The sequence below is a fragment of the Heterocephalus glaber genome, unplaced genomic scaffold (genome assembly GCF_053883595.1).
Source record: "Heterocephalus glaber isolate CG9 unplaced genomic scaffold, H.glaber_assembly_v1.0 deba00001454, whole genome shotgun sequence".
NCBI lineage: Eukaryota > Metazoa > Chordata > Mammalia > Rodentia > Bathyergidae > Heterocephalus > Heterocephalus glaber.
The window spans coordinates 13,877,506-14,021,684 of record NW_028258303.1 but is presented as its reverse complement, the minus strand read 5'-3'; the positions used below and the strand labels follow the sequence as shown (position 1 = coordinate 14,021,684).

Here is a 144,179-nt window from a genome sequence, read left to right as displayed (position 1 = left end):
AGCTCAGAGAAGGTAATCTTTGCAGGTGCCAACAGCCCCCCCCCCGCCCAGTTGCAATGAGAAAACACATAAATAAGTCTCAAAACCAGACTTCCAGATCACCTACAGCAACCCCAAAGGGAAATGAGATGGAACACTCTGATACTCAACCACCTGGACTCACTGAACTGGCAACAAAAGGGGATCTGGAAAAAATGAAATCAGAAATAATTTCTCAGATAACAGGAGAAATTGTGCCCCTAGTGCAAGACATGATTAATAAATCTAGAGAGGAGCTCAGGAACATGATGGAATCCCAACATAGGAAACAAATGAAATCCATAAAACAGATGCAAATAGATATCCAGGACATGAAAAACTCCATTGAAAGTCTACACAGCAGAATGAGCCAATGTGAGGACAGAATTTCAGATATAGAAGATAAGATTGCAATTAGTGACCAGGAAAAGAAAAATTGCTTCAAAATTATAAGGGAACATGAGAAATCAATCCAGCAGCTGCTAGATGATGCAAAGAAGAATAACATAAGACTGATTGGGCCCAAGGAAGAAACAGGAGAAAATGGAGATGACATAAAAAAAATCTCTTCACAGAAATAATGGCAGAAAACTTCCAAAGCAGGGGAAAAGAGCTTGACATACAGATAAGTGAGGCATATAGGACTCCAAATAGCCTTGATCAAAAAAAATCTATACATAGGCATATAATTGTTAAGATTCCAGAAACTCAAGAGAAGAACAAAGTTCTCCAAGCAGTCAGAGAAAAGAAACAAATCACATACAAAGGAAAGCCCATTAGAATCACAGCAGACATCTCAACACAAACCATCAAGGCAAGAAGAGCTTGGAGTGACATATTCCAAGCCCTAAAAGAAAACAGCCTCCAACCCAGATTGATGTACCCTGCAAAACTAGCTTTCAAAATTGATGGAGAAATAAGATACTTTCATGACAAAGAGCACCTTAGGAACTTTGTGAATACCAAACCAGCACTCCAAAGAATTTTGCACAGTATCCTAGGAACAGACATTGAGGATCACAACCCCAGGAAACAAAGCAGAATGAACCCATCTGGCATGACAAGAAATTAAATGTAAAGGGGGAGAACCCAACAAAAAGAAAAAGTCATGGCAATGACAAGTCAATACGTTTCAGTTATAACCATCAATGTTAATGGTCTCAATTCACCAATCAAAAGAAATAGCCTGGCAGAATGGGTCAAGAAGCAAAATCCAACAATATGCTACATACAAGAAACACACTTCATTCAAAAGGAAACTCGTAGACTGAAAGTTAAAGGGTAGAAAACAATACGCCATGAGACAGGAACCTGAAAAAAAGCAGGAGTAGCTGTCCTCTTTGCAGATCAAGTGGATTTCAAACCAACACTGATTAAGAGAGACAAAGAAGGACACCACATCCTTGTAAAGGGAACAATCCAAGAGGAAGAGATGACAATCATAAATATCTATGCACAAAACACTAGTGCACCCAATTATTTAAAACAAATACTAACAGACAGGAAAAGTGATATGTCCACTAATACAACTGTAGTGGGGGACCTCAATACCCCACTGTCACAAATACATAGATCAACTAGACAAAAAATAAGTAATGAAATACTAGAACTCAATCGAACTCTTGAACAAATGAACTTAGCAGATGTTTACAGAGTCTTCCACCCCACAAAATCAGAATACACATTCTTTTCAGCTGCACATGGGTCATTCTCCAAAATAGACCACATACTCACACATAGAACATGTTTAAGTAAGTGCAAAGGAATTGAAGTTATCCCCTGTATATTATCAGACCATAGTGCGATGAAATTGGAGATCCATAGCAAAAGAAACTGGAAAAATTTCATAAACATGTGGAAATTGAACAACACACTTCTGAATAACCAATGGGTCACAGAGGAAATTAAAGAAGAAATCAGACAGTTCTATCAATTAAATGACAATGACAATACAACATATCGGAATCTATGGGACACAATGAAAGCAGTCTTACGAGGGAAATTCATAGCAGTGAATATGCATATTAGGAAAACAGATCGAGCCCAATTAAACAAACTGATGCTGAACCTCAAGTTTCTAGAAAAAGAAGAATAGGACAACCCCAGAGCTCATACAAGGGAGGAAATTATAAAGATCAGAGGAAAAATCAATGCAATGGAGATCAGGAGAACGATACAAAAAATCAATGAAGCCAAGAGTTGGTTCTTCGAAAGAATCAACAAAATTGACAAACCCTTAGCCAACCTTGTCAGATAAAGGAAAGAAAAGGCCCAAATCCATGCAATTAGGAATGAAAAGGGTGAAATTACAACAGACCCAGCAGAGATCCAGAGGATCATCCATACCTACTTCCAGAAACTATACGCCAGTAAGATGGACAACACAGAAGAAATGGATAGATTCCTAGATACATATGAATTACCAAAGTTGAACGAAGAAGACCTAAAAATTCTGAACAACCCAATATCAACCAATGAAATTGAAAATGTAATTCAAAACTTATCAACTAAGAAAAGCCCAGCCCCTGATGGCTTCACTGCTGAATTCTACAAGACATTTAGAGAGGAACTGCTGCCACTACTGTTTAAACTCTTCAATGAAATTGAAAGGGAAGCAATACTCCCAAATTCATTCCTGGAAGTAAGCATCACCTTCATCCCCAAAGCAGAGAAAGACCCAACTGAAAAAGGGAACTATAGGCCAATCTCACTAATGAACATAGATGCAAAACTCCTTAATAAGATACTGGCAAACAGAATGCAGAAGATCATCAAGAAGGTCATACACCCTGATCAAGTGGGATTCATCCCAGGGATGCAGAGAAGGTTTAATATACGCAAATCAATCAATGTAATACACTATATCAATAGAGCCAAGGATTAAAACCATATGATTATCTCCATAGACACAGAAAAAGCATTTGACAAAATCCAACATGCATTTATGATAAAAACCCTACAAAAAATTGGAATAGATGGTCTCTACCTCAAACTGATAGAAGACATCTATGAAAAACCAACAGCCAATATCATACTAAATGGTCAAAAACTGAAACCCTTCACACTAAAATCAGGAACAAGACAAGGATGTCCACTATCACCACTCTTGTTCAATACAGTTCTGGAAACATTAGCCATGGGAATTAGACAAGAGAAAGAAATAAAAGGAATAAAGATAGGTAATGAAGAAGTCAAATTGTCATTATTTGTAGATGACATGATACTCTATATAGAAGACCCCAAGAACTCCACCAAAAGTCTTCTAGACTTAATAACCAAATTCAGTCAAGTAGCTGGTTACAAGGTCAACACACAAAAATCAATAGCTTTCCTCTACACCAATGACAGACTCACTGAGAGAGAAATAGGGCAAATAATTCCTTTCACAATAGCATCCAAAAAACTGAAATACCTAGGAATCATCCTAATGAAAGAAATCAAAGACCTCTTCTCTGAAAACTATGGCACTCTGAAAGAGAGATTGAAGATGATATCAGAAAATGGACAGACATCCCCTGCTCCTGGGTAGGAAGGATTAATATAATGAAAATGGCCATACTTCCAAAACTGCTATATAGATTTAATGCAATTCCAATTGAGATCCCAGCAGCATACTTCATAGACCTCGAGAAAACAATCGAAAAATTCATTTGGAATAAGAAGAGACCCAGAATAGCAAAAGCAATTCTAGGTAACAGAGACATGGCAGGAGGTATCACAATCCCCAACCTGCAACTCTACTACAAAGCTACTGTGATAAAAACAGCATGGTACTGGCAAAGAAACAGACTTGAGGACCAGTGGAACAGATTAGAAGATGCAGAAACAACACCAGACACACTCAGCCATCTATCTCATCTTCGACAAAGGAGCCAAACACCCTCACTGGAGGAAAGATAGCCTCTTTAATAAATGGTGCTGGAAAAATTAGGCTTCAACTTGCCAAAGATTAAAACTAGACCTATATCTCTCACCATGCACTAAACTAAAATCAAAATGGATTAAAGATCTAAATATTAAAATAGAAACTCTGAACCAGTTGGAACAGAGGTTAGGTAGAACCCTTGAAGACATCAGTGTAGGAAAAGATTTTATGAACAAAACCTCAGTTGCCCATGAACTAGCACAAACAATCAACAAGTGGGGTCTCTTCTTATTAAAAGGCCTCTGCACATCAAGAGAAACCACCAGCAGTGTGAAGAGACAACTCACAATGTGGGAAAAAATCTTCACCTGCTCTTCCTCAGACAAAGGTCTACTATCTCGAATCTATAAAGAACTTAAAAAGATCAGACCTCCCAAATTTAAAGACTCAGTTGAAAAATGGGCATCTGAAATGTACAGAAATTTCTCAGACAAAGAAGTAGAAATAGAAAATAAATACATAAAAAAATGTTCAACATCACTGGTCATTCGAGAGATGCAAATGAAAACAACGCTGAGATTCCACTTCACTCCAGAAAGAATGGCTGCTATCATGAATTCAACCAATAACAAATGCTGGTGGAGCTGTGGGGAAAGAGGAACCCTGCTCCACTGCTGGTGGGAGTGTAGACTGGTGCAACCACTGTAGAAATCAGTATGGAGATACCTCAAAGAACTAGGACTAGAAGTCCTATTTGACCCCGCTATTCCACTGCTAGGGATCTTCCCCAAAGAATTAAAAGAATCATACATACCACAGTGATATATGGGCGCCCATGTTCATAGTAGCACAGTTTATAATAGCTAAAACTTGGAAACAGCCCAATGCCCATCAACTGGAGACTGGATAAAGAAAATGTGGGTTTTTTTTATAAAATGGAGTACTACTCAGCCATAAAGAATGAGAAATTAGAGACATTTATAGCTAAGTGGATGCACATTGAGGGACTACTCTTAAGTGAAATAAATAGGACACACATGTATAGATACCTAATTGTTTCTCTGGTGTGAGAAACTGAAAGTGTAAATAAGGACTAAATGTATAATAGGTAATATGAAATAGGAAGAAAAGGGGCAAAGGGGAAGGAAGTGGGAGGGCTAGGGGAAAGGATAGAAGGGAATGGGATTAATATGAGAAAATGGAAAAATAGGAACAAAATTTTTGTAAATAGGGAGGAATGGAGGGGTTGAAGGGAGGGCTGGGCAAGGGTGAAAAATAAGAACCAAGAGAGACTATGTGAAGGTGCAAATTTCCAATGATGAATGTCATTATATTGTATTCCTAAAATGTACCAATGATTAGAATGAATAATCAATAATGTAAAATAGGAAGAAAAGGTCCAAAGGGGTAGGGGTAGTGGGAGGGGCAGGGGAAAGGAAAGAAGGGAAAGGAAAAATGCTGAGAAATGGAAAAAATGGAAATAAAGTCTTTGTAAATAGGGAAGGGTGGAGGGCGTGAAGGGAGGGCTAGGAATGGGGAAAAAATAAGAACCAAGATGCATTATGTAAAGGTACAATTCCCAATGAGAAATGTAATTGTGTTGTATACCTACAATGTACCAATAAAAGAATTTAATTTAAAAAAATAAAGTGGAAATATGAAGAGAGTCCTTAGTGATAAGGGGTGTTCCTGCTCCACTTAGGAGCCTTCTAGCATACCCAGGCTGTTCGGAGATGGCCGACTGCCAACCATTCCCTGCATGGCCCATTCAAGGCCCTGCTAACCTTCAGAGGAGAGTAAGAATTTGCAGTATCTTTGTGTAGATAGTTAAGAGAAACTGGACTTTGAAAGACAGCTTGGCAGTGGCACATCTTTATAATACTGGAAAACTAGTAGACTCCTAGAATTAATGAGGCATCATCCTTGCTGTGACTAGATGATAAAATTTAGGTCAACAAACAAATCACTTAAAAACAGTGGTTATTATAAATATTGCTTGGAGTAGGGGAGGCATAGTACTCTGCTGTAACTGTAAGTCATAGCATCCTAGAAGAGGCAAATGAGCATAATAATTCAAATCATGGACCTGTGGGCACACAAACTCACATCTGAATCTGTTACCTTAGAGCCCTGGGACAATAGGTTTCTTCACCCATGAAGCGGAAATGTTAATGCTTCTTACCTCACAAGCTCGATGTAGAAATTAAATAAGATAAGCCTGTAAAGCACTTAGCCCAGAAGCTTGCCTACAGTAAGTACTCAATAAATGATGGCTATTATTATTGTTGTTTATCATCATTTGCTGAGGACCAGAAGGAGCAAGAGAAGTTTTCTAGTCTATCCTTCTGCCTCTAATTTGGATCACATTTACATACTTAGAGAAAACAAAACGAGTCCCTCTCCTATATTTAAGGATACTTAAGGAAAGAAAAGTACATGATTTCCTATGGGAATTCTTTCTCACTCAGAAATGTTTTCTAGTTTGTCCAAAAAGTCTCATATTACAACTTAAGCCTAGTTCTTTTTGGCTGTCTTTAATGAAAATGGAGGACAGCTTAACACCCTCTTTAGTGACCTTCTAGGGATTATTCTTAATAAAAATTACATCTTGGTTCTCCTTTGTCTTTTTCATTCCCATGTGCCCCATCCCAAACTCAGAACTAACTATGCCAACTCTTTCTCTTCTCTGAGAGACAATAATAAACTTACTATACTTGAATTATAATTTACAGTAGAAAAAAATCCAAACACTAGGCAGTGATTCCAAGATCTGTTTTATAATAAGTATATCAAGGAATTGCTCTCTACGAAGAGGAATGTTGGCAAAGCTGAGCAATTGAGTAAAAAAAAAACAGATCAGGGAAGGGAAAAATCAGATGTTCTAAAGGCAGGTGAGATAACAACAGGAGTGACCAAGACCTGGGCCAAGCAGAAACAGGCAGATTCTGATAAAGAACTCAATTTGTTTGAGGTGCCAGTGTCTTAGTTCCTTCAAGGCTGCCAAGCAAACTGTCTCAGACAAGGTAATTTATTTTAAAACAATTTTTTTTCTCAGAGTTCTGGAGGCTGAGAAGTCCAAGATGGAGGTGCCTGCAGATTCAGGATCTGGCAAGAACTTGCCCTCAACTTCTCACAATGGTAGCTTCTTGTTGTATCCCCATATGGAGGAAGAGCAAAAGGGCCAAACAGATCTCTTGCAGCCCTTCAATACAGGCACTAAACTGATTCATAAAGGGGAGCACTCAGGACCTCATGGGATCCTAAAGTCCCCACCTCTTAATGTCATTGCACTGGGATTAAGTTTCAGCATGAATTTTGAAGGAACATAAACATGTAAGTTATAGCAGTCAGTTTGGTGGAACAATCACATAAATTAATCTCTTCCTTCTGAGAAGTTATGAATGAAAGAAACAATATAAATGGAATAATTTTAATATGAAGAAACAGCCAAGAGGAAGGGCTCCATTTGTGAACAATAGGTTTGATCAAATTCCAGGAAGGCAATGCTGATGAAGGAAGAAGTCTCAGTCTAGAGAGAGAAGGAGGAGTGTGTGTGCATATAGGTACCGGGCATAGGGTAGGGGATGCAGCTGAGGCAAAAAGAATCTGAAGAATGCAAGAGACACAACACAGACATAACAAGAGATTCATTAAAGTGTATACTAGAAACGCTCACTTCTCCAGTTTTCTTGAAGAATTCTTAGTGTCAATCTAAAGAAAATATAGAAGGTTCTTTTCTTTAAAAATGGAATAAGATCAACCCAAGAGATTCATCATTGATTAATAGGAGTTTCAGGAGGAAAGAACAAGAGGAAAAACACAAGGATATTTTCAAATACATGCATTTTCTAAAATTGAAGGACATAGGTCTGCATATTAAGAAAGTTTCTAACTGCTGGCACAATGAATGAAAGGTAGGTAATTGTAGGTAATTGTGAACACGAAGAATAAAGAAAAGATCCTAAAATTTCTCCAACAAAATCATTCACCTATTTACCTCAATATCAATGTTACTCAGATAGGGTCTTTTTGAGATAGGGTCTCTCTGTGTAGCTCAGGCTGTCCTTGAGCTCACAATCCTGCTGCCTTAGTTTCCTGAGTGCAGGTGTTGTAGACATGCACCATCACACCCGGCTCACATTCAGCTTTTTCTTTTCTCTCTTTTTTTTTTTTTACATTCAGCTTTTTGATGACAGTATGTATTGCCAGAAAAGGGTGGAATAGTATTTTGAAATTTTAACAGAAAATTATTTTGGATTTGTTTTGTTATTTTTATTTAACAAATGATAATTGTGTAAATTTATGGGATAAAATGTGATGTCTTAATACATGTATGCACTGGGTAATAATCAAATAAGAATAATTAGCATATCCATCACCTCATACATTTATCATTTCTTTGTAATGAAAGCATTCCAAAAACTCTCTTCTAGCTATTTTGAAATATACAGTATCTTACTATTAACTATAGTCACCCTACTGTGCAGTAGAATGCCCAAACATATTCCTCCTGTCTAATGGTAACTTTGTACCTATTACTCGACCCCTGTCCTGACCTTCCCTCCTTTTATTATCTCCATTCTCTGGTAAACATTACTCTGCTCTCTATTTCTACTGATGGAGACCACCCTGAGGGAGCTGCAAATTCATAAATGGGCTTTTCATATTAAAAGTCTGAGTCTGCCTATTAGCCCACAATGGCTTGCCTGAAGAGCCAACAGTTGGTGTGTGGGAATGGAACAACTCCCCATGCCACTGGTCACAGTGGAGGTCTCAATGATCTGCGACACTGTGATGTGTTAGATGGCAACACAATAGTGCAGCTAAAGGCACCGTGACTCATACACAAAATTTCTATGGAAGCAAACATTAATCTGTGGAAAAAAACAAATTTCCCATAATCAATGATCTGTTCCTGCTAGAATGTCTCATCCCCTTGTTGCATCAGTGCTCTCCACCCCATTGTTCCCTGCACCGCCCCTTACCCTTTCAAGAAACTATGCTGGGGATTTAGCTCAGTGGTTCTGCCGCCTGCCTTGCAAGCGCAAGGTCCAGAGTTCAATCCCCAGTACCAAAAAAAAAAAAGAAAGAAACTTTGTGTTCAATAAATAGTGACAAGCTCCAGGAGACAACGTCTTAGCCTAATAAGAGCTTTGACCATCCTGGGTTCCCATTATCAGTAAAGAATTTGTCTTGTCTTTTGTTATCCTCCCACCGCACCCTTGGTCAGGTGATTGGAGATCTGATCAGCCTCCAATATTATATTGAGTTAACTTTTTCAAATTCTGCATATGAATGTCATCATGTATTTGTCTTTCTGTGGGTGGCTTATTTCACTTAATATAATGTGCTCCAGGTTCATCCATGTTGTTATTAATAAGATTTCATCCTTTTTGTGGCTGAACAGTATCCCATTGTACATATTATATTTTCTTTATTCATCCACTAATGGACAATTGGGTTCATGAAAAAGTTTGGCAATTATGAAAAGTACTGCAATAAACACACAAGTGCAGATACTTCTTCAAGAAATTTCATTCTCTTTGGATATATGTCTAGTAGTTTTTTGAGTGTTTGTTTATTTTAGTGCTGGGGATTGAACCCAGGGCCTCATGTATGTTAAGCATGCACTGTAGCACTAGGATACACTCCTAGCCCCAGTACTTCTATTTTTAACTTTTTGAGAAACCTCCATACTGTCTTCCCTTATGGCTATACTAACTTACATTTCCACTATATTGGTCAGCTTTCCCATTGTCTGGAAAAAATACACAACTTAAAGAAGGAGATGGTTTATTTGGCTTATAGTTTTAGAGGTTTTAGTCCATGGTCATCAGGTGGCAAGGCAGAAATTCATTGCAGAATGACATTGTGAAGCAAAGTTGCTGACTTCATGGCAGCCAGAAATATTTGAATAACTTAAATTTTGCCCAGAAAAGGAGCATGTGTAAAGTTGAGGCCAAAGAAGGTGTGGTTGCTCAAGAGACTGGTAACATTAAAAAGAAACCTAGCACTTTGTATAGAAACAAGAAGAAAGATGCCTTGAGGGCATTTTAGAAATCAGCAAGACCCCACCATCACAGGGTCAAGGGTGCAAAAGTGTCAACACTTCATCTGAGAAGAGAGACCCTGAGATCCTTGCTCAAGGAAGGCTATGTCAGAAATGGGTTTGCTAGAATTCATTTCGTTGTGCTAAGCCACTCAGGCACTAAGAGGGCACTATAGAAGTGGCCCATGGGGGGCTAGCTACTGCTTCCAAAGACCTTGGTATTGTCCATATGATGCTGGTTTTGCTGTCATGAAGATTGCAAGAGTTGTGGAGTTACGGAGAGTTCTACTTAGATTTCAAAGAAGGCATGGGAGTCCAGGGAGTGTGCTTCTGCAAGGGGGATACTTGAAGCTATGAGAACAAAGCTCTGAAGGTGGGATGTAGACCCCACAAAGTCGGAGATGCCAGAAACGTAGAACATTAGCTAAGGAAAGCCAGAGTAAGTGAAGCCAGTAAGTGAAGCCAGCCTGAGAGAGAGGCCATGTGGGATACAACCATCAAGGCCAATGGGGCAGAGTCATCTAAGCCCTCTGAAATTCCTCTCTCACCATCATGTGCCCTGGCTGGCAGACACAGAGCTACAGAACTTAATGTTTAACTTGCTGGGATTGGCCTTGCTTTGGTCTGATTCTTTTCTATACCCCAATCCTTCCCTCTTGGAATGTGAATATTTACCCTGTGCTACTGTATCTTGGAGTTGTATAAGTTATGTTTTATTTTTACAGGGGTTCACAGTTAAGAGTTTGCCTTGAGTCTTTGAAAACACTTTCACTTGGACTTTTGAACAATGCTTGAACTGATCAGACTTTGGAGAGAGAGTGTTTCTAGTCATACATAGAATGGCTATCATGATAGGTAGAATTATGACCTTGGTATTGTGTTTATTTGGAGATTTAGTACATTTTAAGGGATGTGATTAGATGTCAAGTTGACAAGGGATGGACTTGTGCCAGTTAATCTTAATTGTCAACTTGACTGGCTTAAGAGATTCATGGAGAGGTAAATGGATCATGGGGTGTTATTCTTATCAGTGGATTGATTCATACATGGCTTTACAGCTAGATGTGGTGTTAGGAGGTAGGGCCTAATTGAAGGAGGTGAGTCACTGGAAGCATTAATTTGGGGTGTATTTTTGGCTGGCATTCCCCCCCGCCCCGCCATACTCTGCTTCCTGGCTGCCATGAAGTGAGCAGCTTTGATACCCCATGCCCTTATATCACGATATTCCGCCTCACTTCGGACCCACAGCAATGGAACCAGCCAACCATGGACCAAAACCTCTGAAACCATGAGCCAAATAAACTTTCTTCCTGTAAGCTGTGTATATCAAGCATTCTGTTCCAACAACAAGAGAAACTGACCAATACACTCACCAACAGATCAGATGTGTAGTTTGCAAATATTTTCTCCTCTTCTGTAGGTAGTCCTTTCACTTGATTATTTCTTTTATTGTGCAAAACGTTTTAGTTTGATGACTCTCATCTATCTTCTTCTGCTTTTGTTTTCTGTGCTTCTGAGCTTTGTTTAAAAATCCTTACCCAATCCAATGTCCTGAAGCATTTCCTCCTTGTTTTCTATTAGTTTCATAGTTTTGAGTCTTCCATTTAAATCTTTGATTAATTTTGACATGATTTTTATATATGGTGAAGTAGAAATCTGATCTCATTCTTTTGTATATGGATATCCAGTTTTCCCAGAATAATTTATTGAAGAGACTGTGCTTTCACCAGACTGTGTTCTTAGGAGTCTCCTTAAGAATTAGTTGGCTATAGATGTATGAATTTATTTATGCCCCTCTATTCTGTTCCACTGGTTTATACATTTGTTTTAAAGCTACTGTAATGTAGCTTTATAGTACATTTTATTTTTTAATATTTTATTTTTTTATTAGTATATGTTTGCAGTACATAATGATTACCTTCATACATACATCTTAATTCTTTTTTGTTTCCTTCCCTTCCTGTCCTTCCAACTCCTCTTCCCCTTCCCATTTACAAAAGATATATTTCCATTTTTTTCTTTCTTTCATTTTCTTTAAATCCCTTCTCCCTTCTAAAATCATCTAGTGTGATGCTTTCAAATTTGTTCTTTTTGCTCAGGACCACTTTGGCTATTTAGTATCTTTTGTGGTTCTATATAACTTGTTCCTTAACATAGTAATGGCCATATTTGGCAAACTCACAGTTACTATGAATTGGGAGAATCTGAACACATTTCCTCTATGATCTGGAACAAGGCAAGGATTCCCACTTTCACCACTTTCATTCTATAGGAAGAGCAATTAGACGAGAAAAAAAATAAAAGTTACCCAAATTAAAAAACAATGAGTTAAATTGTCTCTGTTTGCAGATGACTTGATCATATACATATATAGAAAACCCTGAAGACTACACCAAAAATGCTAGGATTAATAGATAAATTCAGCAAATATGTGGAATACAAAGTCAACATATTAAAAAATTAGTGTTATTTCTATAGCTAATGTTGAACTTTCAAAAAAGAATTCAATTTATAATAGCTAAAAGAATACCTAGGGAAAAAATTAACCAAAGAGTTGAAAGCACTCTGTACCAAATAATATAAAACATTGATGAAAGAAATTGAAGTGGGCACATATACTTGGAAAGATACCTGTGTTTATGGATTAGAGGAGTCAGTATGGTTAAGATATCCTTACTACTCAAGATGATCTACACATTCAATGTAACCTCTATCAAAATACCTATGACATCTTGAAAGAAATACAAAACTGGTTTTGAACCTGGAATTCTATGCTCAACTAAACTATCAATTAAATGTGACCTAGACTAAATCCATTCTCAGACATATAATAACTTAGAAAACTTACCTTCCACATACCATTTCCTAGAAAATTTTTTGTGGATGTGTTTCATAAAATACAAATACACATTAAGAAAGTGAAGGGAAGTCCAGGGATAATAGTTGGGCATCAGGCCTTGAAACCAATTTAAATTGGAGGAGGTGACAGATAGTCTTAGTTGATTGGTAAAGGGCATATTCAATAGCTTATCAGCTATTATGTAGAATTTGGAAATAATCAGGACTATTCTAATTGTAAATAGTGCAAAAAAGGAGACTTTAAGTAACTTCATGGGGCAAAATGTTATACAAGAAAAAATGTAATCACAGTACAATATTTTATTCATAATTTTTTAAAGTCACAATACTAACATATTTACTTGTTTTCAATATTTAAACTAAATCTATGTGGAAGACTATATTATAGATAACATATGGAAGACTATATTTTAGTTACAATAGACCATAAATGTTATCAACTTTGACAATGCAAATGAGAAAATATAGATGTTAGAAATTAGGAAACAGGAAGAACAGAGAAGAACAGAGAAGAACTGAATGGAAAAATAGAAGCACTGATATCCTTATCTAGCAAGATAGGCAATGATGAATAATGCCTGCAGTTAAGGTGGAACAGGTAAGGAAATGGAATATTACTTTTAATCATGTACCGATATTATTTGAATAAAAATTACATATAGTTAGATAAAGTATCAGTCTATGAGATTGAAAGACAAACAGACTGGACTCAATTTTAAGGGCATAGACTGGCAACATAAAGTTGTGTCAAGATAATTGGAAAGAGACAGTCATAGAAACAAGGGTAATATATTGAGGGCAGCTATTGCTACAAGATCTCTAACTCTCCTCAAAGATATTGGATAGTGAAAGATTTTCTAGTTTTAAAGGACAGTCAACTAGATAATGTAATCAAGTATTCTTTACAGAAGAAAATCAAAAGTATGAGAACTTCTTAAAAAATAGACTTTATTTCTTAGAGCAGTTTCAGGCTCATAGCAACATTGATCTGGAAGATACAGAGATTTCTCATGTGTCCCTTGCCTCCACATATGCATAACCTCATTACTGTCAACATACCTCTATAGAGTGATATATGTATAACAATTGATGAGTTGCACTGACACACCATTATCACTCAAGTCCGTAGTTTATGTGAGAATTCATTCTTGATGCTGTACATTCTATAGGTTTGGAAAAATTTACAGTAACATATTCATCATTATAAGATCATACTGAGTAGTTTCACTGCCTAAAAATCCTATGTGCTCCAGCTACTCATCCCTCCCTTCTCACTAAGCCCTGACAACCACTGATCTTTTTATTATCTCCCTAGTTTTGCCCTTTCCAGAGTGTCACATGATTGGAGTTGTATAGTATATGGCCTTTTCAGTATGTAGTCTATTCTTTCACTTAGTAACAGGCATTTTGAATTTCCTTCTTGCCTTTTCATGGCCTGACAGATCACTTCTTTTTAATGCTGAGTAATATTGCATTCTTCATATTACCATATCTTATTTATCCATTCACCTACTAAAGGACATCTTGGTTGCTTCCAAATTTTTCCCACAAATAAAAAACTACTATAAATACCTACATACAGGTTTTCATTTGGACATAGTTTTCAATTCTTCTGGACAAATACCAGAGTGTGATTATTGGACCATATAGTAAGAATATGTTTAGTTTTGTAAGAAACTGCCATACTGTTTTCCAAAGTGGTTGTACCGGTTTTCATTTGGACATAGTTTTCAATTCTTCTGGACAAATACCAGAGTGTGATTATTGGACCATATAGTAAGAATATGTTTAGTTTTGTAAGAAACTGCCATACTGTTTTCCAAAGTGGTTGTACCATCTTGCATCAATGAGCAACAAATGAAAATGCCTTTTGCTCCACATCTTTGCTAGCATTTAGTGTTGTCAGCCTTCTGGATTTTGGTCATTCTTGGTGCTGTAGCGTGGTAGATGTGTAGTAGCATACAACTTTTGGTATATGTAATGAAGTCAGAGCTATATCATCTAGGTGAATATTCAGAATGTCAGAATCAATCTGATTGGGTTTGTGCAAGATAAAAAGAAGTGAGGCCTCCGTTGGTACTTCTCTGACCAAGACACTTTGGAGTGTCCGCAAAGACCTTTAAAGTCTCTTTGGCAAAATAAATAAGTCTGATTTTGGTGTCTCAAATTTGAAACCCAAAATCTATGAGTTTGGGCCTACCAGATTTGAAGGATATCTTTAAAGCAGTATACGAATTTGCACAATAAGGACCTGGGTGTCCAACAGACTGGGGCACAAACACCAGCTCCACTACTAACACTACTTGAGCTTCCTACTTTGGTCTCCTGGTAGAATGTGAATAATCATGTCTATAAAACAAACTATTGTTCAGAAAACTGTTTAATAAATTGCAACTGTTGCTACTTATCATAAAATACACCATAAAATTTTGAAATATCTTTCAAATCAAAATATACTTAAAACCACAATGAGATTCACTTTACACTTACTAGGATGCTATAATAAAAAAAGGATGACAATTTTTGGCAAGGATGTGGAGAAATTAGAATACCCAGACACCACTGGTGATACTGTAAAATGGTCAGTCACTTTGGCAAACAAACTGGCAACTCCTCAAAATGCTAAGCATGTGACCCAGTAATTCTACTTCTAGTATATACCCAAAAGAAATGAAAACATATGCTCACACAAAAATATATACACTACTCATGGCAATATTGTTCGTAAGAACATAGTAGCAAGAGCAACTCAAATGTCCACAACTGATGAATGGACAAATAAAATGTGGTAGAGTCACACAACAGAATATTATTAGGCAGTAAAAAGAAAAAAGTACTAATACATGTTACAGTATGCATGAACCTTAACTCCTTTGTACAAAATGAAAGAAGCCAGACATGAAAGAATGTTAAGGGCAGGAAACTTATAGAAACAGAAAATAGATTAGTGGCTGTTATGGTTGGGGAAAGGGGGGAATAAGGAGTGACTACTAATAAATGTGGGGTTCTTTTAGTCTAATAAAATATTCTGGGATTAGATAGTGGTAATGATTGCACAACTCTGAGAGTACATTAAAAATCACTTTAAAGGCTGAATTGTATGATACATGAAATATATCTCAATGAAGCTGCTATAAAATGCATTGTACTTCACAGCAAAATAAGTTATATAATGTTATATGTGAAGTGTAATGAAGAGCAGGTATGGAATAATGAGGAAACAGGAGGAAGGAGGGCTGCCAAACTATAATTGAGTGTTATAACTCCAGGTTAAAATAACTGTTCTAATTCAGCTTATCAGAGGCTAGGACTATGTCTGAAAAAGTGGCATGGGAAGGTTTCCAACAAAATCAGAACTTTTTTTTTTTAATGAAAGAAAAGGTAGTTTAAGAGAAAAATTCCTTCAGAACTCTGTCTTCTTTTTCTTTGATTTGAGTTTGAAGTTTAGATTGGCTTAGGTTAAAAACATTGGCTTAGGTTATATTTGGGAAAACTATTATTTATCAAATGGAATCTTCTTTCATGTAAATCCTTATGTATGATATGTAAAATGTTAAGAAATAGAGGAAAACAAAAATCATAGAATGAAGCCAGTAAAAACTGGCCTTTCTTTAAAAGAGAGGGGCTAATTTTAAAAGGCTGAGTTTGGGACCTGGAATGCAAAACATCTCAACTTGGCATGCTGACTGTTCTCTCCACAAGCTCATCACATTCCTCCCTCTATCTTCATGCTGAGGCTGGATGGAAGTTCCATCAATTCTTGGACATTTCCTCAATTTGAATTTGTACCTACGAAACCTTATGATCTCAGTGGTACTTAGTTTATCTCCAGTTCTTTTATCACTGCAACATTACAATAATGAAACACGGGTGGTTATAAAGAAGTACCACTTATTCTAGTCATATTAGACAGCTTAGAATTCATTATTTCTGCTTTAGAAGTGCTCTGAAAGCAAAGTTTATATATATCAAATTTTGTTAAATAGAAAATAAACATGGAGAGCAGGAAGGAGAGCATTGGGGCAACAAATATGAAGCACAGACTTGTTATAAATTTAAATAAACATCCATCTACCCACAATAGTTTAAGTATTTAGAGAATACACTTAAAGGCCAGCTTTACACAGTATCTGATTACTTTGTTCTTTGGACATCTTTTTCTGTTGTTTTTTTTATCAGAAAGTAATGCTTAGAAAGACTAGGTAAATAGGACAATTTACAGCACAATGGCTGGACTAAAATTAAATTCTACCTTCTTTACTCCAAGTTCAATATTTATCTTGACATCTCCCAATTGCTTCATATTATTTTAGCTTGCTTCTTGGAACTCCTTGAATTTACCCTTTTTAACATCTCCCATGACAAAAATAAAAAATTAAAATAATTTTAGTATATGTGCTGCTGAAGCGAGCACAAAAAAATAAAAATAAAATAAAATGCTCTCTTAATAGGCAAGAAGAAGGAGGGTATATATTTCTTCATGTAACTGAAAAAGGTTGGCTCGTATAAGGTAAAAAAAAAAAAAAAAAATGCTCCTAGCTACTCAGGAGGTTGAGGCAGGAGAATGGTAAGTTCAAGTCTAGCCTGGGCAACTCAACAAAACCCTATCTCAAAATAAAAAAAGAAAAAGGGCCTTGGAATGTTACTCAGTGGTAGAGCACCTCTGGGTTCAATCCCCAGTACCATAAAAAAGGGAAGACAAATGCCATCATGTTAGCTTCGAAGAGGAATAAATAAGTGATCAGATGGTTTTAATTGGACTGCTGGACAGGAACCAATATGAGCTTTTTTTGGTGAGTGATTTATTTGGACCTTTTATTTAAAGCAGGCCTTATTTTAGATTGTCTGATTAACAGCCAAATAGAAAGCTTAGCAAATTTCTTAGTGGAGAACTATAACTTTCCAAAAATGTCCTTGCATTTCCACTACACTCTTTAACAATGAAATCTACCCCTCTTCAGGACAGGGGTCCCGGGACAGACAGGTCATCCAGAAGCATCCTAAGACTCTAAACATACCAGAACCAACCCAGCCATAGCCAGGAAAACCCAGCCTATGCTTCATACTGGCTGCTCCAAAACATTTTTGCTGATTTCCTCATTTATTTTTAAATTTATCAAAATTAATCAGTTCCTGTGTTTTCTATCAATCAAGATGAGTCAATCAGATGCCTCAGAATGTATCACACAGAATATTTCTCTTCTTAGCCATTATTGATCTTCATAAATTACTGTATATTGTAAGGTTAATGAGAATAATTTTTTTTTTAAAAAAAAGGAAACAATGGATGGTTTTAATAATACTTTAACAACCAGGAACTGTAGCTGACAACCAAGAGTTGAGCTCACAGAGAAATCAATGCTCACCCAGGCCCTGCACAGGGCCAGAAGAAAAGGCAAAGAAATCCCAGCAAAAGGCAATCTTGGTGACTGTGTGGAAATTTGAGTGTGAAGAAACAGAGGAAGTGGTAAAGACCTGGGCAAGACCATCATAGTCTACTGGAGTCCAAAGACAGGGAGGGAACTTGTCCTCTCTTTCTGATGGACCAGTGTGACCTCAAATTCTGCCCCAAATGAGGCACTTGACTTTGCAGTTTGTGGGCCAGTGAATTTCCCTATCTCATCTTTAGTACAAAAACCATTCAGATTGGGTCTTCCATCACCAGCAACAGAAAGAGTCCAAACAGATATAGGTTCAATTGCACCAATGGTTTTGTATAAACTATAAAATATAAATGTATTCATACTGTCAGCAATTTCTACTGGGAGGTAACTTACAGAATCTGTTGAACTAGACATTGTTGTTAGATATATATCTAGGACAAAGGGAAGTCATTATGTGCTTTGTAAAATATGAAATTATGCAACATTACTTTGCTGTTGCACCCGAGCGTTATTGCAACCAGAACTCCTTCCCATCCACATCACTGAACACCAGCAGGACTACAAGGAAATTTGACCAATCTGAGGTCAGCAGAGTCCAAACTGTGACATGCAGAGGGCTGGTTATTTATGTAAGCAATCAGAATTTAGTAATTAAGCTGAGTAGTAGATTATGTTTCACTTTATAAGCAATGTAAATCAATTTAGAAGTGAAATGCCAACAGTTAGGGAGTAATAATAAAATAATAAGGTTATACAAAAAGAGTGTGAATGGAAAATGACCAGAACATTCGATTTAGGTCATGAAAAAAATCAGTCTTCTATTGACTTTATGATAGGCTAAATCCCCAGGACTTAACTGAGCTAAATCCCCAGGCCCCTGTTTTAAATCTTGATCACTCCAAAGACACCATTGATAGCAGGGAAAGGAGAAGAACAATTATTCCTAAAATGTCTGTTATCAGGGTGCTTTGTGTAGCACGAGCACAATTTAAACTGGCTCACCAGTAAGGGAATTATTGACTCACATGACTAGAAAGATCAAAGGGCAAACTTTAGGGTCAGTTTGAGCCAAAGGTTTGTAATATCATCTTCCTTTTTTTCCAGTTCTCTTGCCTGTGCCCTCTTTCTTGCATGGGCTTTTTATTCAGGCTGACTTTTTTTTATAGTAGCAAGGTGGCAAAACTAAATGCTTTCTCATTCACATTGGGAGCAGAAGGGGCTTCCCTTCCTTCGGATGTAAAACAAACATTTTAAGCTTCACACTTATTGGACTTTCTCATCTCTGAAAAGAAAATCATTGTAGAAAAAGAAGTCATATACCAGAGTAATTTTAGGCCAGAGAAGTGAACCCATGCCTGACTCCAATGTTGTCAAGGCTAAACTAATGAGAATCCATCTCTAGAGCTAGGAAAAAAATTGATCCAACTCAGCCACAATTAAGAGTGGAACTCTTAATTCTACTCAAATTAAGAGCATAAAATGGGTGTTGTGGAAGCAACCACAGTCTATTCTGTCATCATGGGCCAACTGAAGTAGAACAGCAAGGTGGGGTATCTGGGCAGTTCACCTTGGTTGCCAAACCATGAGTTTTCACTGGAAATGTGCAGAGAGGAAAAGGTATATTTCCAGTTGTTTGGAGAAAGTTGTACAGGGTGATCCCATGTGAGAGGCATGTTCCTCTACCCTTACATAGTTTTAGACCAATTTCCCCACAAAAATAAGTGGAAATAAGGGAGAGATAAATTCTCACTGCACATGCATCTACTACCATTATTGCCTATTTTTACTTTAATGTTTGCTTTATATTTTCCTAAGATTATTTCTACTATTTCATAGCATGCTTTCTCCAAAATTATTTTCCAGTGTGTTAGGGTATTTGGCCTGGCATTTTGACCACCTTTAAACGAATGTTTAGATGCCGTTATTACTGACTACTAAAAGCATTTTAAATCATAAGAACAATAATTGTTAAATTAAAAGCAAAATAGTTACAAAGTGTTTGGTGTCTTGTATGACATCCACTAAGCCAATTTCTGATCTGCAATAACAATCCCAGTGTAACATAATAAATAAATACGTAAATAAATTTATGATATATTTTTATCTCTGCTGTTGGTTTCTAGCATAGAGCCCTAAAATCTTTATAATTTCCTGAGCATTAAGGCCCTATGTGTATTTTGTTCTACTATGTAGTCTTTGACCCTGGTTTCTGACACAATGTTCTTAATCTCCTGGACTATCCTGGGTGACAAGAGTGTCTTTTGTTCCAGTGAGGTGATTCTCAGTTGGCTCCTGGATAGGAGAGTTACCAAAAGACTACAACTAGAAGTTGTAAAACTACAACTTGGGATTTTCAGCTTCACCCTCATCTTCTGGGAAGGGGAGAGGGGCTGAAGATTCAGTCGATAACTGATCATGCCCTTTTGAGAAGCCTTTGTAGAAATCCTAACCTACAGGTCTGGAAAGCTTCAGGATCACATCGGGGCTTGGAAGCTCTGCATCCTTCCCCATATCATGTCCTATGTGTCTTTCCCACCTGGCTGTTGCTAAATTGTATCCTTCATAGTAAAGCAGTAATCTGTAAGTAAAAGGTTTTTCTGCGTTCTGTCAGCCAGTCTAGCAAATGATAGACCCAAGGAGGAGGTCATGGCACATCTGATTTACAGTCAATTGGTCAGAAGCACAATGACAGCCTATATGGGTGACTGGCATCTGACATAGGTACAGTCTTATAGAAATGAGCCCTTAACCTGAAGGATCTGCCCTAACTCTGATCAGGTTTAGAAGTGAATTGAATGATATGATACCCTACTGGGGTCCACAGAGAACTGGAGAATTTCTCAGAGTGGGAAAATCCCCTCTTCACCTCTGCTGTCAGAGACACAGTGCTGAGACTGAGCAGAGTTGAAAGAAAGGCAATGAGACTCTTCCATCCAGACAGTCTCACTTCCAATAGCACTGCCAGGCTTTCCTTTTTCTGTATGAGAGCCTTTTTAAAAAATCTGAAGCCATAGATACATACTTAGTCCAAAGGCAAACAAAGCCAGGAAATATAGTAGATGTTTTATAAATACTTGTTACATAAGTAAATGTTAGAATACAATTACCATTCGACTGCCTTGTCAGTACATGAACCACAGGTCTCTTCCTACACATGCTTGGAACCTGATTTACTTGAGTCATGACAGTGCTGTCCAGTAGATCTTTCTACCGTGACAGAAAAATTCTATATTAGTGCTCCCAAACACAGTAGATACTTCCACATATAGCAATTGAGCACTTGAAATACATCTGGTGTAAGTAAATAACTATATTTTTAATTTCATTTTATTTTAGCTAATTTGCATTTAAATATAAAGAGCCAGATGTGTCTAACGACTGCAGTACTGGACATCATAGGATTGAAATGCAAATTGCTGCCACAAAAGTCCTCTTACTCCTTCTACATTCCGCTGGAAAGGAATTCATTTAGTAACAGTTTGCAGGTGCACAAAATGATCAGCCTACCTGAGAAACCCATATGGCTTGGAGCCACCATACCAAGCACTGTACTATGCTTTTCTTTTATTTCACACAGAGTCAAGACCTGGCAAAAACAGGGAAGTGGAACCAGAAGTCACTCCTTGCATAGTTACCTTGGTGTGAGTTTTGATTAGCTCTTCACCCAGACTTTACTGCTGGATTCCTAGGGTAAGCTTACATGAGCAGGGAAGGACATGATTAGCAATGCATGTGACAGTTTAAATCCAGCCCTTTCAGGTTCATTTACATTTAAATAAGAAAAAAGTGCTGATTTAAAACAACCATTTATGTCTAGGAAAACATCTTTAAATCCTTTAATTTATTATTGAAAAAGTCCTTTTTACTAGAAAAAGAAATATGGGTTTTGTGGATTTGTCAGTGTTCAGGCCCCAAAGACTGAACCTCTGGTTTCAAAGAAGTTTCTAAATTTGGTAAGCCCTGCTTCCCATCATTAATAATAAAAAAAATGCTTTGTGCACACACACCCCTTGCTCCATGGGGCTTAATAGATAGGCCACAGGCGAGCACCAGGTGCTCAGAGGTTCTATTCTCAGCTCTCTCAGACTCACACTTTGACCTTCAGAAAGTTGGGGTAGGTCTAGACCAAGGTTTCCTTAGCGTGCAGTCAGGGTATGTGCATCCCACAGATTTTGCTTCCCTCCGCAAAACTCTCAAAGCAACACTTCTGACTCTGCTTTTATGAAACACTTCAGGGTACAGCGCACACTTTTGTGACCAGTTCTCAAATCTTCCCAGGGACACTTTCTAACATCATTACCCAAGAGATTCATCTTTCCCACTTTTGCTCTCTCCCACACCCTTTTCTCTCCCCACACTACTTTCCCACAGGGATTGCCTATCACACATAGATTTAACCAACCAATTAATACCAAAGATAACTGTGATATCACTTCAGATCCTGGGCTGACTCAGGGACCACCACTAGGACAGAAGACAAACTCCTGGGCTTTCAACCTGTTACTCATCAAAAGATGATTTGTGTTTTCTTCTAAGTTAAATAGGGACTTAAAAGTGGTTTTGCTAAAAAGTGGTGTTTCGTCACTTGAACTTACAGATGCCTAACAGAAAACTCTAAAAGGAGAACAAAGCTTGACTTTCATTTGGTAAAACTCTGAGTCAAATCCTTCTGGCCTCTGAGTATAGGCATGTTTGTTGTTTAGGGTGCAGTATCTACCTAAAATTCAGCAAAACAAGGTTGATTAGCCCTAAATTTACCCAGCTAACCTCATCAGCCTTCAACACTGAGAGCACCTATGCTCTGAAGTCTCCAGTGCCCTAAACCTGTGGTCACCCTAATTCCAGCACTGCCTCACGTGACTGCGATTGCCCCTCAATGGATTCCTCCATGGATACTGAGTTGCTCCTAAAGTCATGAGGCTTCTACTTAATTACAAAACCAAGATTGAGATAATGATCAGCCAGACACCAGTCCACTATAAGCACCCATTACACTGGTCCCTTTTTAACTAGTGAGCCAATCTGATCCTCTTTATCAGTGTGACCCCTCCAAGACTACTCAAGCTGGAGTCCTTTCCTTATCTTCTCTCACCTTCCAATTAAAGCTTTTGCCTGTAAATTTATATTGTTGCTTTAGTTTTAATTTCCGCTATCACTAAAGAAGGACCCACACTAGCCAGCCAGTGACAAGGATAGAAATAAAGGCAGGCAGGAAATTTCAAACACAGTCTTGTTACTTAAAACTGTTTCAAGCAGCTGAGCACATTGATGATAATTCTCTGTTTGAACCAGAGGATATGATCCCTGCACATGTCCCAAGGCCACACTGACACTTTATGTGCCAGACCCCAATCCTCAATCTCACTGCTTCCCACAGTCCCCAGAGCTAGACTCAGCATCTGTTTATCAAGGGGTCCTCTCTTGGGCCCCTTATTGGATAAAATCTGCCATAAGTGCCAAGGTTCTAGGTTTGTTGGTGGGCCTCTTTGAGGGTTCTGAGGAAACCTTTTAAAAAAGCCAGTATGGAAGATAGTAACAGGGAGATTCTGTGATTCCTGTATAGTTCAAGAACAAAAGCCACGTGGAAGCCAATAACAAAATGATACCTACAGTAGATTTCCAAGGGCACATTTTTAAAATTTAGATTTTACAACTATGGCTTTTACATAAAATAAGTTGCTACTGGAGGGTTTTGAGCAGAGGAATGACAAATTAGATTTAATTTTTCAAGTCCCTCAGCTGCTGGATTTGGATCTCTGAGTATTACTCACTTGTATTTCCCATACCTATGCTCCCGGCAGTGAACTTTATTCTTGCTCTGCCTGCTGGGCTCACTTCCTCTCCTCGCCACCTACAGCAAGCTCTGCTCCTCCGTCTCCACTCCACACCCTGCCTCAGGCAGGTGGGCAGCTCTACCTGCTGGCCCAGGCAGCCTCCTTCCTGCCTTTCTGCCGCAGAGGTTGGGCTCCTTATCAGCATCCACCATGCGTTAGTACCTTAGTGTCTGAAATGTGGATGGAGCTGTGTACTTGTGTGACCTGCTGTGGGACTCTCACCTTTTCCTCAGAGAGTTCCAGGCCACCATGACCCAAATCTTTGAGCGCTGGTCACTAGTCTTTCACTCTGGTACCTTGACCTCCACAGACCTTACCGCCCCTGCTTCTCACCTTTACATCCCTGCCTCATAAAGCTGTTCCCAGAATTTTCTGCATGTGAATCACTGTTTTTTGGTTTTCATTTAGAAAAAAATACCTGAACTGATTTATTATTGAACACTAATTTTATTAATAAAATTATACAAAACCTGGAAAATACAGATAGGTTTAAATGAGAAAAGTATTTGCAAACATTTGTAACCCGCCAACCAAACATAAAAACATTTTCCAAAATTATATACACACATGGATAGTTTGTTTTATAAAATTACAACCATATATTTATTCTGCTTTTTCACTTCATATTATAGAACGAGCATTACCCTATCTTGTCAAATAAATGATTTGTAGTAGCTACACAGGATTACAATCTCCTACCTACGTTTTTTTCCTTTTTCATATTTATTCCTCTCCCTTCTTTCCTTTCCCCTACCTCTCCCACTTCCCCTTCTCCTTTAGACTTTTTTCCCTATTTCACATTATCTGTTATACATTTTGATTCTGATTTACACTTTCAGTTTCTCACACTAGAGAAACTATTTGGTATTTACACTTGTGTCCTATTTATTTCACTTAAGAGTATTGCCCCATTATGCATCCATTTAGCTATAAATGTCTCTAATTTCTCATTCTTTATGGCTGAGTTGTACTCCATTTTATTAAAAAACCACATCTTCTTTATCCAATCTCCAGTGGATGGGCAATTGGACTGTTTCCAAGTTTTAACTATTACAAACTATGCCGCTATAAACATGGGTCCACATATATAGCTGTGGTATGATTCTTTTAATTCTTTTGAGAAGATACCCAGCAGGGAAATAGCTGGGTCAAATAGAATCTCTAATCCTAGTTTTTTGAGGTATTGCCATACTGATTTCCACAGTAGTTGCACCAGTCTACACTCCCACCAACCGTGGAGAAGGTATCCTTTTTTCCCACAACCCCACCAGCATTTATTATTGGTTCATTTCATGATAGCAGCCATTCTCTCTGGAGTGAGGTGGAATCTCAGCATTGTTTTCATTTGCATCTCTCGAATGACCAATGATGTTGAACATTTTTTCATATGTTTATTTGCTGTTTCTACTTCTTTGTCTGAGAAATGTCTGTTCATTACAGATGCCTATGCTTGTACGAGGTCTTTAAATTTGGGAGGTCTGATTTTTTTAAAGTTCTTTATATATTCTAGATGGTAGACCTTTGTCTGAGGAATGGCTGGTAAAAATTTTTCCCACATTGTGAGTTATTTCTTCACTCTGTTGGTGGTTTCTCTTGCTGTGCAGAAGCTATTTATTTATTTATTGGTAACAGGGATTGAACTCAGGACCTTGTGCTTGCAAGGCAAGTGCAGCGCCACTGAGCTAAATCTCCAGCCCTGTGTAGAAGCTTTTTAATAAGATGAGATCCCAGTTGTTGATTCTTTGTGCTAGTCCATGTGCAACTGAAGTTTTGTTCATGAAATCTTTTCCTACACCAATGTTTTCAAGAGTTCTACCTAACCTCTCTTCCAGCCAGTTTAGTATTTCTGTTTTAACATTTATATCTTTGATCCATTTCAATTTTAGTTTAGTGCATGGTGCAAAGAGTTGGTTCTTCGAAAAAATAAACAAAATTGACAAACCCTTAGCCAACCTTATCAGAAAAAGGAAAGAAAAGGCTCAAATCCATGGAATTAGGAATGAAAAGGGTGAAACTACAACGGACCCAGCAGAAATCCAAAGGATCATCAATACCTACTTTGAGAACCTATACGCCAATAAGATGGAAAACACAGAAGAAATTGACAGATTTCTAGATACATATGAATTACCAAAGTTGAATGAAGAAGACCTAAAAATTCTAAATGATCCAATATCAATCAATGAAATTGAAAACGTAATTAAAAACTTACCAACTAAGGAAAGCCCAGATCCCAATGGCTTCACTGCTGAATTCTACAAGACATTTAGAGAGGAACTACTGCTACTACTGTTTAAACTCTTCAATGAAATTGAAAGGGAAGCAATACTCCCAAATCCTACTTAGGTATTTTTGACTGCTTCCAGGTCTTTGATTTTGTAACCATGTTATAACAAATGTTTTATACCCAAATATCCGAATAGATCTCTGACAATTTCAACCTATTAAATTCCCAGAAGTGGACTAGCTGGGTCAAAGGGCAACAATATATTTAATGCAGGCTGAGACTCTCCAAATGGAAACTTCACATCCAAGTAGGAGAGAAAAGAACCATGAGAAGGGTATTGAAGGGCAAGTTTGACCAATGGCAAGAAGTGAAGTTGAGGTAGGTTCTAGAAACCTCTGGGTAAAGCCTTTAATAATTTAAACAGATTTCTAAAGATTAGCACTGCCAGAGCATAGTAATCAGTGTTGACAAAGTAGCTGCAGCTACCAGAGGCTGCAGATGCATAAACACATCTGGCTTCCCACTGCTACTGGCTTCAACTATTCCTTTAAAGGGAGCAATGGGCATCAGGCAAAAATGTAATTATCTTCAACCCTGCCCCTTCTGTCCATGCAGTGAGGCACAAATTGACCTTTGCTTTGATTCCTAATTAAATTTTAAGATACTAAATCTAAAAGGCAGCTATTTGATGGAAATGAGAAATCTGTAAAGCATTAATACCATCTAGATCCAGGAGGAGCTCAGGTATATGAAACATCAGCAAAACATGGAGAGTAGGGTTTTATGTAGACACATCACGGCTAAGAATGAGAGGGTGATGATTTTTCTTGATTTCTGTATGATAATCACCTTGGGTGATTGCTCTCCTCCCATTGTATATGGATCCTCAAAATATACCTGATATCAACCAAAACAGTTGCTCTTTTTCAGACAAGGCAGAGCACACAAACAGATTATTTCATTTATTCCAAAACATCCATTTGGGCTGGACTCATTTCCTCCAACTTTTGTCTGAATGCCTCCCAGAAGGCAGACATTATGTTTAGCTGATTTACAAAGGTGATAAAGACAAGACTTCCGACCTGGAGGAAAGCAGTCCATTCATGGAAGTAAAAATTCTGCTAATGTGTCCAAGCACGCTTAGAGAGTAATGAAAACAGCAATGCATTGAGAAGGACGTAGCTAAACAAAGCTTTGAAGTCAACATGTGTGTAAGCAAAAAATACAAATGGACCAGAAGTCTGATATCTGACAAAAATGATATGAATGTGGGTATAATGCACGATTTTATTTGCTACTGAACTCCAGAGATCAGACGCATTTACACCAAAATCAAAGCTTATGAAGATGAATAACTACTCTTTAGATCCTTTTCCAATGCAATAATTACTCTTCATAAAAGCTCACAGTAAACATCAATTTCTATGTAATTAAAATCAGTGCCTTTGTTTGCATAATAGGAGAATGCCACATCACACACTATAGTGGTTTAAGACAGACTCAAATGAGCAGATCTGTTTACAATTGTAAATGCCTTCAGGAAATAATCAACTCTACGTAATTCCGGGATAGACTACAGAGTCTGTGGATCATTTAGACACTTTCCTTCTCTCTTTTTTCTTCCTTATGCTGCTTGGGGTTTCCCCACTTGCTATTTAATTCATCTGGGCCTGTAAAAAGGCAGAAAAGCCAAAGCAGAAGTCCAACATCAGTTTGCAGCTCTGCAATAGTTCTGATGAAAGGGTTTGTTGGGAGACAATATTGACACACATATAAGAGTATAATGCTAGGGAATTTTCATGGTCATGATATTTCCATTTTTTTACTGAAAGAATGGAAAACTAAGAAATTAGTGATTGCTGCCATTAAATATGCATAAGCTTGAGTTTTCCAAACTTTTTAAGCATCTAATCGCTATGTAAGCTGCTTGTCTTTATGTTTAGAGGGATCTAGACAGTCTGAGGCCCGTGCTTAGCTTTGGGAAATTGCATAAATGTCACTGTAATAGGACACTTTCATGCACTGAAGGTTCCCCACTGCTGGATAACAGCTGAAGCAAATCCACTGATGAGAAATAAATGGGGCAGCAAAGCGGCACGTACTTCCAGTGCTGAAAACACTGACCGTTTTAAGGTGCTCAATCATTCTTGACTTTGTTTCTATTTATCAGGAAGCGAGTGTTGAAGAATGAATCTTGTTAGCTCAATGGATGCTGGCAGAATTGAGAGACTCTTTTGCATCATACTCTTGCTTGATGCCTCCTCTCAGCCAGGCCGACTTACAACACAGAGGCTCAGCCAGAGCAGAACTCCTGCCACTGAGCATTTATCTTACATTGTAGATCAATTTTTATTCATCTTCATTTTGGAGGCTATCTCAGGTTGAAGAAACAGGCTTAGCAATTTGGGATCACCCACCCATCTGAATCAGCTGTCACTGTGCTGGTATCATACGCCAGTGGACAGTTCACTCCTTCACAAGAATGCTTCTTATTGTGCTCCATCACAGAGTGAATTACTGTGCCAGGACTTAATGCACCATGACTCAAGTGTCCATTTTTATCCCATGGAGCCATTCATTTCATGCTGGTTGGAGGTCCATCCAAGAAAATTAAAGTCCTGCCTCAGCATTATCTTGTAAAGTAAAATCTAAAGCATGAGTTTCTGGTTCCTACTTAATTCATTTTACAATCTTAGTAAAAAGGAAGGAAGTACATTTCCCTTTCCCCTACCTTGTTGAACTCTGATTTTATTTAAAGACCTACAATGTTGTCATGTAATTTCAAATGTCTCAAACCCACAAAGGAACAAACACTCTCAAAATCTTGGGATCAGGGAGAAAAAGAGACTTCAAAAGAAGTACTTATTGCAAACCTTTTTGCTTACCTGACTGACCAGCTGTTCCAATTTCCCTTTCCTTGCTGCTTTCTCTATGGCCGGCACCCACCATTTTTGGCCTCCCTTGAAGGCTGTGGGCCACAGTGCAGGCCAATGAGATCTACAGGGAAGCATACTGGGGGCTCTGGGAAGGCTTTTGACTTCCTCATAAAAGAAATAGGCATGGCTGGCATAGTTCCCTTTCCTCCCCTTCCTGCCTTGCACTGAACACAATGCCTGCAGCGACCCTAGCACTCTTGTGGGTGCTGACAGACACTTAAGGGTAAGTGAGTACAACAGTCCCGTATCTCTTAGTGACATCCTTGAGTCTCTGCATCAGTTGTGTACTAGTTTTAGTCTTTGAGAAAAAAATAAACCACCATTTGCTTATGCTACTGTGGGCTTTCTGTTGCCTGCATCTAAAAACAGTCCTAACTCATATAGTGCCCATTTTAATTGAATCAGACAGACAAGTAGTCCATGTTAAATTTTATAAATAATCCTAATAAATTAACAATTCTAGTAGGAGGCTGAAGATGTAGCTCAATGGTTGAGTGCCTAGCATGGACAGGGCCCTGGAGTCAATCCTTAGCACTGCAAAATAATAAAAATAATTCTACTAGGTTTAGCTAGGAGTGGTGTCTTCATACAGCTGAACATTCCAATATGCCAGTTTCATAATTTTTCACCTGTACTGTGTTAATGACACCCACCTTAACTAACTCTATGAGTGCTGGCAACCCTGGTATATGAGCACACTCGATTCCTTGCCCTGCCTGTTGTTCACCACTCCTATCATGAAACAAACTTTCCCCCAGCTTCAGTCCTGCTCTTCCTGAGCTGCAGAGCAGTGCTGAGAAAAATGACCCATGTGTGTAGTGGAGCCACTGCATTTTCAGTGTTCTAGACTTGACGCACTTTCAACACCACTCAGCAGTTCTACTAGACATTTGCAGTCATCTGTCCTTTTCCCACATTAACTCTTCTACATCTTTGCAATTTTCCCCCACATCATCTCTTCCCATTTTACAGAGATGATAAAGGTTTCCAAGTGGAAGACCCACCTTGTCCAGCTCATCATATGCGACCCTCTTAGACAGAGCTGGCATAAATGCCTGTCCTCTGGCTCTCAGCCCTGCTCCAGCACAGCTGCTCTTTATCTCTCATCTCTTCCTCAACTCTTCTCTGCCACCTATAAATATGCTTAATTATGTTTAGTAAGAGAAAGATGAAAGAAAGAAAAACCGTCACTGTGCATCTCACCACATACATCTTGCTCTTGCCGCCCATTTGTCTCAGGAGATTGTCCCCCACACTAGGCATTCTCCCTGAATAGACTTTCCTTGCATTCCTCAGCTCCTGCCTAAGCTTTCAGTTTGGGATCCACCCCACTCCCATTCTTGGCCATATTTATTCCCAAATGTAGGCTCATCCTCTTTGCTAAAATGGTTCACATAACCCCGTTTAGGAACATTTGAAATTTCCCTGGCCATAGGGATTAGGTCAAGAATGGTCCAAGATAACTTTTGATTTTTTTTCTCTTTTAAGAAAGCCTCCAAGAGGCCACCCTACCTGCTGTCCCTTCTTAGATCTTGCAGTATTCTGAGGTAAAGCCTGAAACTGCCTCACATTGGCACCAGGAAGGAAACCAGTAAACTGACACTGGAAAGCAGAACTGCCTCCTAAATAACTGTTGAGTACACACCTGTGCCCTGAATCTTGTAGTTATGTGAGCCAATGAACTGTATTGCTTCAGTTCACTTTTCTTTATTGGATACCAAACCAACAAAGAATTAAGCTAACAAACAAAAACTTCCCTTTAAGATCTTGCCTGTTGTACTCTAAATATATTCTTTATCTGCTTCCTTCTCACCCTCCTCATCATTGCCTGTATCAAGCTAGTCACTCTTCTTAATTTTACCATATATCATATATAGGTAGCAAGGTTCTTTAATTTATTTTCCATTGAATCTATAAGCTATGAAGCCATTACAATGCTTGTTATGGGCTGGGGATGTAGCCCAGTGGTAGAGCACTTGACTAGCATGTGCAAGGCCATCGTTTTAATCCCCAGCACCAGCATGAAAGAAAGAAAAAGAAAGGGAAGGAGGGGAGAAGAGGGAGAGGAGAGGAGTAAGGACAGGAATGCTCATTATACTACTGAAATCTGATTGCCTTGGTTCCTTGCACAGGACACTTCGGCAGCTCAGCTGCACATCTGATAAAATCTACCACTGATTCACAATCGCAACCTGGTTCCTGCTTGCCTGTCCAGCCATTCTCACCATTTCCTCTGTCCTATGCCCCCCAGTACATATATATATGGGTACACGACATCCTTGAAATTTTGGATTACATGTAGTTCTTAAACGCATGTAGCTCTCTTTTGTTTTGAGGACTGCTAATGTGCTATTCCCTTTACCTGGAATCAAGGGCTCTTGCAAAGTAGGTAAAATGATATTCATCCTAGCTCAACTTTCTTCTATAAAGTTTCTCCATATTATCCATCTATGACAATTTCCACCCAACACCAAGTACTTTGAAGCCAGTAATTGAGTTAAATTTGTCTTTAAAATGTGTTGCTTAGCAGTATCTGTCTTGACCAGCACCTGATGTTTGTTGAATGAGTGAATGAATGAGATGCAAAAACTGAAATTTTATTTGGATTATTTTTGTGTCTTATACATAATAAATTGTAACTAAAATAATAATCATTAAGAAGTTGACTAAAGCTCTTAAAATGCCTTCTCCATGAACCTTAGTCTCTGAGAGAAATTTTCATAACAGATTTGGGTTTCATCTTTCTTCACTGCTTTGCCACTAATCTGCCTTCTTCCATGATTATTCCTTCACCAGAGAGGCAGATATGTGATTCTGGGTCTCATGGCTTTGTTTTGTTTCTTTTCTTTTATTTTTCTTCTTTTTTTCCTTTTATTGGCTAGTGTTTGTCTCCCAAGAATTAAAGCCTTGAGCAGGCAAACTGTAAGAAGCATTTTTCTATGGTAATCCTTTTAATAGAACAAAAGGTCAACTAGAATTATATCAAAATGTATGGCTATTAAGGCAGAAATTACTTTGTTATTTCTGTCAAATAAATATATATTTTCCATAACTACCTTTCTCTATATTCTAAGAATATCTTGGTCATGTCAATTCTTTCTAGAATTCAAAATTTGTAGATTAAAATAAATACCTGACTTTCTACAACTAATTTATTATCAATGATAAAGAACTACAAGTTCAAAGCAAATAACAATTTTGTTTTAAGTTTGAATGTGAGGTATCTGATGACCTAGTAAAAAAGATTATCTCAGAAAAAAAGTTTAAAGGATAAACACAATTTTCCAAGGCATACATTAAAATTGAGAAAAAGCACAAATTAGGTGGGTTTTTTTCTTATAAATTGCTTATTCAATTGAAAAATGCACAAGCTATAATTTGCTTTATTTATGGTTCCTTTGGTGTGTTGATTCAAAAAATGAGTTGGGTAATAACACAACTTATAAGAGGCAGCAGATAGCATAATAATTTCCCTTACTTAGCAACTAATAATGTATCCACTTTGGGCATTATTTAGATTTCTATGCTAATGTACAATATTAGAACATTTAACTATAGGAAGCACCAACTCCTACAGTCAAGGGTCTAGGTATAAGAAGCAGGTGTTATATAAACAGCATCAGGGCATCTCTAAACAAACAAATTCAGACTTAAATTTAAATTTTTCATTGGATATAAGATAACGTGATATATCATAATTTTTAAAAACATGAGTCATATCATCACTTTGTATTTGTGCCACCTATTTTACAGAAGATTTAAATAAACTGGATCTTACTTTCCCCCAAAACAGTCTGAAATAATAGGTTTGTGGGGGAGGTGGAGCAATGGGAAAAGCACTGGACATGAAATGTCCTGTCTTAGATTCACTAGCTGGCTTAACTTGAGAAAAGACTTACTTCCCATAGCCTTCATTAATATATAAATAAAAATACCAGCCCCACTCACTGCACTAGGTTGTTGTGAAGACCAAACAGTACATTTCACTAGTTCTGGGAAGGCTGAGATTTTATCTTCTATGGTTCACTGTTTCTTCCCTCATCCTAGAAAAGTGTTTGGTACACAGGGACCCCTCAGTGAATCCTGTGAAATGTTGTGAATGCGCTAAAGATATAATACATTACATGTAAGGTGTCATTATTATTCATTATACCTGGGAAGATAACTGCAGTAGACAGAGTATAAGTGACTTGCTCAAGCTATTTAAATCAGAATGGAGTTTAAACTGGATTGGGGGGAAGGTCTCTTGACATTTTATTTGTTCAATCATTCAACAAATTTTTGATGTTAAATATTGTCTTAGTTAACTTTTTCATTGCTGGGACAAAATACTTGACACCCACAAGTTAAGGGGAAAAAAGGTTTATTTAGCTCACTGTTTGTAAAGGTTTTAGTCCATAGTCAGCTGGCTACAAGGCAGGGTGGCACAGCAGAGGGGCATCACAGAGGAGAAACAGTCCACGGCAGGCAGGCAGACATCTGCAGCAAAAAAAAAACAAAAAACGAAAAACAAGCCTGCCTCTTCCTTTTATTCCATTCAGGCTAAAGCCTTTTGGATGGTGCCACCCAGAACTACACTAATTCCAATCAGTGGGCTAATTTATCACATACCCTTAATCCCAGTATCACATACCCTATATCCAGCTAGCTCCAAAAAGCCCCACATGAGGTTTTGGGCGGACATCTAGACACAAGCCATAACAGATACTGTATGCCATGCATGGCCCAAGGTGCTGGGTACATATAGTGGTTAAAAAAATATACATAGGCATGGTGGTGCATGCTTGCAATCCCAGCACTTGGGAAGCCAAGGCAGGAGTATTGCCACAAATTCCAGGCCAGCCTGGGCTCCATAGTGAGTTCAAGGCTAGCCTGAACTACATCACAAGGCCCCGACTCAAAAAAAAATATGTGTACATAGGAATTGGACATGGGACATAGACATTTAAAAATGAACACATGAATAGATATACACAAATAAATTGTAATCAGAGTTATAATGTTAGGAGAGAATCTCATAAAATCAAAACAGGAGGTGAGTATTCCCCAGTTTATATCTAGAGTAAACATTTAAGCAAAAAAAAAACCAAGTTCACTCTTTTTATAACATGAGAGTATTCATTGTTACAGAGCATTTTTAGAGCACGTTCATACATGTATATGTGTATATATATATATATATATATATATATATCTTATGTATATCACTATTCCAACTATCATCAAACTATGAGAAACTTAACAAAATTACCTAAAATTAACCATTCAAGATGCATGTGTTATAATTAAAATTTAGGAAAAAAAATAACAGCATTAGTCACTTAGCCTTGACTGGGCATGGTGGTGCACACCTATAATCTCAGCACTCAGGAGTCTGAGACAGGAGTATTACTGTGATTTTGAGGGCAGCCTGGGCTATAGTGAGTTCAAGGCCAGCCTGAACCATATAGTGAGACCCTGTCTCAAACAAACAAACAAACAAACAAAAAATCACTTAGCCTTGTCATTATAGTTCTCACAATAACAAGCTTAATGTTTGTTGACCTTCAATATTTAAACTAACCCATAAGCCTCAAAACATGACTTCAAAATTATATACAGTAGTTAAATTTGCCTTATACAGTTCCTTACTCTTAGGAGGCACTCAAACGGTTTTGGTGTGTTGAATTTCATTCTTCAACAGTGTTGAAGGTTAGGCCACTGTGTTCACTCTTGCATGGTGGCCCACCCTCACGCTGCAGGGTGTACTTCTTTTCCTACTTTTAGTTGGCTCAAACTCACTCTGCAGAGCCAGTTTCTTTTTCTACCTTTAATGAAACTTTGCTACCTTTCTTTTTCGTACTGGGACTTGAACTCAGGACTTTGTACTTTTGAGGCAGGTGGCAGCACCACTGAGCTAAATCCCTGGCCCACTACTTAAAAAAAAAAGAAAGAATGTTGAAGCTTAAAACGGTGACATACTCAAGTAGTATTTTCCCATGGCAATATGTATTTATTAAATGATTAACTTTATCATTGAAAAAGATTTTTTCAAAGCTAGAGACATATAATAAGGCTGTGATTATTCTTTTGAATTCTCAATGAATCCATTCAGACTCCTTGACAAGCTCATTTGCTTCTGATGGTTAATTTAGGTTTTTAATCTATGTAAAATTGCCTTTCCACCTTACCGGCAATATTAGGAAAAGAGCAAGATCAGGCCCTTCATAAATCACATAGAACACTCTACTGTTGACTAAAGAACAACTATTACTAATTATGCTCTTTTAGCCTGACATGGTTGACAGCTAGGACAGATATTGCCAATCATCAATAACTTTATAAAACTTTAAAAGTAGTTATATACTGTTGGGAATGTACCTCAGTGGCATCATGCCTGCCTGGCAAGGGCAAGGCCCTGAGTTTGATCCCCAGTACTGGGAAAGGAAAAAAAATAAAAGTAGTTATATAAAGACAGAAGAACTTTGGTGAAGAATTTAAGACAAAAAAATTGTATTCATGTGACAAGACTGATGGAGATAGGAAAATGAACTTACCACACACGTTAGAAAAAATGTGTGGTGGGTTTTTTAAAAAAAAAACTCTTAAGAGTGTATGTCTTCAAAAACTTCCTGTTTAGTACAATGTAAACTTCCTGTTTAGTACAATGTTTAGTCAACTCTCCTGTTGCTGTGATAAAATATTTGATATACACATCATAGAGGAGAGTTACTTCAGTTCATAGTTTCAGATATTTCAGTCCATGGTCAGCTGACTTAAAGCAGAAATATAACAGCTAAAGATAGGGCTAAGAAAATGAAAAGCAAGTGACAACTGGAAGAAAATATTTGTAGCACACATATTTGACCAATGACTTGAAACCAAAGATAAGCCAGTCATACAACTTAAGACAACACAATTTTTTATAAGAGCAAAACATTTGAATAGACACTTTATCAAAGGAGATAAAATGGCTAAGAAACATCCAAAAAGAAGTCGTATACATTAGTCACCAGAAAAATACAAATTAAAATCACAACAAAATACCACTGTACAGCCACTGGAATAGCTAAAACTAAACAGATAAAAAAAAATTCTAACTGTTCCTGAGGATATGCAGCAATTGTGTAGTGTTAAGTGGTTCAACCATTTTGTAGACTTATTTGGTTGCTTCCATGTGATACTAAGAATACACTTATCACATAAACCAGCAGCTTCATTCATAAGTAGTTATCTAAGGAAAATGAAAACAAATGTCCACTTAAAACACTGCTACATGAAATGTTCACAGAAGTTCTATTCATAATAGTTCAAAATTGAAAATAATGCAAATACCCATCAACAGGTAGATAAATACATTCTATAGTCTATATAATGGATATTTCTCCCAACAAAGAACAATAGCCTACTGATGCACATAGTGACATTAGTGAATTTCAAGAAAGTTACTCTAAACACAAGAAGCCAGACATAAGAAAAATGCATCACATTGTATGATCCATTAATATGAAATTCTAGAGCAGGCAATAGCTAAAACTTTTTAAATACCTTGAATTTTGATTTCTCTTCTGTGTGATTTTGTCCACTAAAACCACTAAATAAATACAGAAAACTATATATGAGTGCACTGACTTTTGCATAATATATCCCAGTATCTCTTGTGTGGTTGTTTTCATACATTTTACTTCAAACTGGTTCTTTGTGTGTGTGTGTGTGTGTGTGTGGTATATCAGGAATTAAATCCAAGGGCTTGCACATGTGAGGCAAGTGCTCTACCACTGAACTATACTCCTGGCCCTCTTTATTTTGAGACAGAGTCTCACTAAATTGCACAAGTTGAAACTTGCCATCTTCCTGCCTCAGCCTCCCAAGTATTTGGGATTAGAGGCATGCATCACTGTGGCCAGGTTCAAAATTTTTACTGAGATTTCAAAGTGTTCATCAGAAATTTTTACCTAATTTTATTCTTTTGGTCCTTCACCCTTGCAAACAGCTGCTCCCAAATCTATGTACTGCCAAAAAATGATTAAATGAATGAGATATGATCGTGCTGCAAGGGATATTTTTCTCTGGGAAGATAAGTCTTATAAACATCTAGTAGAGAGTATGATCAAGTTTTTAATTGAATTGAATGTCTGATTGCTCTGCACATTGCAAAAATTAATAAATAAGCAACCATTTATTTTTCTTATTATCAATGTTGTGTATGTAACAATAAGACTATCATAAAGCAAAAATTATTTTTGTACATCTTATACCACAGCTGCTAAAAAACTACTTTAACTTATGAAAATATTTTATGAACTCTCACAAGCCCTTTTAATAATAAAATAAGAAACCTTATATGTCTGCTTAATAACAATGAACACTATCTTTCCAGGCACATACACATTGGTAGGTTAAAACACTACTATGGTGATCCCTGCATTTTACCTGTCAGGTTGCACAGGCACATGTAACATCATATACACCCTGCTTTCGAGGGTTTCTATTCAACTGACTATATGTGATGCATGCAGGAGGCAGAGTTAGCAATGCACTGTGCCCTCCCCTATATGCATTCCACTGTCATCCACACAATCCAAGCTCAAAGCACCAGGCAACTAAGTCATGAAAAATATCACTGACAACCACCTAATAAAGATGGGTGTGGTGGTCTATGCCTCTAATCCCAGGATGCCAGAAGGTTGAAGCAGAAGGACTGCAAGTTTGAGCCCAGCCATTTAGCAAGACCTGGTCTCAAAATACAAAAACATAAAATAGGGCTGGGGATGTAGCTCAATGTCAAGGCCCTGAGTTCAATCTCTAGTACTGAAAAAGAAATCACATAATAAAGTTAAATTTGTATGATCTTGGGGATAGGGTCACATTACTAGCTGCTAGGTGTCCAGGACCACAAGCTGCCCATGGGCCATAGGTTGGACATACCTCCTCTAGAACTCATATTGCCTTTTTTGGTAATCCAAGTCTCCTGGAAATAAATTCTCCATGCTTTTGCATATCCAAAAAGTATTTAATTTGTACTCATTTAAAAAGTATATTTTTAAATATACTTTTTAAGTATACTTCCCATAAAATCCTAAATTAATTTCTTTTTTTAACTTCCTTGTAAGTATGTTAAAATTTGCATTCCACTGCCTTCTGTTTTGGTTTGTATTATTTCTGACATGAAATCAATAGTGATTTTTTTTTTTTTTTTTTTTTTTGGTTCCGGGGATCGAACTTGGGTCCTTGCGCTTGTGCAGCAGGCGGCAAAATCACTGAGCTAAATCCCCGGCCTGATAGTGATTATTTTATTTAACGTTTTTTTCCCCCTCTGGCTCCTTTTAAGAGTTTCACTTTGTCACTGGTCCTGAACAATGTAGTGATTTTCCTTTTAGTTATCCTGATTGGAATTTGCTGGCTTTTTTGATTTAGGAATTGGTTTTTACCTTGTTTGGAAAAAAATTAAGTCATTATTCCTACATTTTTCTGGCTTCTTTCCTATATACCCTTTTCAGGAAATCCAGTTACATGTATGTTGAATCATTTGGAATATTTTCAGGCCATTAAGGGGTCTGTTCTTTTTGTTATTATTATAATTTTCTTTCTGTACCTTGACTTAGATCCTGTCAGTGTCTTCCAAGTTCACTGTTCTTGTCCTCTGCAGTCATCCGCCAACTGATGATTTCGCCAGGTGAATTTTCACTCAGGGATTTTTCAGCTGTAGAAGCCCTTTTGTATCTAATATTTTCTATTTCTCTTCACATTATGATCATGTTTTCTTTTAAATAACTGAACAATTTTATAAGTTGTTTTACTGTCATTTAATTCTAAATCAGCTTTTACTGTTTTTTTCTTTCCATTTCCCTGCTTATTTGCATGTCTTATAATTTTTTTTAGTTAATGGGTTTCATTTTGGCAGATCTGTGTATGCACATAATATTGATCATTTCCCACCCACCCCCCATTGCTCCCCTTCTAGGGGAGTGTTCAATGTGTATATTTTTCTAGGGGGATTACCCACCCTTACCCTTTATCCACCTTTAGATCCCTTCTCCCTCCCTCTTATTCCCTTCTTATTGTCTCCCTTTTACTGTCTTATCTTTTTTAGATTCTACATCTTAGGGAGAAGATGCAATATTTGTCTTTCTGAGTCTGGCCTATTTCATTATCATGATGGTCTTCAGATCCATCTATTTTCTTATAAATGACAGAATTTCAATCTTCTTTATGGCTGAATAATACATATATATATATATATCACATTTTCTTCATCCATTTCTGTATCCATTTGTCTGTTGATGGGCATCTAGGATGGCTACTGTGAACTGTGCCACCATAAACAGATATTCCCATAGTGTGCTGACTTTAATTCCTTTGGGTATATACCAAGGGGTAGTATAGCTGAATCAAATAGTAAATCCTCTTTTTAGTTTTTTGAGGAAATTTCATACTGATTTACACAGTGGCTGTAAAATTTACATCCCTATCAGCAGTTGGAAGTGTTCCTTTTTCTCTGAATGCTTGTTTGCATTTATCACTTTTTGTATTTTTAATAATAGCCATTCTGACTGAGGTGACACAGAACCTCAATGTAGTTTTGATTTGCATTTCCCTAATGGCCAAAGATGTTGAATATTCTTTCATTTATCTATTGGCCATTTGAGTTTCTTCTTTTGAGAAGTGTTTGTTAAATTTGTCTGTCTATTTATTGATTGGGGTTAAGTTTTAGGGATTCTTTATATATTCTTGATATTAATCCTCTGTCAGAAGAGTAGCTCATAAAGATGTTTTATTGTGTAGGCTGTCTCTTCGCTGTTGTTTCCTTTGCTATACAGAAATCTTTTAATTTGATGTAATTTCATGTTAATTCTTGCCATTATTTTCTGTGGTATTGGAGGCCTACTCAGAAAGTCATTGTCTGTACTTATGGCTTCAAGTGTTTCTCATATGTTTTCTTTTAGCAATTTCAAAGTTTCAGATATTACACTTAGCTTTTAAACCCATTTTGAATTGATTTTTTTTTGGTACTGGGAATTGAACTCTGGACCCTGAGCTTGTGAGGCAGGTGCCGGAACCACTGAGCTAAATCCCCAGCCCTTGAATTGATTTTTGAACAGAGTGAGAAAGACAGATCTAGTTTGTCTTCTACATGTTGATATCCAGTTTTCTCAGCACAATTTGTTTAAAAAGCTATCTTTTCACCAACATATATTTTTGGTTCCTGTTTCCAGAATCACATGGCTATAGTTGCTTGGGTTTGTTTGTGTCCTTCATTCTGTTCTATTGGTCTATGTGTCTATTTTTTTGTCAGTACCATGCAGTTTTTGTTACTATGGCTTTGTAGTACAATTTGAAATCATGTGTTGCAATGCTACCAGAGTTGCTCTTTTTGCTTAGAATTGCTTTGGCTATTCTGCATCTTTTGTGTTTTCAAATAAATTTTAGGATAATTTTTTTCTAGTTCTGTGAAGAATGTCACTGGTATTTTGATGGGAATTACACTGAATCTGTGATAGATTTCCCTCCGATTTAGGGTGGCTGATGTATATAATAGCTACCTTCTTCTTCCCAACATGCCCCTATTCCCATCAAAAGAGTAACCTAATACTTGCTCTCCTAACCACTAGTGATGTCACAGGCTCCTCCAGTCCCTAGCCACTACCTCACTTAATCCCATCCCAGTGTCTACAAATCCCACCCCAGCTCCTATAAGAAGTGCTCCCTGCCCTGGTCATACTGCTTTTGTCTCTCCTTTGTTCAGAGACATCCCAGCAGATCTTCTCTGCAATAAAGGCTTGTTGTGGCCTGGTCTGGTCTTGGTTTTCTGCTTTTTTACCTGACAATCTGTAGATTGCTTTTGGTAATATCATGTCTTAATAACCTTTCTTGTTGCTGAGACAAAATACCTGATATCCACAAAGGAGGAAATATTTATTTTGGCTCACAGTTTATTGAGGGTTCCATCCATAGTTGGGTGATTTCAAGGCAGGGTGCCACAGCAGAGGGGCATCACAGAGGAAAAAAGAGTCCATGGTGTGGCAAGCAGAAGGCAGTGAGCAGCAGCAACAAGCTGGTCTTCCCTCTGTCCCTTTATATTCCATCCAGGCTACAAGCCCATTGATTGGTTCCACCCATGCCCAGGATGGGGCTTCCATTATCCACACCCTTAATTCCAGTATCACACCCTTAATCCACATTCACACACCCTAATCCAGCTACCTTTGAAAGTCCCCATCTATGACCACATCAAGCTTTAGAGGGACATCTAGATAGAAGTAATAACATATGGCCATTTGAAAATGTTTTATAATTTTTATTGGGTGCCAGACACTATAAATACTATGTGCTTAAGATTTTGGGAGTTTTTTTCTTCATTTATGGTGTTGAACTTAACAGGTAGTTAAGTTTCTTGCCAATTTTCTTGATTCCTTTGAGACTACTTTTAAACTTTGTGGTGTTCTAGAGTAGCTTTTACTCTCTAGTTCTTTTAGGACTACTAAGGCATGACCTTAGGGTACCTACTTAATGCCAAGAATTTTCAATGATACATTGCTACCCTGATGGTAGAAAAGGGAGAGATTTATTTTGGCTCATGGTTTCAGTTCATGGTTGGCTGGGTGCAAGGCAGAAAGAGGATGGCAGAGGGGCATGGTGGAGAAAATTGCCAACCCATGGCAGCCAGGAAGCAGAAAAAGAAAGGAGGAGCTAGAGATGAAACTATACCCTTCCAAGTCATGACCCACCCCTTCAAACCAGACCCCATATCTGAATGTAAGACTTCAGGGGAAACACTTTATATATAAACCATAACACAAGCTATTATTAATCTACAGCATATCATAATCAATACACTCCAGAACTTTATAGACTTCTAAATCTCTACACTACTGCAGCCCCCAAAGTGTCAGGATCATGCTTAACCTTGTATCTGTATCATCTTTCCTCTTCTGTCAAATCACTTTCTCTAAATTATTTTGACCTATGAAGCTATAGCAATCTTCTCAGAATTTTGTCTAGTCAGAAAAAAAAGAAAAACACCTTTAAAAATGAGATCAAAGGAAAAAGAAAAAAATTTAAAAACTAAACAAGGGTAAATTAAAAGTAAGCTGGCTCCTCAGTTAGTGTGACAAAGTAAGAAATTTAAATTACAGCTAGGAATGAGTCATGTTTTGACCAGTCCAAATCAGAGCCAAGTAACAATGGTAACACTTGAGAAAATTATAAGATTATCAAATTGCCTTATTCCTGATCCACAGGATCAAATAGTGTTCCATTACTTCTAATCAACAGTGTGACTTGTGGAACGCTGAACTGAGGGGAAACAACCTGACTTCGCACACTGAATACAAAAATTGAAATATGCTTTACTCCATAAATATGTACAATGATTATGGACCTGTTTTTAAAAATAACAGAAAAAACTGAGACCACAGAAACAGTGGGAAAGTGCCTGTGACTTATACCATGTGTCCAGTGCCTGGTGGTAAGGGGGGGATTACAGAGTATAATAAGTTGGGAATCTGCAGTTCCCATTCTGTGTTAAAAGCAGTAATATTTGAAATTGCATAATGTTTCAGAAACATAATTTCAAAAACTTATGGATTTGATTTTACCAAATATTGGGATTTCGATATAAAGAAGGAATAATGTCGCAAACCAGATCCCAGAGTAAGAATATCCTGACCAATTTCACAAAGGACACTTTCTTTCAGAAAATAATCCAAACAAAATCAGTCCTTCTCCCAGAAAGACAGTAACTTGTTGTAATGAAACTGACTTTTTCTACATCTAAGCCTTTTATTTATTTCTTTCTTTTTTTTTTTTGGTACCAGGGATTGAACTCGGGTCCTTGCACTTGCAAGGCAGGTGGCAGAACCACTGAGCTGAATCCCCGGCCAGCCTTTTATTTCTTAATAAAAAGTCTCTTTGAATTCCATGAAACTCTAGATCACCATATATATATATTTGTACTGGGAATTGAACTCAGGGTCTCTCAATTGCCAGGCAGGCACTACACCACTGAGCTACATTCCCAGCCCTCTAGATCACCATATTACAGCTTTATTCAATGAGAAGTGATATTCCCAATGTTGTCTCTCCCACTATAACAGGATTTAAAAATTCTCCAGAAACTACCAGTCTCATACAGTGAAATGATTAAAAAGAGAAAAAAAAATGACAAACAAGTTCTTGGCAAGCACATGGGAACACGAAGAACTCTCATACACCATGTGTGTACTGAATATTAGTATAACTACTTTGGAAAACTGTTGAGCATTATTGATTATAAAACTAGCTAATTTATGATCCAGCAATTCCATTCTTAGGTATATATCCAACAGAAATGCATATGTATGTTCACCTAAAGAATTGGACAAGATGAGCCAATCCCACCACCCAGGAGGAGGCTCCCTGGCTGCCATTCCACCGCTCCAGAGCAGAAGAGGTGAGTCAATCCTAGCACCCAGGAGGAGGCTCCCAGCCGCCATTCCACCACTCCCAGGGCAGAGGAGGTGAGCCATGTGGGTGCCAACAGCACACCACCTCAACCTCCATGAAAATGAGAAGACACATAAACAAGCCTCAAAAACAGATTTCCAGATCACCTACAGCAACCCCAAAGGAAAATGAGATGGAACAATCTGATACTCAACCACCTGAACTCCCTGAACTGGCAACAAAAGAGAATCTGGAAAAAATGAAATCAGAAATAATTTCTCAGATAACAGCAGAGATTGTGCCTATAGTGCAAGACATGGTTAATAAATCTAGAGAGGACACAGATAAAAAAATAGAGGATCTGAGGAACATGATGGAATCCCAATATAGGAAACAAATGGAATCCATAAAACAGATACAAACAGATTTCCAGGAGATTAAAAACTCCATTGAAAGTCTACACAGCAGAATGAGCCAATGTGAGCATGGAATTTCACATATAGAAGATAAGATTGCAATTAGTGACCAGGAAAAGAAAAATTGCTTTAAAATTGTAAGGGACCATGAGGAATCAATCCAGCAGCTGCTAGACAATCCAAAGAAGAACATAAGACTGACTGGAGTCAATGAAGAAAGAGGAGAGAGTGCAGATGACATAAAAAAAACTGTTCACAGAAGTGATGGCAGAAAACTTCCCAAGCAGGGGAAAAGAAGTTGACATACAGATGAGTGAGGCATATAGGACTCCAACTAGCCTTGATCAAAAAAATCTACACACAGGCATATAATAGGATTCCACATACCACACTGATATATGTGCGCCCATGTTCATAGCAGCACAGTTTGTGATAGCTAAAACTTGGAAACAGCCCAAATGCCCATCAACTGGAGACTGGATAAGGAAAATGTGGTTTTTTATAAAATGGAGTACTACTCAGCCATAAAAAATGAGAAATTAGAGACATTTATAGCTAAGTGGATGCACATTGAGGCAATACTCTTAAGTGAAATAAATAGGACACACATGTATAAATACCAAATAGTTTCTCTGGTGTGAGAAACTGAAAGTGTAAATAAGGACTAAAATGTATAATAGGTAATGTGAAATAGGAAGAAAAGGGGCAAAGGGGAAGGAAGTGGGAAGGGTAGGGGAAAGGAGAGAAGGGAATGGGATTAATATGAGAAAATGGAAAAATAGGAACAAAATCTTTGTAAATAGGGAGGAATGGAGAGGTTGAAGGGTGGGCTGGGTAAGGGTGAAAAATAAGAACCAAGAGAGATTATGTAAAGGTGCAAATTTCCAATGATGAATGTCATTATATTGTATTCCTAAAATGTACCAATGATTAGAATGAATAATCAATAATGTAAAATAGGAATAAAAGGTCCAAAGGGGTGGGGGTAGTGGGAGGGGCAGGGAAAAGAAAAGAAGGGAAAGGAAAAATGCTGAGAAATGGAAAAAATGGAAATAAAGTCTTTGTGAATAGGGAAGGGTGGAGGGGGTGAAGGGAGGGCTAGGAATGGGAAAAATATAAGAACCAAGATGCATTATGTAAAGGTACAATTCCCAATGAGAAATGTAAGGTGTTGTACACCTAAAATGTACCAATAAAAGAATTTAACAACAACAAAAAAATAGTTAGGATTCCAGAAACCCAACAGAAGAATAAAATTCTATAAGCAGTGAGAGAAAAGAAACAAATCACATTCAAAGGAAAGCCCATCAGAATCACAGCAGGCTTCTCAACACAAACCCACAAGGCAAAAAGAGTGTGGAGTGATGTATTTCAAGCCCTAAAGGAAAACACCCTCCAACCCAGACTGATGTACCGTGCAAAACTATCTTTCAAAATTGATAGAGAAATAAGATACTTTCATGATAAAGAGCACCTTAGGAACTTCATGAATACCAAACCAGCACTCCAAAAATTTTAGACAATATTCTAGGAAAAGACATTGAGGATCACAACCCCAGGAAGCCCAGCAGAATGAATCCATTGGGCGTGACAAATTAAACACAAAGGGAGAGAATCTAACAAAAAGAAAAAGTCATGACAAGGCTTTAAAAACTTTTAACTTCATCTCCCTAATGAGTGTATAATTCAATCTTGTTATTGTACTGATTAGTATTTTTCTGATTCTAGTGTTGCACACCTTTCCTTGTGGTGTACTGGCTATTTATCATCTTCTTGTGTCTACTTTTTATTGGATTGTCTATTAATGAGTTGTAAGAGTTCTTTATATATTCTGGTCATAAGTTTTATGCATTGTAAATATAGTCTGTTTAAGGACTACTTTTCATTTTATTTTATTTATTTATTTATTTTTAAATGACACGTGTATTTTTTTTTTTGGTACTAGGGCTCGAACTCAGACCCTGGTGGTTGTGAGGCAGGTGGCGAAACCACTGAGCTAAATCGCCGGTCCCTTTCATTTTAACAATGTCATTTAAAGTTCTAATTTTTGATGGAATCTCATTTATCAATTTTTTCTTTTATACATCATGTTTTCTGTATCCTAGAAAGTTCTCGCCTATCCTAAATTCGTAAACATTTTCCCTTATAATTTCTTCTTATACTTTTATAGTTTTAGCCTTTCATATTTAGGTTCACAGTTCCTTTCAAGTTATTTTTATGTATGGAAATAAAGGGCTGAGGTTAATTTTTTATATATGGATACCAGGTGTTCTAGTGCCATTTGCTGAAAACACTATCCTTTCCTCTGCTCTTGAATTGAGTTTATATTCTATAAAATGTTAATGTTAAATAAGCTTTCAAAACTTAGTGGACCATATATATGTGGCTCTATTTTTAGATTCTCTGTTTTATTCCAATGATCTATATGTCTTTCCTTACACCAACACTGTCTTGAGTACTGTAGCTTTAGAGGAAGTCTTAAAATTAGGTACTAAATGTCATCCAACACTGTTTTTTTTTTTTCTTTTTACTTTTCTACGTCCGTTGTACTCCTGGAAAACTTTTAAATTTCAATATCCAATTCTTCATTTATAGCAAGTATACATAGACCTGAATTGTTATATATACCTTGTGTTATCTAATCCTGCTAAATTCAAATACGAGTTCTAGGGGCTAGTAGAGATTTCTTAGTATTTTCTCTGTAGATGATCATTTCATCTACATATAAAGATTTTTCCTTCTATCTTGCCAATCCTATCCTAATTTTGTCATTTTATTGCCAGATTATTTTGTTTTAGGCCTGTTTCAAAGTTTAATGGACAGGTGAAGAGTAGGCATATCTGCCCTTGTTCTCCAGCTTAGGGAGAAAGCATTGTATCTTCTCCACTCATATAAAGCATTTTTGCTGGAAGTATGGAGTCCATGTCTTTGATCTGTTGAGAAGGTTCTGTTCTACTTCTAGTCTCCTGATAGCTTTTACCATGAACAGCTGTAGAATTTAGTCCAATACTTTTTCTGCAACTACTGACAGGATCATATGGCTTTTTTCCTTTCCTCTGTTAAAATGATGACTTTTGGGGGTGGATCTTCCAATGCTGAACCAACATGCTATCCCTATAATAAAACCACTTTCTACATACTGCCAGATCTGACTTCTAGTAGTTTGTTTTGTTAAACAAATTTCTATCTATGTTTATACTTTTTTCTTCTATTATCTTTATCCAGTTTTAGGATTAGCACAATATTGATTTCCTAAAATGAGGGGAGAAGTGTTCCTTCTTTTTTCTGCTTTAAATGTTTGATATAATTTATCAGTTAAAATGTATACCAGCCTGTTGTTGTCATATAGGTAGGTTTTCAAGCTAGGAATATACTTTCTTTAATAGGTGCTATTCAAATTTCATATTTCCTCCAGAGTTAGTTTCATTAATTTGTCTTCCAAAGTACTTCTTAGAAGTTGTCAAATTTATTTCAAAAAAGATTTTTGTAATATGCTTTCTGTATCCTTTTAAATTCTGTAAAATCTGTGGTAATGTCTCCTAGATCTTGATAATGTAATTTTAAAAATGTATGATTGATATTGTGTAACAGGAAGAAAAGGTCTAAAGGAGTAGGGGAAGTGGGAGGAGTAGGGGAAAGGAAAGAAGAGAAAAGAAAAAATATGAGAAAAGGAAGAAAATGGAAACAAAGTCTTTGCAAATAGGGAAGGGTGGAGGGGTGAAGGGAGGGCAGGGGAAGGGGAAAAAAATAAGAACCAAGATACTCATGTAATGGTACGAGATCCCAATGATGAATGTAACTGTATTTTATACCTAAAATGTAACAATAAACTTAATGGGGAAAAATAAGAATTGGACAAGAATGCTAATAAGTAATGTGGTATGCCATTACATTTAGATGTAAATTTAAAGCTTCACCAGAAGAAATGTACAAGAATGTTCATATCAGCATTATTTACAATACCTTGCCTGTCAACAATCTGCATGTCCATCAACTATAGAATGGATATTTGTGATTTAGTCACACAATGGGATACAATACAGTGACACGAATCAACAAACTATAATTGCACAAAAACTACAACTTCATACCAGTCCAATAGGAGGGAATGTAAAATGGTACAGCCACTTTGGAAAAGTTTACCAGTTTAAATAGTTTATGTATTTACATAATATTTTTAAATGAATTTGAAATAAACATAACTAGCTGAGAGTAGTGCTGCCTGTGTGTAATCCCAACACTTAGGAAGTTGAGCCAGGAGGATCACAAATTCAAAGCCACTTATTGCTACATAGCAAATTCAAGGCCAGCATGGACTACATAGAGACAGCCTGTCTCAAAAAAGTCAATAAATAAATAAAAGTAACCATAATTGCCTATTTCATGTCACCCTAGGCAACAGCACTCATGAAATCATGATCTTTATGTGCCACTTATTTTCCTCCCGTACATTAAGACATTCTTAACTATTTACTTTTTATTCATTTATTTTGTGGTGCCTAGGATCAAACCCAGAGACCTAAGTGCCCTACCATGGCCCCTTAACTATTACTTTAAAATGTCATTCACTTACCATGTAAGTTCTTTTTTTTTCTTTTTTTTTTTTTTAATACTAGCAATGTTGCTAGGAATGGGGAAAAAATAAGAACCAAGATGAATTATGTAAAGGTACAATTCCTGATGAGAAATGTAATTGTGTTGTATACCTACAATGTACCAATAAAATAATTTAATAAAAAAAATACTAGCAATTTTGCTCTTTGGGGAAACACTAGGTTATTATAGTCAACATAAAATTGTAATACATTAATTTTCATTAACACAACCAAGTTAGGAAACAATAACACAAAGTTTTACATGGCCCACAGTGAGATAGAGAAAGTGACTTTTTATTTACAAACACTTTTTGTTGTTGTTGTCTTTCTGACCAGTGAAATTCACTGAGGAGCTAGAGGTGAGGGCACCTTCCAGAGCCAAGATGTCTTCCTTCCTACCCTAGTGCAACTTAATCACACCCACCTAACTTCAGGGGAAAGGAGAGCCCCACATACGGTGAAGGAAGAAGAAAATATAACAAAATGCTAAATTGTTTTTAGGAATTATGGGTCACAGAATTCTGAAAATTCATTATGTCATTTCTTTAGTCACCAAAATCTTTCTTCTCCTCCCTTTCTCCCTCCCTTCTTTCTCCTTTTCTTTCTTTTCTCCTCCCTTCCTCCCTCCCTCCTTACCCCCCTCCCTCCCTCTTTCCTCCCTCCTCTCTCACTCTCTCTCTCCCTCTCAGGATTGAGCCCAGGGCCCTCTGCAAGAAGTACATCCTCAGCCCATTTTTGTGTTTTGTATTTGGACAGCAAAGGGCCTGGATAGAGTCACTCAGCTGCCCAGACAACCTGCTCCTTGCCATCCTCCTGCCTCAGTCTCTTGAATAGTTTGAACTAGAGACAAGCTCCTCTTGCCTGGCTCATGCAGTGCTTAAGAGACCTGGGCCCTGGGAGGCATTCTCAGCAATAGTTCAGACATTTGGATAAGTCACAAAAGGAATGTTTTGGAAATTTTAGGTAGTCTTAGGTGATGACAAAGCCCCTTGTGTGGTGATGCATGCCAATGGTTTGCACTTCAACTTGGCTCTTTCATCTCTCTTGGTCTGTATCTCTTAGCTCCTTATCAAGAAAGCTACCAAGGACTGGTTATGAAAGCATTACCCAGTGATTTTCTGGCTACAAGTTTGTTATACCCAGGCAGCTTTAAAAATACTTTGCTCCTGTATTAAGAGTGTGTGCTTTGGTGGTTTCTGTGTGTGTACAGTTGATTTACTAACTCAATTCATTTGTGAGGAGTACTTGTCCACTCACCACTCTCAAAGATAGTTGGAAATTACTGGAGGCATTTTTTTTATCGGTTCTCCCCATTGTATATGTTCCATAAGTCTGTGTACAGAGGCTAGGAATGCTCTATCCATCCTATAAAACCACAGAAAGCCACCATAAACCAACCATCACCCACACCAAAATGAGAATAGTGCTAGGACTGAGAAACTCTCATCTTATTTCCCCAGTGAGATGATATGAAAGAACCAGGCTACTTGCAAGTTTCCACTCATAGGTGGAAAATAAATAAGCCCTGAGATTGGAAGAGGGCCTCTTTGGAAAGAGTAAAGAACTGGAGTAGGGGTGGGGCACTTTAGATGGAAAACACAACACAAAGTATGTAAATGACACAATACTTGGCTTCTGGCCTCCTCCAGTATGCTCCAAGACTATTCGTTCATTTTATGTCCATGAGACATGCTACACATAGCCTTCCACCTGCTATGTTTTCACTCATACGTATATTCTGAAATTTATCTTTTTGTATATTAAAAAAGGAAAAAGTGTAGTTCTAGTTCAGTGGTCCCCATCATGGTGTGATTTTCTCTGTCAGGGGCTACTTGGCTGAGCCCAGAGATATTTCTGTGGGTCCAAAGTGGAGGTATCACTCATAATGTCTACGGAGCAGAGGCCCAGTTTGCTGTGAAATTTTCTCCCGTGCACAAGGTGTCCCCATACCACGGATCACGTGGCCTGATGTCCTGAACTTAAGAAATCTCAAGAAATGTCTTTTCTTGACTCTGTGGAAGAGTTAGCCCTTGAGAGCATGCACCACATTTCCTCGATCGATTCACTTGGCTGTTCCCACTCTGCACTATGATAAGGAGTGCTGTAAAGAACCTCCTCACCGCCGAGTGTGTGTATGTGTGTGTTATCATGCAAGAGAGCCTCTGACAGCCCCACTCTGCTCTCAGCAATGTGTCCAGCTGCTGCTCCAGAGAAACAGGACCCACTGCCTCCCAAGGCACTACCTGGGACTCTAATTCCATGCATGCTGACCAGCATTTGGTATTATTTCACTTTCCAATTTTTGCCTATTTCCAAGTTTACTGAGGCTTGCTCTTAAATGTTTTTGCATTTTCTGATTTTAATATCTAGTAACTGGAAACTTTAACAACCCAAAGTACTGATCAAAAGATTGTAGGAAGCCTAGTTTCTTACCCCTTTCCTCCCAGAGTTGGAAACATTTGTCGCAACAATGCACCAGTTCATGTTTCTTAAAATCTATTGTGAACCTGCACATTTGTTGAGAAAAAGGAGGATGGCTTCCTACCAAAAGTGGTCAGTGAGACACAGTGGTCTCCCAAATTAGGGAATGATTTTTTGGCAATGCCTGGAGAGGCTGTGTGTGGATGGTCACAACACAGGATGTGCTCCTGGCACCTATGCAGCAGACCAGGGTCGCTGTTTCAGAAGCCCTGCCCAGGACAAAGCCCACCCACATAGAATGATCAGGTCCCAAATGGCCAAAGTACCAAGATGGAGAGCACATGGTGGAGAGTGTTTGAAAGAATGAATACCACACACAGGCAGATACCAAAACTGCTTCTAATTATCATGATAATAAATATTATTATTCTCTGAATGAAGGACATAGGTTGAACTCACTAGAGCACCTGGGCCCATGGGGGACAGGCCAGCCTTCCTGCTAAGTCCTGGCCCAGGAAGAAGGCAGGGGGTGCTGGCCAGGCAAAGTGTAGGATCTCAAATGAACCAATCCTCTTCAGGGTGGGCTCCTCCTGGTAGGGAGAGGTGGGGGGGGGGGGGGATCTGTGAAGAAGCAGTGGGAGGTGACCCAGGGGCTGGGTGATACCTGTGGTGGTGGGAAGGAGTGAATGGCAGGGCCCTGACTCTTCATGGGAGCCAGGTGGCCAACAGGCTGAGGGTACGTGGCTCTACTTGGTGTAGCTCTGGGAAGGCTGGGAAGGCCTGAGGCCCCCAGTAGGACAGCAGCGGGGTGGCTGCTTCTGGCTGTGCAGCAGATGCTGGGATGAGACCCTATCCTGGGTAGACACAGGTTGAGCAGCAGACAAGGCTCCTGTAGGGCTGGGCAGCTTGCATGTGTCCAGCGGCCCTGGCCTGGGCAAGAAGGACCAGGCCACTCACTTTCTGGTCTCAAACACCTTGAAAGCAGATGGCCCATGCATGGGGTTCTGTGTCCTTCTCTTAGGTTCTGGGACCTCCAAGGAAAGCAATGTGACCGACTTTCTTTGGTCTGTGTGGCAACTCCTGCTGGCCTTCCTCTGGGTTTTCACTCGCAAGTTCCCAGGCTGATCACGGGTAAAGGGCACCTGGGGAGGCTGGCTGGGTGCTCTGGGTCAATCACTTTGACTCTTAAGAGGCTGCTCAAAGGACGATCCAGGTCCAGAGTCCCAGTCGGCTCCTCCTCCAAGTGTGGGGAGCCCAGGGCAAAGGTGCCCTGCAGAGGGCCCGGCGGGTCAGCCAGCAGTCCCTCCTGGCCCAGAGACCCCTGGCCTGCAGGCCCCTAGCGCAGGGATGACTGCAGTGGCAGAGGCTGCAGGCAGGCCAGGGCTTCACACCCTCCGAGCATTGCGCAGAGGAAAGTGGCAGCAGGAGCAGCAGCAACAGCATCTTGGCCTTAAGCTCGCCCAGGGACCGGCTCAGGGAGGTGAGCCGAGCCAGGTCATATGGGTTTCGAGGTTGGCCGACATAGCCGGAGGTGAAGCTCAATGGCTAAGCACAAAGAGCCTTGGGGATAGTTGTCTTCAAGGCACACACCAGGCGCATGGGGTGCCCACGAACCTCTGTCTTTGAGGGTCCAGAGGACATCACCCCATGGCTCACCGGAGGCTGAGCCCTGGTGGCACAGGAAGCTGCAGCCTCCTCCCAGACCTTCTCATTGCTGCTCAAGACACAGCTCTGATTGGAGGGGCCCACCCTGGGCCTCCATCTTTGGACTTGATCTTCAAAGGAACAGTGTCAGCACGTCTATCTGCTCTTGACAGAAGGGCACTCCTTTTTCTTATCTTTAAGGCGAACAGAATACATTTGGATGCTTTTTTTTCTTTGTTTTCCTTCCTTCTTTCCTCTTTCTTTTTCTGTACTAGGATTGAATCCAGGTCCTTATACAGGCCAGGAAAGTGCTCTACAACTAAGCTACATCCCAGCCATATTTTAAAAAGCAAAACAATATGGTAAGATTTTTGTTCCTTTGAATACTTTTAGATAAAAGATATCCAAATATATTTTTGATTCCTTTATAAATTTCTAATTTTATATTTTGACTCAAAAATAAAAAGTCTAGTGGAAAGACCTCAACTATTTTTCAAAGTACTGACATTTACATGAAATCTTTTGTGGCTAGTTATGGCACAACATTGATACTAAGCACTGGAAACAGGTGTTTTGTCCATTATGGTGTGAAGAAATCTTACCTCCCCCCCCAAAAAAAGACCAAGCTGAGCATGATAACACATACCTTCAGTCCCAGCCACTCACGAGGCAGAGGTGGGAGGACAGCCTGAGCCCCCGACTCCGAGACCAAGCAGGGCATGCAGGAAAAGGCCATGTCTAAAGATAAAACCCAGTGACCCGCAGTGGCCCCAGAGAAACACAAAACAACGGACTTTGAGAAATGGACCTAAAATCTTGTAATTAGCCAGAATATTTAAAAAACTTATAGATTAAGTGAAATGATAAATGAGATTTACTTTTAATTATTCTAGCGGGGTTGAGGACAAGTTAGGAGTGCTAGGAAGATGGGACACATGAAACTAGAACTACAGCAGAAAGTTGAAAATTGCTGATGCTGGGTGGGTGATATGTGAGTGAGCATTCATTACTTTATTATTTTATCTTTTGCATATTTGAAAAATTCTGTGATAAAAAGGAAATGTAATTTTAAAACTTCTAAATATGCATTATTACACATCTAAAGTAACCTCTGTAACATGCCCAAAAACAAAAAACTTCAAAACAAGACTGTAAGTGGCCTATAAAGTACTTTTGCTATTTTATTTATAGTCAAGTGAAAACTCAAGAATCTACCAGTTAAGTACAGAACTATTTAAAAATTGAATGAAAGGCTATTATCGCCACCTACTGGACACTATAATTGACTACTTATTATAAAAAATTTAAGGGAATGGGAAAAAAAATCCTAAAAAACTATTTAACAGATCCTCCCATCCCACCCCAACCATCTAGTTTTTAACAAGATAGTATTAAATAATACTATCAAATTTGCTTCATTTGTGTTTATAAAGTACACTGGTAGCCAGCCAGGACCCTGAGAGGCTGATGCAGGAAGACTGGAAGTTCAAATTCAACCTGGACATCTTAGTGAGAACCTGTCTCCAATAAATAAATAATTTAGAAGATCTGGGGACATAGCTCAGTAAGAAGGCCCTGGGTTCAATCCTCAGTAACACACACACACACACACACACACACACGCACACACGCACACACACAGAGTACTGGTGATCACATGATTTCCTTATTTTACATGAAATCTCATAAAGACCAGAAAGTCAGAAACTCATCCTTAAGAGTTCAATTCATTTTTTTCATCTGTCTTACATTACAAATTTTATATCTCTTATAATTTGGTTAATGGTATATACAACAGTGATTCTCAACCCTGGTGCTTCAGAATCACTTGTAGAATTTTAAAATGTAACTGGTCCCAACATTAGAGTTTTTAAAATTACAGCCAGAGACAAAAGAACCATTGGTGTATACCAGTGGACCTTGAAGTGTGGTCCCCTGGATCAGCATTATCATCATTTGGTTAGAAAAGAAAATTTTCTAGATTCAGCCACATTGCTGGGCAAAGTCCAGCACTTTTGTTTTGCACAAATTTGAATGAGCTGAATGCAAATTAAAGTTTGAAAATCACTAGTATTTTCAATAAAAACTTTTAAGTCTATTTTTTAAAAAATGATTTAATTTACTGTTCTTTAAGAATAAAGAGAAAGAATTCCATTAAGAGTAATATACTGCAGTTCTATTTTTCTAGAAGCATACCATTATAAACCCTCAAACAAGGTTCTCGTTAGACAACAGAAAAATTCTAATAAAGGAAAAGGGAATAAATAAATCCACAGGTCTGTTATTAAGACCCTGAAATGTTCTCTGCGAGAGAGCAAACTGCAACTGACCAGTGAACTCAGATTCACTCCTTATCTGCAAAGTGAGAAGCCACTTTCCTCAGCCAATCACTGTGAGGACAAAATGGAGGGTATAAAGCATAAGATAGGGCTGGGGATTTAGCTCAGTGGTTCTGGTGCCTGCCTTGCAAGCGCAAGGTCCCAAGTTCAATCCCCAGTACCAAAAGAAAAAAAAAAAATAGCATAAGATAGCAGGAGGTGCTTAGTAGAAAAGTGTTCTTACTGTGTTGTACTGTTAGGGCTTGGTAAACAACTTCTAAATTTTAATTTTCCAATGGAAGAAAGAAAAAGCTTAGTAGGATACAGTGTTTGTTCAGTTATTTGGCCCTCCCAGGCTATTAAAATTTCAAAAACAATTTGGGAGGGTCTGGGGATTTAGCTCAGTGGTTCCGACGCTTGCCTCGCAAGAGCAAGGTTCCGAGTTTGATCCCCAGTACCGAAAAAAAAAAACAACAAAATTTGGGAGACGTACATAGAGCTGTCAAACTTTTCCTCCTAAATTGGGTGTCACTACAAATTTACCATCACTACTGTACTATAAAAGAAACATCATTTAAAATACTCCCTTAAAATAAATAAATAAATAAATAAATAAATAAATAAATAAATAAAATGCTCCCTTAAAAAGTAGAATAAGAGTCTCAGAGTAAAGGAAATCATTCCCAAGAAAGGACACTTGGCAATCACTTTCCAAAAATTATCCTTATATTTTCCATTTTGTATCAGTAAATACTTTAAGATCAACACTGATCTGCAAACTGGCACCTGATGAAAGACACTACACCTAACTTCTTATCCTGATTCTTCATCTGTGAGAAAAGCTGTTCTACCTCACTGGGATAGCCATTCAACAAACATTAAAAGCCTATTATGCTATTAAGGAGAGCAATTTAGGATCAAATGCAGTCAACTGTATGAAAATGCTATCCACAAGGCTTTGTATGTATAATGTGAGCATGATAATAATATATTACAAAATATACAAATTAATTATTGCAAATTGACTCCTAAAAGATCACTCACCCACATGTTTTAACGGCTCAGTCATTTTCTATATTAATGGCATTCAGAATCCCTTAGAATAAGGGCTGGTGATGTAGCTCAGTGGTAAAGGGCTTGGCCAGCATACACGAAGTCCTGGGCTCCAGTACTGGGGGAAAAAAATCCTTAGAATGAACACTTTCTATATGTTTTCTTTAGGAAATCATTATGATTATGATGTAACTTTGTCATTCTCTGCCTTATGGGAACTGCTGATGTTACTATTTCCTCAGATGGTTATAGCTCCCAAAGGAGTTATTAAACTAGAAACTGCTGTTATTATCTATCAATATGTAGACTCTGGATACTAAGGAAGACAATGTGACAGAATCTAAAAGGTAGGTTCAGACACAGAGAAAGTTTTTATTTTTGAAACAGCTGTAAAATTTTTTAGTATTAAAATTCACCTTCAAGCTGGGCATGGTGGTGCACACCTGTACTCCAGCACTTGAGGGGCTGAGGCAGGAGGATCACCATTAGCTTGAGGCCAGCCTGGGCTACATTGTGAGTTCAGGGCCAGCCTGAACTACATAGTGAGACCCTGTCTCAAAAGACAAAAGAAGGGCCAGGGATTTAGCTCAGTGGTTTCGCCACCTGCTGCACAAGTGCAAGGACCCAAGTTCAATCCCCAGTACCAAAACAACCCAAAAAACAAAAAAACCCACAAAAAATAAAATAAAATTCACTTTCAAGTATAACAGTCAAGAAATCACAAGACACCAAGAATAGAAATTATGCCGTTTTATAATTTTCTCTGCTGCTTCTTAATCCATTCAAATTAATTTCACAATTCATCACTTTTAGGTAGCTTCTTTATTTTCTTCAGTTTCTACTTTAGGCAATAATGGATCAATCTTTAATAGTAAACCTTCACTTGTTGAACTACGAAGGAAAGCACGTACCACAAAGGGACCTGAAAACAAGGACAGAAATCAGCTTTTATATTATTTCACAGATTGCTGAGAAGCAAATACAAACACAATAAGAAACTTGATGGGATCCATATTTTCATTCAAAAAGTATTATATTGCCAAATATTTTAAATCATAAGGAAATATAGTTTCATTTCTAGAGTACAAGTAGTAGCTATACTAGAGATTTATTCCTGCAACTATACACTAATAATTCATTTCTTTCTTCTAGAAGATGATCACCTGGAATTTATTTTATTGCAAAGTCAACAGTGAAGTGAGCAGGTGGTGATATTTACACTTGATGGAAATACTCTAAATATTTATTTTAAACAGCACAGATGCTAACTTTGTGTTACCAAACAGTTGGTAAAATTCTCTGAAAATTTAAAAAAGCTTTTCAAAGGAACAACGCTAAGGAGCTTCATTTAAAGAGAGTAACAACACTGCTCAGGAGATTCACTGCCCACCAATCCACTCTTGCTATTGTCTCAGAGGATCCTACACTGAAATCAAAGCTCTCCATGAAATGTAAGAATTCATACACATATAATGACCTAGAATTAGAGCCATATTTAGGGCAAAAGAATTAACAAATGAGGTATTTAATGACCAGCATGCTTAACTCCCTTAGGATGTAAAATATAGCTCAATATTGATTTTTATTACCATAGTTATAAAACTAAACCTGACAAATTCTATCAAGGTTAACCCTGTAGGTGAACAGTCAGCTAAGTATAGTGAACCCTTGACTGGCTTCAACTCTCCACAAGTGCAGTTTGAGGAAGGAATGTGAATGGCACATAACACACAGGTGCTGGATAAGCCTGTTTCCTACCCTACTACAGTTTCCACATCTTGATGAACTTCAGTGAGTCTCTGTGAATCACCCCATTTAAAAAAAGTGACTCTCATGACATGATAGAAAATAACCATCTTTCTTTTCTAAAATAAATAAAGTCAACTGATAGTGTGAGGGGCAAAGTGAATGTTGTGGCTTCAAAATAGTATTTCATAAATGATTTTATACCATAGTAAGTTCCTATTTAATCTCTTAGATTAAAGCAATCAGCTCCCTCACCCAACACTGTTACATTTAATGGTAGAAATAATGTAGGCATTTATGATGGTTTCAGGATATATTCCTTTTATTAATGACAAAGTCCCTCTCTAAACACTGTAACTCATTAGTAAGGTAATGAGGAATCCTTTGGAGAATTAAATTTCATTTCTCTATTTAATTGTTAGAAATAGTGTTGCTTTATATTTGTATGTTAACTTGTTTCCTTAATATTTTATCTTTTTAAAAGTATCACAGGGCCAGGGATTTAGCTCAGTGGTTTCACTGCCTGCTACACAAGTGCAAGGACCCGAGTTTGATCCCTGGTACCAAAATAAATAAATAAATTAATTAAATTAAATTAAAAAAATAAAAATATCACTGGGGTATAGGGAAGTCTACCTTCAGCAGAACACTTACCCAGATTCAATGGTCTGTGCCTGCAGACTTCATTAATAACTGTCTGGAGATTAGCAGCTATCTGGTCACTTGACATATCCAACTGAAAGAAAAGGATATGTATAACATTAACAATGGAAAAGGAAAAAGATGACACAATTTGAGTAATGTATCAGTATTCATTCCAGAACCTAGATGGTGTTTTTCAAATAGTCATTTGGGCTGGGGATGGGCAGTGGTAGGGCACTTGCCTAGCATGCCCAGAGCCCTGTATTCGATCCTTAGTGCTGCAAGAATAAGAAAAAGATTAAATAAGCATTCACCTAATGTAATTACCTATTATGAGATCCTACTATGAACGGGGAAAAACAAAACAAAACAAAGAAAAACCTCTATAACTCTTCCTTTAGAATGCTGTATTTTATACTTGGCATGGTGGCATACACCCGTAGTTCCTGCTATTTGGGAGGCCGGGGTAGGAGAATGAAAAGTAGAAGGCCAGCCTAGGCAACTTGCCAAGACCCTGCCTCAAAATAAAATTTTTAAAAAGGACTAGGAATGTAGCTCAGAGGTAAAGCACGTGGCTAGCACATGTGAGACTCTGGGTTCAATCCCCGGTAACACACACACACATACACAGAGTGCTATGTTTACATCTCTTTATACATCAAGATTTAATTGCCATATAGAACATATTATAGCCAAGTGTCTTGAAGTTTTTCCATTTGAGGGTCCTTGATTTCCAAGTAATTTCTCCAAATATGGATTATGTCATAATACATACACCGTTTCCTGTCCCCACCCCCAAGGAATTAGCAATATTTTATCTTAAAGTTATTTGCTGATTTACTTACAAACATTTAGGAAATAATGCTTTCATGAGTCAAAATAAAAGTACTTGACCACATGTATATAGATGATACATATCTCACAGAGACATTTTCAGGATGCTATGTTAACATTCTAATTTTTCAACACTAAGCAACTCCAATTATCTTCCGATTTAGCAAAAAATAGTGCATATAGTAAATGAGTCCTATTCATAACAATCCCTAAACCTAACTTATAGTGCCCTTGGAAAAATTTCTTTGTGTATTAATCAAAATCAATCTTTTTTTTTTTTTGGAGACAAGGTCTCACTTTGCAGTTCAGGCTTTCCCTGAGCTCACCATGTAGCCCAGGCTGGCCTCAAACTCACAGTGATTCTCCTGCCTCAGCCTCCTGAGTGCTGGGATTTGAGGTGTGCACCACCACGCCCAGCAATGAGTTTTTATTCTTAAATACACCAGGTAAACTCAATTATATTCAACTCTAGAGAATTTTGCATTATGCCAAATAAATCAATTCCTAATAATGGATATAAAGCTTCTAATAGCTGGCAAAATAAAATACAGAAAAAGTTCAAGTCCAAACAAGATTCCTATTTCCCAATGATTTTGAAACCACTGTGAGAAATGTGCTAAATAAACATAAAGAGAATTCCTACTTAAAACGATTATTCTCTCATCATAATCAAACAACAATAAATCAAATTTATTTGAGACTCTCTAAATGACAAAGTCAGGACATTAATGGAAAAAATTCTCACTTTATGCCAATCCACAAGAAGTTCTGAGAGGAAAACAAAAAAATCAAAGCAATGCTTACTTCATTTTATTAAGTCCACAGACCTTGTAGATTTTAAGTTTCAATGAAGCAAGTAGTTCACTTGGCAGAGAAGGCATCCTACATATTTTATGTTAAAACGGGAAAAGAAAAAGCTAAGGGCATGGTAGTCCCCTTTTAGTGTTCTCTTAATTCTCTTTACCTCAAACTATCCTTTCTATTACCAACTGAAGTGACCATCACAGTTTCAATAAATTTCTTTGGCCTTTGCTAAAGAACTCCAGCAGGGCTGGGGATAGACCTCAGGGGTATAGTCCTTGCCTAGTTACTGCCATGTCCTGGGTTCAATGCCCAGTCTGGGCAAGGGTGTTGGAGCAATGTTAAATTTGCAAAGTAATAGAAATTTTTTTAAATGTCCAACTTATCTTTTTTTTTAAAGTTATGTTATACTACATATATTAAATTTGACATTTTAAAAGCTATACTTTCTGTGGCCTTATACTGCCATTCCTACAGTAAGCCAAAAATAACATGCTTCAGAAATGTGAAATAATTACATCCTCTGAAAATTTCAGGGCTCCCATAAGCTCTGCCTCTGAGCTATACTCACTCCCTTAATTTAATTTGTAAAAACTACAAAAATGTTTTTAAAAGTTTATGCTTTTGTCAAAAATTTAGCACCTCTAAGGGGCTGGGGATTTAGCTCAGTAGTTCTGCCGCCCGCCTTGCAAACGCAAGGATCCGAGTTCGATCCCTGGTACCAAAAAAAATAAAAATAAAAATAAATTTAGCACCTCTAATCTTTGTGCCCTCTACTGAATTTTAAAATGTATTTATAACCACAGTACTTTACTTATTCTTTTAAATATTGTGCAAAATTATGGGAAAGTTACATATTTATAAAATTACTTTATTTAATCGGCTACTGATGACAATCAGTACTGGTCATTATGTATAAAAATAACACATATGTATGCATTGGTTTTATTTGGGCTGAGCACACTTCAGGAAAGCAACACTTGTAAGATTCTCTATGTCTCAGTTACTCTGCACTTCCAATTGTGCTTTCCTATGGAATAACGTGTGATCTTAAGAAAGCTGGAATGACTTTTTTTTTTTGAGGAGAGGATATTATCTGTTAGATTCTCAACAGCAGGGTATATGATCTGGCACAGAAGGAAAAGTAAAGCAAGCACTGGATTAACCTGAACACTTTTCTTTTATTAATTACATTGGTACATTTGAGGTATACAATATAATGTCATTCATCATTGGAAATCTGCACCTTTACATAATCCTTCTTGGTTATTTTTTCCCCATTCCCCTGCCCTCCTTTGAATCCCTCTACCCCTATTTACAAAGACTTTGTTTCCATTTTTTCCTTTTCTCATATTAATTCCATTCCCTTCTATCCTTTCCCCTACCCCTCCCATTTCCCCTTCCCTTTTGCACCTTCTTTTCCTATTTCGCATTATTATACATTTTAGTCCTTATTTACACTTTGTTTCTCAAACCAGAGAAACGATTTGGTATTTACAAATGTGTGTCCTCTTTATTTCACTTAAGAGTATTGCCTCAATGTGCATCCATTTAGCTATAAATGTCTCTAGTTTCTCATTCTTTATAGCTGAGTAATACGCCATTTTATAAAAAAAAAACAAAACAGAAAAACCCACCACATTTTCTTTATCCCGTCTCCAGTTGGGCGATTGGGTTGTTTCCAAGTTTTAGCTATCACGAATTGTGCTGCTATGAACATGGGTACACATATACCACTGTGGTATGATTCTTTTCTTTGGGAAAGTTAACCAGCAGTGGAATAGCTGGGTCAAATGGGACTTCCAGTCCTAGTTCTTTGAGGTATTTCCATACTGATTTCCAGTGGTTGCACCAGTCTACACTCCCACCAGCAGTAGTGTAGGGTTCCTCTTTCCCCACAGCTCCACCAGCATTTACTGGTTGATTTCACGACAGCACCTATTCTTTCTGGGGTGACATGGAATCTGTGTTGTTTTCATTTGCATCTCTCTAATGACCAGTGATGTTGAACATTTTTCCTATGTTTATTTGCTATTTCTACTTCTTTGTCTGAGAAATGTCTGTTCATTTCAGATGCCCATTTTTCGATTGGGTCTTTAAATTTGGGAGGTCTGATTTTTTAAAGTTCTTTATAGCTTCTAGATAGCAGAGCAGACCTTTGTCTGAGGGACAGCTAGTGAAAATTTTTTCCCACATTATGGGTTGTCTCTTCACACTGCTGGTGGTTTCTCTTGCTGTGCAGAAGCTTTTTAGTAAGAAGAGATTCCACTTGTTCATTGTTTGTGCTAGTTCATGGGCAACTGAGGTTTTGTCCATAAAATCTTTTCCTACACCAATGTCTTCAAGAGTTCTTCCTAACCTCTCTTCCAGCCAGTTTACTGTTTGTTTTAATATTTAGATCTTTAATACATTTTGATTTTAGTTTAGCGCATGATGAGAGATATAGGTCTAGTTTTAATCTGTGGCAAGCTGAAACTCAATTTTTCTAGCACCATTTATTAAAGAGGCTATCTTTCCTCCAGTGAAGGTGTTTGGCTCCTTTGTCAAAGATGGGATGGCTGAGTGTGTCTGGAGTTGTCTCTGCATCTTCTAATCTGTTCCACTGGTCTTCAGGTCTGTTTATTTGCCAGTACCATGCTGTTTTTATCACAGAGGTTTTCAAGTTGGAGATTGTGATATCCCCTACCTTGTCTTTATTGCTTAGTATTGCTCTTGCTATTCTAGGTCTCTTCTTGTTCCAAATGAATTTTTGGATTGTTTTCTTCAGGTCTGTGAAGTATGCTCCTGGGATTTCAATTGGGATTGCATTGAATCTATATAGCAATTTTGGGAGTACGGCCATTTGCACTATGTTGATTCTTCCTACCCTGGAGCAAGGGATGTCCTTCCATTTTCTGATATCTCTTTCAATATCTTTTTTCAAAGTGCTATAGTTTTCAGAGAAGAGGTCTTTGATTTCTTTTGTTAGGTTGATTCCTAGGTATTTCAATTTTTTTGGATGCTATTGTGAAAGGAATTGATTGCACAATTTCTCTCTCAGTCTGTGTACAGAAAAGCTATTGATTTTTGTGTGTAGATCTTGTATCCAACTACTTTACTGAATTTGGTTATTAAGTCTAGAAGACTTTTGGTGAATTTCTTAGGGTCTTCTATATCGAGTATCATGTCATCTGCAAATAATGACAATTTGACTTCTTCATTTCCTATCTTTATTCCTTTTATTTGTTTCTTTTGTGTAATTGCTTTGGCTAATGTTTCCAAAACTATATTGAACAAGAGTGGTGATAGTGGACATCCTTGTCTTGTTCCTGATTTTAGTGTGAAGGATTTCAGTTTTAGACCAGTTAGTATGATATTGGCTGTTACTTTTTCATAGATGGCTTTTATCAGATTGAGGTAGAGACCATCTATTCCAATTTTTTGTAGGGTTTTTATCATAAATGCATGTTGGATTTTGTCAAATGTTTTTTCTGCATCTATTGAAATGATCATATGGTTTTTGTCCTTGGTTCTATTAATTTAGTGTATTATGTTTATTGATTTGTGTATGTTGAACCATCCCTGCATCCCTTGGATAAATCCCACTTGGTCAGGGTGTATGATCTTCTTGATGATCTTCTGCATTCTATTTGCCAGTATCTTATTAAGGATTTTTACAGCTATGTTCATTAGAGAGATTGGCCTATAGTTCTCTTTTTTGGTTGGGTCTTTCTTTGCTTTGAGGATCTATGTGATGCTTGCTTCCAGGAATGAATTTGGGAGTATTGGTTCCCTTTCAATTTCATTTAAGAGTTTAAGCAGTGGTGGCAGCAGTTCCTCTCTAAATGGTAGAATTAAGCAATGAAGCCATCAGGACCTGGGCTTTTTTTAGTTGGTAAGTTTTTAATTACATTTTCAATTTCATCGATTTAGACTAGGTCATGTAGAATTTTTAGGTCATCTTTGTTCAACTTTGGTAATTCACACATATCTAGGAATCTATCCATTTCTTCTGTGTTTTCCATCTTATTGGCATATAGGTTCTCAAAGTAGGTACTGATGATCCTCTGGATTTCTGCTGGGTCTGTTGTAATTTCACCCTTTTCATTCCTAATTGCATGGATTTGGGCCTTTTCTTTCCTTTTTTGGATGAGGTTGGCTAAGGGTTTGTCAATTTTGTTTATTCTTTCGAAGAACCAACTCTTGGCTTCACTGATTTTTTGTATCATTCTCTTAGTCTCCATTGTATTGATTTATGTCCAGATCTTTATAATTTCCTCCCTTCTACGGGCGTTGGGTTTGTCCTGCTCTTCTTTTTCTAGAAGCTTGAGGTTCAGCATCAGGTTGGGTAATTGAGCTTACTGTTTTCCTAATGTGAGTATGCAATGCTATGAATTTCCCTCCTAAGAGTGCCTTCATTTTGTCCCATAGATTCTGATATGTTGTACTGTCATTGTCATTTATTTGAAGGAACTGTCTGATTTCTTTAATTTCCTCTGTGACCCATTGGTTATTCAGAAGTGTGTTGATCAATTTCCATGTGTTTATGAAATTCTTGCGGGTTTTTTTTTGCTATTGATCCCAATTTCATCACACTATGGTCTGACATATACAGGGGATAACTTCAATTCCTTTGCATTTACTTAAACATGTTCTATGAGGGAGTATGTGGTGTATTTTAGAGAATGACCCATGTGCAGCTGAAAAGAATGAGTATTCTGATCTTGTGGGGTGGAACATTCTGTAAACATCTGTTAAGTTCATTTGTTCAAGAGTTTGATTGAGTTCTAGTATTTCATTGTTTATTTTTTGTCTAGTTGATCTATTTGTGAGAGTGGAATATTAAGGACTCCCACTATTATATTAGTGCTTATGTGATTTTTCGTGTGCATTAGTATTTGTTTTATATTGTTCAGCGCACTAGTGTTTGGTGCATACATATTAATGATTGTCATCTCTTCCTCTTGGATTGTTCTCTTTACTAGGATGTAGTGTCCTTGTCTCTCTTTGTGGTTTGAAATCCACTTGATCTGCAAAAAGGATAGCTACTCCTGCTTTTTTTCGGGTTCCAGTCGAATGGAGTATTATTTTCCACCCTTTAACTTTCAGTCTATGAGTTTCTTTTTGAATGAAGTGTGTTTCTTGTATGCAACATATTGTTAGATCTTGCTTCTTGACCCATTCTTCCAGTCTGCTTCTGTTGGTTGGTGAATTGAGAACATTAACATTGATGGATATAATTCATATGTATTGACTTATTCTTGTCATGACTTTTTCTTTTTGTTGGATTCTCCCCCTTTGCATTTAATTTTTTGTCGGGCCTCATAGACTCATTCTGCAGGGCTTCTTGGGGTTGTGATCCTCATTGTCTTTTCCTGGGATATTGTCTAAAATATTTTGGAATGCTAGTTTGGTATTCATGAAGTTCCTAAGGGGCTCCTTGTCATGAAAGTATCTTATTTCTCCATCAATTTTGAAAGCTAGTTTTGCAGGGTACATCAATCTGTGTTGGAGGCTCTTTTCCTTTAGGGCTGAAATAGGTCACTCCATGCTCTTCTTGCCTTGTGGGTTTGTGTTGAGAAGTCTGCTGTGATTCTGATGGGCTTTCCATTGTATGTGATTTGTTTCTTTTCTCTCACTGCTTGTAGAATTTTGATCTTCTGTTGGGTTTCTGGACTCTTAAGTACTATATGCCTATGTGAAGAATTTTGATCAAGGCTAGTTGGAGTCCTATATGCCTCACTTATCTCTATGTCAAGTTCTTTTCCCCTATTTGGGAAGTTATCTGCCATTACTTCTGTGAAGCTTTTTTATGTCATCTGCACTCTTTCCTGTTTCTTCATTGACTCCAATCACTCTGTTATTTTTCTTTGCGTAGTCTAGCAGCTGCTAGATTGATGTGTTGTGGTCCCTTACTATTTTTAAGAAATTTTTCTTTTCCTGATCACTAACTGCAATCCTATCTTCTATATCTGAAATTCTATGCTCGCACTGGTTCATTCTGCTGTGTAAACTTTCAGTGGAGTTTTTAATCTCCTGGAAATGTGTTTGCATCTATTTTATGGATTCCATTTGTTTCCTATCTTGGGATTCATTTCTCAGCTCCTCTGTTTTTTTATCTATGTCTGCTTTAGATTTATTAATCATGTCTTGTACTATGGGCACAATCTCTGCTATTATCTGAGAAATTATTTCTGATTTCATTTTTTACAGGTCCTACTTTGTTGCCAGTTCAGGGAGACTAGGTGGTTGAGTATTAGATTGTTCCATCTTGATGCCCTTTGGGGTTGCCTTTGGTGATCTGGAAGTCTGGTTTGAACACTTATTTACATGTCCTCTCATTTCAACAGATGCAGCCCTCTGTGCTTTGTGGAGGCAACTTTTTTCCCCCCGTTAAGTTTATTGGTACATTTTAGGTATAAAATACAGTTACATACAATATTGGGATACATGAGTATCTTGGTTCTCATTTTTTTCCCCTTCTTCTGTTCTCCCTTCACCACCTCCACCCTTCCCTACTTGCAAAGACTTTGTTTCCATTTTTTTCCTTTTCTCATATTTTTTCTTTTCCCTTCTTTCCTTTCCCCTACTCCTCCCACTTCCCCTGCTCCTTTAGACCTTTTATTCCTATTACACAATATCAATTATACATTTTTAAAATTACATTATCAAGATCCAGGAGACATTACCACAGATTTTACAGAATTTAAAAGGATATAGAAAACATATTACAAAAATCTTTTTTGAAATAAATTTGACAACTTCTAAGAAGTACCTTGGAAGACAAATTAATGAAACTAACTCTGGAGGAAATATGAAATTTGAATAGCACCTATTAAAGAAGGTATATTCCTACCTTGAAAACCTACCTATATGACAACAACAGGCTGGTATACATTTTAACTGATAAATTATATCAAACATTTAAAGCAGAAAAACAAAGGAACTCTTCTCCCCTCATTTTAGGAAATCAACATTGTGCTAATTCTAAAACTGGATAAAGATAATAGGAGAAAAAAGTATAAACATAGATAGAAATTTGTTTAACAAAACAAACTACTAGAAGTCAGATCTGGCAGGATGTAGAAAGTGGTGTTATTATAGGGATGGCAGTGTTGGTTCAGCATTGGAAGATCCACCCCCAAAAGTCATCATTTTAACAGAGGAAAGGAAAAAGCCATATGATCCTGTCAGTAGTTGCAGAAAAAGTATTGGACTAAATTCTATAGCTGTTCATGGTAAAAGCTATCAGGAGACCAGAAGTAGAACAGAACCTTCTCAACAGACCAAAGACATGTACTCCATACTTCCAGCAAAAATGCTTTATATGAATGGAGAAGATACAATGCTTTCTCCCTAAGCTGGAGAACAAGGGCAGATATGCCTACTCTTCATCTGTCCATTAAACTTTGAAACACAGGCCTAAACCAAAACAGTCTGGCAAAAAAATGACACAAATAGGATAGGATTGGCAAGGTAGAAGCAAAATCTTTATATGTAGATGAAATGATCATCTACAGAGAAAATACTAAGAAATCTCTAGGAGCCCCTAGAGCTTGTATTTGAATTTAGCAGGATTAGAAAACACGAGGTATATATAACAATTCAGGTCTATGTATACTTGCTATAAATGAAGAATTGGATATTGAAATTTAAAACTTATGTAGGAGTACAAAGGACACAGAAAAGTTAAAAGAAAAAGAAAACAAAAGTGTTGGAAGACGTTTACTACCTAATTTTAAGACTTCCTCTAAAGCTACAGTAGTCAAGGCAGTGTTGGTGTAAGGAAAGACATGTAGATCATTGGAATAAAACAGAGAATCTAGAAATAGAACCACACATATATGGTACACTGAGTTTTGAAAGAAATATATTAACATCAGCATTTTATAGAATATAGAGTCAATTCAAGAGCCAAGGAAGAGATAGTGTTTTCAGCAAATGGCACTAGAACACCTCGTATCCATATATAAAAAATTAACCTCATCCCTTTATTTCCATACATAAAAATAACTTGAAAGGATCTATGAACCTAAATATGAAAGACTAAAACTATAAAAGTATAAGAAGAAATTATAAGGGCAAATGTTTATGAATTTAGCATAGAAAAGAACTTCCTAGGATACAAAAAACATGATGTATAAAACAAAAATATTGATAAATGACATTCCATCAAAATTTAAACTTTAAATGACATCGTTAAAATGAAAAGTAGTCCTTAAACAGACGATATTTACAATGCATATAACCAATGACCAGAATATATAAAGAACTTACAGCTCATTAATAGACAACCCAATTAAAAAGTAGACACAAGAAGATGATAGCCACTATAGCACAAGGAAAGGTGTGCAGCACTAGAATCAGAAAAATACTAATCAGTACAATAACAAGATTGAATTATACACTCATTAGGGAGATGAAGTTAAAAGTTTTAAAAGCCTTGTCCTGACTTTTTCTTTTTGTTGGAATCTCCCCCTTTGGTTTTAAATTGTCATGCCCAATGGATTCATTCTGCTGGGCTTCCTGGGGTTGTGATCCTCATTGTCTTTTCCTTGGATATTGTCTAAAAGTTTTTGGAGTGCTGGTTTGGTATTCATCAAGTTCCTAATGTTCTCTTTATCATGAAAATATCTTATTTCTCCATCAATTTTGAAAGATAGTTTTGCACAGTACATCAGTCTGGGTTGGAGGCTGTTTTCCTTCAGGGCTTGAAATATATCACTTGCCTTGAGGGTTTGCATTGAGAAGTCTGCTGTGATTCTGATGGGCTTTCCCTTGTATGTGATTTGTTTCTTTTCTCTCACTGCTTGTAGAATTGTGTTCTGTTGGATTTCTGGAATCCTAACTATTATATGCCTATGTGTAGTTTTTTGATCAAGGCTAGTTGGAGTCCTATATGCCTCACTCATCTGTATGTCAACTTCTTTTCTCCTCCTTGGGAAGTTTTCTGCCATCACTTCTGTGAGCAGTTTTTTTATGTCATCTGCACTCTCTCCTCTTTCTTCATTGACTCCAATCAGTCTTATGTTATTCTTCTTTGCATCATCTAGCAGTCGCTGGATTGATTTCTCGTGGTCCCTTACAATTTTAAAGCAATTTTTCTTCTCCTCCTCACTAATTGCAATCTTATCTTCTATATTTCAAATTCTGTCCTCACACTGGTTCATTCTGCTGAGTACTTTCAATGGAGTTTTTAATCTCCTGGAAATCTGTTTGCTTCTGTTTTATGGATTCCATTTGTTTCCTGTGTTGAGATTCCATCATGTTCCTCAGATCCTCTATTTTTTTATCAGAGTCCTCTCTAGATTTATTAATCATGTCTTGCACTATGGGCACAGTCTTTGCTGTTATCTGAGAAATTATTTCTGATTTCATTTTTTCCAGATCCTCTTTTGTTGCCAGTTCAGGGAGTCAAGGTGGTTGAGTATCAGATTGTTCCATCTCATTTCCCTTTAGGGTTGCTGTAGGTGATCTGGAAGTCTGTTTTTGAGCCTTGTTTACATGTCTTCTCATTTCCACGGGGCATGGGGGGGGTGCTGCTGGCACCCTCGCGGCTCACCCATGGAGGCGACTTTTTGCTCACCCAGAGGTCTTGAATTCTCACCAAGCCACTGAGCAGCCTTTACTCTGCTGCTCACCAGTACACCAATCCCTGGGTTCAGAGTGGTGGCCTTCTAGATCCCTGAGCTGACCTGCTGTCTGGGCGGGCTTCTGACTGGGTCCTGAGCATACTTAGGATGGTATCTAGGCATGCCTCTCACTGGGGACCTTATGCAGCTATTGTCTGGGAGGGCCTTTGGTTGTGGGTTGTGCACCAATTTTCTGTTGTTTCCCAGGCTTTGGCTAGGGTCTCCTCGCACTTATCAATGGTAGCGGGGCGAGCCACTGGGTATTGCTTGTGTGCCTGTACAGCTCTGTAAAGCTGTAGAGCTATTCTCCAGGCAGGTCCCTGGCTGTGGCTGATGTAGCTCCTTTCTGGACAGGCCTCTGGCTCGGGCAAATGTGCCCAAGCCTCTGGGGTCGGAGCAGAGCCCCAGCTGGGATCTGCCAGCAGCAGAGCTGGTCAGGGCCACACAGCTGCTCCCCAGGATCTGCCTACACTTAGGGATGGAATGGCAGGCCTCCACCTGGAGCCCATATGCCAGTGCAGCTCCTCTCTGGGCAGGCTCCTTGACCTGAACTTCTTAAGTGAACTCTGCTAAATATTGCATTGGAATATACAGTATAATAGTCAACAATACTATTTATGTTTGGCTAAAGTGATTGTCTACTGCAGTGTAAAATATTTACTTTCCTCATCCAGTACCACAGGTGCTTTCAAGAAAAGATTGCTTTATACTGAATCCTATATTCTGCTTAATATCCCAAATGGAAGATTTTACCAAAGATGTCAGGATAGTAACTCAGTAGATACAGGTGCATTGTGCCTCTTTTTTGCTTTCACTCACAGATTAACACTTTTCCATGCAATTCTTAACTTTTGTCTTTAATAACATCTTTAGCATTATGAGAAAGCTAAAAATCAGCCATCTTAATTAACCATTTCTGCCCCTTTTGCGATGCATATTATGTTTCATCTCAGAGCAAAATGTAGTGATGAACATATCCAAGTCATTAATTCTTAAAATCTTTATTAGGCCATTAAAATGTGCTCTAGAAAAATGCACACAGCAGATAAAAAATTTAGCCTATGCTTTCAGAATCTACACAGATTCTCTGACTTAATACAAAGGTGAAGAGAAAAGAACATCTCAGGGGGAACGTGTCTTGGTTAAAAAGGATTCCTGGACCACACTTTGAGAACCACCATTACAAGGTAAGGTGTAAATTTGTTCAACAACTTTGGAGGACTATGGATTACAGCGTTTAAAAAAAGATTTTTACATTTTACAGAGGACAGAACTAAAAATAACAAAAATTTAAAAGAGCATATTAATGACTTTTAACCAATACATGCTTCTTTTAAAGTGGCAGCTTCCATCACTGTAATGTTCTGATAGTCTTTAGATGACCAATCATCTTTCATTGGAAACTCCTGCTATGAATAAGCAGTTGTTCATCCACTTGGCCTCCAAAACCCCTCCCAAATGCAATACTCTAAGATTATATACAGTATAGTATAGTAGTTCCTGAATGTGGGCCAATACTTTTAACCACTTGACTCCCAATAATTTAACCCAAAGAAGAGAAGATAATCTGCATTTTTTTGTTGCTGATCTTCATGAAAAATGAATGCAGTTGTCTGAAAAACACAGTAAAATTTTTGTAGACTAGATAGGAAAAAATAAACTGTGAGACAATGAAAGGAAAAGAACACTCAAGGTGAATTTTTCTTCCTGTCTAATCAATCTTTTACTAATTTTCAGAGTTAATACCAGTATAATTTAGCAAATTCATTTAGTCTCCACTTTTTGTCAAGAAACATGGTAGGAATTAAAATCAGAAAGATGAGTAAGATGCCAACCTTGACCTCAAGGAACTTACAGCCTAGTTTAAAATACATGACAGATGTCACTCTAGGTAGATGAGCAACTGCTACAAGGGTACAGAGGAAGAAGTAATGGACTTTGAGAGGGAGAGTTTCATAAAGAAAGTGATAATTAAACTGAATCTTAAAAGATGAGTTTAAAGGACACAGAACATTTTCTAGGCAGAGGGATCAGCATGAGATCACCTGAGAAACAGGAGGATGGGGTGAGTATGAAGTAGCTCTGTATCTATACAGCTTGCATAACTGAAGAGAATGGGGTTTAAGAGCACATACAGACACTATCTGCATGATACAGGCTGAGCAGAGGTGGAGGGCAGCGTGTCTGTGTGGGAGAGACCGCAGGTGCTCAGAGCAAACAGACTTAGCCATGAGGGTGGGGGGTAGTTTCATCACAATTGATTTGTCAAAAAACGACTAGAAAAAAACAAAACCACTATTTGGGTCCAACAAAATAAGTCGGGAGGCCAAATTCAGCCTGCAGCTGCCAATTTCTAAGCCTGGTCTTCAGGCTGTACCACTGAAAACAACAGGAAGTCTATGGCCATACCACTCTGAACGCACCCAGTCTCATTTGAAAACAGCAGGAAATACTGAATTTGAACTTGATATCGTGATCTGAGACCAGACTGCAAAAGGATTTAAATGTAAGGATTAGAATATATCCTGTCAGCAGTCAAAGCTATTTAATGTTTCATAACAGATAAATGCCATATCTCGTCTGTTTTAAAAAGAATTCTAGAGGAAGGGTGTGAAATAGGAGTTGGCATACTTTCTTTGTAAATGGTGAGACAGAAAATATTTTAGGCCTTGAAGGCCAAATGGGCTCTGTTACAAGTACTCAGCTCTGCTGTTGTAGCACAAAAGAAGCCACAGACAATACATAAATAAATGAGTGCAGCTGTGTTCCAAAAACACTTTATTTACAAAAACAGGTGGAGAGCTGGAATTGGCCCAAAGTCCACAGTTAATCTGTGGTATGGAAAACAGGCTAAGGATGTTTAAGGGGATGAATGGAAAAAAGCAACCATTACCATTTGTTAGAGCAAAAAAGATTTGTGTTTTGTACTGTTTTCTTGAAAAGAAAGTTTTTCTGGAAAGTTTTCTTGAAAAGAAAGTTTTTTAGTTTATTACTATGCAGCTACTATGCAAATGAGGCAAATAAGTGTTTGCTGGGCTAAGAACTACATTGCCATTTAAAAATAACAGTAGGGAAAATGCTTGGCAATGGTTTCAACAGCTGTTGTAAGTTTTCTATATGGACTTGAAACAAGTTTCTTTAGGACTCAAGAGAGGGCCCAAATCTGAAAGCAAAAATGGCAAAGTTAGTGTCTTATATGCTAAATAAGGCCAACATAAAAGCCACCAAAAAGATCTTACTGTAATCAATACCTATTCCAAGTAAAGGCAAAAGTCAAGAGAAGAGACAAGGTTCTGAGGGGTTCAGGGAGGTACCTGCAAGGACAGATTGGCAGGTGGAGCATATGCTATAGAAGGGATGTCAACAACAGCCAAAATGGTGACCACAAATATGGAGAGGTTAGCTGAAACATTTGCCTTTCCCCCATCATTCTCCTTCCGCAGCCTCTATTCTAGAGATGCTAGGCCTGGAAAAGGCACTGGAGGCAAGGAATGTTAAAACTGAACACTCCACAATCTGCAGTGGGATAGGGCTGAAAACCTAATAAGCCCTCTGCACCTCAAGTCATAAGAACCATAAAAGCTTGGCTCCAAACTGGGCGAGGAAGGTCTTTGGATCATATGCGACTAGAGTTTTGAACTGGGTAGGCTGTACTTTCAATTACTAAGCATCACTGGAACTATGAGATCTAACTAACATGCCTGAGCTTAACAGAGAGGGAAAATTATACAGTGCACAGCTGGAAGCAGAGAATGGAAAACTATTCATGATTTTACCTCATCAAATTCAGACTTTTCAATAAATAGTTAGATATTTACACAAAGAATGCATTGTGTGCATGACAGATGTGGATTTATGTTCATAGGAATGATGTTTACAGTAATGGAATATTTAAAACAATCTAAATGCCCAAGAAAAGGAATACAGTTGAATAAATTATGATACAGCCATACAAAATGTTATAAAACAGCTATTAAAGGATACTTTATTGGAATTTTAATGACACAGGAAAGTGCTTAAGATACAGTGTTTAACAAAAAAATACAAAACTCAATATATAACAATCATATTTTTTAAAAACTTCATGCATAAAGAGCAGAAATGAAAGATGCTAAAATGTCATCAATGATCACAGGAATTCTGAATAATTTTCCTATGCTATTCAATATACCTATTCTTTCCTATGCTAGTCAGTATTTTTCAAATATTTCATTATGTACATTTATTACCTTAACTTAAAAATTAATTTCAGTTTGGCCTTTAAAATTACAAATCCAGGGCTGGGGATATCACTCAATGGTAGAACACTTGCTTATACAGCATGCATGAGGTCCTGAATTCAATCCCCAGCACCACACATACACACACACACAAAAGTAAAATTACAAAACTAGCCCTTTTAAGATGCTGAAAATTAGAAGTCATATTTTATTTCTTCATTAAAAAACAAAACAAAGCAAAATAAAAATAAGATACATTCTCACTGCTGGTACTGAGGGATAGACTCAAGCCGCTACCCAATCACCACCATGGCGGGTAACAAGCTAATTATGTTGTCACATGTTTAGACACTTTTTAAATTAAATTTTTTTTAAATTGAAAGGTAGTACAATTGACCTGGGCGGGTATAGAGTTTCATGAATTTTAACTCATACATACATATGAGTAAAAACCATTCTAATACAGGATTATAGAACCCAGAAAAACTCTCATCTGATCTCTCCTTGGCAAACACACCATCCACCCAGCCCCTGGCAACCACTTAGCTGTCACTACAGTTTTGTGTTTTCAAAAATGTCATACACTGTAATCCGAGCTACTCAGGAGATGGAGACAAAAGGGATTGTGAGCTCAAGGGCAGTCTAGAAAACTTAGCAAGACCCCGTCTCAAGATAAAAAATAAAAAGGACCTTGAGATATAGCTCAGTGATACAGCTTCCCTGGGTTCAATCCTTAGCGCTACCAAAAAAAAAAAGTCATACAAATAGAATAACAATATGTAACCCATTAAACAACATCTCCCCATCCTCTTCCTATCACGTCCCTGGGATTCTACTTTTGTTTCTATTAATTTCATTCCTCGAGGAACTTCACACAAGTAGAATCATACAATATTTACCCTTTAGTATTGGCTTAGTTCACTTACTATAATGTCTTCAAAGTTCAGATATGTTGCAGCATGTGTCAGAATTTCCTTCCTTTCAAAGGCTAATATTATTCCATTCTATGTATATACCACATTTTGTGTTTCTATTATCTGCTGATGGACACACGGATTGCTACATTTTGGCCTTTGTAAATAATGCTGCTATGAACATGGGTATACATATATCTGTTTCAATCTTTGCTTTCAATTCTTTTGAGTATATATCTAAAAACAGAATTGTAAAATGATAATGCATAAGCATTCCAATTTCTATATATCCTCACCAACACATTGTAGAAACGTGTGTGTGTGTGTGTGTACTTATTGTTAATTTTTATAACAACCATCCTACTGGGTCTGAAGTGTATTTCACTGTGATCTTAATTTGCCTTCTCCTGAGGGCTTATTGCTGAGAATGTTTTCATCTGTTTACTGGCCATTTGCATATCTCCTTTGGAGAGATCGATATTCAGATATTTTGCTCACTTTAAAACTAAGTCTTTTTTTATTATTGAGTTGTAAGAATTGTTTATATTCTAGTGCAAGTCTTTTATCATATATATGATTTATAAATGTGTTCCCTTTTGCACTCCATTGACAATATCCTTTCATACCCACAAGTTTTAAATCCTGATGAAGTCCAATGTCTTTTTCTTTTGTTATCTGTGCTTTTATTGTCATTATATAGACTACAGAAGTTGCTGTGTCTATTATTAACAGCTCATATCTTCTTTTTTCTTTTTTGGTACCAGGGATCGAGCTCAGGACCTTACGCTTGCGAGGCAGGTGGCAGCACCACTGAGCTAAATCCCCGGCTATCTTTTTTATTGTTCAGTAGTATTTCATTGTATGGATATACCAGAGATTTTTTTAAAATTTGTGCTGTGAAGGACAATTGGGTTCTACCAACTACTAATGATTTTCAATAGTTATAGGTTGAGCATCCCTAGTCAGAAAACTCAAAAATGCTTCAAAATCTCAAATTTTTTGAGCACCAACATGATGCTTTAACTGTTTGCAATTTTGAAGTATTTCAAATTTTCAAATTAGGGATGCTCACCCAGTAAAGTCTATACAGGTATTCCAAACATGAAGAAATATGAAATACCTCTGGTCCCACTTATTTCAGATAAGGGATGTCCAACTCTTCATATAAACATGTATGTTCAGATATTTGTATGAATGGTAATTTTTATTTCACTTTGCAAGTTTCATTTCTGTGGGATACAATCCCAGAGTAGAATTTCTGGAATTATAAATGCATAATTTGTTTTGTTTTGGTACCAGGAATCAAACTCAGAATCTTCTGCTTGCCAGGCAGGGGTGGTACCACTAAGCTAAATCTCTGGCCTGCATGATTAGTTTTATAGGATACCACCAAACTGTTTTCCAGAATGTCTGTACTATTTTGCATTCCTAAATGTATGAGAGTCCCAGTTTCACCACAATATGGCCATTATTTCTTCAATTAATTTTCTACATGACACTTTCTCCTCTCCTTCTGGGGTTCCAATGATATAAAATAGATCTCTTGTCATTGTCTCATGGGCTTGCCCAATTTTTTTTCAGTCTTTTGTCTTTCTCTTTTTTCATATTGAATAATTTCTATGGTCTATTTTTTAAATTCTCTCTTTCAGCCAAGCGTAGTGGCGCATGCCTGTAATGCCAGCACTTGCGAGGCAGAGGCAGGAGGATCTCCATGAGTTCCAGCCTGGGTTACATAGAGAGTTCAAGACCAGTCTGGACTACATGGTGAGAACCTGTGTCAAAAAAAAAAAAAAATTCTTTCCTCTGTCATCTACAATTTCTAGGATGTTTCCCTAACTTGTTCCCTTTCTGTGATCATGCAGTGTCTTCCAGTACACTGGGGCTCTCCTTTTCAGTGCTCAGCTCAGATGCTGGACCTTTATTTACCCTGTTCTGACACTTACTTTCTGCAACTGTTTCCACACTGGAGGCCAAATAGTAGGAGGACAGACAGAAAAGGCCAAGGTGGTAAGCCTCGCCCTATTGTGAGCACAGCCCCTCTAATCAAATAGGAGGTTCTTCTCCCTCAGAGACTCAGGACCTGTGTTCTCCACACCTCTGTCACTACAAGGACACAAGCCTGTGACTGGAGAGCTTCTCCTGCCGCTTCCTGGGGTCAGGCTGAGCTGCAACCAGGCCAGGTGACAATGGAAAGTAACAAATGTCATTATTTATCACCACTTGGTGGTACTTCAAAGTCTGGTCTCCTCGCCTAGTCTGCTACTATTTACTTTTTAGAGTCGTCAACTAGCTGCTCCATACATTCAGTCCAGGTTTTATAGGGAATCTCCCAGGCTTATTTGCCAGGTGTTTGTATTTTAGGGTTAGCAAACGTTTTCTGTAAATGGATGGATAGTAAATATTTTAGGATTTAAGAGTCACGTATGAATCTTCTTCCTTGTTTTACAAATAAAACCCTTTAAAAGACCATCCTAAGCTCATAGGCCATATAAAATCAGGCTATGGAGCAATCACTTGCCTAAGGTTGTTATAGAAAACATTTGTCAACAAGTATTTAAATATATATTCATGCAAACAAGTTGTGGCATGAGTTATGTTCTATATCATTTTTTTAAATGAATAATTTTACTAAGATCTATAATGTGGGAAGAAGGGTGCTCTTAGGTAGTAGCTTTTTTATGATAATGCTGTTTTGAAAATGCTTAACAGTATCTATACTTAAGAATTCATAATAGGATCTTAAAGAGGTAGTATTCACCATAAATACTATATTAATGAATGTCATAATTTGTTTAGACCTCATAATAATGACATTCATAAGGAATTATATTTCAGATCCATTCAAATTCTCCCAGCATTTGGATATAGACAGAATCCGATAAAATTATATTTATCGCTGGTTTTTCAATAAAGTAACAAAAGTTGTGCATGCAATATGCTAATAGCTACTTATTAACAAATGGACTGCCAACACAGGGGTTGGCCAACACTAAGAAGCAAATCAGTTTATTACCCTTTGACACACTATGCTACATTTATATTTTTATCATGTGTTATTCTATTGATCAATGATCACTACCTTGAGTCAATGCAATGGACTAATGGGAAAAGTTAGCTGTTAATCTCGGATGGCAGAGTTTTCCTGATGCTATTATTTATATATAATAAAAGGAAAGTCATACTTTTATTTTTGGTACCGGGGATCAAACTTGGGAACTTCAGCTTGTGAGGCAGGCAGCGAAACCACTGAGCTAAATCACCGGCCTGAAAGTCATACTTTTAATTCCCAATAGTTCTGGAAAATTGTCATCTGATTTCATGACAGTATAGGTAAGAAAAGCGGAGGCCCAGAAATTTAGCTCAGTGGCACCACGCCTGCCTCGCAAGCACAAGTTCCTGAGTTCGATTCCTGGTACCCCCCCAAAAAAATGGAAATGATAATAAATATTTTTATTTTAATATTCCTTCTGGTAAGAATACTAGCCCACAGTGAATTCTGGGTAAATATTAGTTTCTCTTCTTTCTTAGCCCCACACCATGGGAGATCTAAGATCTACTATCAACCTACTCCTTCTATTTTACATTCTACAATTTATTTTATTCTCTTTTTAAGGACCTTATTTATGACACAGTACACTGAAAATAATACAACAATAGAAAAATCATTAAGCGGAAGGAATGAGGGAAGGGAAGTGGCTATAAGCTGTGAGCAAAGGGCTCACGGCTTTTTATACTGCTATTTTTTATCCTGCTATTTTTGATATATAGTTGATATGGACAATATTTCCTGCAAGGCACTGTTTGAATGTACGGACTGAAATCCTTCAAATTTCACTTCCTATATTCTCCACACCTCATTGCTTAACTGAACTCCAACACACTCAAATTTCCTGTTTCAACACGTTCATGAAAACTCAAGGCTCTGATTTCTACACAAGGTTATACTATGTTTATATTCCCTTGCCCTGAATTTATTTTTGTTACAATATACTTCAGCTTTTATCAGTTGCCAGGCTGACAACATTCTTGCCCCCAAACAACTCACTATTACACAAGCAAAGCAAAATGATACTTACCTATTAATGTATGGTGTCTACAATTTTAAAATAAGGAAAGGGGGGGGGGGGAAGAAAAGAGCACATCAAAGATACTGCCTTATATTACGTACTGCAAAGTTCCAAATATATTTGAAACCTGGACAAGAAACTAGTTAAATCAGGTCTTAGCATGATTTGGTATAAACAGATTTGAGTTGTCCTGCCCTCCTTTTTTAAAAAACAAGCTTAGGTTTGCTTTGCCAATACCATTATTATTTAGAAGTCCTCAAAAGCTGTATATTTACATGACAATAAAAGGGTTAACATTTTTTTCTTCGATATCATAACTTAATGTCAAAGCTAGGCTATTAAATAAATGCATTTATACAACGTATTTTTAAACAATGTTCTTCATAATTTCAATATCTCAGTGACATTTTTATAACTCATTCCAAATTATTCAAGATTTTAACTATATATTAATAAATTAACATGAAGTAGTAAGTTTTTAAACTAAAAAGAACAAATGGCATTCATATTTTAAAATACATGATTTTTTAATATTTTACTCTCTGCTATTGAATTGATTTTACAGTATACTAGTAGGAAGCTGTCCTATGATAAAAGAAAATAAATAGGAAAAGTAAGATTCCACTTGCTCACAGGAGAAACCAAAGCTTCATAATAAACTTACTGGCGCTATTAATTTGGAAATAATCAGAGATTATATCAAATATGTTTTAAAAAGTTTATGACATGAATTAATAAAGTAAATAAGATTATAGGAAAATATTTAAACATCTTTAGAAATCAATCTTTTAATGTATGTTGAAAACATTTTTAATGTAAACAACCGATTTGTTAATTAAGTGACATTATTACTTTAGGCAGCATTTGCAAGCAACATTTTTTGTTAGACACTCTAATCAAAATTAAGTAAATTGCCAGTCATTAAAACACTATTCTAGGACACACACTTTCCCACTAACTCATAAAATTAACTTTCCATAAATTTAATTCTATTTTTTATGTCTTTCTGACATGTAGGTGATCATCTAAGAATGGAGAGACTATAAAAGAGAAAAAATAAAGAGAGGGAGGAAGAAAATAGAAAACAAGAACTTCAGGAAGCTATTAAAGGAAAGAGACAGGGAGGAAGATAGAAGGGAAATCTGAAAACAAGTATCATAGTGGAGAGAAAAAGGAAAGGAGGGCTAAGGGATTGAAAATGACCAAAGTAAGTTAGATGCATGTGCCAATTCCCCAAAACAAACACCCTATTCTGAAATACAAACATGCACTAATTGAAAAACTATAAATTATAACAATTACTTTTAATCATGTCAAATAATTCTCACAGAGTATTAGAAATGATACTTCATCCAAGAATAAAGCCACCATGGATGTTCAAAACAGGAAGGAAAAAATTGTAAAGTTCAAGTGCTTTATTATTAATTACTGTCTATGAAATAAACCTCTTCTAATCTCCTCCTACCTATATAATAGGCATGGCTGCCAGGGTCCTGGGATCCAAGTCAAGGAATGGGTGTGGAGGGAGGGGAAACGGGAGTTTCACATACACAGACACACACACACACACACACGTGCGTGCACGCTTGTGTGCATGAATAAATATATATACATATTGTGTGTTCAATCTCTTTCTAAATTTCCTGAACTCCTGAACTCTCCCAGTCTAGAGACTCCATGATTTCATTTTCTGAGTCATCTGTTATCGTGTACACACTAGCTACATGACTATCCCATGAAGGCAGGAATTTCTGTCCACCTTGTTGATGGACACTCCCTATTGCCTAGGACAGTGACTGACACATAGTAGACACACAGTAAGTATTCACTGAATGAACAAGCCATAAATCCCTAATGAAAAATACTATCCACTCACCCAAGAAAAATGTACAAGTATATTGTATATACAGAAATACTCTGCATATAATTTGATGAAGTTCACAACATTTGAAGTCTAGTGTTAACTCCATAACGGTTTCCTGAGGTTAAGAACTTAAGTACAGAGGATTTTCTATTAAAATAAAAACAAGTCCAGATCTTTTTTAACCTAAAATTATTCAGGAATTTATCCCAATAAAATACATGGTTCTGCTTTCCTATAAGAAATAGTTCTCCTTTGTGTATTTAATACTAATCTCAGAATGTCTTGAGCATGTAGTTAAGTATATTTTAGCCTGTTTTAACAGCCTGAAGAAATAACTTTCTAAACATCTCAAGACCTTTTCTTCCTTAGAGCCTTGATACTTGCTACACTCTCTCCCTAGAAGCTCTTCTCTCAGAGAGCTCCACAACTTCCCTTATATCACATAGGCTCCGTTCAAATGGGACCTTCTCAGAGAGAAGACTGAGCCAATTTAAAATAGTCACACACACACACAACTTTACACCATCACTTCATCCCCTTTCCTAAGTACATACATATTTGTTTGTATATTATTTATATTCCCAACTACAAAGTCTCTGAGGCAAGGACTTTTTGGTTTTCTTCCCAGCAGTATTCCCACAGGTAAGAACATTTTTGGCACTAGGATACACTTATGTGTGTACACTGTGGAAAAGAGAGCAGTAATCCCATGCAGGAGCCCTAGAATATTTTTATTTTTACTAGATTTGTGTGATACTAAGCAAAATTACTAAATTATGGGATGAATGGAAGGGAGGATAGTACAGAGAGAGTGAAAGCAAAGTAACAGGGGAAGAAGAAAGTTTGTTTTAGACATAACAAAAGGATGTGATATTTAGCCTAAACCAGACTTTCTGGGTTTGCGTTCAAAGATAAAGCCACCATGGATGTTCAAAACAGGAAGGAAAAAATCGTACAGCTAGCTCAAACGCCTTATTATTAATTATTGTCCTTGAAATAACCCCTTCTAATCTCCTCCTACATGGAGGATGAGGAGTGGCTGCCAGGGTCCTGGGAAGCAAGGAAAGGCTCAAAAATCAAATCTGAGTGTGATGTTGCACATCTGTAACCCCAGAAACTTGGAAATCTGAGGCAGAAAGAGTTGAACTTTGAGGCCAGCTTGGGCAATTTAGCAAGACTCCCCCCTTTCCCCAAACCTCAGAGTGGATATGGGAACACACGCCTATAATCCCAGCACCTGGGGAAGCTGAGACAGTAGAATCATATGTTCAAGTGCCACTTGCGCATCTTACCACGACCCCCTCTCAAAATAAATAAAAAGGCCTGGGGATGGAGCTCAGTGTGAGGCCTTGGGTTTGTGCCCGGTACCACAAAGAAGAAAAACACTATAAACATAAAGAGTTTCCACTGTTCTAAGGTGAAATGAAGATGAAACATTAAGATTTCTAATTTTACCTTTTGGAAAACATTATAGTGAAAATTTATTTTATAAACTTCACTTGTAGGGCCGGAGATTTAGGTCAGTGGTTGCACCGCCTGCCCCACAAGTGCAAAGTTCAACCCCTGGTACCAAAAACAAAACAAAACAAAACAAACTTCACTTGTAGATAAATATATACTAGAAAAGAATTTCCTTGAAAGATTTAAAACGTTTATTGAAAATGTAGCAGCCTTTCACTATACACTTTTCTGAAAGCCATTTTTACAGTGCAGAAAATTCTACCAAGTTGCTGCACGGACAACACATTTATAAAGAAGCCGAACTATTTTTAAAATATCTGAAACTAGATTTCATAGAACACTGTACCTTTAAAAGGTCTAGGGTGCATTATCAATGCAAATCTATGTTTCTATCTTCAACTTCTATATAACTTTATTAATTCCTAAGAGTTTTCAGTTAGAATTGATTTGAAAATGAACATCTGAAACCCACAAAGGTTGTAGGTGTAGCTCAGTTGGAAAGCACTTGCCCAGCATGCATTAGGCCCTGGGTTCTAACCCCAGAACTGAATAAGAATTTTAAAAACTCATAAAAAGTACAGTATTTCAGTATATTTGAGATTCTACTCAACTTGATTCAGACAAAAGTTAGCTACCCAATACAAACATATATACAGAAACATGGGTCTGATTTTATAGGCTCTTAAGTATACATAATAGGTGGTGAAGCTCATATAATTTACTATGGTATTACATACTATGATGAGTTAAATAAACCAAATAAATACATTCCAAGTTTTCCCTTAATTTAAATTACATCCCATTTGCTCTTATTGATAAATGCTTCTCACGCCAAATCCTAATGTACCATATTTTTAGCTCTAGTGATTTTTTTTCCTACTGAAAAGCTTTATTCCTTGACTTCCATTACTCTCAGAAAATGAAACTCCAACTACAATGCCATAACATTTGAAGTACTTGACGTAGTTAAGGAAAAAGAGGAAGAGAGGAAGGGACAGAGAGCTCAAGTGGAAGAAAGAGGAAGAGAGAAAGAGGGAGGGAGAGAGAGAATTTAGTTTTTAATGTGTTTGTATGAAAAGGGATAATCAATATTAACAGAAAATTAGAAAAAACTTTTACCTTATAATGGATAAGTCAAGAAAGCCAATCAACAGTGCAAATGGCTTTTAATTACATTTTGAAGTGTTCTCAAAGAGCAGGCTGAAGGCCAAATATGGTATCTTAAATCACACAAAGAATCAATCAGTGAGAAAAAAAGTCAAAGAATGTTCTGAAAGCCTCACAGCTAACATAAAATGGATCTGTGATATGTTATAAATTACTAGTGGATAGCCTTTGAAAATTACTTCAAAGTTCCTATTCAGACACATTTAGGCTTCAATGTTTGGATAGTTTTATTTTCTTATGTCAAATTATACCTCTGGTCAAGTATTTCCACAGTGAGTAGTGGACAAGATCCTTAATTCTGACTCATTTTATTAAATTCCAGCAATAATTTCACTTGAAGCATTTTTGTTACTCCACAAGTTTATTGTAAATTGATCAAATTTTTATAAAATAAGGTATTTTCCATTCCCTATTTAAATAGAAACGTCTTTTAATAATTTCTAAACTGCTCTTCAGTTTGCAGATTATTTATTCATATGTATACTTTCATTCGGCAATTACTTATTGAGCACCTACTATCTGCCAGAAAGAAAGAGAAGGAGGGAGAAAGGAGTGCTGGAGGGAAGGAGAGAACCCTTAGTTTACTGATAAATGTTTCAAACTCCTCCTAGAAGACCTCCTTGACCTATTCCATGGAATGTTCTATTAATCACCGCTTCTGTTCTGTAACTTCCATATCTTTTATATATACTATCATTATACTTATCATATTTTCCTTAATTTATTTCCAATTTATTTTCCTCTACTAGATGTATCCTTCTTGAAGAAGTCAAGAAAAAAAAAGAATCAGGTTATCTTTTTTGTATCAATAGCCTTATACCTGGCACAGAAATTAGTATTTGCTCAAAAGAACTTATATATTACATCGACTGATTTATGTTTTTACTTTTTTTGTTGTTGTTAGATTATAAATGAGGTAACAATTTTCCCTGTTCAGAAAATAAAGTTTTTTAAGTTATTACATTAGGATAATTTTTAAAATATATAGGATACAGTGAAAATCTCTAACATATTATGGGTCTGTCCCAAACACTAAGTAGAAAAGGCTTTATTTTCAGTAAGCAGATGTAAGCACTCAGTGTTTGTGAACACTTCCGTTTGATAAGCACTCAACCTTCAATGATCATAGGTCTTCTCAACTTCCTTTAGCAGATACTGGGAAAGGTGAGTAAAACAAGATCCACAGTAAAGAGGAATCAATAAGAAATCATATTTTTAAAAAAAAAGTGGTAAAGAACCACAGAGGGCAGGACTAGGAATGTGAAAAGAAAAGGAATAAGAATGATTGCTGGGTATCTTCCCCAAAGAATTAAAAGAATCATACTACAATGATATATGTGCACCCATGTTTATAGCGGCACAGTTCGTAATAGCTAAAGCTTGGACAGCCCAAGTGCCCATCAACTGGAGACTGGATAAAGAAGATGTGGTTTTTTTATAAAATGGAGTACTACTCAGCCATAAAGAACAAGAAACTAGAGACATTTATAGCTAAATAGATGCACATAGAGGCCATACTCTTAAGTGAAATAAATAGGACACACGTGTAAATACCGAATAGTTTCTCTAGTGTGAGAAACTGAAAGTGTAATTAAGGATTAAAATGATTAGAATGAATAATTGATAATTTGAAATAGGAAAAGGTCCAAAGGTGTAGGAGTGGTGGGAGGGGAAGGGGAAAGGGAAGAAGGAAAAGGAAAAATTATGAGAAAGAAAAAAAAAAAGAAACGAAATCTATGTAAATAGGGAAGGGTGGAGGGGGTGAAGGGCACACAGGTAATGGGGGAAAAAATAAGAACTAAGATACATCATGTACAGGTACAACCACCCAATGATAAATGTAAACATACTGTATACCTAAAATAAAAGAATTAAAAAAAAAAAAAAGAATGATGGGCAGGTGAGGAGATTCAGAATCTTAAGAAGTAGGATAGAAGACTGACCAAAGAGGAAAGCAACAGTAATATTCACCCTAAATTTTATGGTTTTCCTTTGGCAGTGTTGGAGATAGAATGAAATGTCTAACCTATTAAAAGAGTGCATGTGAACTTACCATAATGTATCACGAATTAAACTGACAAAAATGTTTAAGTTTGATAATATCTAGTATTGGTAGGGGTGTGAAGAAACAGGCACTTTAATACACTGTTGGATGAATTAAAATTAGTTTAATCATTTTAGAAAGTAATTTTCAAATACATGTTCAACATGCATATATTTTATTTCTGGAAATTTACTTTATGGGTATATGTGGAAAATGTTGGCAACACTGTAAGAATTTCATTAAGCTCTCATTCACAATAGCAAAAAACTGGATACAAATTAAAAGTCAATCAATAAGGAACTGATTGTTGTTAGTGGTGGAATAGAATTCTATACCAGCAGTAGAAAGAACCCGGCCTGGGTCCAGGCCCAGCACTCACTTCTCCAAGAGAGAAAAAAAGAAGTAGATCTCTGCATCTTTGAAGACACCCTGCTATATTTTCATCCATGAAAACGAAAGTTACAGAAAAATGTCTGCAGCATATCTTATATATAAATTAATGTTGCAAGGATATTTATGCTGTGGTTTAACATTTCAATTACAAATAAAAACTATTAATAGGAATCCCACAAGAAAACAATTATATGGAGAGAGGCTTTAGTGTTTCCTCAAATACTTCTGTGAACTATTCAAATTTATTCATGTGCACATATTCACTTGTAATTTTTTAAATGTCAAGAGTTATGTGGATAAAAGAATTATGACTATTATATTGTTTCCTATATTATAAACTCAGGTAAATTCTTTTCAAATTATTTAATTACTATTAGAATGCTATTTGGCCAGATACATGTGTTTCAACTTTGTTTTCTGAGAATTGCTTAGTTTCATTTCTATCACATAGGAAAAGCCATTGGGGGAAAAAAAGTTGAAGAAATAAGCTTTTCTCCTCCATAACCTTTTATTTATTTTTAAGTTTTATGCTTTAAGACCTTCCCTTAAATCTGATCACTTAGCAATTTACTTTTATTTCCAACCAATTATGCTTTATGCCCAGAGAGAAAATAAATAGTGGTTACATGATAGCAATACAACTGATTAAAAAACAAACTATTCCAGGGCCAGGGATTTAGTTCAGTGGTTCTGCCGCTTGCCTTGCAAGCACAAGGACTCAAGTTCGATCCCGGTACCAAAACAAACAAACAAACAAACTATTCTAATAATAACTTTTGTTTTCAGGATGTTCACCATGTCATTTGAATGACATTTTCACTGATAAGAGCATTTGATTTGATAGTGTAGATACAATCAATTTCATGAATATGTAAGTTTTAGATACAAGTGATATAAAAAATTAAGATTGAACTTATTGGGAAAAACTGCTGACAAATGTTAAGTACTAGCTGAGTAGAACAGCATTCATATAGTTTTGGTATACAAAGGCATTAGTGGCTGAATTATAATACCCAAGATACTAATCTTTAGGATATATAGTGAAGAAAGATCATTCAACTGATTGTATTTATCACTTTGCTACAGAAGAAAAAGTAAACTACTCAAGATCAATTAATTTCACATTACTTCAATACTAGAGAGAGATCTTGAAAGACTATAGCACTGCAGACCCTTTGCACAAAACTAACAAAGAACAACAAGATGATTTAACTAAAATGAGACAGTCTCTCCTGTACAGGCACATAGAAACATACAACTAATCTCTTTCGCTCAACAAAAATAACATCTTTCCAGATCTGGGGTCAGCAAATCTTTTCTGTAACAAACCAGACAACACTAAATATTGTAGGCTTTGCAGGCCAGATCCAACCTTTGTCGTGTATTCTGTTTTTTTTCTAAAACTGTAAACCCCATTCTTAGGTCCCAGGCTGTACAAACACAGGCTACACCCATAATCAAATTTGGCCCATGGGCTATTGTTTATTAATATTTTCCTTTTATCCAAAATAAGGAGGACCCCCCCCCACTGGCAGGTGCTGCTATAGGTGCCCTTTATTCTGCACTCACTGTAAATCAAATTCTGCTAATACAAAGGCTGCAAAAACAAAGGGAAAAAAAAGATACCACATTTTCAATATTGCCAACTATATAATAAAAATAATATTCATGAAACCTCATTATATTACTTAGAAATGTTTTTAAAACTTTTAATGTTATTACCTCTGACAATTATAATATTTATTAAATAACTGCCTTGTATCAGATACAAGAGTAAACATTTTAATACCTTTTAAACTATTTTGTAGTTTGACATACTGCACATTTTTAAAAATTTTACTGAGGCACAGTTTACATATCATATCACTCACCATTTTCTAATGTACAATTCAATAACCTTTTAGGTTTATCAAGTTGTGCAACCATCATCATAAACCAGTTTTTAACATCTTCATCACTCCAATATGATCCCTCATGCACATTTACGGTTAGTCTGTTTCCTCCCTCCCCATGAAAAAACTAATCTTTTCTGTGTGTTAGTTTTTTTTTTTACTGGACATTTCATATAAAGGTGTCATGTATGTGGTTTGTGGCTTCTTTTCCTGAGCATAAAGATTTTGAGATTCAATTTTAGCATGTATCTTAGTTTTTTTATTGCTAAATGGTATTCTATTAGATATGCTGCACATTTTTAAAGTATACAATTTATTGTTTTGACATGTACATACACTTGTGAAACCACTACTGCTCAGGATAATCAATCATTTCCAAAATCTCCTTTTATAATTGCTGCCTCGTGACCCTCCCATCCACCACTGTCCTCAAGGCAACCATTGGTCTGTTTTCTGTCACTGTATGTTTACATTTCTAAGAATTTTTTGGTTTTTTTCCTGGTACTGGGGATCGAACTTGCACTTGCAAGTTTAGCCACTGAGCTAAATCCCCAGCAGCATTTGTAAGAATTTTATATAGATAGAATCATACATTATGTACTTCTTTTTTCTGGCTTCTTTCACTCAGCACAATTATTTTAAAATTCATCAGTATAGTATTATCAAGTTTTTTATTATTACTGAAGACTTTTTGTTTATACATTTGCCTGTGATATATATTTAGTGTTTCCAGTTGGGGGCTATTACAAACAAATCTGATATGAACCTTTGTTTGCAAATCTTTGTACATAAACATATGTTTTCATTTCTCCTGGGTAAATATTTAAAAGCAAAATGGTGGGACTGCATAGTAGGTGGATGTTCAGTTACTTAAGAAACTGCCAAATGGTTTACCAAAAAGAGTGTATCATTTAACATTCCCACAAACAGTATGAGTGGTCCAGTCCCTCCACACCCTTGCCAACACTCGGCATAGGTGATCTTTTTAATTTTATTCACTGCAATTGATGGGTAGTGATAGCTCACTGTGGTTTTAACTTACATTGTGCTAATGACTAAAGATGCTAAACATCTTTTTGTGTGTGTTATCTGTTCTATCTCCTTGGTGAAGTGTGTTCAAATCTTTTGCCAATTTTTTTAAATTTGGGTAGCATTACTGAGTTTGGAGAGTTTTTATGTATTCTGGATTTATCAAATATATAATTTGCAAATATTTTTGGTAATCTGTGATTTGTCATTTTATTCTCTTAACACCATTTTAAAGATCAGAAGCTTTTAAATTTTTGTAAAGGGCACTTTATCAATTTATTCTTCCATGGATATTTTTGGTGTCATATCTAAGAAATCATTTCCTCACCAAATTTTTTCTTCTAGAAGTACTATAATTTTAGGTCTTCCATTTAGGTTTTTCATACATTTGAGCTAATTATTATATGTGGTTTGAAATGTGGGTCAAAGTTCATTTTATTGCATATAAATAATTTAATTATTCTGGTACCTTTTGTTGAAGACTATTTATGCCTTTCCACTGAAAATGCCTTTGCACCCTTTGAAAATCAGTTGTTTATCATATAGTCTTTTGTCCTATTTATGACTCTATTCCAATGACTGCTTTATCTCTTAACATCAATACCACATTATCTTAATTACTACAGCTTTACAAATCTGGAAATCAGGTAGTTTTCCAAATTTGTTAGTTTTTAAAGATGCATTGGCTATTTCAAATCCTTTGCATTCCCATATGAACTTTAGAATCAGCTACTCAGTTTTCAGAAGAAAAAGCTGACTGCAACTTTGAGAATACAATGAGTCTATCTATAGATCACTTTGGGGATAATTGACATTTAACAATATTTAATCTACTGATGTATGAACAAAGTACATCTGACCATTTACTTAGATTTTTAATTTCTTTCACCTATGTTTTGAAGTTTTCAATGTACAGGTCTTTCATATCTTTTGTCAGATTTATTCTATTTCACAGTTTTGATATGATTGGAAATGGCATTCATTGTTTTTAAATTTCAATTTCTAATTGTTTGCTGCTGTTGTACAAATACAAATGATTTTTATATAGGAGTTTGTATCGTCAACCATACTTAACTCATTTCTTTGCCCTACTAGCTAGCTCATATAATCCGTGAATAATGAGTTTCACTTCTTCCTTTCTATTTTAGATGCCTTTTTACTTCTGATTCTCGCCTGACCACTCTGCCTAAAAAAACTCAGATCAACAATGAACAGAAGCAATAAGAACAGATATTCCAGTCTTGTCTCTGATCTTAGGAGGAAAGCAGCATTCAGTCTTCTATCACTAAGTTGGTTGGTTTTTCTTAAATATCCTTTATCAGGTCAAGGATACTGACTTGGAAGGGGGTGCTGGCTATTAAACCCAGGGTCTCACACATACTAAGCACATGCTCTATCACTGAGCAGCACCCCAGCCAAAGAACACTGACATCTACTTCAAGTTTGTAGAGACTTAAATCAGTATTTGGATCCTGTCAAATGCTTTCCCTGTATCTACTAAAAGACAAAGTCTTTTAGAGTGAGAATTACAATGACTGATTCTTGAATGTTAATTAAACTTGTATTCCTAGGATAAACTGTACTTGGTCACTGCTACAGTTTGAATGTGGTTTGTCCCTTCCAAAAACCATGTTGAAATTTGACTGCTACTGTGGCCATGTTGGGAGGTGGGGCCTGTAAGACAAGATTAGGAAGTTAAGAGTGATCCACACCTTTCTCACAGAAATGGACTGGTTCTCCAGAGAGCAAGTTCTTTTAAGGCAAGGCAACCCCTGTGTTTTGCATCTCAACATGCCTGACTGCCTTTGCAGTTTTCTGCCATATTATGATGCAGCATGAGGACCTTGTCAGAGTTGCCATCATGCTCTTGAACTTCCCTGCTTCCAAATTATGAGCCAATATAAACCTCTACTCTATAAATCATACAAAACCTCAGGTGGTCTGTTACAGCAAGAGAAAACAGGCTAAGGTAGTCAAGATACATTATCCTTTTTATATACTCCAGGATTTGATTTGTTGAAACTTAGTTTAAAATGTTTACTTCTATGTTCATGAATGCTGTTGCATGGTAGTTTACTTCAGTTTTGGTATCAAGGTTATGCTCACTGTTTTGGATCCCTGGTATTCCATCTAAACCACATGTACTATGCTAAATAGTTATTAGGTTATTATCTCATCTACTCCTTCCTACCCTAGTAGTACTTATCATCACCACCATTTTACATATGGGGAAATGGTAAATGGAGAAAAACAGGCTCAGAAAGCAAGGTGATGCATTTCTTTCTAAGCTAGAACTATGATTAGAAACACAACAGCATGAATGTAAAATCTACACTTAATCTTCTATACCATAATACTTTAGTATTCAAGAAGATTCTCTTTAAACATATAAATTAACTTCCTTTTTATTGAGGAAATAAAATCTTTGTCTCAAAAAATCCAAGCAGTGTGATCTAGAGCCCATGTCTTAATCATTATAGTATTTGTTGAAAAAAAAAATAAATGAGATGTCATGGCTTCTTACACTTTAAGTTAGGAAGTATATAAACTATCAACTACTGAATATATTGAAAATACAACTTAATAAATATTATAAGGATATCCTATAGGCAGGTCAAGCAAAGCAATGGCACCAACAAATACTACCATTTAAAAATTTTATCTAATCTTCAGAACCACATTGTAAAATAGATATTACTATACATATTCTATAGGTGAGGAATTTGACGCATAGCCTTAAGAAAGTTGCTTGAAGTCTATCATCCCTTACCTAGAATAGGTACCCAAACTTAAGTCTCTACAGCTCCAGAATAGTCTCTTAAAATTTGTATCTGAATTTTTGTTTTTTTGTTAGATGACACTATTGTCAACTTTAAGAAATAAAAAGCACTGCCAAGGACTTTGGAGAACAAGAAAATTTCAACCCTAGATTCTAGCAGAGCTTGGGCAAGTAAGGTGAAGCTGAGCTTTGACGTTATGTGGCAAGTAGGTGTTTCCCAATCCCTGGCTGCAGTAAACTTGCTGTGCTTCCTTTCTTAGGCAAGTTTTCTCATCATAAAGCTAGCTGAATGCTTTTTCTATATTTCTGATGATCTATGGTGAGCACAGCTCAATTAGCTCGGATACTAGCTGCTGGTTATAAGGCAGAATTCCTCTTAAGAATAGACAGGAGCTGGGGATTTAGCTCACTGGTTCTGCCACTTGCCTTGCAAGCACAAGGTCCCAAGTTCGATCCCCAGTACCAAAAAGAAAAAGAAAAGAAAAACTTAAGAAAAAGAATAGAATAGAATAGGAAGAGAAAGAGAAAGAAAAACAAAAAATAATTCCAGCCATAAAGCAAGGTGGCTTGGGATAAAGAGCCTGGATACAGCCAAGGTTCAAATACTGATATATTTTAGTTTCATTTTAGCTATGAGACTATGGAAAAGTTTTATTTTTTTGGAAAAGTTTTAAACTTCTCTACACTTCCCATACTTCCATCTATAAAACGAAGATGAAAATTTTACCCCTCATATGCTTGAGAATTAAAAGAAAGAATATACAAAACATATTTATAATTATCACCTGACACTTGGTAGACACCGTTTAAATTTTGCTATCAATATTATTATTGTTCCTATAGTTAGGAACAAAGAAAAAAATTACATATTAAATAGGCACTTTCAAGATTTTGTAGTATAAAAATATATATACTTGGAAATAACTTTACTGTTTTCACCACCTGTATATCTAAACACATAGTTTTATAACACTGACATATTTATATTAGTGTCCTAAAAATGGAACTGAAAACTGACTTTCAACATCTTCTACAAAAAGGCAAACAATTTTAAATCACAATCAGACATAATTCATGAAAATAAATCAAATTACTTGATTCCATTAAGTATTTCTAAATACCTCCTACATGCTAAGCATTGTATGCTCTATAAGATATACAAGATCTATACCCTACTCTCAACAATATTAGGTAACAAAAAATACATATTTAGAAAAGATAAATAAGGCAAAACACATAAATGTCAATAAGTAGCACATAATTCTGAAAGAAAGAAATTCTCAGGTACCATTAAAATTTGAGTTCAATCTATAGAACAAGAAAAATTTATAGACATACAGACATACAGACACACACACACACACACACACACACACACACACACACACGCTCTGCCAAAAATGTATACACACTTTAGGAAAAGAAAAACTTGTATAAATATTTTAATACTAAATTTATTGAGACATCATGAGGTTAATACAAGTTACCTGTGGCCTCTACAATTACAAGAGGTACTCTATGTGGTAGCCATGAGCTTCCAGACATTTATTAGTATGGCAAACTGCTGCTTGGGTAACCTTGGTCATTGAAATTACTGTGCATGGATTTTCAATTTCTTCTCTAAGGGCTGGCAGTGTAGTAGGTTTTCTGTGATATACGACCTCCTCTAGGGTCCCCCCATATGAGGGTAACACCATCTACTGAAAAAACATCATACTATTTTTCTTTTCCTGAAGTATGTATACATCTTTCAGGCAGACTTTGTATATATTTGGTGCCACTTCTAATGCTAGATCCAAAAGCAAGTTCAAATGTATTTTATAAATTATTCACGAATAAATTAAACAAAAAAGAAAAGGGGATTATTTAATCATTTCCATTGTAACTTACTGTTGCTATTTTGGTGGTAAGAAAGTTCTCCCGTTCTTCAGCTACCTTAATTTCATGTCCATTTTTAAATAATGTAAGCATTTTAGGAATGTCATGGCCAATGGAATCTGAATAGAAAATTTAAAAATCCAAAATTATCACTAGTCTAAACAAGTAGCAAAAATTACTGAAGAAGATTAACATGTATTCCATGTAAAGATACAGCAAATAAGTTGTGGTAGACTTTGGGATGGCAACCAGGATCCCCATTTCCTGGTATTTATCCCTTTTGTGATCACCTTCCACTGGGTGCAGGTAGGTGAGGCCTGTAACTTACCTCTAACCACAAAACAGAGTGATTACGTGCATGTGACTACACTACACAATACCACACTGCCTGCCTTGGGGAGGCTCTCTTCCTGTGAAGAGGCAAGCAGCAAATTTTTGAGCTGTCACATGGACAGCACCTCAGAGGGAGGAACTGAGAGCAACTTCAGGCTGACATCCAGCAACAAACTATAACCTTCCATCCAGCAGCCCGCAAGGAACTGAGTTCTGCCAACAAGCTATAAGTCTGAGAGTGGGCCCTCAGTCAAGGCTGAGATGACACCAGCTATGTGAGATCCTTTAGCAGAAGTTCCAGCTCAGCTTATATCCATTCTGGACACACAGAAATGGTGAGATAGTGACTATGTGTTCCCTTGAGCCACGAGGTTTGTGATAATGTTGTTGTACCACTATGGAGAGCTAATAAATAAGGAGATGCAATAATGTTTACCCTGCTTTAAAACACAGATGACAATTAAAATCTGTAGAATAATCTATGGTTAAAGCTAAAAGTACAGTCTTAAAATCTTTTCAGAACTTTTTATTTCCCTTTGTCCTGAATTATCTGACCTGCTTTATCATAAAGAAATGAAGCACTAAAAAATAACAAGATTTAGCAGTGGAAACAATACCATGGTGAATAATAAAGTCTGGAGGCAACTTGTTAGTGTGCAAATGGCTACAGAAATCAGCGTGAGATAGCAGTTAAGAACTGCAACTTAATTTATTAGATTATAACATCACTTTGTCCTCTATTAAGGTATAAAAAGAAATGCAACTAAATATCCCAAAGAGAAAAAAAGAGAGGAAGAAAACAAGAATTTTCAAAGAATTACACAGAAGACTCCAAAAATAAATTATATGGTCCTATGACTTGGTCATTATCATTTTAACTCAAATACAATACACAAAATATCTATTTTTAGTAATCCAGTACCCGATGACTCAACTTTTTGGTATCACATTCTGATGTACTACACTTGATCTTAGCCAAAAGGCCGAGAAGCTATCACATTCTGATGTAATGAGTACTAAACAGTATGACATAGTATATAACAAACAGTAAGATGTTAATATAAAAAAAAGACAACTGGCTAACCTATTCATGTCTATTTAACCTCTTAGATGTATTTTTTTGTTTTATTTCCATAAATACTAGTTGTACTTAGTAAGAGCTGACATCTGAATGTACCACCTTCCTTCCTGTCACTACATATAAATGCTGTGCTTCTACCAAAGGCCCTTCTCTTCAACTGTGCACTGAATCCTACTTCTACTCACTTTCTCTCTTCCACATGGTTAATTTTCCCTGCTTTTCCTAAATAATCCTTATTAGTTTACAAACTTTCTATAAAATGTCTTAAATAATCGCGATTAGTTTACAAACTTGCTATAAAATTTGCCATCTTAAAATAAATCAAAGAAGTCTCTTATGACTTTACATAGCCTTCTGGTCACCATCTAATATTCTTCTTCAGTACATTAAGTTCTCAAAAAAAGCTTCATATCCTTTGTTTCTACTTCCTTCATTTGCTCTTATAACTACTTCAATCAGTTTATCATTCCCATTACTCCACTGCAGATAATCTTGTCAATAACCTTCTAAATGGCCTTCACATTATCAAATCCAATAGTCATTTCTTAGTGTTCATGTGACTTGACCTCATAACAACAGTCACAGAGAAGAACTCGCCTCTTCCCATAATATCTTGACTTGTCCTCTGAAACATATTCTCCCTGACTGTCCCACTCCATTCTTATTAGCTGACTTGATTTAGCTTTACTACCTTCGGGCTCAGTCATATGACCTCTTTTATTGTATGTATCCTTGCATACCCACTCAAGTGATCTCATCCAGACACACAGCTTTAAATACCAGTTAGTCCTTCATAATTGCTAAACCTATATCTCCAGCCACAACCTCTTTCATGATTTCCAACTACTCATTTGATACCTCCACCTACATGCAGGTAATTAGTAAGGTGAAAATGTGACAAACAATTGCTTTAAGAATAAACAAATGAACGACTTCATGATTTTGAGTCTAACACTGTTGTGATAATATAAATGGGAAAGAATGAGACTTAAAAAGGAAAGGGTACTTGCTTTCACAGCACATGTACGACAACTGGAATGATACAAAAATGATTTAGAGTGGCCCTTCCTCAAGGATTACAAATAATTTTTGAAGCATTCCATATTTTTAAATGATAAATGTTTAAGGAGATGCAAATTACCCTGATTTGATCACTACATATTGTACACATGTAGTGAATTATTATATTGTATGCCATAAGTACATACAATTACGTTAATTTTTAAGAGGAAAGAATTCATCAAAATATACTGAATTAAAGGTATTTGATGGAATACTAAAAAATGTATTTGTATAGTTACAAATACAAAACTAGAAGTGGTGATAGATTGTGCAAATTTGAGTTTTTAAGCCAGCACCATCCTAAAGCAAGCAAATAAATTTTTTTTCCTTTGATCTCAGAGTCTTTTGTTTTTAACTAATATGCATTTCCCTCATCACCAAGATGTTCAGTAGCATGCCATGTGCTCATCACCAGCAACACATATTCTTTTATAAAAGTGCCTATTAATTTTTTGTTCCTTTTTAAAAAATTACACTGAAGGTCTTACTGAGTTGTGAGTTCTTTATACATTCTAGATACCAATCCTTTGTCAGGAGGGCAAATATTTTCCCCTAATGTGTGGCTTGCCTTTTCATTTTCTAGAGGTGCCTACCCATTAGCAAACTTTTTACATTTTGATAAAGTCCAATTTAGCAGTTTTCTTCTATAGTTCATCCTTTTTGTGTCCTAAGGAATCTTTGCCTAACCCAAGGCTATGGTTTTCTTCTAAAATTTTTTTCTAGAATCTCATGACTTGCCTTTTACATTTAGGTCTGAGATCCATTTCATTAATTTTGGTGTCTTACATAAGGAAATGGTTATCCAGTATTTCAGAGGAGATCAGACATGTTCAGGGTGGTATGGCCATAGACTAGTTATTCAATATTTTAGCACCATTCATTAAAAAAAAACCCTATTATTTCTTCAGATAATGTTGGTACCTTTGTTCAAAACCAGATGACCAAATGGGTTTCAGTGCATTTCTGAACTCTCAATGTTTCATCCCTATTCATCTACCCTTAATACAATACTACAATGTATTGACTGCTTGCTATAGGGCCATAGAAATGTCTTAAATTAAGCAGTGCAAGTCCTTATATTTGTTCTTCCTTTTTAAATCATTTTTTAAATTCTAGGTTCTCTGTATTTCAATTTAAACACCAGAATAAGCTTATCAATTTTGTTGTTGTTGTTGTTGTTGTTAAGTCTTCTGAAACTAGGTATAGAGGCATATGCCTATATCCCAGTACTCTGGTAGGGTGAGATAAGAGAAGCACAAGCTCAAGCCCAGCATGGGCAACTTAGTGAGACCCTGTCTCAAAAAATAAAAGGGAAAAAGGGCAGAGGGAAGCTGTAGATGTGGCTCAGTGCACAGGCCCCAGGTTAAATCCCTACTATTGGAGGAAAAAAAGAAGAAAAAAGTCCTGTGAGAATAGTCGGAGTTGCATTTAATCTGTAGAAAAATTTGGGAAGAATGCCATCTGGATAATATTATGCCTTCAAATCCATAGCTACAGTATATTCTCCATTTAATCTGGTATTCCTTAATTTTCAGTAACATTTAGCAGTTTTCTACGACTAGCTCTTGTACAACTTTTATTAAATTTACTCCTGTTTTATTTGATTTATGGTCATGTGAATAAAACTTTAAAAATTACATCTTAGCTGTTAGTAGTACATAGAAATACAGCTGAATTTTATACACTGATCTTACACCCTATAACCTTGTGAAATTTACTTACTAGAATTCATTTACTAGAATAGAATAAAAACAAATTTCTTTCTTCTTCTCCCATATAAATACCCTTTATTTCACTGACCTCCAGTACAATGCTGAACATAAGAGATCACTGATGTTCATGATCTTAGATAGAAACCATTCCATCTTAATGTTCTTACCCTTAAGAATGCTGCTTTTTCACAGATGTGCATTGTCAAGTAAAGGAAGTCCACTTCTATTTCTATTATCCTGAGAGCTCTTATTGTAAGCAGATATTGCATTGTGTTAAATGCTTTCTCTGCTGCTGAGATAATCTTTAAGAACTTTATCTTTTATTTTATTACATAGTATATTATATAGATGTTCAGATGTTAAATCAGTTTTGTATTCCTAAAATAAACCTCTTTGGTTAAAATATATGAATATACACATCAATTCAATTTTCAATATTTGGACAAGGTTTGTTAGTTTCTATGCTTATGAAGAATAACAGTTCTCTAAAAAAAACCAAAAAACAGTAGTTTTCTTGTGATGCTCTTGTCCACCTTTGATAATAAGGTAAAACTGAACTCATAAAAATGAGTTGGTAAGTTATTTCTAAAAAAGGTTGCAAAGGATTGGTATCATTTCTTTCTTAAATATTGAATGGAATTCACCAACAGGAAGACATGTGGGCCTGTACTTTTCACTAGAGGAAGTTATAAATTACTAATTCAACCTTACCTGATATAGAGCTATTTAAGATGTTATCTTTCTTCCAGACATTTTGGTAATTTGTGTATTTCAAGGACTTTATCAATTTCATAATTTGTCATATTCATTAAAGTTGTTCATAATACTGCTTTCTCATTTAATGTCTATGGAGTATATACAGTACTTATGTCTTTTTAATTTGTGATACTGACAATCTGTAATGTGTGTGTGAGGGACTGTTATTGGAGATTGAACTCAGGGCCCTCACACTGAGCTATTACACTCTCAGCCCTTTTTATTTTTTATTTTGAGACCGGGTCTCACTAAATTGTCCAGGTCAGCCTTGAATTGTGATCATACTGCCTCAGTCTCCCAGAGTGGTGGGATTGCAGGCATGCACTACCACACCCTGCTTCTCTTCCCCTTTTAAACATCAACAGTCTAGCTAAAGTTTCATCAACTTTATCAACCTGTTCAAAGAACCCGTTTTGCTTTTACTGATTTTCTCCATTTCTTCTACTTCTGTAACTTCTACACTGATCTTTATTATTTTCTTTCTTTTACTTTTTTCTGGGGGGTAGGTTCTGGATGTAGATGTATAGGACGATGATTTTTTAAATGCCTGATGCTTTTATTTGTCTATTTATTTCCTTTAATCTTCCCCTAAGCCCTGAGAGGTAGCTGTTTTGGAATGAGAAAACTGAGGCTCACAGAAGTTATGTCACCACTAAGAAATATCAGACACAAATTAATCTGTGGGTCTGCAGTTTTGACTCTATTAGTCCCACCTGAGTGATGCTCATCAATTTAAGCATCTTACAACCACTAGACACAGCATATAGTTTTTGTGTTTTTGCCATTTTTGATGACTGGCCATACAGATTGTCATTTCCTATCTTCTTAGCATCTTCAAATTCAGACCAGGCTCTTGGGCTTAGCTTAAAAGACTTTTCCATTTTACAGATGAGATAGTCATGGGTCAGTGTAAAGCACCTGATAGCAACTCTGGCCTAAACAGGCTTCTTGATCAATTTTGCCTTTCTTCTCTCCACTACATCTTTATTTCTCAACTTTCACTTTTTACTAGTACACATTTCTAGTATATAATGATCACATTTCTAGTGGGGCATTGGAACATGTACATAACATATCTTAATTCTTTTTTCGTCAGTCTCCTTTTCATCTCTTCATCCCCCTTCTCCTTTGCAAAACATCTATCTTCCTACTTCCTATCATCTATCTTTTATTTTGTTCTTTATTTATAATTTGGGTTTCTCATATATGAGAAACCATGTGATATTTAAGCTTGAGTGTCGTGATTTATTTCACATAACATATGGTCTCAAGGTGCATCCATTTTCCTACAAATGACTCAAGTTTCTTTCTTTATGGCAGAGTAGTACTCCATAGTGTATAAATACCACATTTTCTTTATCCATTTATCTGTTGATGGACATATATGTTTCTAAGATTTAGCTATTATGAATGGTGCTGGTACAAACATGGGTATATATATATCACTGTAGTATGATGTCTTTAACTCTTTAAGAAAGATACCTACAAGGGTGGAATGGAATTTCTAGTTTTAGTTCTTTTGAGGAATCGCCACACTGGTTTCCATGGTAACTGTACTAGTCCACCAACGATGTAGAAGGGTTCTTTTTTCCTGGAACCTTGCCAGCATTTGTTACTATTTGATTTTTTGATGATAGACATTTTTACTGGGGTAGAATCTCAGTGTTGTTTTAATTGTCATTTCTCTAAAGGCCAGATATAGGCAACATTTTTTCATATATTTATTGGCCTTTTATACTTAATTCTTCCTCTTCTGAGAAACATCTGTTGGTTTCAGTTGCCTATTTATTTACTGGGTCTTTTATTTGGACGATCTAATTTTTTTTGAGTTCTTTACATATTCTAAATAGTAGTCCTCTGTTCTAGGAATAGCTGGCAAAAAATTTTTCCCATTCTGGAGGTTGTCTCTACTCTATTGGTTGTTTCCTTTTCTGGAAACAGGAAAGCTTCCTGGAAGCTTTTTAATTTGATATACCACCTGTTGATTCTTGGTATTATTTCTTATACAACTGGGGTTCTGTTCATACTTTCAAAACTGATACACAGATTTAATGGAATCTCATCAAAATATCAAGAGCATTCCTCACAGCACTAGAAAAAAAAATCCTAAAATTCATATGGAACCAGAAGAGACCCAGAATAGCTAAAGCAATCCTAGGCAACAAGAGCAAAACAGAAGGCATCACAGTCCTGGATTTCAAGTTATGGTACAGGCAACAAAACGGACATAGATCAATGGAACAGAAAACAAACTCCAAACTGCAAAAACAACTCCAGGCACATTCAGCTATCTGATCTTTGACAAAAGGGCAAAAAACATGCTGGAGGAAAGACAGCCTCTTTAATACATGGTGCTGGGAAAACTGGCTATCCACATGCAGAAGACTGAATCTAGCTAGAACACTCTCTCTTACCACGAACTAAGCTACAATTATAATGGATCAAAGATCTAAACTTTAAAACAGAACCATTTAACCTGCTGGAAGATAAAATAGATAAAACTCTTGAAGACAGAGATGTGGGCAAGAACAGTGATTTTAAACTGTTCCTTTCCAAATCAGCCTTTAAAGCTATGAATCTCCTTCTAATAATTGCTTCAACTGGGTCTGGAGATGTAGCTCAGTAGTATAGCTTCTGCCTAGCATACTCAAAGCTCTAAGTTCCATCCCTAGCATCAAGCCCTGGCAAAAAAAAAAAAAAAAAAAAGTAGATGGAAACAATTGCTTCAAATGCATCCCATAAGTTTTGACGTTGTTTTCACTGTCATCCAGTTCAAGAAATTCTCTAATTTATCTGAGCTTTGAGTTATTTAGTAGTGAGATATTTAATTTTAATGTATTTAGAAACTACCCTTGGTTATTGACTCCTAATTTAACTCATTTGTCATTAGAATCATACTGTTTATTCATTTTTAATGAACTTAAAGCTTAATTAAGATTTACTATAGTCCCCAAAATGGTCTAGCTTGGAAAATATTTATCATCAAATAACACTTGCCGTTGTTAGTTGATATGTTCTACAGTTACCAGATGAATTAAGCTGACTGTGTTCAAATCTATTATATCCTTATTGGTTTTGTTTATATATTCTACCAGTTACTGGAAAGAACTATATTTGGGTAATTCTCCTTCTTTCAGTTTGGTTCAGTTTGTTTCGTTTATTTTGGGGACTGTTTTTGGATGAGTACATCTTATTATTATAGAATATCCATTTTTTCCCTAGTAATATTCCTCAGCTTAAAGGCATATTTTGTCAGTATATATTAATATAGCCAACCCAATTCTCTAATACTTACTGTTTCCATGGCATATCTGTATGCATCATTTTACTTTCAGTCTCTTTTTGTGTTTAAATATAAATGTTTCTTATACACAGCATGTAGGTGGATTGCTTTTTCATCATCTTATAATCGCTGCCTTTTGGGTAAAACTACTTCCAAATGATATAACTATTGGTAAGGCTGAATTTGAGTCTTTACTTTGATAGGTGTTTTCTATTCAGCTAATTTTGTTTGTTCCTCCTTTTGTTTTAAGCAAAAAATAGTATTTCGTGTATCTTTTTTTTTTTTTTGTACCAGGGATCGAACTTGGGTCCTTATGCTTGCGAGGCAGGCAGTGTAACCGAGCTAAATCCCCAGCCCCTCATGTATCATTTTTTTTCTCATAAATACAGGAATGTTTTAAGTTATATCTCCTCTTGTGTTTTTAACTTATTCTAGAGATCACAATGTGTATATTTATTTATTACAACCTATTTCATGATAATAATAAATTTGCACCCATTGATCTCTCCTCCTCTGCCCCCTCATTCTGCATATTATTATCGTGCCCAAACTGCCTTATCTCCTTTAGGTTTATTTTAAAAATAATATTCACTGGGTTACTCAAGACCAAAAAATCATCCTAGATTCCCTCTTCTCCTTTATGCCCCATATCTAATCAATTACTGTTAATTCTATCCCCTCAACATCGATATTACACTACAGCCTTCCTCTTCTACCTAATTACCACCATCAGATTCCTTCCTTCCTCATTTTTAATCTATGCTTCTGTAACAGCCTCCTTGCTGGTCTCTGTTCTTCAAGTTTCACCATCCTCAGATGTCCACCCTACCATTAAGTATTTCCTAGAATGCTCATTCTACTGAGAAAAATCTTATCTCAACTCTTCTGAGCAATGGTGTTCAAGGGCTCCTGTCTACATACAGGATAAAATCTAATCTCCATGGAATGGTACACAAAGCCCTCCAAGATCTGGACCACTGCTTATCACTGTCGAACCCTATTAACCACCACTATCTGATAATACCTTATGTACCAAGCGACAGAAAGCTACTTATAATTTCCTGAACACAATTGGCTCTCATACGTTTGTGCATTAATGAAAGCTATTTCTTCTTCCTGGAATGTACTCCCTATGCGTGTCAGGAAAGCAAATGCCAGTTCATAATTAACTTCTCGATTTTATTGCTATCTTCTTTACATGATTTAATTCTACAAAATAGAATTCCTCTAAGTATTTTGTATATTTTCTACTAATAACCTTTCATGTAGTACTTTGTTCTCATTGCCTTCTTCTTGCACTGTGTATCTTCTCAAAACGGGAAATGTCATCTTTCAGTTCTCAATACCAAGTACAGTGCCTAGCACTAATTATTATTAGGCACTGATAGTTATTCACTTATTCAACCAGAGTTGTAAAGATAGAAATAATGTATGAAGACATGAAAAAGAATAAGTTCTTCTAAAGTAGTACCTTAGGAATAGTAGGCAGTTAGTAATAATAATAATAGTGGCCTACATATCGCATGTACATACTTTCATAGACTCAGTTTGTACTAAACTATGTATTCATTACCATAAAAACACTAGAGGGTTTATATTATCATGAAATGTATTATGTAGATGAACCAGTACAGGCACAAAAATGTAGAAAATGTGTTCACAGCCAGGCGCAGGGGCACATGCCTGTAATCCCAGCTACAAGCTCAAGGGCAGCCTAGTGCAACTTAGAGAGAACTTGTCTCAAAAGAAAAAATAAAAAGGATTAAGAATGTAGCTCAGTGGTTGAGCACTCCTGGGTTCAATCTCCAGTATCACACACACACATAATTACTCAAGATCACAATAAAGTGATAAAGTCGAGGCTGAGCAAGGTCTATGTTAACTATTATTCTATTCTGTTTTTCAATGTAGTCAAATGTTACATTGTCACTGCTAATCCTCCTTTGCTATCCTTTATTGCTATGTAATGGCTCTCCTCTTTCTCCACTGTCTCTTTTTACTCTCTGTACTTTTATGCTCTTCTATTTTTCTCCTTTTTCTTTTTTCTTTCTTTTTCTCCCCTGCACCCCTCCCAGTTCTGGGAATTGAACCCCATGCCTTCACAAGAGCTATATCTCTAGGGGGTTTTTTTGCTTTTTTTTTTGATACCAGGTATTGCGCTTGTGAGGCAGGCAGCGGCACCACTGAGCTAAATCGCTGGCTCTCCCCTCTTTTTTTGCTTTTTGAGACAGGGTCTCACCAAATTGCTAAGTTGTCCAGGCTAGGCTCAAACTTGTGATCCTTCTGCTTCAGCCCCTCCAGAGAGCTGGGATACAGGCCACTAGGCCCAGCTCTCCTTTCCCTTTCTTTTCCTCTAATGTCTCTATTATTCAATTTCCATAATGAACATTAATCCATACTAAACTATTCGGGGTCTGGTATTTCACCATGATATATGGTCTCTTTTTTTCTTTCATGAGGGGAGACAAAGAAGGAACAGTTAGTGACAAAGGAGGTATGTTATGATGGTACATGCAGAAGAGCTTCAAGAATCAAAGAAAACTCAGAAATGACCTATGAATCTGAAAAAACAAAAAAGTTTGTGACTATAATTGAGAACAGTATCTTTAGATAAATTGTGGAAGATAAGGCTGTAAGGAAAGATAACATTTGATAAGGAAATAGAGATAGCCAATCACTGAGACCACTTATTTTAAAAACTGCTATTAAAAAGAAAAAAAGAATTAAGATTTTAACTAAATAGAATAGCTGAATCATACAAGTTGGCAAGAAAATTGCACTATGGGTTTTGTTTATCTAGACCTATCTGGTCATTGATTGCATGTGAAAGTCAAACAAGTTTGTCTACTATAGAATACAAAACTGTTAGTTCCAGGACATCAACAACCTTGTCTGTCATGTTCATGGACTCACATCCAAGGACCTGCAAGACAGTAGATGCTCAATGACTACAAATACAATCATTCCAAAAACATTTTATAAATTGTAATTAATCTATGTTTTACCTGCAGTGTTTAGAATTCTGTATTTTCCACCAACTGAATGCTATGTTAAATGTTCATGCATTATACAAATATCTGTACAGTACCTACTATGTGCCAGGTACTATTATAGGCCCTGGCAACAGACAAAATTAAAATGTCCTTGCTCTAAGGGGAGGAGCCAAACACAAACCACAAATTAAAAAACAGGAGGTACCAGGAGAGATACATCTTAGAAAGAATACAAAATCACAATAATGAAGTATCTATTGATAATGGAAAGTGGAGAGTAACACTTTACATAAGATGGTCACAGAAGGCCTCTCTGTTTAGATGATATTTGAATAAGAAAGTAAGTCAGGCAAAAAAAGAGCACAGAAGACAGATGAGTCAATAAATCCAAAAACATGAGAAAGGAAAGGACTTGGTATGTGATGAAGAGAAAGGTGGCCTCTTTGGCTAAGTTAAACAAGGGAAGAAGTACCAGGATAATCCGTCTTTAATAATTTATCTATTATAATTATAACAGTACCAGATCATTAATGGAGTCTTTCACATACAATACATTAGCAAATAAGAATCTGAAGTACAACATGTTATTCTATGAGGTCAACTAAAACAGAACTATAGGCAAACTTCTTTAATGAATATAGATACAAAAACCCTCAAGAAGATAATGGCAAACAGAATGCAATGAATCATCAAAAAGATCATACATCATAACCAAATAGGCTTCATGCCAGGATGCAAGGACGGTTCACCATACGCAAGTCAGTAAGTAAATAGAAGCAAAGACAAATCAGTAAGTAAATAAATAGAAACAAAGACAAAGATCATATGATCATCCCAACAGACACAGAAAAGGCCTCTGACAAAATTCAACATTCTTTCATGACAAAACACTGAAGGTAACATAGAAGGACCTTATCTTAATCTGATAATAGCCATTTATATGAGAAATCTGCTGACATCATATTCAATGGGAAAAAACCTGCAAACTTTCCCTCTAAAATCAGAAATAAGACAAAGATGTTCACTATCACCACTCCTATTTAACATAGTACTTGAAACATTAGCAAGAGCAATTAGGCAAGAAATAGAAAAAGGCAAAGGAAAAAAGAAAAAGAAAGAAGTTAAATTATCATTATTTGCAGATGACATGATCCTCTATATGGCAGATCCAAAAGAATCCACCAAAAGACTCTTAGAATTAATAATCAAATTAAATGTAGCAGGATACAAAATCAACACACAAAAATCAGTAATACACCTGTACATTAATAATCTTTTGAGAAAGAAATTCGGAAAAAAATACCATTCACAATAGCACAAGAAAAATGAAATTCTTAGGAATTAACCTAAGGTAAAAGACCTCTACAACAAAAACTACAGCACTCTGAAAATGGAAATCAAAGAGGATATCAGAAAATGGAAAGGTATCATCTGTTTCTGGATAGGTAGACCAATATAGTTAAAATGGCCATATTTCCCAAACTGTTATACAGATTTAATGCAATCCCAATCAAAATTTCAAGAGCAATCTTCACAGAACTGGAGAAAACAATCCTAAAATTCATATGTAACTAGAAGAGACTCAGAATAGCAAAAACAATCCTGGATAACAAGAGCAAAGCAGGAGGCATCATAATTCTGTACTTTATATTACAAAGCTGTGATAAAAACAACATGATATTGGCACAAAAATAGACATTAGGATCACTGGAAGAGAACACAGGATGCAGAAACAACCCCAAGTACATTCAACTATTTGATCTTTCACAAGGGGGCCAAAAACATGCTGGAGAAAGACAGCCTCTTTAATAAATGGTGCTGGAAAACCAGCTGCCCACATGCAAAAGATGAACCTAGGCCCATATCTTTCCCTATGTACTAAATTAAAATCAAAATGGATCAAAAATCTAAATATTAAAATAGAAACAACCTGTCAGAAAACAAAATAGCTAAAACTTAAGGACTCTCTGAACAGAAATCTGGTTGCCCAGGAAATAGTTCTGAGAATCAACAAATGAGATCCTATCAAATTAGAAAGCTCCTGCACAACAAAAGAAAGAAACAACAGAGTGAAGGGACAACCTACAGAATGGGAAAAAATCTGGTACCTCTATCTCAGAGGATTCTGAACTAGAATATATAAAGAACTCAAAAAATTAGACCCCCTAAATAAAGACCCAACCAAAAAATGGACAAGTGACATGAACAGATTCTTTACAGAAGAAGTAAAAATGGCCAGTAAATACATGAAGAAATGTCAACATCTCTGGCCATTAGAGAAATGCAAATTAAAACAACACTGAGATTCCAATCTTACCCCCGAAAGAATAGCTATCATCAAGAAATCAAATAATAACAAATGCTGCAGAGGTTGCAGGGGAAAAGGAATCCTTCCACATTGCTGTTGGGAATGTAAACTAGTACAACCACAATGGAAATCAGTATAGAAATTCCTCAAAAAACTGAAACTAGAAATTCCATTTGACTCAGCTATTCCCTTTCTAGGTATCTTCCCAAGAGTTAAAGACATCAATATTACAGTGATACATGCAATTCACGTTTATAGCAGATAAACTAATAATAGCTAAATCTTGGAAGTGGCATATATGTCCATCAACAGATGAATGGATAAAGAAAATGTAGTATTTAAACACAATGGAGTACTTCTCTGCTATAAAGAAAAACTTGAGTCATTTGTAGAAACATGGATGCACCTTGAAACCATAGTGTTAGATGAAATAAATTAGACACACAAGCTTAACTATCACATGGTTTTTCTTATATGAGAAACTCAAAATAAAAAGCAAAGTAAAGGATAGATAACAGGCAGTAGGGAGATAGATCTTTCTCAAAGGGGAAGGGGTCAAGAGATGGAGGGAGGAGAGGGAAAGGGGATAAAAAAAAAAGGGAATTAAAATATGTAAAATACATGTACCAACTCCACACAAGGAGTGTAAACAAACATTAGGTATTGCAAACGTACCCAACCCCCAAAATGGGAGAAGATCAAAGGATAGACTGGTGGTGGTGGGGAATAGGGATTGAAAAAAAGGAATTAAGATGTATTGATGTACATGTACATAAATTTTCTTTTTATGAAACAAAAAAAGAAATACTGAGAAAACCAAATGTGTATCTGAAAACTGGAGAATTTGCCTACAGTTAGCTATGCAAGCAATTAAAATAAAATGACTAAAACCACAGCATTAATGTGCTGTAAAATGTGTGAAACGTGCACATTGCGAAATGTGCACATTCAATTCAGCCAAGCTGGTTCTCCCCACTCCCATTAGTAAAACTGAGATGAAACAGGAAACTAAGGAGCTCAGCTGCAGGGGCTTTTTTGTTTCTTAATTTCACCTACTTGCTTAAAACTAATTTCTACTTTACACTAAAATCTTTTATTGGATAAAAGGGGAATCAAATGTTCTTAAACAAGAATAAGCTCTGAAAATGTGTAAAAGCAGCTTTATTTGTTCTAATGCACATCTAGGATACTCTAATAAAAACACTTTTGGCAGGTTCATCATTACTCTTCAAGTTTAAAGAACACAAATGTTTTTCTAGAGCTGTTAAACAGATCATGTTAGGGGAAGTGGAAATGTTAGAGAAGGAAAAGATCTGTTTTTTCCAGGTGGCTTGTTAACCAAATGGAGAACACAAACTTCAGTGACTGACCCTGATATGTGAAAGATGTAGTTCATTATGAAAGTAGAAATAAAGTAAAGCCTAGTGATAAAAATAAACATTTTAACAGGAAATGTGTTGTTTGGAATAAAGAAATGTTATTGGAAAACCTTTCAGGCTAAAAATAGTACCAAAGTTTGTGATAAGTGGAGTAATAAAAAAAACCAAAAACCTGAGGCTAAAGAAAATAGAATCCAGAGAACAGATAAAATAGTAAAGGTAACAATATTAGTGTTTATGAAAAACCAGTTTATACCAGGTGTGGTGGGCACACCTGTAATTCCAGCAAGTGGAAGGCTGAAGCAGAGGGATCATGAGCTTAAGGTCAGGCTGAGGCCAGGGGATCTTCTGTCTGAGGTCATAATAAGATCCTGTCCCAAAAATACAAAAATCCGGTTCACTGTGCAAAGCAAGGCGCTAAATGAACACAGATATATTCAGTGTTTGTCTTCCATTTTAACTGGCAATATTTAGTAGTTTGTTTTGCTCTGAGTGGAGCTTGAATTAATTAGAAACAAAAAATTAGGAGAAACATTTTCATTAAATTCAACTGCAATTCTAGTTTAATTTTTAATGTCCAATTTCAGGTCTTAGGAAAGAGTATCAATCTGATTCCATGACAACAAACACTACTATCATGGAAATCTCTAATAAACACCCAAGGTGAAGTTGAATATCTAGTAAGGATATGTGTTTTAATGCAGGTTGTCAAAAATAACCTATAGTACAACAAAAGAATTGGAGAGTCCACTTGAATCTAGTCAAGTTACGATCATGATACAGAATTCAAACAAGTATTAGTGCCTAACATGTATGAAAAATTTCAGGATATTTTTAGCTCAACTAGAGTTGAAATTTGAAGACAACCCTACTAAAACAGTTTTAAAATACTTGTTCTGTTTCCAGAACGAATTTTCTTCAAAATAATCTCTACCTATACCAGACATCCAGCACTACCTAAAACAAGTGAACTGCTCTGCAAATTAACTTATTTTTCCTCCAAAATATATGGCTCTTCCATTAACAATATCATTTAACAGAACATGTCCCTAGGCTTAAAAATTTTAGCATCCTTTGACTCTTCCTTTCTCCTCATCAACCTATCCATTTCTAACTACTTAGTCACAAAGTCCTAAATATCTTTGGCACTCTTCATTACAAAGACCTTAGTTTAAACATCACCATTGAGGGCCAGGGATTTAGCTCAGTGGTTCTGCCGCCTGCCTCACAAGCACAAGGATCCAAGTTCGATCCCCGGTACAAAAAAAAAAAACTAGTAGCACTCATTTAAACATCATCGTTAGTACTCACTTGCACCCTAAACCACTTCCCTGGTCTCCAGGTTCCGTTCATGCTAGTGCATCTTATAAACTCGTGCCACCCTAAAGCTCTAAAGAACAGGTCATGTCACACCACATCTCAAAACTTGTAAGGGATTCCTGCTGAATACAGAGCAAAAGTCTGTGCTCACTGGCTCCTAATTCAAAGTCTTTCTCAATATGGTGTCAATCTACTTTTCTACCATCATTTCCCATTTTGTCTTTCATTTCACTGTAGAGGCACCATTTGGTTGTAGACCAAAGACAACTTAGACCTGGTCTATAGTTTCTGATTTACTTTAGTGTCTATGATTAATACATTTCTTTACTTAAAATAAGATTCTCCTTGATCAATTCATCCAATTATTGAGGATGCAGTTTAAATGTCTCCTCCTTCACAATACCTTCATTGCTCCCCACATATGTGTAAACTCCTCCTCTAGTGAACATCCACAGCACCTTGTGAATTTATCAAGGAACACCTCACACTATCTAAAATGGCTCTTCCTGTAGCAACCTTACCTCTCTAGATTTCTTAAGGGAAAAGTCCTTATGAAAACTACCTGCTGAGCTCATGCAATCATATATATGCATTCATATATGTACTGAAGGTTTAAATTAATGAGTATAGGGTGGGAGGGGATACATTAAATAATTAGTCAACATACATATTATATTCATAAAGAAGTATAAAAAGTCAGTTGAATAACATAATGATAACATATCTAGTAAAAAATATGTTAATTTGGAGGTAGACTATGATCTAAATTTAAAGAACTAATAGTAAAAAGTAACAGGGTTCTCAAATTAGATTACTAAATATTAATGCCAAACAAAAAAAATTGAATCTACAAGCTCTTGTAACACAAAACTCAAATAACAAGACATACTTTCGCTCTACATACATATTAGCAACTTTGTTTTCTAAATGAAAAAAGCTGAGAGTTGTTGATAGTACATTGAAATAAAAAAAAGAATTTTTCCTTACTTCTACTGAGCTTTGGAAATCTTTTTTTCAGTTTCTTCTTTAATGGATTAAGATCAGGCATTATTTCTGGAACAGCTACATAAAAGTCTGCATGAATTTCATCATCTAAAATCTGAAAATCAAGAGAAAAAGATAATCTTACAGTTCCATGAAAAGCTTTATCTTTCTGAAAATACATAGTTTCCATTACGATTCAAAAAAGACATTAAGCACAATGCTTTTCTTCAAACACAAGGATCATATGAATACATTTATCAATTATGAAAACCATCAGAAACAAAAGATTCTTTTATTTTCTTTTAAAAATAGCCACATTCATTACTTAAAAACATATTTAAAGATGTGAATTCTTCCGCAGGGTTGTGTTAAGCAAAAAAGTGTTATAAGCTAGAACATAGCCCTGGTGTGTACACAAGCCATGTAACCTCACAAACCTGAATTCATAGATGTTAAAACTGAAGAAAACAAGCTGAAATTTTTGCAATAGATTACATATAAAATTAATAACCATTGGTTCCTAAACTATCAGCCACTAGCTTTGTAAATTTAGAACATAAGAAAACTGATTCTGTAATTATTTTCACAAAGAACAGACCAACTACTTTCCCACCAATAACTGAAAAGGGAGATGGTCAAAGACAAGTATTCTTTTAGTTTACTATCCATACTCTTCTTTCATTCTCAGAGCAAAGAATCAATAATCAGTTTTTTAAAGAATTTTTATTAATTCAAGCAAACACCAAATAATTATCATACTACTCACTATATTCTACATAAAAGTTTAGTTGATTATAAAATGAAATAATTTTTAGAACAATACTGCCTGAGAAACAAGTATTTCATCAATGATTTTTTTTCCATAAAAAATCTTACCAAAATATAGCCTTGGTTTAGAGTTGCACAATGAATCCTAAAATTTGAACTCTAGTAAAATTAAGCAGTGATTCTGAAATTTTATCTTCCTGTTACTAATTTTCTTTTTGTTTTTGGTAGTACTGAGTATTGAAGCTAGAAACTTCACATGGGGCTACATTCATCCCCTCCTTTCTTTAAAATTTATTCATTCATTCATTTTATGACTGGGTCTTGCTAAGTCACTGAACTGCTCAGGTAAAGCTTGTACTTACAGACCTCCTGCCTCAGCTTCCCAAAATGCTGGGATTACAGTCATGCTCCAGCACACCCAGCTCTGTTATTTCCTCTTACAAATTCTTAAATAGCATACTATGCTCTCCTTAACAACAATTTACATTAAATGGGCACTTCTCATACGCCATGAATTCTGCTCAATATTTTACACCACTTAGTTCACCCAATCTGCATAACAACCCTACCAGAGAGGTCCTAACACTGACCAGACATTCTAGATAGGGACCAAAGTGAAGACAGGTCACCTGCACACTCCTGTGAAGCAGAGACAGAACTCAACCACAGGTGGTGTGGTTTTAGAACTATGAAAGCAAAGGCAATTTTAAATGTCAAAGAACTGTAGGTGAGATTTCTAATCAAAAACCTTCTGAAACTAATTCTATGATACGTGCCTTAAAATTAAATTTTAAATTGTCTTTGAAAGTTATGCTATAATTAACCTTAAGATCACACCTTGGAATAATACAAATCTATGTACAGATATCATAATCCCAGAGGCAAGTAAAAACATGAAATTACTTTTAAATCACACAGAACTAAGCACATCTGTGATATTTCAAAATAAAATGAATAAATAAGGTCTTACCTAAGAAACAACTGAACGGTTACTAACTTTATCCTACATTACATTTTAAAAGAGCTAAGTAAAATAACAGACTAATTTAGAAATATAAGCATAGGAGCTGCGGGTGTTACTCTGTGGTGCAGTGTACAAGCCCCTTTGATCCCCAGCACGACCACTGGATCATTCGCTCATTCGATCATTCGAGAGAAGGGAAGAGGAAGGGGAAGGAAAGAGAAGGGAATGGGGAGGGGGAAGGGGGGAAGGGAAAGAAAAAGAAAAGAAAGAGGGCCAGGGATTTAGCTCAGTGGTTCCACCACTTGCCTCAAGTGCAAGGTCACGAGTTTGATCCCTGGTACCAAAAGAAAAGCAAGAAAAAAGGAAAGGGAAGAAAAGGGGAAAGGGAAGGGAAGGGAAAAGAAGCGAAGGGAAGGGAGAAAGCAAGGGAGGGAGGGAGGGAGGGAGGGAATGAAGGAAGGAAAAAGATGGAATGCTATGTATAAATTTAATAAGAATAGTTTTCTGACTCTAGAGACCAAGCTCAACTCTCAAATTCTCAAGCATTTGTGGCATATTTATTTTTTAATAATTAAAAATTTTAAGTAATTGTTTAAAAATTAAAATTAATGAGACACCAGAAAAAAATTGGATTGTATGCTCTGATTTGGCTTAGAACTTGCGTTAAAATATAATCTCTTTTTACTATCTACTAATTCTGCTTCCAAAACTCATTTGGAGAGTCTCCCTAAAAATTTACAATCTCCAGGAAACTTACAGTATTACTGGGGTTGGAAAAATGAAGTACAAGCAGATGGGCAAGCTGGTGTACACCTGTAATCCCAGCATTTGGGAGGCTGAGTCAGGAGGATTGCTGCAAAGTTTGAGGCCCGCTTGGGCTACATAGTAAGTTCAAAGTCACCCTAGAATAGATAGCAAGACACTGACTGAAAAACAAAACAAAACAAACTACAAGCACTGCTGGATATCACAAAGCACAAGCTCAGTTAAAACTTCCCTGAAAGAAAATATGGCACAAAGAAGTAAATTTTCAAGTGACTTTTTTCTACCCCACCCCCCATCCATAATCAAAATGATTATATTTAGAAGAGGAGCTTTTACAGAATGTCAAGAAAAGCCTTTTGTATTTTCAGAAATAATTATGTGCCTCTTCTTTCCACCTCTTAGAGGAAAAAAATACCATTCTTTCCAAAAGGGCTCCACAAGCTTTTTGTGATTTTCTAAAGGCAGAGTATACATTCATTTATTAGCTACCATGCTGAGTCTGTGCCCCCCCTGAACTGATAGGGGAGTAAAAGTTGAGAGTAACCAAAAGCACTATATAATAGAGTTCAGATATTATGTTTTGTGATCTACCAAGTGAATTATACTTTCACTCCAAGGAAGCAAAACAAGTATTTAATTTTTTTAAAACATGAATAAATATACCTACGTGTGCTATCTTTTAGATTTCATTTTAAATCTCACATTCAAAATCTGAATCAGACTGCCCTTTCCAGTCAACCCACAAAACCCTCAGAGACATTAAGCAAAATAAATAATAAAAAATTTAAAAATCACAATGTAAATCAAATATAATAAACAGAAGACTGCTTGGATAGCTTTTTCTTACCTTGATTTAGAAACAAAAAAAAGTGTAAAAAAATTTCCCCATTCTCTAAACTACTAACCATTTTTCAAAAGACAGAAGTCTGATAACTCTGTTTAATACATCAATGGATCACAGCAAAGATCACAGAACAATCACTATAATGAACATGAAAACACCACCATACCTTCTGAATCAGATCAGCTCCTCCTGTAAATGCAGCTCCTTGTCCTTTTGCTATTTCAATCTCTGATGCATTCTACCAAAACATAAGTTTAAATATCAATCTTTAATTTTAAACAAACTCAATACATTTTTAAGTATTTTGTCAGAGGCAATACAGTTCAAAATAAAATCTGTTTATTTTTAATTAAAATGCATAAATTTTCAGTTTAGCATTAGTATTTCAGATATATTACAGTAAGAACAAGTTCAGTTTGTAGGTAATTGAGGTGTTTTTTGACTGACATCTGAGGAAATACACTAAAATGGAATATTAGGAACCTACCAATTGGTAGGCCTCCAAATTTATCAATACATTACCTTCCAAAAGTAAAAGATTAAAAAATATTGGGGTTTCTTAGTGTAAATAAACCATTTATAAAACCAATATGAAGAGAAAAAGTTTTAAGAAATTAATGAACCAGAATTTAGCCAGCATCTGAAAAATTCCAAAAGATAAATATACAGTATTAGTTATTTTCTTTCTGTATGTTCCAACCTTACCATTTGCTTTTACCATGAAAATGTTTCCCTTAGTAAAATTTTGTGGCATTCCAACAACTACATTCCCCACTTTTCTGGGAAGAAAGCGGTTTCTTCCTTGACAGTGAAGCAGAGAAAAAAAAAAATGCCTTAATTTTGAGCTTCAGGTAAAGAAGAATCAAAATACAGAAAGCACACTAATACAAACACATTAATACAAAAAGTTTGACAAAGAGCTGCAATGATACAATAGTTGCATACTTGACTTCTCTGACTATTTTTAAAAGTTGCTGGGCATCTGAGGCTCCACAGAACTAGCTAGACCTATTGCTTTAAAATAATCCCACTGTTCTCTGAGGAGGGAAGTTTGAACAGAAAGCAGGAGTTATGCAGAATAAATTCCATACTTCTCTTTCTTTCATACTTTCATACTCTTCTTGCATACTTTCACACTCTCTAGCAAAAAATATAATATAGTAGACTAGTAATAATGAAAGTAAAGTTCTAGTTTAGCACTTTCTCAAACTAGTGCCATACCCTCAAGTCACTTACTTCAAACTTCAGAAAGGGAAAATAAGACTAAAATGTTCTCTAATCAGCTGGGTGTCATGGTGCACACCTGTAATCCCAGTATTCTGGGAGGTTGAGACAGGAAGATCACAAGTTTAAGTCCAGCCTGAGCAACTTAGTGACTTAATTATACACTGCCTCAAAATTAAAAAAAAAAAAGATTTTTAAAGGGCTGGGGATGCATCTCAATGTGAAGCTCAATCCAGTACTATATAATATTATTATAATAATAGCAACTCTAATTCACTTATTGTAATCATCAACATGGATCTCTAGAAAAATTAAATAATACAGGTAGTTGACAAAAGTTACTTACCCCTGTTAATACAGCAACTTTATTGACTTCTGAAGAAAATGGATATGGAAAACTAATAACGCTGGCAAATGGTTCCACTCTTTTCTAAACACAAGAGGGAGAAAGTAATTATAAAAAGACCTTCTTTTCTATTATCTCTCACACTCTATAAAAAAGCTAAGTTTTTAGTTTTTTAATTCTACTATATGTCCTCCAATTAATCCAGAACTATTCACTGATTACAATTTAAAGCTAAGGAGATTATATTTCTTTTTCAAGAAACCCTAATAAAAAACTAAATCTCTCTTCCCAGCTCCATACTCTCATGGCACTTGGCATCTATCTCTGTATCATCATCAGTCTCTTAAATACTAACAGATATGCTTACATTATCTGTATCTCACCAGTACCTAGTACAATGTTTTCCATTTCATTTTTGTCAATAAAATGCTACCTTGAATTAGTTTTATGTTTAAAAGCATGCAATTTTCTGACATCAAGGAGGACATAAATACAACTGTACATACTAAACAGACAATCCAGCTGATCTGCTCAGTTGGTCATTCCTGTCAACATTGTTCTGAAACAGTGATGACGAACCTTTCAGAGACAAGTGCCCAAACTGCAACCCAAAACCCACTTATTTATCACAAAGTGCCGACACTGCAATTAAACCCAAATACTGAGGTTTTTAACTTGGAAAACAATAAGCCAGGCATGGTGGTACATGCCTGTAATCCCAGCACTTGGGAGGCTGAGGCAGGAGGATTGATGCAAGTTCGATGCCATGATGTCTCTCTGGACTACACAGACTCTGACTCAAAAAAAAAAAAAAAAAACCTCATACAGTAACATCTTTTGTCTTAAAAGAAAAACAAGTAACACTCATGTCATAGGTTCGCCTCCATTGCTCTAAACAATTAGGTAGCATTAACCCTAATCCATGATAGAATACCTTCTGAGTAGGTCTATTTTGAATTCACTTTCAGGTCTATTTGGGGCGTCAACTGGAAAATCCAAAATAAACAATGGCAGCATTTCAGGCAGCCAGAGGAGACTCTATAGGGCTGAAAAACTAATGGGCTCAGTCATTTTGGCCCACCGACCTAGGGAGACATGAGGCTCAGATCTCCTGGGTAGACTTCATATAGAAACAAGTCCTAGGCCCTCCACAGTGTTGGTGTGGCCTGAAGATTTGGAAGAGAAAAAGAAATGTTCCTCTAATAAAACTGATTTTAAATTATGCTTTTAGAAAAATTTTGAGTAGAGAGAGCCTCTTAAGGATTTCTTTTCAGACAAGAAGGTATGAATTCCTAATTTACATCAGCCATACAACTTAGTTTTACTGGCTGGAAATCTTCTGCCATTAACATGTCACAACTGGTTTCAGTAAACCATTTGACGCTAAGCAATCATGGTAACAGCATCCCCCTGGGGAATACTGGCTTGTACAAACATTCTATAGACCAAAAAAAGAAAGGAAGCTCTAGGACAATGGCAATATCTTTTCAATGTCACTTGTTTACAGTGGCTTCATACTCAAAACGAAGCTTGTGGTCCTACAGTACACTGTTCTAAATGATATTCATGGCTGACTGAGAAAGAGATCATTACGGACACTACAAAATGTTTAAAATAAAAGAACTAACACTAATATTAAGGTGTAAGATAGAAATTGTAACATAGCTAGCACAAACTGTTTCTCAGCGAGAACTAAAAAATGAGTACTATCTCCTAGGTAGGCTCTTGTGGAGACTGTCAAGTTGTATTCAAAAACTTCTATTTTCTAATCTGACCCAAAAAAGACATCCTCAGAAAGAAAATTAAAATATCATTTCTTTAAAAATTACTTAAATGAGCTTACAAAATTTAAGGCTATAACAAACTTCAATACTAATCTAGTGTTTTTCTTTAGAGGTTTTTATAATTAAAAATCTTTTGAAGAATGCCAATATATAAACAGATAAAGCAAAAAGGCTCTGACTGAAGCAAGAGTGGGGAGCTTGAGACCCTAACCATGCAAACCATGAAAACTTAACCCTAACCCAGGACTACAAGGAATATATTTGAACTAATCCAACACTATTTTCAAAGAAACATGACACCCAGACTACTTAAGTCATTTTCTGAAGTTATAATGATAGCTCAATGGATTTTGTTGATGTTTATACTACTGACTCTTCGGGGAAATGGGAAATAGGATATATAGACAAAGATACAGATATAAATATATAGAGAGATTTATCAACTCTTTAGAGTGTTTTCAACATATTATATATGTGGAAAATTAAAATATTTTTTTCATTATGAAGTATACAAAGAACATAAGATTTTCTAAAAATTACTATGAGAGGAAAGAATTTTAAAACTTAAGAAACATCAATTCACATGGCCACTTTTCATAAATAAACTTATTTTAATTGAGTCCACATACCTTTTTCCCCAATGCCATATCCAGTGTCAAATTAAGAAAAACCCATTGTTTTGGATTAGTAAAGTCCAAAATTTGAAACTTCTTAAGTAAGTGAATAGCTTTCTCCACCTCATAAATCTGCCTTGGGTACAAGCGCTTTAAATAGACATCATCCTCAGGTTCACCTTCCATGACTGGGTATGACTTTATTTTTTCTATCTCATCTATCTTTTCATCTGATGTTTTTTCTTTGGCACCTTTTTTGGCTTTCTTTGCAGGCCTTAAAAAAAGATAAATTCAAGATCAGTACATCAACATGTGTTCTAAAAGACTACTTTTTAAAGGCCAGTGTACAAAAGACAAAAATAACAAAAGATTATTTTAATTCAAAAGCATAAATTGTTTCATAGTTTCTCTAATTCAACAAATATTAAGTAAACTTTTACACTATTTATAGTCAGTACAAGTTGAGTAAGGCATGGACGCTACCCTCCAAAAACTTACAGAAGGAGGGGGGCAGACAGACATGCAAACAGATGATTTCAATATAATATCAGTACTGTGAAAATGTAATGAGATCTTACAAAAAGACACTTAACCTACAAGGTTAGGAATGCGTTCTGGAAGAGATAACCCTATTGTTGTAGGATAAGGAAATTAATTTGATACCCAAAAGAAAGACTATTTTTTAAAAAGCATGTTCATACAAAAACTTTTACACAAATGTTCCTAGCAACATTTTTATAATAACTAAAAGGTAAAAACAACTCAAATATCCATCAACTGATGGATGCATAAAACGTGGTATAGCCATATGATAGAGGATCTTCAACAAAAAGGAATTAAGTATTGATAGATGCTACATATAGTAACCTTAAAAACATCCCAAGTGAAAGAAGCCAGTCACAAAAAAACACATATTATAACTTCAATTTATACAAAATATCAAGAATAGGCAAATCTATAGGGACTACAAGTGGGTTTGAGGCAAATTAGAGCACGACCAGCTGGCTGGGCAAACGGGCATAACCTGTCAATCATGGAGATCCAGGACACATGCACAACAGTTTCCAAGCCTTGCACCTGGTACCAATCAGAAAGTGCTGTCTTCAATTCTTCTGGGGCAAAATCAAACAAGTTTTTGATAAGATGGCCTAGATCTGACACCAGAATGGAAGATATAAAAGATGGCAGCCATGAACCTTGTGGCCACTTTGCTCTCTCCTTCTAAGTGGCCTGCTCTGCACTCTGAAGAACATACTTCTTTTCCTACCTTCAATAAATGTAAAATTTTGCTACCTTTTGCACCTGTGTCCAATTCTTTGTTCAGGCCCACAAGAATCTGGCTCTTGAAGGACCCCAAAGCAACTCAGAACCTGGTAACAGATTTAGTGGTTGTCTAGGGCTGAGAGGCTGGGGGAACAGAAACTGACTCCTAATGGTGATGAGGTGTTTGGGGATGGTCATTAAAATGTTCTAAATAAAACTGATTGTGGTGATGGTTGCACAACTCCATGAATTTACTAAAAACCACAGAGTTGTACATTTTAAGTGGGTGAATTGCATGGTATATAAATTGTATTTTAATAAAGCTGTTATTTTAAAAATACACAGGCAAAGAAACAACAAAAACCACTGAGCAATGAAATAAAATGCTGTACAAGGGGAGGCATTAGAAGTTCTGTATGACCGTAGCAGTGGTTAGCAAACTTGTTCTACAAAGAATCAGACAGCAAATGTTTAAGCTCTGCATCATGAGCTCTCTGTCGCACTGACTCAACTCTGCTGTGGTAGTGCAAAAGCAGCCACAGGGAATACATAAATGAATGAGCACAGCTATGTTCCAATAAACCATTAGACACTGAATTTGAATTTCAAAATTTTCATGACTGCAAAATACTGTTCTGTATTTGAATCATTAAAAAAATGTAAAAATCATTCTTAGCTCATAACTATATAAAAATAGGTGGTCGAGCAAATCTTTGCCCAGGGGCCATAATTTACTGACACTTGAACTAAAAGGGTAAAATTGAAGGCAGGAAACAAGTGGAAGGTGAAGTTGGAAAAGCCAGACCACAAAGGACAGACAAAGAGAAGCCAGTGAAGTGAAGTGACATGTGACTCCCAAATGAAGTATTCTGGCTGGGCCTGGTGATGCATGCCTGTAATCCCACCTCTCCCTTCCTTTTTTTTTTTTTGGTACAGGGAATCAAACATGGTGCCAGTGAGCTAAATCCCAGGCCCATCCCCCCTCCTCCCTTCAGAGCCTGAACAAGAACAGTAATGGTAATAAGAAAAAGATGATAGGTCAGAAAAATATTCACAAAGTAAATACTGCAAATAGGGAAAGGAGAAAGAAAAGACTTAATTTTTAGGTTTCTGACTTCAGGCAGAGTACACTAGAAAGAAGGAAAACAAAACAGGTTTCTGGTGACAGAGGTAGTCACAGTGTTCAGCTGAGGATACACATGAGTTTGAATATAGAATATTGTCTCCTTAAGAAGGGAGGGAAGAAATAGCCTCTTAATAGTCTCCACTCTTGCTTCCTTTAGATCTATCCATCTCTTTTACTATACCAAGAATACTGTGATTTTTTTTTCTTTTCTTTTAGACAAGGCCTCGCTCTGTAGTTCAAGCTGGCCTTGAAATCACTGTGTATCATTTGCCCAGCTCTTCATTCTCTCTCTACTCAAGCCTACATTTCCTCCTACCTGGGGGTGGCAGATACAGACTCTGCCAAAAAAAAATGTATCTATCAGGAAAAGAAAAATATATAAATATTTTCATATTAAATTTATTGAGACATCACGAAATTAACACGTTACCTTTGGCCTTTACAATTATAAGAGGTGCTCAAAGTGGTGGCCATTAGCTTCCAGACATTTACTAATTGGTGAATGGCTGAAGTGCATATACTTTTTTTTGGCAGATTCTGTATTTCTCAGCCCCTTTATTTGGCCATGTGACTAGTTTAGGCTGACAGAACAGAGCAGAAGCAGCAGGTTTCCCACTCCAAGCTTAGGTGAGAAGAGCATCCTGTTTCCACTGCACACCTATATTTCTGCCATTTTCATAGGAAAAGCATGCTTTGGCTAGCCCAAAGGTAGGAGGATGAGAGACATGTGGAGCACAGCTATCCACAGAGTCCCAGGCTGAATTAAATAGTTCACAACTAACCTGAAAACTCACAGAAGCATAGCCAAGTCCAGAGCATCAAAGACTCATCTGGACTCCACCTAGGTCAGCTGACCCCCAGATGTGTGGGCAACAATAAATAATCACAGGGAGGTTTGTTATGTAGCAAAAGCTAACAAGGTACTTACAAAAACCTAAGAAATTATGTTTAACAGGAAGTACAGGTAAGGGTTGGAACCTAAGAAAGATAGAATTAGAGGGAACATAATTTTCAGCGTTAATTCAACCCCTTGTCTTTTTTTTTTTGCTACACTGGGGTTTGAACCCAGATGTTCATGCACTTTAGGCAAACACTCTATCGCTGAGCTACATTCTTAGCCTATTTATTTTTCTTATTTTGAGATAGTCTCACTAAGTTGCCCAAGCTGGCCTTAAACTTAGGATCCTCCTCCCTCAGCCTCCGGAGCAGTTGGGATAACAGGTATGTGCCACTGCATTCAGCTAGAAGTTTTACATTAGTAAACTAGTATTCTACAACACTATTTGTGTTCTGTGGAAGACAAGATAATTTCCCCCTCCAGGGATGCTATCTTACACATGGCAAAAAGGACTTTGCAAATGTGTCTAAGGTTAAAGATCTCAAAATGGAGAGATTATCCTACATTATTCATGTATGCCCAATCTACTCACACAAATCCTTGAAAGTGAGAGCCTTTTGCCCTTCCTCAGCTGTGTTATACAGAGATGGAAAGATGACACTGCAGAAATGCAACTATGAACAAGACTTAACCTGCTATTGCTTGGAGATGGAGGAAGAGGGCATAAGTCAAGGAACGTGGGGAGCTGCTCACAGCAGGGACTGGCAAGGAAATGGACTATCTCCTACAGCCTGCAGAAAAGAACTGCCAGCATCCTGATTTCAGACCAGGGCTAGATGTCACACCTACAGAAGTGTGAAATTTCTTTAAGTGTCATTTAAAACCTCAAAGTTTGTGGTAAATGAACATGGGGTTCTATAAAATTTATGTGAAAAAAATGGATGGCAGTAAAACAATTCTTTTTAAAAAGGGATCTCAAGGCTGGGGTTATAGCTCAGTGGAACAATTGCCTAGCATGCAGAAGGCCCTGGGTGGTTCCATCCTCAGCACCACACACACACACACACACACACACACACACACACACACACACACACACAAATATATATATGTATATATTTTTAGTCTCATTTTTAGCACTCAATAAACCCTAAGCAACTCAACTGGATAGCAGTTGGTGGCAATCTTCTTTTTAATGGGATGCAGTCCTTTTGGGCTGAGGACAGACAAGCCTGTGCAAGTGCACAAGTGCACAGATGTTAACATGTCTCAATAGGTACCTTGAAGATACTCCACAAAATCCTAAATTCTTCCAAACTAGTGAAACCACATTTTTACCTTATATTTTGTAAAGGAACAGCAAAGCCAATAGGAGACTTTAAAGGCTGTTTTGAGTATAAAGTCTCCTATTTAAAATAAATAACAAGTCCTAGCTGTAGCTCGTAGACTTACTTTACATAAATGCTGATTTCATTACTAAATTTTTAGCCATGGTTGAACCTGTACACTTAATCTGCAATTAATATGAAATCTCCAGAGGCTGACATATGAATTTTTTTTTGACATATGAATTTTTAAATGAATAAATTACAAAACCCAAAAAGAGTCTGATACATAATGAGACTAAGATAGTTATATAGCAATTACTTTATTTGTAAATTACTCTGTTTCCCAAAATATCTGAGGTGGCACAGTGAAAACATTTTAAAGTTCAGATACATATTACTTTTTTAAAAAACAAAATAAAGTATAATATCATTATAACAAAGATCTATTAAGACTCTCAGGAAAATGCACTAGAGCTGTGGATGTGGCCCAGTGACAGAGTGCTTGCCTAGCAGGCACAAGGCTCTAGGTTTGATTCCCGACAAAAAAAGGAAGGGGGATGCATTTAAAACCTGCAGTTTAACTCTTTCAATAATTAATCTCACACATCCACTGCCTGTTGTCCACAGCCTTCCTCAAAAATGTCTAACTTTATTTGTAAGAATCATATTCAGAAGAACTTTCATTGTTTCATTGTTTATGCAAGTAGGCAAGCCCCTCTCCGAAAAGCTTAAATCTCATAATTTTCAGAATGAAAAAAATCATATTAGAAAGGTTTTTTGGTAAGGTGGCAGAGAATCACCTGGCAGCCTGAATCGGAGAGGAGAATTTGGCTGTAGTTACCTAGGTAATTAAACTAGACAGATTATATGAGGAATAAGAGACTAAACTCAGCAAATAACTTTCTCCCTGCCTCATCTGTTCCCTAACTCAAAAACATGAAAGAAAAAATAATTCCATGGTCAGACCCAATAAAATAAGAAAAACAATAGTGCTATAATGAAGTTTACTTCAAGACCTTTGAAAAATCTGTGACCCAGAGAGACCAATTAGGGGAGGGGGGGGATTATACAACCTCTGTCAAATTAAACTGAACTAAAGAGAAAATGCCTAGGGCATATTAGTGAAATGAATTCACTAACATCTCTGATACTGGGTTATTCATTACCCTTTAAACTAAACACAGAAGTTCTGCTTCAGCTTAAAATGTAAAAAGCTGGAAAGAACATTAACAAGGAGAAAGAGCTGGATAAAACCACCTCTTGATCCCATCACAGAGCTGAGATCACGGAGCTGCTATGGCAGGCAACCAGGTAGCCTAAAAGGCAAGGAGAGTCGGCCCCCACACCCCTTCTACCTACACTCAGGTCTTCACTGTGGCAGAGCAAAAGAGAAAGGCAAGGGGGTAAGAAAAACATTAGGGCAATCATGACAGGATAAGCCCTCTGGCAGATGCAAAGACTTTGACATTCACATTCCACTCAAAAGCCTTTTCCACACACCTCCACAGGAGCTCCCGTAAAGACTGGAGCAGGGCTGGACACTGGAAAGCCTTCGCACAGGGTACAGGTGGGGAGAAAAGGCCAAGGTAAATATCCACTGTGTCTGGAAGAAAAAAAAAAACTACAAAGTCCTACCCCTAGAAGCAAGTGAGCCCAGGATCCTATACCAATACAGCTGGGAAAGAGCCAGGAAACGCCCTCACGACCTGCAGCAGATACAGACCAAGAAGAGGGACAGAAATGCTGCAGAAACCCTGGGCCCACGTCCAGGCGCAGTGGGCTGAAAGACTAAGACTGGATGCAGACCACAGAGAAAGCCTCCCACCACCGTCATAGCCCTGTAGCACTGAGTAAGCAACAGCAGCCTACTGCTCGGGGTGGGCCAAGAGATAGTGACAACCCCCCACTGCCCACTCTGGTGCAGCTGCCTAAAGAAAGCAGAAAACGAAGCTGGAGCAGGCACAGAAAAAAAGCCTCCAGCGATCCAGCCCCCACGCTGAACACAGAGTAACCATGCTACATTTGAGGCTGGTGGTAACTATAGCAACCACAAAACCAAAACCCAGCTCAGCCCAACTAGATTTATTCAACACCTGAAGAGCATGCCCATTTACAGGCTTAAAAACTGTTTAATTTAGTCCCTACTCTTCTACATAAGATACTTTTAAGCATTCAAAGAGGCAAAGAAAAGAACCTCCCTGTCAGGAAAGAAAGAAAACCAGACTCAAATGACCCAGTAGCCCTTTTATAAATCAGAATCTGCTACTGGCAAATAAAGCATATATGCTGGCACGCACGTGGGGCTGGGGAGATCCAGAATGTCAGGAGATGGGAGCACAGGCCCCTCTACCCTGTCTCAGATCCTAACTAAAAAAAAAAAAAAAAAAAACTAGCCACAAAAAACCCTGTTTTTAGTGTGTCATAAAGTCAAACCATTACAAAATAAAGATTACAACTACAAGTATGAATGCTATGATTCTCATCAAGCTACTGAATAACTCACTGGCAGACATGAAAAAATGCATCTGCTTATAAAGCTTCATAGCTTTCTGAAGTATGCCTATTTTTTGTGCCATGCTTTTTGGGTGAGTGAAAAGCATTTTTTAAATTGTATGGCAATAAAATTTGGAGAAGACATAAAATAAAATATTTCTATGGGATTAACAAGAATAACATTTAAAGTTAAAATATTCTTAATATATGTAATAAACAAAGCAGAAAGGAAAAAAAGATAATCAGCCCACTAGAAGATTGAGTAAAAGACACAAATTAGAAATACACAAAAGAAACACAAATAAAAATTGATATCCAAGGTTGTTAGGAACGTGGAGAACTGGTCACTCTTCACTCACTGCTGAGTAGAGACAGCTGGTAGAAACAGTAATCCTCCAACATCTCAACAATAAAACAACTCAAGGGCCAGGGATTTAGCTCAGTGGTGACATGCCTGTCTCCCAAGCACAAGGTCCTGAGTTTGATCCCCAGTACCAGGGGGAAAAAAAAACAGAACCAAGGCACTATTCACGCTCAAATGCACCCTCCTATCCGGCTACCTTCCTACCAGCTCCCTATTTATCCTATCTTCAAGCCATAACAGATCGTATTTACATCATCCACTTTCATGCCTTTCTCCCAATTCCCTTGCAAAATTCTATCTTTCAGGATGCAGTTCAAACACTTCTTGCCTTACATTCCACAGGAGGAATTAACTGACCTTTCATATATAATCCTATAGTGCTTTGTCTATTCCTCTGACCATTAAAATATTAAACTGAGGTTACATCTCAGATCAGTGGAGATTTGTACTATACAAAGAACTCTAACTCATCAACAACAAAAAATGTGGAACCTGAACAGAAAAATTCACGGTAAAGAAAAAAATAAATGATGAACAATTTGGTTCACAAATAGAAGCGTTTGGCAAAATTTTGCTTGTTTGCCAGCTCTGCACTGGGTGATGAACACAACTGCAGCCATCTTTCCCACAGGAACAAGAATGTGGCCATCTTTTCCAGAATTGCAGAACCGATTAAGTTCATGAACCAAGGTACCACTGTACAACTTCATTAGTAATAAATATAAATTAAAACCATAATGATACCTTTTATTACCTACCAAACTGGCAAAGATCAAAAAAACTGACTATACTAAACATGGAGAAATAGGCATTCCAATAAAACTTGCTGGTGAAGATATAAACTGGCAAGTTTCATATGAAGGAAATTTGGTATTGCCTATCAATATAATAAACAGACACATCATTTGACCCAATTCTATTTCTCAGAGCTTATACTATAAAATATGTTCCTTATATTTGACAAGATACTTCACTGTGACTGATTAGTCACTGAAGGATTATTTATAATAGCAAAAGATTGAAACAATAAATGTATATCAATAGGGAAATACTTGTAAATTATGATACGTCTGCACAATTAAATATTGCACAGTTAAAATGACTAAACAAATCCATATGAAATTACTTCCAAAATATATCATTAAAAAAAGCAAGATGCAAAACAGGACGTACAGTACATTACTACTTATACAAAACTACCACTTACACAAAAAGCATATCTATATATTTATAAATGCATAGATCATCACAACCAACTGGCTAAAGGGCAATGGGAAGATGAATTAGTTTTTACTACATAACCTCATTTTTAACTGCTTACCATGAACATCTTATCTACTCAAAGAGTTAATAAATTATTTTAAATAATTAATTTAAATAATTAATTTTTAAGAAGCAATTATTTATGTTGCTATCAGTTCATCATGAAATCGTTAAGGGTAGAGGACCAGAACATGGGTCTTGTTTATCTCTGTATCACTACCATGTCACACAGTGCTCAAGGAAGCAGGCTAAATAAAAGAAACTACCATGGCAAAGTTCCTAGATATTCAATTAATTTTACAGAAATAATATATTAAGCAACTAGAAATTTATAAATTTACCAAAAACTTTCCACATTTTAGTTTTCATTCTGGGTATCCCACAATCTAAAGCTTGGGTTCTATCAAATTTTGTCAAAAAATGAGATTTGGTAGATTGAACTCTATTTGCTTTTCAGACATACCCTCCAAAGCCAGTGATTTCATTATTACTAACCATGAAGAGCGATTGCTTTGGAGTCATTCTGGGCTAAAATCCTCCCTCCAACACATTCAAGCTGTGTAACTCTGGACATGTGACTTAATCTTTGAGCTTCCATTCCATCTGAAAATGTTTATAATAGTGTCTGTATTTCATAGAACTGTTGTGAAGATTAAATGAATACAATATATACAGTATGCTTAGGATTGTGTTTAGCACATAGTAAGCATTCTATAAATTTTAACTATTAATATTTGACAGCTTCTTGGAATCTTATTATAATTATCTCAGAGCCACTTTTCACCTTCAAAAATGGTGACACTAAGGAGAAAGATGGCAGGCATGGGGGCACATGCCTGTAATCCCAGCACTCAGGAGGCTGAAGCAGGATTGCCAGGATTTCAAGGCCAGCCTGGGCTGCATAGTGAGTCAAAGGCCAGCCTGAACTATATAGCAAGACTCTGTCTCAAAAAAAGGAAGAACACCAGGCAAGGTAAGAAACTAAAGGGAAGGGGGGGGGGAATAAAAGAGCCAACAAAAAAAGGAAGAAGACACTCAGAAAAATAATGTTAACTATCTCTCTGTCTCTACACTTCATTAACAATAAAGCCACTTAGGGAAATAAACAGTGCCTGCGCTACAGCCAGATGATACAAGATGGAAGCTTGAGAATTTAGCCAAAATCTGCCTTTCAGTCCCTTGCCTCAGTAGGAAGCAAAGCAATAATGCCATTAGGCTATTATACATTCAGTTTAACAAGGTACTGAGAGTTATCAATGGAGAAAAAGACAGAGCTCTAATTTCATTCAATATGAAACCAGCTGGGAGAACAGATTTTATTCCTTTATGTTTCTACATGTCCAAACTACATAAAACAATATAAATTTATACATATGTATATAGTGGAAATCTAAAATTCCACTATATTATCTCAGTACTGGTAATCTTGTAATAATTATAAAAAAACATGCAAGCGGAAAGAATGTAACTTAAAGAACAAAAAGAACTGCACACATACACACACACACACACACACACACGCACGCACAGAGTACACCTTAATTAAAGTTCATTAATTCGAACAGTGGATTCTGTTCTAAAAAGGCAATGAAAGCAAACTTGAAAAAGCTTAGGTTCTGGAACCAAGCCCCTTGGGTTTAAATCCTTGCAGCAGCATGTACTAGCTCTCTGACCTTGGGCTAGTAATACAACCTATCTTCACTGTCTTGATTTTCTTCTCTATAAAATAAGCATAACAATAGCTTCCTCACAGGGTTACTATGGGGTTTAGATTTGTTACTGAATGTCAGTGTTCAATAAATGTTAAATATTATTATAATAAGTCTTATCTTTTCTGCAGGACTGTCAGGCCAAGAAGCAGAGATGATAAGTTTTTACAACAGTATAACTCTGTAAGTCTTTAAGGACCTAAGTATGTTTCTTAATAAAAATTTTAAGCAATGGTAAATGAAATAACAATTAAAATAAAATACTTACTTTGTAGAAGCAGCAGCAAAATGTCTGATAGGCACCTGAATGTTTACAGAACAAGGATAAAGAGATGTCTGATGAATCATCCTGGAAAGGCTATGCCTTTGGTTACGTGTCAAGACTTGAAAGGAAAGACATAAAATAACCATCATATTCATAAATTTTACATTCTAAAAATCAGTATTTTCAAAACAAAAAATATCCAATGTTTTGTGATTCTTTGTGTGTGTGTGTGTGTGTGTGTGTGTGTGTGTGTGATTCTCAAACATTCTTTAAAATGTATAATGGAAGCCAAACTTCTAGAAACTAGGCAAACACATATGATATTTGAACAATTTCCTATGTTCATTTATTTTTAACTTAATCTAGTTCAGAGTCAACATGGTGTGTTAGCTCTATTGTTAGGGAATATGTGTATGTACCCCTGAAATGTTTAATAATTTACATTTTATTTATTCATTTCTTAACAGATCACACTTTCACAGAGTTGTACAAGTAGTTCTGAAGATGAGAAGAAAGTGGGGACTTGCTCTCCTCCAAGACTTGTAATGTTATGATAATTAAGACACTTTGGTAGTAGCACAAATACAGACAGACAAATAAAGCAACAAAGGGCTCAGCAGTAGACCCGTACATATATGGACAAAGATAAAATAAGACAAAGAGGTCATTGCAAATCACTGTACAAAGAATTAAGCCATGCTGAGATAAATGACTATCCAGAGGGAAAATAGTATGATTAGATCCCACCACCATTTTGGATTCCATATCACGTGCACACAAAACTCAAACATAGAAAGATTAAAAACTTACATGTGAATGGGAAAACTGAAAGACTTTCAGCACATAGGAAAGTATCTTTATGATCTTTGGGAAAGAAATGATTTCACAAATAAAACCAAAAAAAAAAAGAAATAAAGGAACTAACCAAAATCTGGCTGCATTAGTGTAAAAGTACTCTTTATCAAATATACTTTAAAGAAAGTGAAAAAGTAAGTCAAAAACTGGTAGGATAAGTTGGTAATGTGTAATTGACAAAAGATTAGTAACTTTAATATCAACATAACTGACAAATGAACACAAGATATTAAAAGGCTTCTAAATGGAAAGATGCATAGCCTCATTAGTAACTAGGTAAATATAAATTTAAAACAAAATACCTTACATCGGTACTACTTAAATGGTGACCAGTAGGTCTGTTACAGCCTGCAACCAAATTAAGCTTATACCAGAGTGCAAAATAAACATGCTAAGTGAGGGCAATTATCTACATGGATAAGAGTATGAATTGGAAACCACTTTGGAAATCACTTTGGAAAACATTACCCAGTGAAGCTGAGCATGTACATCTCAATGATACAACAATCGTATTTCTAACCATGTAGACCCTTTACACACATGTACTAAGAGACTTATGCAAGACTGATTGTAACATTGTTATAGCAAAACTTCAGAGAACTCAAACATTCATCTACAATAGAGTAGATAAATATTTTGTGGTGTATTTCTCTAATAGAAAGCTATAGGACTGTAAAAATAAACACTGCAATATAAGTGAGTTTCATAAGCATAATGTTGAGCAAAAAAACCTAAGCGAAAGAACCACTATTTAGAATCCCCAGTCGTGACAACCAGAAATTATAATTTCAACAGATACCAAACTGCCATAGACTAAGAGAAACCAAATTACAAAAATATCGCCATTTAAGGAAAGCTTTAGACCATGATATCTCTATTTTCAGTCCCTCTGCAGTCAATGTGTCTACCTCATTCACACTTAGCAAGTAACTTCACTCGCTACTTCAAAGAAAATGCCCTCAAAATGTCCTCAACTGCTTATGAACCTACCTGAATCTGCACTCATTCTCTAAAGTCTCCCCAATCCCCACCCCGGGGTAAGGAGATGGGAACTACTCCAGATCTTTTGTTACTTTCTTCTTTTAGTCTATACAGAGTTTAGCATTCTGCAGGCATCAGTTCTAAACTGCCTTCTTAACAGACTAATATTCTCTCTCTCTAGATCTTATCCATTTGGTCTTTGCCTTCTACAACCACCAGACTAGGCCTCCATCACCTATTACCTGGTTATGGCAACAGCTTCAAACTATTCTGTCTTCTGCTTTTGGTGCGCTCCATTTCTTTTCTGCCTATAATTAGTAAGAAGAATCACTTTCAACACATTCACAAAGGGGCTGTAATTCATATGTCTCACTGCTAGATGGCTCTAAACCACTGGTGCTACATGCATGACCGTCAACATGGGACAGTCATGCATGTACCACAAGTAGTACAAACCATCCCATGAAGTTATGCATGTAGCACCAGTAGTTCAAGCTGGCAGGAATGTGTTTAAATGAACATTTTCCTCATGTCCTTATATCACTTGGATGGCTTAACCAGGCTCTTTGAAAAAAGTAAGCTCTTACTGAAGTATTCCATGAGTTACTTCTAACCTATCTAGTGAGTTTCGCCTAACACCATTCTCCCTCATGCTCACCATGCTTCAAATGCACTTATTTCCTTTTAGTTAGCTGAACACACCCTGTTCTTCACCACCTTACAATTTTCGTATACAATCTTCCTCCCATCTGTGACATTCTCCCTTCACATGGCTAATTCCTAGTAATCCACCCATCTTTCAGGGACTCTACTTAAAACATTACTTCTTCAGAACAGGTTTCCCTGAAGAACCACAGTAGATGTGGTCTCCCATAAACTCTTATAGCACCTTCTACTTTTCTTTCTCAGCACTTAGAAAGGGCATTTATAACAAAAGAAAGAATTATCCATTCAATGTCTACTCCTCAATAGATGCTATACGCCACAGGCAGGGAATGTGGACAACTTATTCACCATTGTATCCCTAACAGTTAGCTCAGTGTTTGGCAAATGGAGACCCAATAAATATCTGTTGAATGATGAACAAATCAGAGCAAAAACTGGATTCAAACTGCTTTAAATATTATCCATTATAACACATAGAAGGGGGCAGTGTGTGTGTTTGTAATAAAGTTTTATTGGACATGGCTAGCTCTTTTTTTACATTATTATCCATAGCTGCTTTTATGCTACAATGGTAGAGTTCAGTAGCTGGTATATATGTCCATCAACAGATGGATGAATAAAGAAAGTGTGGTACAGTATTTATACACAAGGGAGTACTACACTGCCATAAAGAATAAACTTGAGTCATTTGTAGGAAAATGGATATACCTTGCGACCATAATGTTAAATAAAGAGCAAAATAAAAGATAGATAATAGGAAAGAGGGAGATGGAGATCTTTTGCAACAGAGAAAGAGACCAAGAGATAGGGCAAAGGGGAAGAGAGTGGAAGGGAAGGGGATGAAAAGAGAATTAAGATATGTTATTCACATGTACCAACTCTGAATAAGAAATGTAATCATTATGTACTGCAAACATATACTAATAAAAAAATTCAAAAAAAATAGAAATCTATGGCTTATAAAGCTAAGGCATTTATAGAGCAGAGGATGAAGCTCGGTGGTGCTGCATCTGCCTGGCAAACACAAGGTCCTGAGTTCGATTCCCAGTACCAAAAAAAATGAAAGCTAAGGTATTTACTACTGAGCACTTTACAGAAAGTATTTTCTGGTCCCTGCTGTAAGCATTTATCTTTTTTTTTTTTTACCAGGATTCGGAGTAAGTAGAACTACTACTGAGCAGACCACTAAGAAAGGCACCTATGCAAATGCCACAGCAGGAATCCAGTTGAGAACACTGTGCTTTGGACACTGTCCAGAGAGCAAAAGAGCAATCAGCAATAAGAGTCCACCCAAATTCCCAGATACTCATGATCATCAAAATATGTGACTGGCTGGGTATGGTGTTATGTGTCTGGAGTCCCAGCACTCAGGAGGCTTAGGCAAGAGGACTGAGAGTTTAAGGCAAGCCTGGGCTACACAGCAAGTTCAAGACCAATCTGAACTACCCAACAAGACTCTAACTCAAAACACCAAAAAGAAAAAATAATTTTTGAGTCTTCAAGATGGGTTTTTATAAAATCACACAATTTTTTAGTCATGTCTTTGTGTAATTATCCCACCCACTTATATTTCTATGTATTTATTTCATACAGTTTGACTGAAGGTGTCCTAAAATAGAACTGCTTGAAGATTAAACACCAAAAGATATTTTAGCAGCAACACTAGATTTTTAGAAGAAAACACAAGTCTTGCTACATAAACTATAAAGGGGTGTTATGGCTTATGTCTAGATGTCTCCCCAAAGCATCATGTGGTCACAGGTGGGGCTTTTCAGAGGTGGCTAGATCTAGAGTGTGTGATGCTGGGATCAAGGATGTGTGATTACTAAATTAGTCCACTGCTTAGTTTGCCATAGTTCTGGGTGTGGATAATGGGAAGGCCCACTGTTGGTGTGAGTGCTACCTACCCTAAGAGAATGTACCCTGGATAGAATATAAGGGACAGAAAGAGGGCTGCGGTCATCACTTGGCGCTCCCTACACTTTGCTAGTTGCTGCTTTGCTGCCTTCCTACCTTCTGCCTGCCAAGAACTGTTTCTCCTCTGCCATGCCACCCTGCCTTGGAGCCAGCCGATTACAGACTGAAACCTCTACAAACTTTGAGCCAAAATAAACCTTTCCTCCTTTAACTTTAGGTGTTGAGTATTTTGTCTCAACAATGAGAAAAGTAACTAAGACAAGGGTCATGATGCAAGACACAGCAAAGCTATTCGCACAAGAGGGTGGGGGAATTTTTTGATGATCCATTATTCAGTCATTCAATAATGAATGTGCCAACAAAAATATAAGGGCTGGTCAAAAAATATGATATACATTTAAATTTTTTTTAAATTTATTACAGTAAAAGATATAATGTCACCATTCCCTCTCAATGTACTCACCCTTTCTTTTTTTTTTTTTAGATCTTATAGATTTATTAATGAAAAATACTTTACAAAAACAGTATGTGTGGCCCTAAAATAGATCAACTGACTGAGGGTTTATAATGGCGACTGAGCAAGTGGCAATAATGGCTCTGCTGCTGAGGAAAAAGGGTTTGTTATGGTTCCTGACTCCATCTCTTCAGAATGGTGGATGTTATGTTGGCAGCTCCACACACCAGGTTTGGGACATAGGGAAAGACTGACAGGCCATATAGGTGACAGGCCACCTCAGCAGGTGGGCCTCCCTTAGATGATGTGGTCAGGACCCTCCAAGGATGAGAGGTGGGGAAGATAGTCAAGTAATAGGAATAGGTGGATAAAACAAAAGAGTAGAACTTGGGAATGTAGCAGATGAGGATGAGGGCTCAGGTGGAGGTGGAGGCAGAACAGTATCTGAGAATAAAATGATGACATTAGGACACTAAAGAATGGCTAGTTTTCAGAGTAATGTGATGGATTCCACTTTAAAGTGGCTTAAATAAAGCCCTAAATAGCAGCTGCTTCCTTTTGCTAGGGGAATCTAAGTTGGAATTTTAAATATTATTTCCTCCCAAAGAGGAAAAAAGAGCCAGGTCTCTTTTGACATTCCTGGCACTGCTAGGAGAAACTGCCAATTCTCATAACCATGACAGGGATGCAGGGTAACAACTTTGCCACAGTAGTTTTCTAGAGAAAAAAATAGCACCACAGGAAAAGGGTGAGCAGGACTCACCTGCTGTGCTGCAGGACTCTAGCCTTGTTCTGCTCTGTTCTGGGGCATCTGCTAGAACAGACAGAAACCCCTCTCTCCTGTCCTCCTGAGTCCAGATTGGGAGGCATAACTGCTTTGCCTCCAATCATCATCTGGGGGAATATCTTCTCTTCGAGGACCAGGTGTTTGTGAGGCTGGAACAGGAGCTGAATTCCAAGCTGACCTCCTCGGGGATAAACGAAGGCTGCTGGATGGTGGGGACACAGGGTGAACAACGGAAGGGTAGGAGGGTGAACAGAAAAGATCTCCCCAGGACAGAGCATGAGGAACTTGGAAGCCCTGGCTTCTCTCTGGTAGTGTGGCAGTGTGGGTTAGCTGAGGCTTGCACCCTGTGGTACTTAGGAGTCTGGCCCTAATGTGCTGGTTGGTCTCTGACCAAGGTCCCAAGGAAGCATCAGTTCTGGAACAATGGGGGAGACTCTGATAGGTCAAAGTCTTTCCTGTGTACTGGACTGCTTGGGAAGTTTCACTCCTGTCACACATAGCCAGAAACTGCTGGACATTCCTCAAAGTTCCTTGAACTCCCCCTTTCTTCAAACACACTTATCACATCATTCTTGCCAGTTTCTGAAGCAGTTCTGGAAGTCCTTTTTCATGAGTTTCTTTACAAGATATGACCAAAAACACAGTAAATGCTGCTGCCAACTGCTGTCTAACAGAAAGGCAGGCTCGTAAAAGCATTATAATGTGTCCTCATCCACCTTATTCACCCAATCCAGCACCATGCCACTTCTGGCTCTTCCCCAAAGTAAAAAAAAATCATGAAAGGTAAATGTTTTTAAGCAATTCAGTACATGAAAACACCCACAACAGCACAACTAAAGACACTTATGAAAGAGGACATATAGAATAGCTTCAAAAAGTGGTGAGAACAATGGGAAAAGTGTGTTGGAAGCAAGGGGGAGTATTTTGAGGGGCATTAATGGCAATGTCTTTTACTGAAATAAACTTTTAAATGTGGACATTCACTGTATTTTTTGATCACACAGCATATGTGCTAGCATTGATTTAAACAATTAGGACAGTGGTGGTGAACCAATGCCATGTATGCCACAGCAGGCTGTTTGTATCACTGAAAACTCTAAAAGGTTTGCCATCACTTATTTAGGATATATCAATGGACAAAACACAAAATCTCTATCCTCATGGACCTTATGTTCTAGTGAGGGAGACAATACAAATATATATAATATGAGAGGAAAGAAAGAGTGCAGGATAAAGAGACTGAGTATGAGGGAAAAGTGGTTTGCAATTTTAAATAAAGTGGTTAAGCTAGGCTTCATTTGTTTAAGGACCAAGGAGGAGCCGGGTGTGGTGGCATACACCTGTGATCCCAACATTGAGAAGGATAAAGCAGTAGGATCATTAGTTCAAGGCTACCCTGCACTACATAGCAAGATTCTGTCTTTAAAAAGAAAGAAACAAGGAGGCCTCTGTGACTATAGCAGAGTATGAAGGAAGTTAAATGAAGAGGTCAAAGAGGTGAGTTGGAGGTTGGGGAAAGAAGGCAAGTAACATGATGTAGATGATTGTAGGCCGGTGTTGTTTAATAGAAGTATAATGTGAGCAACATGTAATTTTACATTTTCTAATAGCTTCAATTTTAAAAAGGTAAAATAAGCCAAGTATGGTGCCACACACCTGTAATCCCAGCACTCTGGGAGGCTAAGTTGGTAGAATCACAAGTTTGAGCCCAGCCTGGGCAACTCTGACTTAGACCTTGTTTCAAACGATAAAAATAAAAAGGACTGGGGATGTGGTTCAGTGCAAAGGCCCTGGGTTCAATACAGATATTTTACATTTTTTTGTACTAAGCCTTCAAAATTTAATGTGTATTTCTGCATGTTCTTAGAAACAGAATCTTAAAAAGTCAATTTCAAAGTAGAGGTAGAAGAGTGGTTACTAGAGGCTGGGATGGGCTGGGGGGACAAAGGGAAGGTACAGAGGATGGCTAATACATACAAAGGTGCTGTTGGAGCAGAGAAAAAACTTCAACTTCAAATGTTCCATAGTATAGAGGGCAACTGTTGATAACAATTAATTATATGTTTTAAAGTAATCAGTATAAAGAAGATCTTGAGTGCTCCCTCCAATATAAAGAAATGACAAATGTCTTAGGTGATAGATATGCCAATTACTCTGATCTGATCACTGCAGAGTTCATGTTATTTTGTACCCTATGAATATGTACATTATGGGTCAATTAAAAAGAAAAATATTGCTCTTCCTGTAAGCAGCCTAAGGTGATCTGTGAAAATGGCTCACTACTCTCTTGACCCAGAAAATCCCACAAAAATCAAGCAAATCAAGAAGTTCAAATCTTCTTTTTTTTTTTGTACTGGGGATCTAACTTGGGACCTTGCGCTTGCAAGGCAGGTGGTGGCACCACTGACCTAAATCCCCAGCCCCTCAAATCTTCATCTTCTCTTTACAAACACCTGTGAAGCTGCAGCTACCATGAAGGATTGATATATGCAAAAAGCCACCAAGTACCTAAAAGATGTTAACTTTTAAATGAGCAGTGTGTACAATTCTGGGCCTAGAATGGAAAAGCTGATATGTAGCTCATGCCAAACAGTGGGGCTGAACAGAGGGTAGTGCTCCCCAAAAGTGATGAATTTTTGCAGGCCAAGTTTAAAAATGCAGAATACCACTGAACTTAAGAATTTAGATATCAATTCTGTGCTCATTGAATATATCCAGGTGAAAAAAGCATCTAGGATGCACAACCATGTTATCTAGCTCATGGGCAGGTTAACCTAGGTTAAACCCTGGTTAACCTGAACTCCCCTGCCATATTAAGATAATCCATACTGAAAAGAAACAAGTGGTTCCTAAACCAGAAGATTGTACTGAAGAAAAAATATCCCAGAAAAAAACCTGAAGAAACAAAAACTTTAACAAAGAAATAATTTCAGCATAAAATAAATGCAAATAAAAACAAAAAATAACATATACTAAAAATAAAAATCTATGGGAGGTTGAGACAGGAGGACAGGAGGATCACAAGTTTGAGCCTAGCCTGAGCGACTTAGTGAGGCTCTGTGTTAAAATAAAAAAGGACTGGGGCTGTACCTCAGAGCTCAGATAGAAGGGAGGAAGAAAGGCAGAGAAATGAAGGGAGGGAGAAGGGTGAAGGAAAGAAGGGAGAGAGGGAGCAAAGGAGGGTGGGCTGGTTGATCTAATGTGTATTTGCCCCACTGAATGCATACTAGCCCAATACGAAGTGTTCAATGGTGACTAACAAAATGAATAGCACAGATGTGGGCCAGTTAAGGACTTTGGACGGCTTTGCAGAGCTCTGAGCACAGGACTATATGATTTAAGTTCTTAAAGGAACAATTTACTACATAAGCAGAGTGGACTATTGAGAAATCCAGGTAAAAAATGGTTGTGGCTTGGAACTAAGTAGGTGTAGGGCTGGGGATTTAGCTCAGTGGCGCTTGCCTCACAAGAGCAAGGTCCTGAGTTCGATCACAGATACCAGAAAAAAAAAAAAAAACAGGGTAGGTACAATATTATAGTAAGAAGTCAGAATCTGTATTAACGTGAGGATAAAGTCAATAGGATTTTCTAAGTACTTAACATGAAGTGTGAGAAAAAGAGAGAAGTCAAAGATCTTCTCAAGTTTTGGCCTGGACAACTGAAAGGGCAGAATTGTCATCAAATGAGATGAGGAAGATTGCAGGCCTTAAAAATGAATTTTATTTTAAACATGGGCCCATAGGCTATCCAGTAGAAATCTAGAACATTCAGATGAGTGTAAGACTAACTTCAGGAGGGAGGTCCCAACTTTGACAACCATTAAGATACAGACAATAGTTAAAGCCACAAAACATGGATGAGATCACTAAAGGAGTAAATTTGCAGGCAGGCATGGTGGTGCACGCCTGTAATCCTAGCACTCTGGGAGGCTGAGGCAGGAGGATGGCAAGTTTGAGCCCGGCCCTGCAACTTAGCAATTTAGTGACTTAGCAAGACCCTGTCGCAAAAAAAATTTTCAAAAGGACTGAAGTTATAGCTCAGTGCAAAGGCTCTGGGTTCAGTTCCTAGGAGAAGGGGGTGGGGGGCGGTGCATTTACACCAAGAGAGAATTTAGGTACCAAAAAGGTGAGAACGAAGTATGGAATCCTGGCTTTTGTGACATTCCAAGGAAAGAGACTAGGTAGAGAAAGAGGAAGCAACCAACTCATGAGAAGGAATAACAGGTGAAATAGAAAAAAAAGTAAGAAAAAGTATCCTAGAAGAGGAGAAAATGTGGCAAAAAGGGAATGATAACCTTCTGTTCCTTTCTTGGTTTTCTGCCATATATGAAGATAATACCATTAATCTCTTCAGTTATAAATATATACATGAAATACAATATTTTATCTCTTCAGTTAAAAAAATATAAATTTATATATAAACATATAAATATATGTTAATATATAATTTTTATCCCTTCAGTTATAATATATACATAATAATATTGTGTATAAATATGTACATAATATAATATTTTATGTATGCTTACATTATATATATTTATGTACATATATTTATTTGCTCACTTGAGTCTGTTGTGGGCTCTTGACAATCTAAATTTTGAACAAGTATCCCAAGTAAAAGATGCTGGTCTTAACACTAAGCTTTTTTCTCAAGAAGCGCATAAGGACAACTGGATGCACTGTTTAAAAAAGGAAGGAGGGACAGTGACTCGGGGTGTGGCTCCGAGGCAGAGTCCTGCCTAGCATGCTTGAGTTCACTCCCTAGCACTGCAGAACATCAGTGGCTTAGGAAGAGTACAAGCTTCGGGCCTTCTGTCACTTACTGTATGAATTTGGCCAACATACCAGGATCAGTTTCCTCCTCTATAAAATGGTTTTTGGTTGTTGCCTCCACCTGACGACGTAGCTTAATTTAATAACAACATACAGTATATTACTGTGCTTCAAACAAAACAAAAGCAAAAAAGTATTGCACAAAAAGACTGTCATTCTAGCTGAATGACACAAGTTGTGGACTTCATTCATTCCTGAAAAGCTGCTACCAAGAACTACAGAATTTGCTTCTGAATGATAAACATTTACTAAATTAGATAATGTCTGGAAGAACTGGAATCGCCTCCAGAAAGAACCAATAAGCACTTTTAAAACTGACAAAGTTTACATACATAACCCATTTAAATACACAACCTTTCTCTTACCTGAACTCTATGCACGTATTAAACTCTGCCGATCCTTCGCCCACACACCCAGGACTACTTTGTCCTTGCTTTCCCCACGGGTGACTGGGAGAGTCAAAGCAATCCATTTCCCACTACATCCTCGAAAGACCGGTTATTTAGCAAGGAGTCAACCCTCCGAAAAGTCGCTTTTTTTTGGTACCGGGGATCGAACTCGGGTCCTTGCGCTTGCGCAGCAGGCGGCGAAACCAGAGCTAAATCCCCGGCTCCGAAAAGTCGCTTTTAAGAAATGACCTTCCAGAGAGCCTGTAACCACAAAGCAGGACGCATTTCGAGCACCTAGGGATGCCCTGTGCCTAGCGCACTCTGGCTGCCACTCTGCCGCACGAGAACTCAGTGCCAGAACTATTTTACGCCCGAAACAAGCCTCTGACTTACCCCTGCCAAGGCATCTCATCGCGGCCGCCATGTTAACCACTCCGGATTGTGTTGACGAAATTTGTCCCACGACTCAACTGGAAAGAATTTTAAAAAGGTTCCGCTCCGGGATTGGCGAAAGGGGAAGGATTTAGAAGGAGCAAGAGGAACAGGGCAGGGACGAAGTTAGGCTTCAGTGTCGGCGTGGCGGTGTCACTGTGAGCTCTCCGTGCTGCCCGCGACCCTTGGAGCCTTGGTTCCGGCAAGGCGACCTTGTTGAAGACGCTGTAATTTGTTCTTTTCCTTTCCTCTGTTATTTTTTGTGTGTGTCATGCAGATGTACTCAGAAGGATTTTAATAGATTGTGAGGGAACCTTCCCAATTTGTTAAGGACTTTTTAAAAACCGACTAAAGTGGGCAGAAGCTGTGACTCAACGGTAACACGCTCACTTTCTACATGTGAGGCCTGGGTTCAATCCCGTGTAAGGGCAGAAGTGTCCATCAGGCTTCCAAACGAGCAAAGAGAAGGGTGCCCCGCTCCTTAACTAACTTCTTACCTTAGTGTAAAAATCAACAGTAGTTTTATTAAATGCTAATCGTACATTAATCTTTACATCCTTATCCCAACACTGTGCCATGAGGGTCAATTGAATAAAAATACAATACTTGATATTTATGTCACACATCTAGCTTTAGAATGGCATCTTTGAGACCGATGCATAAGTTATTCTGGAAAAAAAAAATCTTGAGTGTCCTTTCTATCACTTCACTACTCTCGGTGTGGTTTATCGAAGGCAAATCTGATCACGGATTATATCACTTTCCAGTTTAAATAAAACCCTCCAATGACTGGCCATCTCTAAAGGCTCCCTCTGTCTTCTCCCTACCTAACACACACACGCGCGCACACACACACACACGCACGGTTTCTCACCTCCTTGGCTTGGTTTACCCTGTCCCCTCTGCTTGTATCTTTCACCAAGTTACCGGGCAACTTTTTTTGTTAATTTCAGCTCAGACTATACTCATGCATTAAGCTTCCCTCTAACTTGCTGAATTATAGCCACCTTACCCTGGTATTGGGTAGTACTCAGGAGTTGTATCTTGTTTTGTATATTTGAAGCAATTTTTTAAAGTATAATTTATATTCCATTCAATTCACAGTTTTCTAATAAATTGAACAATTCACTGTATTTTAGTAAATTTGAAGAGTTATGAAGCCATAGCAAGGTTTTTCTATACCAGTTTGAGCTCTTCATGGGCAGAATTGATGTCATTCATTTTTGTAACCTCACCACCTATTACAGTTCTGGGTAAATAGGAGGCTCTCAATACATGTTTGTTTAATAAATGAATATAAACATACATGAATTAGTAACTCTTAGAATGGCAAGCATACAAAGTTATCCTAATTCCATGAAGCTGCCCACAGAAGATGGACTGGATCTAAGTAAAAACTCCCCAAATGCTTCATTTCACATTTATTTGTAGTGTCCATCTACATAAAATTAGAAAACTTATTGCTTTCTCTTAACACCTAAGCAAAGGTTCCACCACCATTTGTGACTGTTATGCAAAAAACATTGAAACGTGAATTTACCTTTATAAATTTTTTCCCTCCTGCCCATCTTTCCTCTGTCTTCTCCTTTTATCCTACAAATATGTGAGCAACTGTCACGTGTCCGCAGTGTGCGTGGCTAGACGTAGATGTAATGAAAAAAACCAATAGTCATCACTCCCAGGACAATTAAAAAATAATTCACTTTACACAAGTTCATCCAGTCCATTTCAGGCAAAGCAAATACCCAGATGAGGGATTTTGTTCTTAGTCTACATTTATTCCCCTATCTGCAGATCTCTTTGTATTTCCTCTTCTAATGGGGGAATGTAAACATTCAGTATTGAGACTCAGTAGTGTGAGTATGGTTGCCATCATTATACCAATGTCCTGTACAGGGACAGCTTGCCTCACCTTATTGCTTTCTTTGGATACCAGAACTTAATGGCATTAGTCAGGTGGGGCCCAGTGTCTAGTTATGTCACAATACATAAAGAAGTCTTTTAGCTTGAAACTTCATGAAAACTATTTTAAAAACTTAATAAAAAAAGACAACAATCTGTGTTCTTCAGTGGGAACTCCAAACCTCTAAATGTTTGATACAGAATAAAGTTCTCCTCGCTGAAAAGAAGCAGTGGAACTTTTTGGTTAGTTGGTGGTGCTCAAGAGCCAAACTGTCTGGGTTTGAATCCCAGTATCACAACTTACTAGTTGTGTGATATAGGACAAGTTACTCTACTTCTCTGGGCCTCCATTTCCTCATTTGTGATAGAGGTTAGTAATGAGATAATTTACAGAGATACTTACTACAGTATCTGGCCAAGTGTAAGTGCTCAGAAATGGATGTCATAATTAAGAATACAAGAGGCAAAATGAAATATTTGCTTACATAGTAATATAATTGACACTGTTCTTGTCCCCATGTTATGAGTTCTGGGATTCTGGCATCTTCTTCTAGAGATTCTTTCTAAGTTCTTCTTGTCCTGAACAAAGAATTGGACAAAACAAGTGCATAAGGTAATAAGGTTTTACAGTTATTAAAGGTAGGAAAAGAAACATGCTCTATAGAGCAAGTGTGCACTGATTAAGAGTAGGAAAACTATACCCTGCAAGGTGAGAGTGGACCATTGTGAAAGGGAGTTTAATGGCTGCTGTCTTTTGTCACACCTCACATTGACATCAGGATTAAACCATCCTGTCAAAAACCTGCTTGAGTTCTCCTAAGAACTGAAGATACCAGTCTCTGATTGGTTCCAGGTGCTCCATGGTTAACAAGTCACACCTACATGCCCAGCCAGTTTTGCCACGCTCTAATCTGCCTCACCCATATATGCCAGGATCTCATTTTGTTCATATTAGCATTTGCAGTGATGCTTTAGGCTTTCATACCCTTCCTCAGAGTACACTTTAAAATGAAGCTTTTATGCAGTTGTGGTGGCACACACCTGCAATCCGAGCATTCAGGAGGGTGAGCCAGGAGGATTGCCATAAACTCAAGGTCAGCCTGGACTACATGATGTGACCCTATGTCAAAGAAATGAATTGAAATGAAATTAAGTGAAACAAAACAAAACTTTTCTCTGTTGATTTCTAGGAAGATTTAGACTCTCCAGGAGTCTTAGGAAAACACTAGCTTGGCTAGCATTCTTGGGAGAAGCTTCTTTATATGTGCCTAACCCTGTTGTTGTCTTGATTGCTATATCTACCTTCTTCAAGTATCTTCCAGTTGAGTTGGAAACCCTTCTACAAGCAGAATCACTTCCTGTTTGGAGTTAGAATTGAAAGTAGATTCTATTAGACAGGAGTAAGAAACTCTAAGACATTTCTATGCCAGTAGTGTGCTCTGGAATCGCTCAGGAGCTTATTAAACTCAGATTGTTGAGTTCCGCACCACAAGTTTCCAATATGCTAAGTGCAAAGGGAAAACCTATGAATGTGGCTGGCTTTTTTTCTTTCTTTTTTCTGTTTTTTTTTTGTACTGGGAATTGAAGCCAGGGCCTTCACATTGAGCTACATCCCCAGCCCTTTTTATTTTTATTTTGAGACATTGTCTTGCTAAGTCACTAAATTTCCCAGGCTGAGCTCAAACTTCTGAACCTCCTGTCTCAGCCTCCCAGAGTGCTGGGATGACAGGTATGCACTGCCACATCCAGCCTGGACTTACATTTATAATAGGTTCTTAGATGATGCTAATATACTGACCTATCACCATACTTTGATAACCACTTCCTATATAATACCATGAAACATTTGCATCCATACCTAACAGCTTGGGGAAGAATTGTTGTTTTTTGTAATAATTTTATACTCAATATAATATAGACTATAAAACTTCTTTATGGGGCCAGGGATTTAGCTCAGTGGTTCTGGCGCCTGCCTTGCAAGTGCAAGGTCCTGAGTTCAGTCCCTCGCATGAAAAAAAAAAAAAGACTTCTTTATGCAACATGCCTCTAGGGCCAGAATCTACCCACTCTTATCTTCTCCAACTCTACACAGAAACTGCTATTCTCTTCAGAAATGTTCACTATTGCCAAATGTGGTGGCACACATCTGTAATCCCAGTACTGAGGGAGGCTGAGGCAGGAGGATCACAAGTTTGAGTGCTGCCAGGGCAGCTTAGCAAGGCCCTGTCTCAAAATAAAAAATAAAAAGGGTTGGAGATGTAGCTCAGTGGTGGTGTGCCCCTTGGTTCAATCCCCTGTACCACCAAAAAAAAAAAAGAATCCGCAATCAGCAGGAAGAATTTCCTATCTGCCTATCTATCTGGACTTAAAGTATTCCCAATTCCTAGATTTCTACCCTACCCCCACATCTGCTTGTTTCAGAATCAGA

General features: G+C 36.9%; 1 protein-coding gene and 1 non-coding gene across 5 annotated transcripts; one reads left to right on the top strand and one right to left on the bottom strand.

The window, feature by feature from the left end:
- Window positions 1-56,757: 56,757 nt before the first annotated feature.
- Window positions 56,758-140,006, bottom strand: Mrpl1 (mitochondrial ribosomal protein L1). Of its 4 annotated transcripts, XM_021260991.2 has the most exons (10): window positions 139,811-139,857; window positions 130,612-130,677; window positions 128,537-128,651; window positions 117,900-118,158; window positions 115,487-115,570; window positions 114,083-114,154; window positions 110,579-110,690; window positions 93,377-93,483; window positions 58,423-58,504; window positions 56,758-56,944 (listed from the first exon to the last, which is right to left on the bottom strand). In XM_021260991.2, the coding sequence occupies exons 3-10, from the start codon at window positions 128,614-128,616 to the stop codon at window positions 56,832-56,834; spliced, it is 909 nt and encodes a 302-aa protein (XP_021116650.1). In that variant the 5' UTR covers window positions 128,617-128,651; window positions 130,612-130,677; window positions 139,811-139,857; the 3' UTR covers window positions 56,758-56,831. The 4 variants fall into 4 exon arrangements, with proteins under 4 accessions (XP_021116650.1, XP_004848072.1, XP_021116651.1 ...); XM_004848015.4 differs by lacking the exon at window positions 130,612-130,677 and having other exon boundaries at window positions 139,811-140,006; XM_021260992.2 differs by lacking the exon at window positions 130,612-130,677 and having other exon boundaries at window positions 139,394-139,817.
- On the top strand, window positions 95,781-95,887 carry LOC147827148 (U6 spliceosomal RNA). Its single transcript, XR_015452912.1, has one exon. It is a non-coding gene; the product is annotated as a U6 spliceosomal RNA (small nuclear RNA).
- Window positions 140,007-144,179: the final 4,173 nt, after the last annotated feature.

What these genes read in the sequence shown, in the direction of transcription:
- Mrpl1 (XM_004848015.4), bottom strand. Translation starts at nt 139,841, where the DNA reads ATGGCGGCCGCGATGAGATGCCTTGGCAGGG. An exon ending in GAGCTGATCTGATTCAGAAG is followed by an intron (nt 110,691 to 114,082) that starts GTATGGTGGTGT and finishes CTTGATTTTCAG; the next exon opens with ATTTTAGATGATGAAATTCA. An exon ending in GCACAGACCATTGAATCTGG is followed by an intron (nt 56,945 to 58,422) that starts GTAAGTGTTCTG and finishes CCTTGTTTTCAG; the next exon opens with GTCCCTTTGTGGTACGTGCT.